Below are 144,179 nucleotides of genomic sequence, written 5' to 3' on the forward strand. Positions count from 1 at the left end.
GGGATAAAGCAGAGGGGGCGGAGTCACATGTGACACCAAGGCAGCTGGCCTGGAAGACCAAGTAAATTGTGAGGTTATTGACAGTGAGGGAGATTTGAGGGCAGGTGGTGACTCTGGCAGGAGGGAAGATAATAAGTTCTGTTTTGGACATGTTGAGCTTTAGGTAACATTGGGACATCCATGTGGAGATAGCAGAAAGACAGTTGGTTACACGAGATAATATAAAAGGAGAGAGGTCAGGGGAAGAGATATAGATTTGGGAGTCATCAGTGTAGAAATTACCATTTGATTTTGCATTAAGTAGATCATTGGTCACTTTTGTGAGAGCAGTTTCAGTTTAATGTTGGGGGCGGTAGCTTGATTGCAGAGTGAGTTGAGAATGGAATGAGAGGAGAGAAAGTAAGACAGGCGATTGTACACTAATTGCTCAAGTAGTTTAGAGGCAAAGGGGAGGAGAGAAATAGTGCGGTAGTTGGAGAGAGAGGCTGGAGCGAGAGAAGGTTTCTTTAGAATAGGTGAGATGAGTGCATGTTTAAAGGAGTAGAGAAATGTGCCAGTGGAGAGAGACAGGTTGAAGAGGTGAGTTATAGGTGGTCATGTAGTGGAGGAGAGTGAGCAAAGTATTTGGGAGGGAATAGGGTCGAGTGGACAGGTTGTAGTGTGAGATGATAAGATGAGTGCAGAGACTTCGTTTTCAGTTACTGGAGAGAATGAATTAAGGGTGGATTGGGGAGTGTAGGTAAAGGTGGGTAGAGTGAGTGGAGTGAGTGCAATTTGGCATGAGGAAATATCTTGCTGAATGGTTTCAATTTTGTCTTTGAAATAGGTGGCAAAATCATGGGCAGTGAGGGAGAAAGGAGGAGGAGGTGTGGGTGGGCAGAGAAGTGATTCAAAGGCGGCAAAGAGTCGACGTGTGTTAGAAGACTGGTTGGATATTAGAGATTTAAATAATGTTTGTTTATCAATTGAAAGGGCAGCGCTGTAAGATGAAAGAATGAATTTATAGTGGAGGAAATCGGGATAGGAGCGAGATTTCCTCCAGTGGCGCTCTGCAGTGCGGGAGCACTTTTGCAGGTAGTGGGTCTGTTTGTTGTGGCATGGCTGGGGATTTGTATTGTCGGAGACTATATGTAGTTGCTGGAGCTGCATTGTCTAGGACTGAAGTGAGTATTTTGTTATAGAAAGAGGCAGCCTTATTAGGACAGGAAAATGCAGTCATTGGAAAAAATAGTTGTTTTAGTGAAAATGAGATGTGGATTGGGTTAAGAGCACTTAGGTTTCGTGGTGTGCATGTGTATTTGGGTGCAGGGGAAACGGCATGAGGTAAGGTGAGGCTGAAGGAAAGGAGGTTGTGGTCGGAGAGTGGGAAGACTAAATTGGAGAAATTAGAGATGGAGCAGTAGCGAGAGAAGACAAGGTCAAGAGAGTGCCCATCACAGAGGGTGGGAGTTGAGGTCTATTGGAAGAGACCAAAGGAGGAAGTAAGTGAAAGAACTTTAGTGGCAGAGGAGACAGTGGGTTTATCAATGTGAATGTTGAAATCACCTAGTATGAGTGTATACAGGTCAAAGAAAAGGAAATAAGTGAGCCAGGCAGCAAAAATGTCAAGGAATTGGGAAACTGGACCTGGGGGTAAATGACAGCAACACAAAGGTGGAGAGGATAAAATAGATGGATAGTGTGGACTTCAAAGGAAGAGAAGGAGAGGGAGGGTTCAGAGGGAATGACTTGGAAGGTGCATCTTGGAGAGAGTAGAATTTTGATATTGATAGGTCCCTGGGCGCATGGACAATGTAGTTTTATATAAAACAATTTTAATGCATCATATGGTGTAATATTTATACAGTGCTGTACATAAACATATACACAAAAATAGCGACAGTATATGACCTATTTGGTGGTAGATAACTACCAGCCCCTTGCATATAGCAACAATAGGTAACAACTTATAGAAGGGCAATAATGAAACAAATACACATATGATAGATGTATAACAGCTGGTGGTATAATGGGCTAACCGTGTGTGCAACAACACTGAGTTATAGCCCAACAAAAAAAAATTGGTAATAGTCACAAACAATGTCCAAATGTGGATTCCATAAGTTCATTCCTCCTGAGTGAGGATATGTAACAAGTATAAAATGGTGCAGATACTGAATAATCCCCAAATAGGAATAGTTCGGTTCCAAAACAAAGTCCTGGTTTAAAAGTATTAATATGAGCCAGACAGGTCCATCGGGTGAGCCCAGTTATGGAGGCTGGTTGAGGGACTTACCCTTAGTGAGGCAGATTGCGAATCACATAGTTGTGGATAGTCCTAACCTGAACGCGCTCCCTTGTGCTTTGGGCCCGTTGCCGTGCTGTTCTTGCGCATGCGCATGCGACTGTGATGCCGCTGCTCGTAGCGGTGGGTTTGGATATAGGTGTTCTCAGCAATAGCTACAGAGAGCTGTGCAGTATTGTGTTTTGTGGCTTCCTTTCCAACGTGTTTCACCTTGGGGCTTCCTCAGGGATTGCGAGGAAGCCCCAAGGTGAAACGCGTTGGGTTGAAGCCACAAAACACAATACTGCACAGCTCTCTGTAGCTATTGCTGAGAACAATACGAGCTACGAGCGGCGGCATCACAGTCGCATGCGCATGCGCAAGAACATACATTCCGAGACGGACACTTCCGCCAGGCAACAGGACGGGAAAAACATCTCCACGGCAACGGGCCCAAAGCACAAGGGAGCGCGTTCAGGTTAGGACTATCCACAACTATGTGATTCGCAATCTGCCTCACTAAGGGTAAGTCCCTCAACCAGCCTCCATAACTGGGCTCACCCGATGGACCTGTCTGGCTCATATTAATACTTTTAAACCAGGATTTTGTTTTGGAACCGAACTATTCCTATTTGGGGATTATTCAGTATCTGCACCATTTTATACTTGTTACATATCCTCACTCAGGAGGAATGAACTTATGGAATCCACATTTGGACATTGTTTGTGACTATTACCAGTTTTTTTTGTTGGGCTATAACTCAGTGTTGTTGCACACACGGTTAGCCCATTATACCACCAGCTGTTATACATCTATCATATGTGTATTTGTTTCATTATTGCCCTTCTATAAGTTGTTACCTATTGTTGCTATATGCAAGGGGCTGGTAGTTATCTACCACCAAATAGGTCATATACTGTCGCTATTTTTGTGTATATGTTTATGTACAGCACTGTATAAATATTACACCATATGATGCATTAAAATTGTTTTATACAAAACTACATTGTTCATGCGCCCAGGGACCTATCAATATCAAAATACTGTGTCTAAGGGTTGAGCTACCCTTCATCCTCCCCCTTCCCCTTCCCATTTTCCCCTCCGGTCCCGTGTGGCTGCAGTTTATACAGATCTATTTGTATAGGGAGCGCTGAATCAACATCCTTTCTGGAGAGAGTAGAATGCCTACTCCACCACCTTGTCTTTTTCCAGGTCTGGGAGTGTAGCTGAGGGAGAGTCCCCCATAGGAGAGCGCTGCAGGGGATGTAGTGTCAGAGGAGGTGAGCCAGGTTTCTGTAATGACAAGGAGGTTGAGGGATTTAGAAATTAATAGGTCATGGCTTAATGTAAGTTTGTTAGAAACATATTTGGCATTCCATAGTGCACATGAGAAGGGAAGAGAGGGTAGTGGAGATATGTGGATAAGATTGGCAGAATTGGAAGTACGGTATGGATGATGATGATGACCTTGTTGTTAGATGTTGCTATGGTACACTGAAGTAAAATTACAAGCATTTCATATGTGTCAAAGGCTTTTACTGACAATTACATTAAGTTTTTACAAAGAGTCAATATTTCCCGTGTTGACCCTTCTTTTTGAAGACCTCTGCAATTTGCCCTGGTATGCTGTCAATCAACTTCTGGGCGACATACAGACTGATGGCCGCCCATTCTTGCCTAATCAATGCTTGGAGTTTGTCAGAATTTGTGGGTTTTGTTTGTCCACCTGCCTCTTGAGGATTGACCACAAGTTTTCAATGGGATTAAGGTCTGGGGAATTTCCTGGCCATGGACCCAAAGATTCCATGTTTTGATACCCGAGCCACTTGGTTATCACTTTTGTCTTATGGCAAGGTGCTCCATCATGCTGGAAAAGGCATTGTTCGTCACCAAACTGTTCTTGGATGGTTGGGAGAAGTTCTCTTGGAGGATGTTTTGGTACTATCCTTTATTCATGGCTGTGTTTTTAGGCAAATTGTGAGTGAGCCCACTCCCTTAGCTTTGAAGCAACCAAACACATGAATGTTTTCAGGATGCTTTACTGTTGGCATGACACAGGACAGATGGTAGCGCTCACCTTTCCTTCTCCGGGTAAGCGTTTTTCCAGATACCACAAACAGTCTGAAAGGGGATTCATCAGAGAAAATGACTTTACCCCAGTTCTCAGCAGTTCAAACCCTGTACCTTTTGGAGAATATCAGTCTGTCACTGATGTTTTTACTGGAGAGAAGTGGCTTCTTTGCTGGTCTTCATGACACCAGGCCATCCTCCAAAAGTCTTCACCTCACTGTGCGTGCAGATGCACTCACACATGCCTGCTGCTTTTCCTGAGCAAGCTCTACACTAGTGGTGCCCCAATCCCGCAACTGAATCAACTTTAGAAGACAGTTCTGGCAATTGCTGGAAGTTCTTAGGTGCCCTGAAGCTTTCTTCACAAATACTGAACCTCACTCGTTGAAGTCCTTGATGATCTGACAAATAGTTGATTTAGGTGCAATCTTACTAGCAGCAATATCCTTGCCTGTGAAGCCCTTTTTGTGCAAAGCAGTGATGAATGCACATTTCCTTGCAGTTAACAGAGGAAGAACAATGATTTCAAGCACCCCCCACCTTTGAAAGCTTCCAGTCTGTTATTCTAACTCACTCAGCATGATAGAGCAATCTCCAGCCTTGTCCTCGTCAACACTCTCACCTGTGTTAACCAGAGAATCACTGACCTGATATCAGCTGATCCTTCTGTGGCATGGCTGAAATGCAGTGGAAATGTTGTTTTTGGGATCAAGTTCATTGTCATGGCAAAAAGGGACTTTGAAATTAATTTCAATTCATCTGATCCCTTTTCAAGACATTCTGGAGTATATGCAAATTGCCATCATAAAAATTGAGGCAGCAGACTTTATATTTGTGTCATTCTTAAAACTTTTGGCTGTAACTGAACACTGTGGTTTGAGTAAATAAGCAATAACTAACATTTATATGTACAGTGTACATGGCCATGAAACTATAGATACGGCTGCATTAATGCCAGAGTGACTGCAAATATAGGTCTTGCAATTATAATTTTTAACTAAATATGACATTTTTTATGAACATTGTTAAAGGCGGGTGGGAAAATAAGTTATAAAAGTTACCTGTAAAACCAATATTTTATTTTCAGCCTCTGTAAATCTAGGACCACAATTCGATGTGCTAGGTCCTTCGAGAGGAACTTCTTCTTAGGTGGCATCCTGGTCACCCATGTCCTGTTCCTCTTCTTCCTTGGGAATGGTGGCTGTTGAAGAAGCTAGAATGACTTCTGGACCGATAGGCCTATGGACCACTTCTTCTTCACTGGAATCTTGAACTAGCTACTCTTCCTTGGTTGGTCCCTAGACATACTGGATGATAAACAGGCAATGCAAAAAAATAAAGTTTTGCTTTTAAAAAAGCAGTTGTTGGTGTACAGAATCCAGTTGTGAATCAAGGACAACCCAAAGAAAGACTCTGCAGCAGGGGGACCACAAATTCAGAAATGAGGAACCGGATACGCAAAGCTAGATCCACCACAATAACCAGCAAGCTCAGTAAAATCATAGAAATAGCAGCATGCAAATTGGCACATAACATTTTTATAGGAGCTATTCTGAGGCGTGAAATGTATCAATACGATGCTAATCGTTAACATCTGATAGGAAAGCATTAATATATTCATATTTCAGTGATGCTAGCAGTGTGTTCTGAATACAACTATCAAGTCATTCGTTTGAACAATTCTGACTTTATTAAATGACAATTCTATGGAGTGTTCTAGAGGACAGTTTTAATTAAAAGAAATTGATTAAATTTAAGTTATATGACAACTTATTAAATATAGTATTGCTATATGTTGAGAATTTTATGTGGGTTTTATATTAATTTCATGGAGGTTATTTGATATGGTTAAAAAAATTGACGGGGTTCTATAAATAAATGTCCACTATGCTTCTTTTGGCTGATGTGAGACATCTGAATAGTGTTAAAATATTGTAGTCACAACTGTGGGTACACAAGCTGAAAATATAAACCATTGATAGGATTTACATTCAATAATCAACTTTAGACTGGGAGATACACATTAGAAATTGGGATGCGATCAGTGAACGTATATTACTCACACTCACAAAGGTAACACATAATAAAAACTGTATAAATTCCACAACACCTTCAGGACTTATTTAAGCCATAAGGAAAGAGAGAGAGCAGTATTTCAGGAGCAATGGAAAAATTTAATGATTTGGGAAGGATGTTAATATATGGGTGAGAGATTGGAGTTTGACACAGAGCAAAAGCTCATAAGGAAGTGTGAACCACAGAGATCATTTTAGGACAAGATGTAGATGAAAAAACACTGGGTTTCAATAATCATAACACTGATGTGACAAGTCATTCCTTATCTCTGAGTCCATGTATGGGCATGCACCTGAATATGTGCCAGCACATATGTGCCAGTGCTCAAAGCTACCATCAACTTGTGTGACCATACTGAGCACATAAGAGCTCACTCTTTTCTCACAGAGCCAATACAAGGAGCAGCAGGAGGACAGAAGACAGGTCTGTACTATCTGCATTGTTTTACTAATGCATCACCCACTGTATATTTGAACCTTATACCAATGTGTTTCTCATTTTCAGTTTAATTTAATTTAATTTAATCAGACTAGTCTAAGAATGTTATCAGTTCTAATTTAATGTGCAGATTATAGATTAGTTGCATACACATAGTGTATTATTTAAATATTTTCTTTTTTAAATTAATAGAATACATAGACAAACATCTTTTTACATGCATTACATGATTATTATTACTAGAGAGGATTGGTTCAGATTCAGAGAAATCCAACGGATCCGAGTGAAAACGAGCCATGGCCCGGTTCCGAGCATCAATTTTGGATCTCAACACGACACAAAACGCCACTTCGGAGAAAATCTTGATGGAAAACTTGCAAGAGTTTTGGATCAATATTATATATATATATATATATATATATATATATATATGCAAAGTTTTAGAACTGACATGGTGTAGGGTGGATGTTAGCTGCAGTGCTTTGCTCTGAAAACAGCATTCAGGGTTCAAGAGGGGCGTAGAAAACATTAGAATTGTGTGATAATTGTAAAGCAGTTCTGCAGAGATCAGTCGACTAGCATAGTTTGCTGATGAATTTGTTTTAAATTCAGCCTGTCAGAGAGTTTAGACGGAGTTAAAATTTTAACTTTTTCTAGTGAAAGCAATCTTGTGTGGGACAATGACATCTGAACTAAGTTTGAAATAAATCTGGGTGGGTGACTGTCATAGAACCCCTCCAAAATATTCTATATTATAAACTTTTTTCTATTTTGCAGTACTTGTCAATTTGTAAAGAGTCATTCAGTTACATCTATATTAAAAAAGGTGTTTTCATGTGAGTGTCAACGCTGCTGCACATCCTATAAAAAAGGCTATATATTCTAGAGATGAGCGGTTCGGATGGGGATCCAAGTAAATTCAAGTCATGACCTATCTTCTCCTGCAAAACGCAATTTAATATATATATATATATATATATATATATATATATATATATATACACAAGTTAACCCGTGCATGATACTCATGCATTTTAGTCAAATCAAGCTACTTAAGGTGTTAAAAAGGTTCTTGTCATGCATTTGGGCCATAGCCCAGGCCTCAACCACCAACCACTCCCCACTGTCACCCCCGGCAGCCACCAACCACTCCCAACTGTCACTTCTCCTTCAAGAAATATATATATATATTTTTTAAATCTTTATAAACACTTTTAACAATTAACAAATTAAATTAACAAATTAAAAACATCTTAGTATACCAAATTTCAGCCCTTTCTGAATTTTTTTTTCCACACACACTAAGAATTTAGTAGGTCAGTGTATAACTCCGCCCAGCAGGTGGCGCTGCAGCTTGGTTTTATTTTTTCCACACACACACAGACAGACTAACACACGCCACTAGACATTTATATTATAGATATATATATATATATATATATATATATATATTACAAGGGAACAGTCGTGTTAACTCTGTGAGAGGGGGACATGGTGTTTCAGGGGCTACATTTTAAAAAGTATTGCAGCTATTAAGCTGTAATTTGACATGCAAATGGAGAACTGTCCATATATATATCTCTTCCTCGTTTTCTTCAGTACCAGTTTAGAACAGTCAGCGGGCGTGATTCATTAAGGAGAGCACAGCACAATAAAGGAGTAACTATGCAGCTGGGCAAACCCATGTTGTTTTGGAGGGAAAGTACATTTAAAATGTAGGGAGGGAGTTATAGATAGGGTAGAGCATGTCCTAGATCAACTTTAACTTTCAGTATAAATATAAAGCTATCAATTATTTATGTGCTACATGAAAAAACAGTCAGTATTTAACTTATGTGCAAAATAATAAGAGATGCTCACTGACCCACATGATTTGGGTTTGTTTTTAGTTTTGGATCTGGATTACCGTCGTGTTTTGGTTTTGCAAAACCGCCATTGCGGGTTTTGGTTATGGTTTTGGTTTTGTTTGGTTTGGTTTTGCTATTTTGTTGGAAAATCAATGTTTTTGGGCATAAAATAACCAAATTTAGTGCTCCACCTGTTTCTTGGATAAGTAATGTAATTATAAAGCTAATAAATTATCAAAAAAACAGTTTAATTCCTGGTAGGTAGGCCTTCATTAATTCTACATACAAACCAGATTGTCTTCCTCTCCATTTATGCATATTGACAATGCAGCCAATGTCTTTGGGTGTATATTACACCCTACACTTATAGTTAAATATCTAAAGAAATGGACCAAGGCAGTTTGGTTTCTGTCTCTATAGCCCCACCCCCCTCCCTCCACTTGTAGTTGAATAGAAAAAAAGCAGCCTGCACAGACTGTAGAATTAGAATATTAAAAGAAATGGACAAAGGCAGTTTGGTATCTGTCTGCATCAGCCCCCCCCCCATACACTTGTATTAAAATAGAAAAGAAGCAGCCTGCATAGACTGTAGAATTAGAATATTAAAAGAAATGGACAAAGGCAGTTTGGTATCTGTCTGCATCATAATCATCCACATCATCATTAGCGTCCTCCTCGCCTACACAAATTTCCCCCTCATCCTCTTCTAATTCCAAAGGGGCATCCTCAATTTGTGTATCACCGGCTACACTCGGGCTGTTCAGGCACACATCAGCAGAACTGCTGAAAGGGCCCTTCTTTACGGGTACACTAACAGAATGCTCACGATTAGACATACCACTGGTGGATGGACTCTCCACAGGGATTGGCCTTAGTTTTTTCTTGCAGCTCGGCTTTCACACGTAACAGTAGTTGTGCACCACTTTTGGAATTCTAATTACTTGGTCTTGCAAATTCGATAGACAAGCCTGCTTGTCTCCCTCTTCATCAATGACTCTTAGCAATTGAGACCTCGTCTTTGGGTGTATATTACACTCAAACCTTATGAGTGCAAATTAGTAAAAATACAGTTTAATCCCTTATAGGCCCTCCACCATCCTTTGCATGTTAATAGTAGGATTGGTTGGATTTATGATCAAGGTCACACATTTTTTAAAAAAATCTTTCAAACCAGCCCAGATGTTAAACTGTTGTGATCTGCCCCCTGCGTCATCCCTGCTTGTGTTCGGAAAGTGCATATTGGTGCCAGAAACTCTCCTGTCACTGGTGCCACACTGCTGCAGGACTTACACAATCAACCGCATCCTCATCTTCGGATACCCAAATCTCCCCCACATCCTCTTCTAAAGACAAAGTGTCATGCTCACTTGGTGTATCACCGGCTACATTCGGGCTGTTCAGGCACACATCAGCAGAACTGCTTAAAGGACCCTTCTTTATGGGTACACTAACAGAATGCTCATGATTAGACATCCCACTGTTGGATGGACTCTCCACAGGGATTGTTGTCATTTCTGATTCAGAGCATACATTATCCTCTAATGCCTTACTGTTTTTTTGCAGCTCATCTTTGACGCGTAACAGTAGTTGTGCATCACTTTCAGACTCCAAATTACTTGCTTTTGCTTGGTCACGAGTGACCGTACAAGAAGAAGGCTCGGTAACATTTTTGGATCTGCCACTAATAGAGAAAGGCGAAGGGCTCATTCTCTCTTTGCCACTGCGTGTGTAAAATGGCATGTTGGCAATTTTATTTTTATCGGCAGTTAACTTTTCCTCAGTTACACTTCTTTTTCGCTTCAACACGGTAAAAAAATTTTGGGTGTGTGTTTTTGTGCCTGATTTCAAAAGACGGTGTAGTTTGACTTTCCCAGATGACGTACTGGGAACACTACCATCAGGACTGGTGACAGAACCTGGTTGCTCATTTTGCTCATATGTGGACTGCTTTGAATCCATTCTGAGACCAAAGCACTTGTAGTGCTACAAATTGTTTTAGATACTGCTACCAAATAGGACTTTTGACAGCCAGAAAAATTTCTGCAAAAGAATGGGGGACACCCCAAAAGCAATTGGGAGAGCTAAATATATTTTTTGGACACTGCTGCCAAATAGGACTTTTAAGACAGCCAGAAAAATTTATTCAAAAGAATGGTGGACACCCCAAAAGCAATTGGGAGTGTTAAATATATGAGTGTTTGCATGTCAGGATCAACAGCAGTTGCACCCCCCAACAAAACGCTATGTATTTTAATCTTTTCTATTTTTCAATACTTGTCTATCTTGGAAAGGTCATTCAGTGAAATGTATATTTAAAGATGGCTGTTTGCAAGGGACAGTATGGAGTAGTACACCCAAAAAAACGCTATATATTCTATTCTTTTCTATTTTGCAATCTATTCAATTCTATCTAATTTGTTTTCGCTATATAAATAAATGAGGATGCTGAGAGACAAAGGTGTCCTGCACGCATACTACAAAAATTCAAATACTAGGCACACAGTATACTGCCAGAGTATTCATCGGTTGCCAAGAGCATGGCTTTTAATACCTCGTTTTACATATATGCTTTATGCTATAATGCTGCCCTTCTGACTCAAACCAGGGCACTTGTATATGTTTATGGGGAGGGAGGGAGAAAAAGTCAGGGTGAGCTTCATCAACCCCAAGGTAAAGGGGACTGCCCAAGACTTGCAGCGGAGGTGGTCCCCAAGACCCATGTATATAAATATTGAATGTATATAAATTATATTTATATGTTCTATTAGTCAATTGTAAGAAATATGTAAAACAGATTCAGATAGGCCAACTGTTCCCCTTTCCACATGAGTAAGTATGTATAATACATTGATGCACATTTGTCTTGACAATGCAATTGAACGTTCACATTCTGAGAAATTAAGAGGATACAACCTGCACTCAAATCTCCCTAACTGTCAAAAACACCACAATTTCCTCAGTCTCTGAAGCCCGTTGCCTTGGTGTCATACTTGACTCCACCCTCTGCTTTATTCCTCACAGTTAGACTCTCTCCCAGTCCTATTGACTACACCTTATAAACATTGCCAGAATATGCCCTTTTCTTACTCAACATACTACCAAAACTCTTATCTATTTTCTCATCATCTCCCGTCTTGACTATTGCAACCTTCTGCTATCTGGCATTTCTCACACATATATAGCTACACTTCAAACCATCCTAAATGCGGCTGCAAGACCGTTCTTCCTCTCTTACCACTTCATATCTGCTGCTTCACTTTGCAAATCCCTACATTGTTTTCCTGTGTCCTCCAGAATCAAATTCAAATTACTTACCCTTAGCTACAAAGCCCTCAACAACACTACCTCGCATACATCTCAAATCTCATATCAAAATACTCTCCCTACCACCCTCTTAGATCTACCTCTGACTTGCGCCTTGTCTCGTCTCTGGTAACCACCTCTCACTCCCGCTTACAAGACTTCCCCCGCATTGCTACCCACGTAAGGAATTCCTTTCCACATTCAATCAGACTTTCCCACAGCCTTCAAATCTTTAGATGTTCTTTGAAAACCCATCTCTTTTTTTAGAGGTGACCTTATTCCAATATCACTGTTCACACTAATGTACCCTCACAACTGTCCCAACCTCCACTCTGAACCAAATTTACTCCTCTTGTTTGAGCTCTGCCCTCTTTCACTTAGAATGTAAGCTCTCTAATGAGAAGGGTCCATCACACCCTTTGTTTTCATATCTGAATTTTTTTGTCTACCTTGTATGTCCCTGTTTTATGTACATCATCATCATCAACATTTATTTATATAGCGCCAGCAAATTCCTTAACGCTTTACAATTGGGAACAAACATTAATAAGACAATACTGGGTAATACATACAGACAGAGAGGTAAGAGAACCCTGCTCCCAAGCTTACAATCTATAGGACAATGGGAGTTTGAAACACAAGGGCATGTGCTACATCATATTGCACAATGGACCAGCTAGAATGCAAAGGTAAAAGTATTGAGTGGGCTGTGTGTGTTGCAATGTTGGTCAGAGGTTTGTTGTCTTGCATTAGCAGTGTAGAGGATGGTAATAAGGTAATCTAGGGAAATTAAGATGATGGTTGAGGAACATCATAACCTTGTCTGAAGAGGTGGGTTTTCAGTGAACGCTTAAAGGTTTTAAGACTAGAGGAAAGTCTTACTGTGCATGGGAGGGAATTCCACAAAGTGGGTGCAGCCCGGAAAAAATCCTGTAACCAAGAATGGGAGGATGTGATGAGAGTGGAAGAGAAGCAGATCTTGTGCAGAACAGAGGTCTTGAGTTGGGAGATAGTTTGAGACAAGTGAGGAAATGTATGTTGGTGCCAATTTGTTGATGGCCTTATATGTTAGTAGAAGAATTTTATATTGGATTCGTTGAAATACAGGCAGCCAATGTAGAGACTGACAGAATGGCTCAGCAGAGGAATAACGGTTTGCAAAGAAAGTCAATCTAGCCGCTGCATGCAAAATAGATTGTAGGGATTCAAGTCTGACTTTGGGAAGACCAGTAAGAAGGGAATTGCAATAGTCGATGCGGGAGATGATGAGTGCATGAAATAATGTTTTTGCGGTGTCTTGTGTCAGATATGTGCGTATTCTGGAAATGTTCTTTAGGTGTGTGTAACATGATTTAGATACAGAGTTGATGTGGGGAATAAACAACAGCTTTGAATCAAGGATTACACCTAAGCAACGAGCTTGCGGGGTGGGATTTATGGTCATGTTATCAACAGAAATAGAAATGTCAGGCAGGAAGCTTCTGTTTTTGGGTGGGAATATTATTAATTCAGTTTTTGAAAGATTGAGTTTGAGTTGGCAGAAAGACATGGCAGAAAGACAGTCAGTAACGCGAGACAACACAGATGGTGAAAGATCAGGAGAGGATAGATAGATTTGTGTATCATCCACATAGAGATGATGCTGAAATCCAAAGGAGCTTATTAGTTTTCCAAGAGAAGTGGTGTAGCTAGAGAGTAGCAGAGGACCTAGGACTGAGCCTTGTGGTACTCCAACTGAAGGAAGCAGAGCAGAGGTGGATCCAGAGAAATTAACACTAAATGAGCGATTAGATAGGTAGGATGAGAACCAGGATAGGACAGTGCCTTCAAGACCTAGGGATTGTAGTGTTTGTATGAGGAGAGAGTGGTCAACAGTGTCAAATGCAGCAGAGAGATCCAGGAGAATTAGAAGAGAGTAATGGTTTTTATTTTTTGCTGTGATCAAATCATTGACAACCTTGGTCAGCGCAGTCTCTGTGGACTGTTGAGCGCGAAAGCCTGACTGAAGAGGATCCAATAGGTTGTTTGCTGTAAGAAAGTGTGTGAGGCGAGTGTAGGCAATTCTCTCGAGAAGCTTGGAGGGGCATGGGAGCTGGGAGATGGGGTGGTAATTTACAAGAGAGTTAGGGTCAGAATTCAGTTTTTTTTAAAATGGGAGTAATCACATCCTGTTTTCCCTACTGTACGGCGCTGCAGAACACTGTGGCGCCTTACAACCTATGATAATAATAATAATAGATATGATAGCTGACGATTTACACTATGTGATGGAGTTAGAGAGCTGTACAAAATGATTAATTATTTTTGGAATTGAATGGGAGAAAGCAATGCAACGATGGCAAAATTACAATATCCTTTATTAAGACAGCGCGCGGCAGAGTTTGGACAAAATTGGTGAAAATTGGGACAGTTGTGAAGGGATCATTAGAAGATAGACTGGAAATGACAGGAAAATAATGTCAATTCAATAAATAGTAATATAGGAGCATAAGGAGCTAAAAATGACATTTTACATACTTTTCACAATCTTTAATCAAACCCAGATCCAGACCAAAATCAAAACCAAAAAAACTTGCAAGATTTTTTGGCAAAACCAGTTACAAAACCCCAACACATCTCTAAGTATTATACTGCTGTGTGGCAATGTTTCATAGATGTGCTATAAACTACCGTGTGCTTTTCAACACCTAAGCTGGCCACCCTCCATTGTGTACTCAGAAAGAGTTTTTAACACAGTCGAGAACCTTGTCAGCAATCTACGTTGGAGGCGACTTTTTAAAAATGTGGAAAAGATAATGTTCAAAATAAACTACAAATTCCACAAGGAAGGCCTTTACCGGCAATTACATCAAAATACAAAGACTTCTGTAATGGTGGATTCCAATGGGGATCAATTAATATTCATCATCATCATCATCATCATTTATTTATATAGTGCCACTAATTCCGCACCACTGTACAGAGAACTCACTCAAATCAGTCCCTGCCCCATTGGGGCTTACAGTCTAAATTCCCTAACACACTCACACAGACAGACTAGGGTCAATTTGTTAGCAGCCAATTAAACTACCAGTATGTTTTTGGAGTATGGGAGGAAACCAGAGCACCCGGAGGAAACCCAGGCAAACACGGGGAGAACATACAAACTCCTCACAGATAAGGCCATGGTTGGGAATTTCAACTCATGACCCCAGTGCTGTAAGGCAGAAGTGCTAACCAATACGCTACCGTGCAGCCCATGTTGTGTGAGAATGATGTACACACTGTTGAGGGTGTAGATGAGGGTGAGGATGATGACAGTGTAGATTACAGGTGCTGGGATCTAGCTGAGAGAAGGGAGCTAGCTGATGCTGGACTGCTTGTTGTTATTTGGTGTAGAATTGCTTGTTCTCAATTTTTTGTTTTTCTACAGTAAACTTTCCTTTTATTAGAGGTGTTTTTTTCTTTACCAATGTAAAAGCTTGTTTTTGGATTTCAGTTTCCCTGACTTAAACCCACTATGCCCTTGAGCATAGCCTTTAGTAGATGACATAGAAGGACTAGTATCATCATGACTGGTGCCAGCAGCTGGTTGGTGATCCTGCTCTTCTGTCGACTGATTATGATCCATGTAGATGAACACACACAATTTGTCCAAAAATGCAAAGAAATTTTGAACTTTTTCCGCAAATGACAAATGAGCACACAAATGAGTAGAGTACACTCTTTCAGGTGTTTCTGGTGAACAGCAATGCTGTCAGATGTAATACACACACACTGCAGTGTGCAAATTGAATTAAATAACAAATATTTGCTTTTTGGAAGCAAATGACTACTGAGTAATGACAACTGAGTAGAGAAATCCCTGTCAGACAGTGATTTAGTTCTGTTGCAATATAGATTGTGATTTGTGGCTGGAGTCTGGAGAGTGACAAATCAATGTTAGCCTTGCTATGTCTGTGTGAGCAATGGTGTCAGATTTCCTGGGGAGGGAGGGACTTATGGAATCAAAAACCTGCGAGTTTCCATGACTTGACAATGACGTTTTGCCTTATCGTTGGATCCGAGGAAGTGGGAGAGTACCGAGGCGGCTCGGCTTGGTACACGGATATACTAGGATCGGGGGGGGGGGGTCTCGGTTTTTGGAAAACCAAGAATGCGCATCTCTTGTTTGACTATGACTTACAATTATATTGCCGAATCGCAGTTGAATGCATAGGCATACAATTAAATTAAATTATAAATAAATTATTAATCCTTACACTTATTCATACTAATCCTGCACATTAACCATATGTATGATGCTGTTTGTATACTGTTTGTGTCATATTGCATGATATGAAAAAAAGCATATATGACGATAGTGGGAAAATGTCTGTGCTGCCATATACTGTGTGGGTATAATGGAATAATCACTGTGATGTCACATACTTTGTGATTATAATGGCTATACTGCCATATACCATGTGGGGAATAGAAAAGATCATCACCCAGACAAACTGTACCTCGTTTAGCACACTAAAGGCCCGACCCAATTTGGCCACGTTATTCTAGGAATAATAGTATTACCGTTAATAAGGTAATTTTAACCCAGATTTTTTTCTGGTTTCCCACGTCAATGTGGGAAAATCCCTTATACTATAAATAGATCATGTGCATGAACTAAGTTCAATGCGTATCGGAGCTTCTACAGTGTAGAAACTGTTTGCGGCACCTGTCATCTTTTTTTTTTTTTACCCAAGCATGTTCCGGTATGGATTACAAATATGGGGCCCTTTTGGCTGAAGACTGGCCAAGAAGAACTGAAGACTTCAAGCAACAAGGGGGCTTTTTGCCCAAGAAAAACAGAAGATATTTCAAGTAGGGACTGTGGAATTACAAATACTTTTGGACTTGGTTTTCAAGCATTTTTGGATTAAAAGCTGCTGACGAAAGAAGAAGAAATCTGATTGGTAAGTATTTTTGGGTTTTCATATTTTTAATAAATATATGTGGTATTAATTAGGGTGTGTATTGTTTTTATGAGGTTTTATTATTTTTATTAAAATTTGGTGGTTTTAAACAGGGAGTAGTGGCTTATTTAACATTTTTTGGGAGTGTTTGACATTGCAGCAAATCGCCAGAGATGACCAACGATTTTTAAGATCAGAGTAAAAATCGCAGTTTAATACACCTGGCAACTTTGGGATTAAAATCGCTGGTTATCACCCGCAACTTGCCGCGATTTTAAAATGCTGAAAAAAAATCGGACCTTGGCACATTTACCCCTTGATCTCCACCAGCTCTGAGTTCAAGTGTTTCTGCATAGTGCAAATGTCTTTACACTGTCTCCCAAAGAATGCCCCTAAAATGCACCTTTTTCATCCCTTTATCTAATTTTAATAATTTGGCTCCATAAAACAAATTCTAATTTTACACCAGTTGATATCACAATAAATTTCATTTATTTCTATACCGTAATAGGTAATTGTGCTAAAAAAGAGTCTATAACACAGAACAATTTGTAGAAGGGCAACATGACTGAGCTAGGAATAAGTGGGTGAAAGTATAATGAGGAAAGGTCGTGTGCATGGTAATGAGGGAGGTTGAGGTAGTTAGGGAGAGGCTTACAATGGCATGAGTTTATATATATATATATATATATATATATATATATATATATATATATATACATACATATATACACACATAAAACAAAAGAGAAGGGAGAGGCGCCCTTGGTGTAGTTTTTTAGGGAGTATAGTGCCAGAAACCGAGGTGTGTACTCCAGTCTTGTATGCTCAAATAAAAAGGAGAGAAGAACAAATAGTGCAATATCGCCAAACAAGTAAAACCAGTAGAACCGAGCCACCTGCAATTGTACATTCCCAAAACATAGTAAAAAGCGCTTATCTGTAAAGTTTCTTATGCAACTGGAGCTATCCCTTGCTCAATTCACTCCATCGACAGGTTCAGGACAGGCAGATGGAAATCAAAGGTTCCATATAGTGTAGTATGTTTAAATAAATTCCGAATTTATTAACAAAATAAAATACACACTCACAATAAAAATATAAAACAGAGATTATCTATGTTCAAAGTGAAATCTTTATCTCCACTTCAGTGGGTTCAGGTGTCATAGGATTCCAACGATGGTAAACTGGAAACAGATGCCAAGGAGAGGATACCAATGTGTACTGCCTTACCTCATCGCGTTTCGTGTTTAAAAAGACTTCATCAGGAGGGGGCATTTTAGGGGTACTCCTTGGGAGCACTGTCTCCCAAGGAATGCCCCTAAAATGCACCTTTTTCATCCCTTTATCTAATTTTAATAATTTGGCTCCACAAAACAAATTATAATTTTACACCAGTTGATATCACAATAAATTTCATTTATTTCTACACATTAATAGGTAATTGTGCTAAGGAAGACCCTATAACACACAACAATTTGTAGAAGGGCAGCATGACTGAGTTAGGAATAAGTGGGTATAAGTATAATGAGGAAAGGTCGTGTGCATGGTAATTAGGTAGGTTGAGGTAGTTAGGGAGAGGCTTATTATGGGAAAAAGGGATGTATGGGTGACGCCGCACTTCCTGATATGTAGGGGTGCTACACGTTGGTTTGACCTACATTTCATTTCCATTCTTATATTATTTTTTTTAATATTAATTATTTTTCTTTTTTTCTTTTTTTTTTTTTTTTTCTTTCCCAATATTCATTCACTCTCACAATACCATTCAATATTCTGCTCAATTACAACAACTGCGGGTCCCAGCCCGCTAGCATGCTAGCCATATCCTAAGTACTTTGTCAAAATACCGGAAGAGTCGCACTCAGCGTCTGGGTCATCGGAGCGCGTATGCTCCACCCTTCTATTACACCTCACAGCGGGACCGGCGAAAACATCTACCCGATCAGGGCGAGTAATTGGATTCCCGATTTGCATGAGAAGGACACCCATAGCTGACGGAACCATGACTCTACACAATTGGGGGTTTTCTAATGTACTTTAATGGTTCTCCAAACACATAAACTGGACACGTTTGGCATCCATATAGACTTGCCATTGCTTTTCTACCATCATTCACAGTATTGGAGCCATTCGAACCATAATTGCTCTTGGACATATCTGCAACTAATACAAGATATACTTTCACCAATTTTGTCCAAACTCTGCCGGGCGCTGTCTTAATAAAGGATATTGTAATTTTACCATCGTTGCATTGCTTTCTCCCATTCAATTCCAAAAATAATTGATCATTTTGTACAGCTCTCTAACTCCATCACATAGTGTAAATCGTCAGCTATCATATCTATTATTATTATTATCGTAGGTTTGTAAGGCGCCACAGTGTTCTGCAGCGCCGTACAGTAGGGAAAAAAGGATGTGATTACTCTCATTTTAAAAAAACAGAATTCTGACCCTAACTCTCTTGTAAATTACCACCCCATCTCCCAGCTCCCATGCCCCTCCAAGCTTCTCGAGAGAATTGCCTACACTCGCCTCACACACTTTCTTACAGCAAACAACCTATTGGATCCTCTTCAGTCAGGCTTTCACTCTCAACAGTCCACAAAGACTGCGCTGACCAAGGTTGTCAATGATTTGATCACAGCAAAAAATAATAACCAATACTCTCTTCTAATTCTCCTGGATCTCTCTGCTGCATTTGACACTGTTGACCACTCTCTCCTCATATAAACGCTGCAATCCCTAGGTCTTGCAGGCACTGTCCTATCCTGGTTCTCATCCTACCTATCTAATCGCTCTTTCAGTGTTAATTTCTCTGGATCCACCTCTGCTCCGCTTCCTTTATCAGTTAGAGTTCCACAAGGCTCAGTCCTAGGTCCTCTGCTGTTCTCTATCTACACCACTTCTCTTGGAAAACTAATAAGCTCCTTTGGATTTCAGTATCATCTCTATGCGGATGATACACAAATTTATCTATCCTCTCCTGATCTTTCACCATCTGTGTTGTCTTGCGTTACTGACTGTCTTTCTACCATTTCATCTTAGATGTCTTCTCGCCAACTCAAACTCAATCTTTCAAAAACTGAATTAATAATATTCCCACCCAAGAACAGAAGCTTCCTGCCTGACATTTCTATTTCTGTCGATAACATGACTATAAATCCCACCCCGCAAGCTCGTTGCCTAGCTGTAATCCTTGATTCATAACTGTCGTTTATTCCGCACATCGACTCTATATCTAAATCATGTTACATACACCTAAAGAACATTTCCAGAATACGCACATATCTGACACAAGACACCACAAAAACATTAATTCATGCACTCATCATCTCCCGCATCGACTATTGCAATTCCCTCCTTACTGGTCTTCCCAAAGTCAGACTTCAACCCCTACAATCTATTTTGCACGCAGCGGCTAGATTGATTTTCCTTACAAACCATTATTCCTCTGCTGAGCCACTCTGTCAGTCTCTACATTGGCTGCCTGTATTTCAACGAATCCAATATAAAATTCTTCTACTAACATACAAGGCCATCAACAAAATTGCACCGACATACATTTCCTCACTTGTCTCGAAATATCTCCCTACTCGACACCTCCGTTCTGCACAAGATGTACGTCTCTCCTCCACTCTCATCACATCCTCCCATTCTCGGTTACAGGATTTTTTCCGGGCTGCACCTACTTCGTGGAATTCCCTCCCTCGCACAGTAAGACTTTCCTCTAGTCTTCAAACCTTCAAGCGTTCACTGAAAACCCACCTCTTCAGACAAGGTTATGATATTCCTCAATCATCATCTTAATTTCCCTAGATTACCCTATTGCCATCCTCTACACTGCTAACGCAAGACAACAACCTTCTGACCAACATTGCAACACACACAGCCCACTCAGTACTTTTACCTTTGCAGTCTGGCTGGTCCATTGTGCAATATGATGTAGCACATGCCCTTGTGTTTCTAACTCCCATTGTCCTATAGATTGTAAGCTTTCGAGCAGGGTTCTCTTACCTCTCTGTCTGTATGTATTACCCAGTATTGTCTTATTAATGTTTGTTCCCAATTGTAAAGCGCTATGGAATTTGCTGGCGCTATATAAATAAATGTTGATGATGATGATGATGATGACTTACCTTGTTGAAGCTGAATATTATACACATTGCATGTTTCAATATTTTTCCTCATCATTGTTTTTATTGTTCTGGCCAGAACCTGTTAATGACATATTATATAATAAAACGTAAAATTGTAGTATTTAACCTTTCAAAGCTTTATGTACATATTGCTCTGCGCCCAGGTACCTAACCCAATTTTGCAGAGGCTTATTATGGGATGAAAATATATATATATATATATATATATATATATATATATATATATGTTGGCCATGTCTGATGCAGTAGGAGATCTGGATCAGGACCAGAGGAGGGGCTGATCAGGAGAAAGCCAGGTGAGGAAAGATTTGCGAAGGATTGGGAATGCGTAGTGGACCAATTTGTTTGCACAATTACTGACTGCAGGAGATTCCTTGGCTTCACAATGGAGTGCATCTCAGGTCTAAGGAACAGATAGCAGAACTAGAGCAGAGGGAGGCTCAGAGACAAAAGTCAACATCCGGGGAAGCCCAGCACCACTATGTTCTATGGCCCAGGGATCGGGCATTATCAGATCAGATGGCTGATGAGGCTGGCATATCTGGTGAGTGAGACCAATCCTTTGAGAGTTAATGAAATGGAGATAATGGTACACCAGTTGGTTACAACAGTTAGTAACTCTGACAAATGATCTGCCATGCCCAACAGGAGGCTATATGAATGTTTTGAGAGGAGGTTTGTGGCACACCTTAAACAAGTAGGTTAAGGAAAAGATTTGGAGGGATCATTATATGGAAATTATTCTGTATTGCTCTCTTTGGAATGCTTTAATCTAGACTGAGTTGAAACTATGAGAGTAGGAGAGAGGAGGTCGATGCCAGGAGGCATTATAAAATTAACAAAATCAAACCCAAAAAGAGAAGAATTCACTATAAGAGCAAAGCATGAAGGCAGGATAAATAAATTACTGGTTATTTGTTGCTATGTTTTATTTGTGTGGTATAGATCCTGGGGCACTTCTATGAATTCTGAGCATTATGAATGTAGTATTAAAATTTGATTGACATTCTGATGTGTCTTTATATTGCACATATGTATATGCGCATCCTCTGCTCTGTCTACATACGGCACGTGACGTTTAGCCAAAGTGTAATATTACCCAGATTCAAATGGAAATGTATATAGGGATCCAAAACAAAAAGACAGTTGTTGTGTCTCCTTAACACTGCATTTCTGTGTGTATCTTGCAAAATGAAAACATGAGGTATTGGTTCATAAATTGGTCAAAATGCATTTTAATGGTGTTTGAGGCGTATAGGTAAGTGTATGACCTTCATAAAATGAGGTAACCTTGACACTGGGATGCAAGCTTAAAAGTTTTGATCAAAATATGAACCAATATCTCATGCTTTCATTTTGCTAGAAAGAGAGAAAAGTGCATTTCTTTAAATTAATGAAATGTGTGCCAGTGAATAAAATCATTTGAAAAAGCAGCCAAGGACAATTAATGCCATTGTGTATGAGACCAAAAAAAGAGAACATTTTGTCCGACGCTCTAAAACAAACAATATATAAATCACTATGTATCATCATATACATAAATAGGAGAATGTTATGCACAATATAGCTATATTAGGATAAGCTCACCTGCCAACGTGAAGGCATCTCCGGTAGGTCAGTCCCTAACCAGCTAAGCAACACATGTACTCAGGGAGTCACAATTAAAACCTTCCTGAGCCTCCATTTTTAAAAGCATGCAGCATCTGTGGGGGTAGTGCAGCTCCGAAAAAACAAGTGATTTATATATTATTTGTTTTAGAGTGCCAGACAAAACACAGATATGCAGTGTTTAGGACAAGTGCTGCTAACAACTTTCTTTTTATTTTGTATACATATAGGGCATTTATATAGTCAAGCAGCTGGTACCATATATTATTTGGGTTAACCGAGCATGGGCTTATTTCCTTCTATGATTTTCTTTCAGTATATTATAGATTAGCTTGGATTTGAATACGGTCAGCACTATGCTCAGGTTCTGTATTCGTTTCTTAAATGCAAGTTACGTCCGAAGATGAATCAGGCCCACTATGGGCAATTAGTAGTGAAAGAGAAATATTTAAATTGGGTAAGATTAAGTGTAAGAGGGTTATGTAATTTAAAGTTGTGACTATTTATAAATAGTTTTATATATGTGCATTTAAACATTTGATGCTAACTGCTTTCTCCATTTATTCGATCAATAAATTATGTGACCAATTTGTATCCACGCAAATGTTGGTGTCAGTGACAAGTCTCACTGTGACTGCTCAGCATCCTGACATATTCTTAATCACTGCAAGGAACATACACACAACATTTTTTCCCCCAGCACACTGCTATAGCCAGCAACAGATCTGCCATTTCTACTGTAGATAAAAATGCAAAAGTGTTTGTTGCACACATTTGCAAATGTATGTTTAAGCCATCCTGCCACGCCAAGGCGCTTTTGCATATAGGATGGTCCTACTCTAAACAATGAGAGTCCCTATATTTGGGCCATACATATGTGTTTTTAAATTGAGAGCTAACTTACCAAAGAGGTACCCCAGAAGCCTCCAAATAGCAATCCAATGTCAGCACTCCCCCTCAGCTACTGACACCAACATGCCTCTCAGACAAATACAAAAGTGGAAGCTGCTCAAATCAATTTATAGGCCATAACAGGTGCTGAAAGGGTGGGGTTATCCTGCAAGGAACATACACACAACATTTTTTCCCCCAGCACACTGCTATAGCCAGCAACAGATCTGCCATTTCTACTGTAGATAAAAATGCAAAAGTCTTTGTTGCACACATTTGCAAATGTATGTTTAAGCCATCCTGCCACGCCAAGGCGCTTTTGCATATAGGATGGTCCTACTCTAAACAATGAGAGTCCCTATATTTGGGCCATACATATGTGTTTTTAAATTGAGAGCTAACTTACCAAAGAGGTACCCCAGAAGCCTCCAAATAGCAATCCAATGTCAGCACTCCCCCTCAGCTACTGACACCAACATGCCTCTCAGACAAATACAAAAGTGGAAGCTGCTCAAATCAATTTATAGGCCATAACAGGTGTCAGTAGCTGAGGGGGAGTGCTGACATTGGATTGCTATTTGGAGGTTTCTGGGGTACCTCTTTGGTAAGTTAGCTCTCAATTTAAAAACACATATGTATGGCCCAAATATAGGGACTCTCATTGTTTAGAGTAGGACCATCCTATATGCAAAAGCGCCTTGGCGTGGCAGGATGGCTTAAACATACATTTGCAAATGTGTGCAACAAAGACTTTTGCATTTTTATCTACAGTAGAAATGGCAGATCTGTTGCTGGCTATAGCAGTGTGCTGGGGGAAAAAATGTTGTGTGTATGTTCCTTGCAGGATAACCCCACCCTTTCAGCACCTGTTATGGCCTATAAATTGATTTGAGCAGCTTCCACTTTTGTATTTGTCTGAGAGGCATGTTGGTGTCAGTAGCTGAGGGGGAGTGCTGACATTGGATTGCTATTTGGAGGCTTCTGGGGTACCTCTTTGGTAAGTTAGCTCTCAATTTAAAAACACATATGTATGGCCCAAATATAGGGACTCTCATTGTTTAGAGTAGGACCATCCTATATGCAAAAGCGCCTTGGCGTGGCAGGATGGCTTAAACATACATTTGCAAATGTGTGCAACAAAGACTTTTGCATTTTTATCTACAGTAGAAATGGCAGATCTGTTGCTGGCTATAGCAGTGTGCTGGGGGAAAAAATGTTGTGTGTATGTTCCTTGCAGGATAACCCCACCCTTTCAGCACCTGTTATGGCCTATAAATTGATTTGAGCAGCTTCCACTTTTGTATTTGTCTGAGAGGCATGTTGGTGTCAGTAGCTGAGGGGGAGTGCTGACATTGGATTGCTATTTGGAGGCTTCTGGGGTACCTCTTTGGTAAGTTAGCTCTCAATTTAAAAACACATATGTATGGCCCAAATATAGGGACTCTCATTGTTTAGAGTAGGACCATCCTATATGCAAAAGCGCCTTGGCGTGGCAGGATGGCTTAAACATACATTTGCAAATGTGTGCAACAAAGACTTTTGCATTTTTATCTACAGTAGAAATGGCAGATCTGTTGCTGGCTATAGCAGTGTGCTGGGGGAAAAAATGTTGTGTGTATGTTCCTTGCAGGATAACCCCACCCTTTCAGCACCTGTTATGTCCTATAAATTGATTTGAGCAGCTTCCACTTTTGTATTTGTCTGAGAGGCATGTTGGTGTCAGTAGCTGAGGGGGAGTGCTGACATTGGATTGCTATTTGGAGGCTTCTGGGGTACCTCTTTGGTAAGTTAGCTCTCAATTTAAAAACACATATGTATGGCCCAAATATAGGGACTCTCATTGTTTAGAGTAGGACCATCCTATATGCAAAAGCGCCTTGGCGTGGCAGGATGGCTTAAACATACATTTGCAAATGTGTGCAACAAAGACTATTGCATTTTTATCTACAGTAGAAATGGCAGATCTGTTGCTGGCTATAGCAGTGTGCTGGGGGAAAAAATGTTGTGTGTGTATGTTCCTTGCAGGATAACCCCACCCTTTCAGCACCTGTTATGGCCTATAAATTGATTTGTGCAGCTTCCACTTTTGTATTTGTCTGAGAGGCATGTTGGTGTCAGTAGCTGAGGGGGAGTGCTGACATTGGATTGCTATTTGGAGGCTTCTGGGGTACCTCTTTGGTAAGTTAGCTCTCAATTTAAAAACACATATGTATGGCCCAAATATAGGGACTCTCATTGTTTAGAGTAGGACCATCCTATATGCAAAAGCGCCTTGGCGTGGCAGGATGGCTTAAACATACATTTGCAAATGTGTGCAACAAAGACTTTTGCATTTTTATCTACAGTAGAAATGGCAGATCTGTTGCTGGCTATAGCAGTGTGCTGGGGGAAAAAATGTTGTGTGTATGTTCCTTGCAGGATAACCCCACCCTTTCAGCACCTGTTATGTCCTATAAATTGATTTGAGCAGCTTCCACTTTTGTATTTGTCTGAGAGGCATGTTGGTGTCAGTAGCTGAGGGGGAGTGCTGACATTGGATTGCTATTTGGAGGCTTCTGGGGTACCTCTTTGGTAAGTTAGCTCTCAATTTAAAAACACATATGTATGGCCCAAATATAGGGACTCTCATTGTTTAGAGTAGGACCATCCTATATGCAAAAGCGCCTTGGCGTGGCAGGATGGCTTAAACATACATTTGCAAATGTGTGCAACAAAGACTATTGCATTTTTATCTACAGTAGAAATGGCAGATCTGTTGCTGGCTATAGCAGTGTGCTGGGGGAAAAAATGTTGTGTGTGTATGTTCCTTGCAGGATAACCCCACCCTTTCAGCACCTGTTATGGCCTATAAATTGATTTGTGCAGCTTCCACTTTTGTATTTGTCTGAGAGGCATGTTGGTGTCAGTAGCTGAGGGGGAGTGCTGACATTGGATTGCTATTTGGAGGCTTCTGGGGTACCTCTTTGGTAAGTTAGCTCTCAATTTAAAAACACATATGTATGGCCCAAATATAGGGACTCTCATTGTTTAGAGTAGGACCATCCTATATGCAAAAGCGCCTTGGCGTGGCAGGATGGCTTAAACATACATTTGCAAATGTGTGCAACAAAGACTTTTGCATTTTTATCTACAGTAGAAATGGCAGATCTGTTGCTGGCTATAGCAGTGTGCTGGGGGAAAAAATGTTGTGTGTATGTTCCTTGCAGGATAACCCCACCCTTTCAGCACCTGTTATGGCCTATAAATTGATTTGAGCAGCTTCCACTTTTGTATTTGTCTGAGAGGCATGTTGGTGTCAGTAGCTGAGGGGGAGTGCTGACATTGGATTGCTATTTGGAGGCTTCTGGGGTACCTCTTTGGTAAGTTAGCTCTCAATTTAAAAACACATATGTATGGCCCAAATATAGGGACTCTCATTGTTTAGAGTAGGACCATCCTATATGCAAAAGCGCCTTGGCGTGGCAGGATGGCTTAAACATACATTTGCAAATGTGTGCAACAAAGACTTTTGCATTTTTATCTACAGTAGAAATGGCAGATCTGTTGCTGGCTATAGCAGTGTGCTGGGGGAAAAAATGTTGTGTGTATGTTCCTTGCAGGATAACCCCACCCTTTCAGCACCTGTTATGGCCTATAAATTGATTTGAGCAGCTTCCACTTTTGTATATTCTTAATCACGACTGTTTAATAAACTGACTTTTAGTAAATGCGAGGCCGGCAGCAGAGAATGATGTTGATGTGCACGTCGACACTAATCTTTCTATACTTAAGGGGCCATTGAAAGAGGCGCCGTCTCTACAATGTTTTTTTTAGCAAGACATACATAATGTAGCCTTAAGCTATTCTATAACAGCCCCCTTGCCGGAGTTTCCAGCTTCGGGAATAAGAGTACCACCGCTCACAATATAGTAAGTAAAATACAGTTTATCTGAAACATTGCACAGTGCAGTGGATCCTGGATCTATAATGTCCCAGGTTGATTATGCCAGATCTCTCACCACATAGAAGTCAATAGAGTTTAATAACAGTTCTCAACGCATTTCATCTAATATATGCTAAACTTCATTACAAGAAAAATAAATATGAAACTTGACTTCTATATAGTGAGAGATCTTGCATAACCCATACCTAAGGTCTCCTGTGTTCCTCCACCTTACCTTAATGTCTCCTGTGTCTCTCCACTTCTCCCTAATCTCTCCTGTGTCCCTCCACCCATACCTATTGTCTCCTGTGTCTGTCCACCTCTCTCTAATGGCTCCTGTGTCCCTTTACCTCTCCCTTATGTTTCCTGTGTCCCTTCACCTCTCTATAATGTCCCTGTGTCTCTTCAGTCCTGCCTTATGTCTCCTGAGTCCCTACAACTCTCCCTAAAGTCTTCTGTGCCCCTCCACCATTCCCTAATGTTTCCTGTCTTCCTGCATCTCTCCCCAATGTCTCCTGTGTCCCTCCACCTCTCTATAATGTCTCCAGTGTCTCTCCAATTCTCCCTATTGGCTCCTGTGCCCCTTTACCTCTCCCTAATGTCTTCTGTGTCCCTCCACCTCTCTACAATGTCCCTGTGTCTCTTCAGTCCTCCCTAATGTCTCCTGTGTCCCTACATCTCTCCCTAATGTTTCCTTTTGCCAATTAAATTTCAACTTGTATATCTTGTATTAATTCAAATTTCTAAAATGTCACCCTGTGTTTCTTCACCTTTCCCCTAAATTTTTCATGTGTTGCTTCTCCTTTCTGTCATACATTTCCTTTTTCTATTCACTCTCCCCTTGTGTCCCTTGATTCATTGCAGATAACCACCTCCCTCTCTCTCTTTGTCCACCAGCTTTCCCCTGTGCCTCACCTCCTGTTTCTCTCCTTCCCTGTCCCCATATCCCTTTATACCTGTCCCTGCTACTATTTTTCCCTCTTATCTGCAGCACTCGAAAGGGAGATTGTCACTGTCTCTCTAAACCTTTTTAAAAGATGGAATGTCGACATGTACGAATACAGATCTGAACCGAAAAATGAATCCTTAGGGCACAAAAGATTGTGAAACAGCAAAATATAAACATATTAAAAAAAGCATAAATTGTTATGAAGCCTAGAGTATAATAACTAAATGTCAGTAAAAAATCTACAATGCATAAGTATATACTGTGAGTCTAGAATATTCACATTTGATTTAATATTTTAGTTAATGAACTCTGTGAATAAATACTCTACAAACATAGTATTTATACTAAACATGGCTCATAATACTCTACATTAAATTATATACATTGAATCAGACAGGGTATTGACTACCACTATGACAGTTATGTGGCACTAGATTAGTATGAATTGTAGCTGTACAAATGATTGGAATGAATTATATAATGTTTTGAGGGTCCTGTGGCCCTAAAATCACTATAAGAGGTTCAAATAATATACTGTTGCATTATCTGTCTGTTCCATTGAGAGAAGGAAAGAAAAAAGTATTCCATTTTGGGGGACTTTAGAGTACAATATATCACTTCATTACAATTAAAATGTTATTATTCATTTAAACGAATACTTATACCACCTAGTATCCCATGGTTATATTGAAATAATTAAAAACTGTGAAAATGGAGTATTTGTTGTTCTGCGCATTAACTCATTAAAACAATTAAAACAGTGTTATTTTTGTTTCTACTGTCTGATGCTATTAGCGTGGTTCCAAAACACAAAGAGATTTAGCAGTAAAAAAATAAGTAACAAAGTATAACCGATGCATACGTGCACTCTGAATCCAGCAACAGCTCATAAATCCCGAAGTCTGTAGTCAAAGAGACTTTTACTGTTTACTAGTGGCAAGTTTATACACAGTTTGGTTTCATAAAACATTGATGATGTCACAATGTACACAAAGGTAACACTAACCAAGTTCTTTACTGGTTCAGGGTTTATGATGTTCCAGAAGAATGCTGGTCATGGGTCAGATCATGAAACATTGCCACACAGCAGTATAATACTTAGAGATGTGTTGGGGTTTTGTAACTGGTTTTGCCAAAAAATCTTGCAAGTTTTTTTGGTTTTGATTTTGGTCTGGATCTGGGTTTGATTAAAGATTGTGAAAAGTATGTAAAATGTCATTTTTAGCTCCTTATGCTCCTATATTACTATTTATTGAATTGACATTATTTTCCTGTCATTTCCAGTCTATCTTCTAATGATCCCTTCACAACTGTCCCAATTTTCACCAATTTTGTCCAAACTCTGCCGCGCGCTGTCTTAATAAAGGATATTGTAATTTTGCCATCATTGCATTGCTTTCTCCCATTCAATTCCAAAAATAATTAATCATTTTGTACAGCTCTCTAACTCCATCACATAGTGTAAATCGTCAGCTATCATATCTATTATTATTATTATCGTAGGTTTGTAAGGCGCCCAGTGTTCTGCAGCGCCGTACAGTAGGGAAAAAAGGATGTGATTACTCCCATTTTAAAAAAACAGAATTCTGACCCTAACTCTCTTGTAAATTACCACCCCATCTCCCAGCTCCCATGCCCCTCCAAGCTTCTCGAGAGAATTGCCTACACTCGCCTCACACACTTTCTTACAGCAAACAACCTATTGGATCCTCTTCAGTCAGGCTTTCACTCTGCACAAGATGTACGTCTCTCCTCCACTCTCACCACATCCTCCCATTCTCGGTTACAGGATTTTTTCCGGGCTGCACCTACTTCGTGGAATTCCCTCCCTCGCACAGTAAGACTTTCCTCTAGTCTTCAAACCTTCAAGCGTTCACTGAAAACCCACCTCTTCAGACAAGGTTATGATATTCCTCAATCATCATCTTAATTTCCCTAGATTACCCTATTGCCATCCTCTACACTGCTAACGCAAGACAACAACCTTCTGACCAACATTGCAACACACACAGCCCACTCAGTACTTTTACCTTTGCAGTCTGGCTGGTCCATTGCGCAATATGATGTAGCACATGCCCTTGTGTTTCTAACTCCCATTGTCCTATAGATTGTAAGCTTTCGAGCAGGGTTCTCTTACCTCTCTGTCTGTATGTATTACCCAGTATTGTCTTATTAATGTTTGTTCCCAATTGTAAAGCGCTATGGAATTTGCTGGCGCTATATAAATAAATGTTGATGATGATGATGATGATGATGACTTACCTTGTTGAAGCTGAATATTATACACATTGCATGTTTCAATATTTTTCCTCATCATTGTTTTTATTGTTCTGGCCAGAACCTGTTAATGACATATTATATAATAAAACGTAAAATTGTAGTATTTAACCTTTCAAAGCTTTATGTACATATTGCTCTGCGCCCAGGTACCTAACCCAATTTTGCAGAGGCTTATTATGGGATGAAAATATATATATATATATATATATATATATATATATATATATATATATATATATATGTTGGCCATGTCTGATGCAGTAGGAGATCTGGATCAGGACCAGAGGAGGGGCTGATCAGGAGAAAGCCAGGTGAGGAAAGATTTGCGAAGGATTGGGAATGCGTAGTGGACCAATTTGTTTGCACAATTACTGACTGCAGGAGATTCCTTGGCTTCACAATGGAGTGCATCTCAGGTCTAAGGAACAGATAGCAGAACTAGAGCAGAGGGAGGCTCAGAGACAAAAGTCAACATCCGGGGAAGCCCAGCACCACTATGTTCTATGGCCCAGGGATCGGGCATTATCAGATCAGATGGCTGATGAGGCTGGCATATCTGGTGAGTGAGACCAATCCTTTGAGAGTTAATGAAATGGAGATAATGGTACACCAGTTGGTTACAACAGTTAGTAACTCTGACAAATGATCTGCCATGCCCAACAGGAGGCTATATGAATGTTTTGAGAGGAGGTTTGTGGCACACCTTAAACAAGTAGGTTAAGGAAAAGATTTGGAGGGATCATTATATGGAAATTATTCTGTATTGCTCTCTTTGGAATGCTTTAATCTAGACTGAGTTGAAACTATGAGAGTAGGAGAGAGGAGGTCGATGCCAGGAGGCATTATAAAATTAACAAAATCAAACCCAAAAAGAGAAGAATTCACTATAAGAGCAAAGCATGAAGGCAGGATAAATAAATTACTGGTTATTTGTTGCTATGTTTTATTTGTGTGGTATAGATCCTGGGGCACTTCTATGAATTCTGAGCATTATGAATGTAGTATTAAAATTTGATTGACATTCTGATGTGTCTTTATATTGCACATATGTATATGCGCATCCTCTGCTCTGTCTACATACGGCACGTGACGTTTAGCCAAAGTGTAATATTACCCAGATTCAAATGGAAATGTATATTGGGATCCAAAACAAAAAGACAGTTGTTGTGTCTCCTTAACACTGCATTTCTGTGTGTATCTTGCAAAATGAAAACATGAGGTATTGGTTCATAAATTGGTCAAAATGCATTTTAATGGTGTTTGAGGCGTATAGGTAAGTGTATGACCTTCATAAAATGAGGTAACCTTGACACTGGGATGCAAGCTTAAAAGTTTTGATCAAAATATGAACCAATATCTCATGCTTTCATTTTGCTAGAAAGAGAGAAAAGTGCATTTCTTTAAATTAATGAAATGTGTGCCAGTGAATAAAATCTTTTGAAAAAGCAGCCAAGGACAATTAATGCCATTGTGTATGAGACCAAAAAAAGAGAACATTTTGTCCGACGCTCTAAAACAAACAATATATAAATCACTATGTATCATCATATACATAAATAGGAGAATGTTATGCACAATATAGCTATATTAGGATAAGCTCACCTGCCAACGTGAAGGCATCTCCGGTAGGTCAGTCCCTAACCAGCTAAGCAACACATGTACTCAGGGAGTCACAATTAAAACCTTCCTGAGCCTCCATTTTTAAAAGCATGCAGCATCTGTGGGGGTAGTGCAGCTCCGAAAAAACAAGTGATTTATATATTATTTGTTTTAGAGTGCCAGACAAAACACAGATATGCAGTGTTTAGGACAAGTGCTGCTAACAACTTTCTTTTTATTTTGTATACATATAGGGCATTTATATTGTCAAGCAGCTGGTACCATATATTATTTGGGTTAACCGAGCATGGGCTTATTTCCTTCTATGATTTTCTTTCAGTATATTATAGATTAGCTTGGATTTGAATACGGTCAGCACTATGCTCAGGTTCTGTATTCGTTTCTTAAATGCAAGTTACGTCCGAAGATGAATCAGGCCCACTATGGGCAATTAGTAGTGAAAGAGAAATATTTAAATTGGGTAAGATTAAGTGTAAGAGGGTTATGTAATTTAAAGTTGTGACTATTTATAAATAGTTTTATATATGTGCATTTAAACATTTGATGCTAACTGCTTTCTCCATTTATTCGATCAATAAATTATGTGACCAATTTGTATCCACGCAAATGTTGGTGTCAGTGACAAGTCTCACTGTGACTGCTCAGCATCCTGACATATTCTTAATCACTGCAAGGAACATACACACAACATTTTTTCCCCCAGCACACTGCTATAGCCAGCAACAGATCTGCCATTTCTACTGTAGATAAAAATGCAAAAGTGTTTGTTGCACACATTTGCAAATGTATGTTTAAGCCATCCTGCCACGCCAAGGCGCTTTTGCATATAGGATGGTCCTACTCTAAACAATGAGAGTCCCTATATTTGGGCCATACATATGTGTTTTTAAATTGAGAGCTAACTTACCAAAGAGGTACCCCAGAAGCCTCCAAATAGCAATCCAATGTCAGCACTCCCCCTCAGCTACTGACACCAACATGCCTCTCAGACAAATACAAAAGTGGAAGCTGCTCAAATCAATTTATAGGCCATAACAGGTGCTGAAAGGGTGGGGTTATCCTGCAAGGAACATACACACAACATTTTTTCCCCCAGCACACTGCTATAGCCAGCAACAGATCTGCCATTTCTACTGTAGATAAAAATGCAAAAGTCTTTGTTGCACACATTTGCAAATGTATGTTTAAGCCATCCTGCCACGCCAAGGCGCTTTTGCATATAGGATCGTCCTACTCTAAACAATGAGAGTCCCTATATTTGGGCCATACATATGTGTTTTTAAATTGAGAGCTAACTTACCAAAGAGGTACCCCAGAAGCCTCCAAATAGCAATCCAATGTCAGCACTCCCCCTCAGCTACTGACACCAACATGCCTCTCAGACAAATACAAAAGTGGAAGCTGCTCAAATCAATTTATAGGCCATAACAGGTGCTGAAAGGGTGGGGTTATCCTGCAAGGAACATACACACAACATTTTTTCCCCAGCACACTGCTATAGCCAGCAACAGATCTGCCATTTCTACTGTAGATAAAAATGCAAAAGTCTTTGTTGCACACATTTGCAAATGTATGTTTAAGCCATCCTGCCACGCCAAGGCGCTTTTGCATATAGGATGGTCCTACTCTAAACAATGAGAGTCCCTATATTTGGGCCATACATATGTGTTTTTAAATTGAGAGCTAACTTACCAAAGAGGTACCCCAGAAGCCTCCAAATAGCAATCCAATGTCAGCACTCCCCCTCAGCTACTGACACCAACATGCCTCTCAGACAAATACAAAAGTGGAAGCTGCTCAAATCAATTTATAGGCCATAACAGGTGCTGAAAGGGTGGGGTTATCCTGCAAGGAACATACACACAACATTTTTTCCCCATCACACTGCTATAGCCAGCAACAGATCTGCCATTTCTACTGTAGATAAAAATGCAAAAGTCTTTGTTGCACACATTTGCAAATGTATGTTTAAGCCATCCTGCCACGCCAAGGCGCTTTTGCATATAGGATGGTCCTACTCTAAACAATGAGAGTCCCTATATTTGGGCCATACATATGTGTTTTTAAATTGAGAGCTAACTTACCAAAGAGGTACCCCAGAAGCCTCCAAATAGCAATCCAATGTCAGCACTCCCCCTCAGCTACTGACACCAACATGCCTCTCAGACAAATACAAAAGTGGAAGCTGCTCAAATCAATTTATAGGCCATAACAGGTGCTGAAAGGGTGGGGTTATCCTGCAAGGAACATACACACAACATTTTTTCCCCCAGCACACTGCTATAGCCAGCAACAGATCTGCCATTTCTACTGTAGATAACAATGCAAAAGTCTTTGTTGCACACATTTGCAAATGTATGTTTAAGCCATCCTGCCACGCCAAGGCGCTTTTGCATATAGGATGGTCCTACTCTAAACAATGAGAGTCCCTATATTTGGGCCATACATATGTGTTTTTAAATTGAGAGCTAACTTACCAAAGAGGTACCCCAGAAGCCTCCAAATAGCAATCCAATGTCAGCACTCCCCCTCAGCTACTGACACCAACATGCCTCTCAGACAAATACAAAAGCAGAAGCTGCTCAAATCAATTTATAGGCCATAACAGGTGCTGAAAGGGTGAGGTTATCCTGCAAGGAACATACACACAACATTTTTTCCCCCAGCACACTGCTATAACCAGCAACAGATCTGCCATTTCTACTGTAGATAAAAATGCAAAAGTCTTTGTTGCACACATTTGCAAATGTATGTTTAAGCCATCCTGCCACGCCAAGGCGCTTTTGCATATAGGATGGTCCTACTCTAAACAATGAGAGTCCCTATATTTGGCCCATACATATGTGTTTTTAAATCGAGAGCTAACTTACCAAAGAGGTACCCCAGAAGCCTCCAAATAGCAATCCAATGTCAGCACTCCCCCTCAGCTACTGACACCAACATGCCTCTCAGACAAATACAAAAGCAGAAGCTGCTCAAATCAATTTATAGGCCATAACAGGTGCTGAAAGGGTGAGGTTATCCTGCAAGGAACATACACACAACATTTTTTCCCCCAGCACACTGCTATAACCAGCAACAGATCTGCCATTTCTACTGTAGATAAAAATGCAAAAGTCTTTGTTGCACACATTTGCAAATGTATGTTTAAGCCATCCTGCCACGCCAAGGCGCTTTTGCATATAGGATGGTCCTACTCTAAACAATGAGAGTCCCTATATTTGGGCCATACATATGTGTTTTTAAATTGAGAGCTAACTTACCAAAGAGGTACCCCAGAAGCCTCCAAATAGCAATCCAATGTCAGCACTCCCCCTCAGCTACTGACACCAACATGCCTCTCAGACAAATACAAAAGTGGAAGCTGCTCAAATCAATTTATAGGCCATAACAGGTGCTGAAAGGGTGGGGTTATCCTGCAAGGAACATACACACAACATTTTTTCCCCCAGCACACTGCTATAGCCAGCAACAGATCTGCCATTTCTACTGTAGATAACAATGCAAAAGTCTTTGTTGCACACATTTGCAAATGTATGTTTAAGCCATCCTGCCACGCCAAGGCGCTTTTGCATATAGGATGGTCCTACTCTAAACAATGAGAGTCCCTATATTTGGGCCATACATATGTGTTTTTAAATTGAGAGCTAACTTACCAAAGAGGTACCCCAGAAGCCTCCAAATAGCAATCCAATGTCAGCACTCCCCCTCAGCTACTGACACCAACATGCCTCTCAGACAAATACAAAAGCAGAAGCTGCTCAAATCAATTTATAGGCCATAACAGGTGCTGAAAGGGTGAGGTTATCCTGCAAGGAACATACACACAACATTTTTTCCCCCAGCACACTGCTATAACCAGCAACAGATCTGCCATTTCTACTGTAGATAAAAATGCAAAAGTCTTTGTTGCACACATTTGCAAATGTATGTTTAAGCCATCCTGCCACGCCAAGGCGCTTTTGCATATAGGATGGTCCTACTCTAAACAATGAGAGTCCCTATATTTGGCCCATACATATGTGTTTTTAAATCGAGAGCTAACTTACCAAAGAGGTACCCCAGAAGCCTCCAAATAGCAATCCAATGTCAGCACTCCCCCTCAGCTACTGACACCAACATGCCTCTCAGACAAATACAAAAGTGGAAGCTGCTCAAATCAATTTATAGGCCATAACAGGTGTCAGTAGCTGAGGGGGAGTGCTGACATTGGATTGCTATTTGGAGGCTTCTGGGGTACCTCTTTGGTAAGTTAGCTCTCAATTTAAAAACACATATGTATGGCCCAAATATAGGGACTCTCATTGTTTAGAGTAGGACCATCCTATATGCAAAAGCGCCTTGGCGTTGCAGGATGGCTTAAACATACATTTGCAAATGTGTGCAACAAAGACTTTTGCATTTTTATCTACAGTAGAAATGGCAGATCTGTTGCTGGCTATAGCAGTGTGCTGGGGGAAAAAATGTTGTGTGTATGTTCCTTGCAGGATAACCCCACCCTTTCAGCACCTGTTATGGCCTATAAATTGATTTGAGCAGCTTCCACTTTTGTATTTGTCTGAGAGGCATGTTGGTGTCAGTAGCTGAGGGGGAGTGCTGACATTGGATTGCTATTTGGAGGCTTCTGGGGTACCTCTTTGGTAAGTTAGCTCTCAATTTAAAAACACATATGTATGGCCCAAATATAGGGACTCTCATTGTTTAGAGTAGGACCATCCTATATGCAAAAGCGCCTTGGCGTGGCAGGATGGCTTAAACATACATTTGCAAATGTGTGCAACAAAGACTTTTGCATTTTTATCTACAGTAGAAATGGCAGATCTGTTGCTGGCTATAGCAGTGTGCTGGGGGAAAAAATGTTGTGTGTATGTTCCTTGCAGGATAACCCCACCCTTTCAGCACCTGTTATGTCCTATAAATTGATTTGAGCAGCTTCCACTTTTGTATTTGTCTGAGAGGCATGTTGGTGTCAGTAGCTGAGGGGGAGTGCTGACATTGGATTGCTATTTGGAGGCTTCTGGGGTACCTCTTTGGTAAGTTAGCTCTCAATTTAAAAACACATATGTATGGCCCAAATATAGGGACTCTCATTGTTTAGAGTAGGACCATCCTATATGCAAAAGCGCCTTGGCGTGGCAGGATGGCTTAAACATACATTTGCAAATGTGTGCAACAAAGACTTTTGCATTTTTATCTACAGTAGAAATGGCAGATCTGTTGCTGGCTATAGCAGTGTGCTGGGGGAAAAAATGTTGTGTGTGTATGTTCCTTGCAGGATAACCCCACCCTTTCAGCACCTGTTATGGCCTATAAATTGATTTGAGCAGCTTCCACTTTTGTATTTGTCTGAGAGGCATGTTGGTGTCAGTAGCTGAGGGGGAGTGCTGACATTGGATTGCTATTTGGAGGCTTCTGGGGTACCTCTTTGGTAAGTTAGCTCTCAATTTAAAAACACATATGTATGGCCCAAATATAGGGACTCTCATTGTTTAGAGTAGGACCATCCTATATGCAAAAGCGCCTTGGCGTGGCAGGATGGCTTAAACATACATTTGCAAATGTGTGCAACAAAGACTTTTGCATTTTTATCTACAGTAGAAATGGCAGATCTGTTGCTGGCTATAGCAGTGTGCTGGGGGAAAAAATGTTGTGTGTATGTTCCTTGCAGGATAACCCCACCCTTTCAGCACCTGTTATGTCCTATAAATTGATTTGAGCAGCTTCCACTTTTGTATTTGTCTGAGAGGCATGTTGGTGTCAGTAGCTGAGGGGGAGTGCTGACATTGGATTGCTATTTGGAGGCTTCTGGGGTACCTCTTTGGTAAGTTAGCTCTCAATTTAAAAACACATATGTATGGCCCAAATATAGGGACTCTCATTGTTTAGAGTAGGACCATCCTATATGCAAAAGCGCCTTGGCGTGGCAGGATGGCTTAAACATACATTTGCAAATGTGTGCAACAAAGACTTTTGCATTTTTATCTACAGTAGAAATGGCAGATCTGTTGCTGGCTATAGCAGTGTGCTGGGGGAAAAAATGTTGTGTGTGTATGTTCCTTGCAGGATAACCCCACCCTTTCAGCACCTGTTATGGCCTATAAATTGATTTGAGCAGCTTCCACTTTTGTATTTGTCTGAGAGGCATGTTGGTGTCAGTAGCTGAGGGGGAGTGCTGACATTGGATTGCTATTTGGAGGCTTCTGGGGTACCTCTTTGGTAAGTTAGCTCTCAATTTAAAAACACATATGTATGGCCCAAATATAGGGACTCTCATTGTTTAGAGTAGGACCATCCTATATGCAAAAGCGCCTTGGCGTGGCAGGATGGCTTAAACATACATTTGCAAATGTGTGCAACAAAGACTTTTGCATTTTTATCTACAGTAGAAATGGCAGATCTGTTGCTGGCTATAGCAGTGTGCTGGGGGAAAAAATGTTGTGTGTATGTTCCTTGCAGGATAACCCCACCCTTTCAGCACCTGTTATGTCCTATAAATTGATTTGAGCAGCTTCCACTTTTGTATTTGTCTGAGAGGCATGTTGGTGTCAGTAGCTGAGGGGGAGTGCTGACATTGGATTGCTATTTGGAGGCTTCTGGGGTACCTCTTTGGTAAGTTAGCTCTCAATTTAAAAACACATATGTATGGCCCAAATATAGGGACTCTCATTGTTTAGAGTAGGACCATCCTATATGCAAAAGCGCCTTGGCGTGGCAGGATGGCTTAAACATACATTTGCAAATGTGTGCAACAAAGACTTTTGCATTTTTATCTACAGTAGAAATGGCAGATCTGTTGCTGGCTATAGCAGTGTGCTGGGGGAAAAAATGTTGTGTGTGTATGTTCCTTGCAGGATAACCCCACCCTTTCAGCACCTGTTATGGCCTATAAATTGATTTGAGCAGCTTCCACTTTTGTATTTGTCTGAGAGGCATGTTGGTGTCAGTAGCTGAGGGGGAGTGCTGACATTGGATTGCTATTTGGAGGCTTCTGGGGTACCTCTTTGGTAAGTTAGCTCTCAATTTAAAAACACATATGTATGGCCCAAATATAGGGACTCTCATTGTTTAGAGTAGGACCATCCTATATGCAAAAGCGCCTTGGCGTGGCAGGATGGCTTAAACATACATTTGCAAATGTGTGCAACAAAGACTTTTGCATTTTTATCTACAGTAGAAATGGCAGATCTGTTGCTGGCTATAGCAGTGTGCTGGGGGAAAAAATGTTGTGTGTATGTTCCTTGCAGGATAACCCCACCCTTTCAGCACCTGTTATGGCCTATAAATTGATTTGAGCAGCTTCCACTTTTGTATTTGTCTGAGAGGCATGTTGGTGTCAGTAGCTGAGGGGGAGTGCTGACATTGGATTGCTATTTGGAGGCTTCTGGGGTACCTCTTTGGTAAGTTAGCTCTCAATTTAAAAACACATATGTATGGCCCAAATATAGGGACTCTCATTGTTTAGAGTAGGACCATCCTATATGCAAAAGCGCCTTGGCGTGGCAGGATGGCTTAAACATACATTTGCAAATGTGTGCAACAAAGACTTTTGCATTTTTATCTACAGTAGAAATGGCAGATCTGTTGCTGGCTATAGCAGTGTGCTGGGGGAAAAAATGTTGTGTGTATGTTCCTTGCAGGATAACCCCACCCTTTCAGCACCTGTTATGGCCTATAAATTGATTTGAGCAGCTTCCACTTTTGTATTTGTCTGAGAGGCATGTTGGTGTCAGTAGCTGAGGGGGAGTGCTGACATTGGATTGCTATTTGGAGGCTTCTGGGGTACCTCTTTGGTAAGTTAGCTCTCAATTTAAAAACACATATGTATGGCCCAAATATAGGGACTCTCATTGTTTAGAGTAGGACCATCCTATATGCAAAAGCGCCTTGGCGTGGCAGGATGGCTTAAACATACATTTGCAAATGTGTGCAACAAAGACTTTTGCATTTTTATCTACAGTAGAAATGGCAGATCTGTTGCTGGCTATAGCAGTGTGCTGGGGGAAAAAATGTTGTGTGTGTATGTTCCTTGCAGGATAACCCCACCCTTTCAGCACCTGTTATGGCCTATAAATTGATTTGAGCAGCTTCCACTTTTGTATTTGTCTGAGAGGCATGTTGGTGTCAGTAGCTGAGGGGAAGTGCTGACATTGGATTGCTATTTGGAGGCTTCTGGGGTACCTCTTTGGTAAGTTAGCTCTCAATTTAAAAACACATATGTATGGCCCAAATATAGGGACTCTCATTGTTTAGAGTAGGACCATCCTATATGCAAAAGCGCCTTGGCGTGGCAGGATGGCTTAAACATACATTTGCAAATGTGTGCAACAAAGACTTTTGCATTTTTATCTACAGTAGAAATGGCAGATCTGTTGCTGGCTATAGCAGTGTGCTGGGGGAAAAAATGTTGTGTGTATGTTCCTTGCAGGATAACCCCACCCTTTCAGCACCTGTTATGGCCTATAAATTGATTTGAGCAGCTTCCACTTTTGTATTTGTCTGAGAGGCATGTTGGTGTCAGTAGCTGAGGGGGAGTGCTGACATTGGATTGCTATTTGGAGGCTTCTGGGGTACCTCTTTGGTAAGTTAGCTCTCAATTTAAAAACACATATGTATGGCCCAAATATAGGGACTCTCATTGTTTAGAGTAGGACCATCCTATATGCAAAAGCGCCTTGGCGTGGCAGGATGGCTTAAACATACATTTGCAAATGTGTGCAACAAAGACTTTTGCATTTTTATCTACAGTAGAAATGGCAGATCTGTTGCTGGCTATAGCAGTGTGCTGGGGGAAAAAATGTTGTGTGTGTATGTTCCTTGCAGGATAACCCCACCCTTTCAGCACCTGTTATGGCCTATAAATTGATTTGAGCAGCTTCCACTTTTGTATTTGTCTGAGAGGCATGTTGGTGTCAGTAGCTGAGGGGAAGTGCTGACATTGGATTGCTATTTGGAGGCTTCTGGGGTACCTCTTTGGTAAGTTAGCTCTCAATTTAAAAACACATATGTATGGCCCAAATATAGGGACTCTCATTGTTTAGAGTAGGACCATCCTATATGCAAAAGCGCCTTGGCGTGGCAGGATGGCTTAAACATACATTTGCAAATGTGTGCAACAAAGACTTTTGCATTTTTATCTACAGTAGAAATGGCAGATCTGTTGCTGGCTATAGCAGTGTGCTGGGGGAAAAAATGTTGTGTGTATGTTCCTTGCAGGATAACCCCACCCTTTCAGCACCTGTTATGGCCTATAAATTGATTAGAGCAGCTTCCACTTTTGTATATTCTTAATCACGACTGTTTAATAAACTGACTTTTAGTGAATGCGAGGCCGGCAGCAGAGAATGATGTTGATGTGCACGTCGACACTAATCTTTCTATACTTAAGGGGCCATTAAAAGAGGCGCCGTCTCTACAATGTTTTTTTTAGCAAGACGTACATAATGTAGCCTTAAGCTATTCTATAACAGCCCCCTTGCCGGAGTTTCCAGCTTTGGGAATAAGAGTACCACCGCTCACAATATAGTAAGTAAAATACAGTTTATCTGAAACATTGCACGGTGCAGTGGATCCTGGATCTATAATGTCCCAGGTTGATTATGCCAGATCTCTCACCACATAGAAGTCAATAGAGTTTAATAACAGTTCTCAACGCATTTCATCTAATATATGCTAAACTTCATTACAAGAAAAATAAATATGAAACTTGACTTCTATATAGTGAGAGATCTTGCATAACCCATACCTAAGGTCTCCTGTGTTCCTCCACCTTACCTTAATGTCTCCTGTGTCTCTCCACTTCTCCCTAATCTCTCCTGTGTCCCTCCACCCATACCTATTGTCTCCTGTGTCTGTCCACCTCTCGCTAATGGCTCCTGTGTCCCTTTACCTCTCCCTTATGTTTCCTGTGTCCCTTCACCTCTCTATAATGTCCCTGTGTCTCTTCAGTCCTGCCTTATGTCTCCTGAGTCCCTACAACTCTCCCTAAAGTCTTCTGTGCCCCTCCACCATTCCCTAATGTTTCCTGTCTTCCTGCATCTCTCCCCAATGTCTCCTGTGTCCCTCCACCTCTCTATAATGTCTCCTGTGTCTCTCCAATTCTCCCTAATGGCTCCTGTGCCCCTTTACCTCTCCCTAATGTCTTCTGTGTCCCTCCACCTCTCTACAATGTCCCTGTGTCTCTTCAGTCCTCCCTAATGTCTCCTGTGTCCCTACATCTCTCCCTAATGTTTCCTTTTGCCAATTAAATTTCAACTTGTATATCTTGTATTAATTCAAATTTCTAAAATGTCACCCTGTGTTTCTTCACCTTTCCCCTAAATTTTTCATGTGTTGCTTCTCCTTTCTGTCATACATTTCCTTTTTCTATTCACTCTCCCCTTGTGTCCCTTGATTCATTGCAGATAACCACCTCCCTCTCTCTCTTTGTCCACCAGCTTTCCCCTGTGCCTCACCTCCTGTTTCTCTCCTTCCCTGTCCCCATATCCCTTTATACCTGTCCCTGCTACTATTTTTCCCTCTTATCTGCAGCACTCGAAAGGGAGATTGTCACTGTCTCTCTAAACCTTTTTAAAAGATGGAATGTCGACATGTACGAATACAGATCTGAACCGAAAAATGAATCCTTAGGGCACAAAAGATTGTGAAACAGCAAAATATAAACATATTAAAAAAAGCATAAATTGTTATGAAGCCTAGAGTATAATAACTAAATGTCAGTAAAAAATCTACAATGCATAAGTATATACTGTGAGTCTAGAATATTCACATTTGATTTAATATTTTAGTTAATGAACTCTGTGAATAAATACTCTACAAACATAGTATTTATACTAAACATGGCTCATAATACTCTACATTAAATTATATACATTGAATCAGACAGGGTATTGACTACCACTATGACAGTTATGTGGCACTAGATTAGTATGAATTGTAGCTGTACAAATGATTGGAATGAATTATATAATGTTTTGAGGGTCCTGTGGCCCTAAAATCACTATAAGAGGTTCAAATAATATACTGTTGCATTATCTGTCTGTTCCATTGAGAGAAGGAAAGAAAAAAGTATTCCATTTTGGGGGACTTTAGAGTACAATATATCACTTCATTACAATTAAAATGTTATTATTCATTTAAACGAATACTTATACCACCTAGTATCCCATGGTTATATTGAAATAATTAAAAACTGTGAAAATGGAGTATTTGTTGTTCTGCGCATTAACTCATTAAAACAATTAAAACAGTGTTATTTTTGTTTCTACTGTCTGATGCTATTAGCGTGGTTCCAAAACACAAAGAGATTTAGCAGTAAAAAAATAAGTAACAAAGTATAACCGATGCATACGTGCACTCTGAATCCAGCAACAGCTCATAAATCCCGAAGTCTGTAGTCAAAGAGACTTTTACTGTTTACTAGTGGCAAGTTTATACACAGTTTGGTTTCATAAAACATTGATGATGTCACAATGTACACAAAGGTAACACTAACCAAGTTCTTTACTGGTTCAGGGTTTATGATGTTCCAGAAGAATGCTGGTCATGGGTCAGATCAAACGTTTATTCTCCAAAGGTGGGGGCAACTCACTCTAACAGCTGCGTAAGCGTCTTGCCTCAGGGAACCGCCAAAAATCTGGTTTAAACTAACCCAATAACTGTGTACTTATGAGAATTAAACTGATACTAATCATAGCTAATCATTTCTTACATTCACTGTAACCGTCACAACACAATATCATAATGATTTATTATTTTAAGTTACTGAACTCTTACACTATGTATTGGGCATTATATACACTTTAATAGCTGACTATTAGGTTACATAATCAGAGTATGATTAGGTTCAACTCAACCCAATCACAATTCAGTCACCATCATCAAAATTTATTTATATAACACTGTCAATTTCTGTAGCACTTTACAATAGGGAACAAACATAGCAATAAAATGCAGGGTAATACAGACAAAATATATATTATTGTATCACCATCTTATAAGTTTAATATTGACCATGAATAATGCAATATAGCAAGAACCATTTAGTACAGCTCTCTTTATACAATATCTATTTTTTTGCTTACTTGTAGTCTTTAATAAATCTCCTTATCATTGCATTGTATGCGCATCTTGTTACATTTAAATCACACTGTGATCACTAGAGACATCTTGGAGCATTGTAACAATGCATTCTCTCTCATACCCCATTCATACTGCACCAAAAACCCAAGTATTTGCCAGGGCAAGCCCAGACGATCCGGGTCGAGGTGCAGTATGAATGGTCCCAGATCTATTTCCCAGGTCATCAGACCCGGGAATTAGACCCGGGTCTTTTGGTGGTGTAATTCCCTGGTCTGCCCCGAGAAGCCTGCACTATGAATGGTGGGACCCGGGTCTCACCAGACACAATGTAAAAGTTTAAAAAAAGCAAACAAAAACCCATCACAAGAGGAGCCAATCAGAGCTCCTCTTGTGATATTGCAATGGAGACCCCAGACAGACCTATGTTCAGTATGAATGCAGTCTACCTGGGAATTTGACTCTGGGGAGCCTCTTATGTTAGCAGTAACAGTCCTTAGAATCTCTGGAGGATTTTATGGTCTTTTGATGCTCCAATACCTATGGCTTCACTCTTCATCCTGTCAGACTCAAAGAACAAAAAAAAAGGACAAATGAATATACTGTATGTGAAATTGAATATCTGACGTATGTGCTATACATTCAGAAAAAGTATGACTCACAGGAACATCCATCAGTCCATACACATAAAGGGGGTTTTCAGCTATTGGAAAAAGCTGGCATAAGGGTCCCTGGGGTTATGAATGGAGAGACATGGGCTAGCTCCATTCATAAGACTCATTATGGGTCTTACAACTTTCAGTGCTGGCCAGCTAGGAGTTGCACCTGATGAAGTGTTGCTAAAAGGCTGCTAGGCAGTTCATTCAATCTCTCAAAGCCTGGGGAGCAGGTAAATGCCTGTTGAGAGACTTTACAATTTATGACCAGTAAGTGCTATTGTTTTGTATGTGTGTGTGGGACACTAGGTCCCTCACTTCAGAGAAGGTGGTCCTGTGTATTAGTTGGAAGCCAGACAGGCTAGGTCTTTTTGTTTCAATTTGTTGTTGGTGAATAAAACTAGCTGCAGCTATTTAAACCAAAGCACTGGTCTGTTGTGATATCTTTGGCTGATGTATATGAAGTGAGTCATCAACCCCAGAAGACGGTGACCCTAGTCCAATCTCATAAAAATATACAATTAGGTCTAGCCTTTGAGAAGATTGTTTGGTACTCCCACCATTTGTGTTTAAACACAAGGCTTGGGTGAATAGGAGAGTGTGCTGCATTTCAAACCTGGAACACAAAAAGAAAGAACAGTGAGAGCCCCATTACATGCACACCGATGGATCAATGTTCAAGTCACTCATTTTCTGATGTAAGTGATTGCATATATATTGAATATTCAATTTTGCTTCTATTCGTTGGTCCTTTTTTAAGGGGTTGGTTGTTTAGAGTGAAGTCATTGAGACTGAAACATCAAAAATCAATACACTCACTTTGGGATCCTAAAGAGGCCTGTTTTGTTAGCAGTTCAAAGGACAGCAGTGAATTCATTTTCAGAGCAGGACTGAAAACGGAGTGATTTTAGGAATGATTTATTTATTGTATACTAGCCACCAAGCAATGGGATTGTTTTGTATTTTGTTATTTGGATCCAAAACTTCCAGTAGTAGCACTGCATGAGTGGAGGGTGTAGTTGTTTTTCTTTTTAGAATCTTAATACTGTTTGTAATATACTGTAGTAAATGTAAAACATGATTTCTGCATTGTATCTGTTAGTAGTTGGGGACATGTACACTATAGTTTTTTTTAATCTATTTGAAAACAAATCTTTCTGAAAACTTTCCTTGAAAAACGTCAATTTAAAACCATGTTTGTAATTCAATTTCTTGACAGCTATCAATGTTCAGAACTGTACAGATGGATAATGATGTGTTTAGCGATGAAGAATATTCTAAAATCTATCAGGATCATATGTGCCCTGTTTCCAAAAATGTTATGAACCTTGTTTTAAGCTACTTGGAAGAGAAGGTAAGTAAATAAGTACCGAAGATTTGCTGCGCATAAAGAAATTATAAGCAAATGCAATAGTGAATTAAGGTTTGGGGAATTATAGCACATTTAATTTCTCTGTAACTTACAAAGTTCACTTTAAATTTCATTCCATCTGATGTTCAAATTTGTGAAGAGCTGAAATATTTTTCTTACAAAGGGTTGATACATATTATTTTTTTGTTTGCAATAGATTACATGCTGGCTGATGTGAAAGATATGAAGAATTCTCTATTCTGTTGAGACTGTTTGGAGGGCATTAATGTACAGGAGGGAAGGTCGTTGATGTAATGTGTGTGGAGGAGAGTATAAGGGTTATGTAGTGGGGCTATTGGTTTAATGTCAGTGCTGTTCGAGGCTATTAATATAATGTGGGGTCTATAAATGTAATGTGTTTGTGGAGGATATTAAGGTTATAAAATAAGGCTATTAAAGTAATGTGGGGATTGGATGGGTCAACTAGTGTAATATTGTGGGCTATTAGTGTAATGTGAAGATATTAATGTAATGTAGTTGCTGGTGGGAGCTATTAATGTAATATGGAGTAGATATGGGCTGCTATTATATTGTAGTGGCTAATAATGTGATGTGAGTTCTCTGTATTAATGACAGGGCTAGTTGTGGGAAAGAGGCCTATTCATTAAATGTGGCTGCTGTTAATTTATTGTTCGGGCTAGTTGGTAGGAGGGAGAGCTCAAGTGTTCACCTGTTACCTGGCTTCCAGTAGATAAATAGTGCCATCTTCTTTTTCAAACAGGGCCCCAACAATCTAGGTTCTAGCTAAGCAGCAACAGAGCTTAAAAAACAAAGACAGGTAGTGAAAGCTTTGTGAAGAGGTAAGAAAGAGTAGCATAACCTGCCATATGTCCTTATTCTGGTAGCACAGTCCCAATTTTGAGGAACTATTCTGGACAAACAAGACTTTATCCTGACTGTAGGAGAAGTCTGGAGGTACGTCCTATGTTATGCATCTCTCTTTATCCTCGCCTACCAGCAGCTTTTACCATGCTGTTCTGTCTGGCTGAGGAGGGATCAGAGTGCTCCACTACAAAACACATGTGGCTGCTCAATGATATCAGCAGTTTGTGCAGAGCAGCTGCTGTGAAGTCTTGAGCCCTTCTGCAATGGACACACCAGCAGGTAGGAATTTGTGGAGCAGGGTGGGAGTATTGGGTCACAGGTGAATAATTGAGAATAATATGGAAGCATAAGTGAGTAGGTGAGAGCATATGTCACATATGTTCCTCCACCCCTCTCCCCTTGTCACATATAAAGAGGGGAGGGGAGCATTATTCTTGCAAACAGGCCCAACCCCTAAAATCAATCAAATGCATATTTATTTTCTGATAACAGCATGGGTTACAATTGATTCAATGTTCATTTAAACTCTATTTCTTTACAGCCACTCCTATTTTCTTCCAAAAGCCTCATTAACGTGTTCATGGACAATTTCAAAAAATACAGGGTTACTGCTAATTAGTTGAAAAGACGAAAGTATGAATTTTTGTCTTATCACATTATTCTGAATTCTAAAACATTTTTTTGCAAGATGTTTAGAGCATCTCTACTCCTAGTCAAGTTCTTGCATTGGCTAGCTTGCCTAATTATTAAGTTGGGTTGGTCTAAGGCATATTTTCTTCTGTAAGTGGTTGAAGTCTCTATAACTGTTGCTTTCTTAGATAAGCCCTTACTTGTATGTGATCTGTCCCTGAGCAAAAATTAATAAAACATACTGATTGCTGAAGGAAAGTTGAGAAAGCTCATTAATATGCAGTTCAATAAAATGTAGCTATTGGGGTGACATGTCTAGATTGGTTTTGTAAGCTTATCATATTAAGAGACTTTTAAAAAATATTAGAGTCAATCTAAAAATCCTTTTGGTATAATATGCGAAAAAAGGTAAAATATATATTTTGCAATAATAAGTTGTGCTTAATTTAAAGATCATCTAATATATAAAAGAGAAAATTTGTCCTTCTGTCCTTCTGTCCTTCTGTCTGTCTTTCTATACAAATCCACATTTTTCAAGCGAAGATCATGAAATTTTGCATACGAGTGTATTAAAACATGACGAAGGTAACTTTAAAAATTTAAAATTGAAATTCATTACGGGGTGGGGGTGGCAAGGGTGGTAACACCTAAAAATCATCGAAAACGACCATAACTCTGGAATGTCTGGAACAATTTACACCAAACCTGGTACACATATGACTTACAGTCTGACAACAAATATTGTGGGGGCAAGACACCCCTAGCACTCCTGAGGATGGGGGTGGCGAGGGGGGTAACACCTAAAAATCATCGAAAACGACCATAACTCTGGAATGTCTGGAACAAATTTACACCAAACTTGATACACATATGACTTTTAATCTGACAACAAATATTGTGGGGGCATATTACTTAAATCTCTACAGGTTCATTACTAAAATCCCAGGCAACGGTGGCCCCAAAAACAAGGTAAGGCCTATATACTGCTGTCCTTCTATCTTTCTATACAAATCCACAGTTTTCAACACTGCGGAGGATCTCGGGTAATTCGGGCCACGGCGGAAAAATAAGAGGAAGCGGCTGTGACAGCGTCACTATGACAACAGCAGCCCCAACAAAAGCTGAGGCATCTGCTGCTCATCACTGCACATTACACATATAACTATCTAACCTCATGGCATACAGGAAGTTGATGCCACATCACCATGGCAACAGTGGCTCTAGCTGAGGCCTGGAGACTGCTGTCCTTCTGTCTTCCTATGTATTTGTCTTTTCTTTTACAAATGTGTTAGCAGTTGTGCACATATTATCTTTCTTAATATTTTATTGTTCTTTCCTGGTACGCATAAACTTGAAATAATAAAATGCCACGAAAGAAAAGAGCTAGATATGGTGGAAATAAAAACAATTCCACAAGGAATAAAATGTTAGTGGCAAATAAACAATCTTCTCGGACAGTGGAATCTCAAGAACAAAGATTTAGAAGACTTGAACGTGATCGCACAGCTCATGCTGTTGCCAGAGCTAAGGAATCTCCGGAAGAACAATTTGCTAGGCTGAAAGCGGATCGCACAGCTCATGCTGTTGCCAATGCTGCAGAATCTGAGCAAGCGAGAAATACAAGGCGGGAACGTAATCGCACATCTCATGCTGTTGCCAGAGCTGAGGAATCTCCAGAAGAAAGATCTGCTAGGCTGGAAGCTGATCGCACAGCTCATGCTGTTGCCAGTGCTGCAGAATCTGAGCAAGAAAGAAATGCAAGGCTAGAAGCTGAAAGAACAAGACAAGTTGCTATGAGATCTACCAGTTTAGAATTACAAGGTGCAGCTTTTGTTTACAATCCAGTAAGTGCAGCGGCTATTTCAGAAAGCTTTGTCATTGGAAGGATGGAACATGCCTCCCCTCATTGTGGTGCTCTGAAGTGGAGTGGCGAAAGTAAAGGAATGTGTTGCTGTAATGGAAAAGTAAAGTTGCCTGTACTTCAAACACCTCCAGAACCACTAAAGTCACTTATGGCCAATGAAAGGGATGCATCAAAACATTTTCTTCAGAACATCAGACAGTACAACTCTGCTTTTCAAATGACTTCATTTGGCTCAACGAGCATTGTTGCTGAACGGGGATTTATGCCAACATTTAAAGTTCAAGGGCAAGTTTATCATAGAATTGGAGCCATGTTACCCCTTGAAAATGAAGAGCACCAGTTCCTTCAAATATATTTTATGGGAGATGAACGGGAACAGCCACAGCATCGTTGCACCACTATTCTGGGAACACGTGCGGATATTATCTTACAGTTACAGTCATTTTTTGATACATATAACAATTATGTACAAAGCTTCAAAATTGCACTGGATCATATGCCGACAGAAGATTACAGGTTAGTTATTCGAGCTGACAGGACACCCGCTGGAGAGCACGAGCGACGTTTCAATGCCCCAGTTATAAATGAGGTGGCAGTTGTTATTGCAGGGAATGAATTTAATCAGAGGGACATTCTTTTGCAGAAAAAAGACAATCGCCTTCAACGTGTATGTGAAACACATAGATCATATGATGCTTTGCAATATCCGCTTATTTTTTGGCAGGGAGAAGATGGATACCATTTTGAAATCAAGCAAGTTGATCCAACAACAGGAGCACCTTCAGCTAAAAAAGTATCTGGTATGAATTTTTATTCTTATAGGTTGATGGTGCGAGAAAATGATTTCAACCTTATTGTACGATGCCGCCGACTTTTCCTTCAATTTGTTGTAGACATGTTCGCCAAAATAGAAAGTGAACGACTTTTGTATGTCAAACATAACCAGAAGAAGCTCCGTGCAGATAAGTGCATCCATCTCCGAGATGCTATGAACAACGATGCTTACTCTACAGAAGTAGGTCAATTGGTTATTTTGCCCTCAACTTTCACTGGAAGTCCACGTCACATGCACGAATATACACAAGATGCTATGACGTATGTAAGGAATTATGGGAGACCTGACCTCTTTATAACTTTTACTTGCAATCCCAGTTGGCATGACATTCAAGCAGAATTGATGGAAGGCCAGAAACAATTTGATCGGCATGATTTGACCGCAAGAGTGTTTCGCCAGAAGCTCATACAGTTCCTGAACTTCATTACAAAATTAAACATCTTCGGTCAAGTCCGATGTTGGATGTACACTATTGAGTGGCAGAGGAGAGGTTTGCCTCATGCACATGTTTTGGTGTGGCTCAAAAACAAGATTGTATCGAGTGACGTTGATACGATTATATCAGCTGAAATTCCAGATCCTCAAGAAGATCCCGTCCTATTTGAAGTCATCGTGAAAAATATGATACATGGACCTTGCGGAACTATAAATCCTACTTCTCCATGCATGAAAGAAGGCAAGTGTACAAATAATTACCCAAGGAATCTTATTAAGGAAACTCTGACTGGAATAGATGGCTATCCCCTATACAGAAGGAGAAGTCCTGAAGATGGTGGAAGAGTTACGAAGATCAAGGTAAAAATTGGAAATTCCTACAGAGAAGTTGACATTGATAACAAGTGGGTTGTCCCTTACTGTCCTTTACTGTCAAGGTTATTTCAGGCCCACATTAATGTTGAATACTGCAGCTCCGTGAAGTCCATCAAATACATCTGCAAATATGTCAATAAGGGCAGCGATTAAGCAGTTTTTTCTTTTCAACAAGACGGATCTGTTATCAACGAGATAGAAAACTACCAAATGGGCAGGTACATTAGTAGCAATGAAGCAGTTTGGAGAATTTTTAGTTTTCCAATTCATGATAGGTTCCCTTCAGTTCTTCACCTCAATGTACACCTGGAAAATGGCCAGCGTGTTTATTTCACTGAAGAAAATGTACAACAGAGGATTCTGCATCCACCAAAAACAACATTGACTTCTTTCTTCGAACTGTGTCAAAATGATGACTTTGCAAGAACCCTGCTGTACTGTGAGCTGCCCAAATATTACACGTGGAATGCATCTCAAAAGGTTTTTATACGCAGAAAACAGGGGGTCAATGTAGATGGTCATCCTGGTATCAGAGCAACAGAAGCCCTTGGCCGTGTTTACACGGTACATCTCACAAATTTTGAATGCTTCTATCTCCGACATTTGCTTTTCACCGTTACAGGTTCTACTTCCTTCGAAGACCTTAGGACTGTTGATGGGGAAGTTTGTCACACTTTTCGTGAGGCCTGCCTAAGGAGAGGTTTGTTGGAAGATGATGCACATTGGGATATAACTATGTTGGAGGCTGCTGAGACTAAATCACCAAAAAAACTGAGGATTCTATTTGCAATCATCATCGTTAATTGTGGAGTTGCAGATCCCATGAAACTATGGAATACACACAAAGAGAGTCTTTCTTAAGACATACGTCTCCAAGCTCAAATGATGAATTCTGGTGCCAATGTTGAATTTACCCCTGCAATATTCAATCAAACTCTCATCCTTATTGAAGACAAGGTTTTAGAAATGATAGGCAAAACAATCCAGGACATCGGCCTTTCTCCTCCCAACAGAATATCTAATATAATCACTACAGAGATGATTAGAGAGACATCATACAACACTGAAGAACTGAGAAGTTACATATCACAGAATGAACCGCTTCTGACGGATGATCAAGGAGCTGCTTACACTACCATCTTGGAAGAAGTTCCAAAAAAAAGGGGAAATATATTTTTTCTGGATCACCCGGAGGAACAGGTAAGACGTTTCTCATCAAGTTGTTACTTGCTAAAATTCGAGTACATTCCAAGATAGCTATTGCTGTGGCCTCTTCTGGAATTGCTGCAACTTTGCTCCCTGGTGGAAGAACAGCACATTCAGCTTTCAAGTTACCGCTTAATTTGGCCCGAAGTGAAACTCCCGTCTGCAATATCACTAAACGAACAGAAAAAGCTCAGATTCTGCAGGAATGTCAGGTCATTGTATGGGATGAATGCACCATGTCACACAAAAATGCTTTACAGGCCCTCAATCAAACACTTCAATTTTTAAGAGGCAATTATTTACTAATGGGTGGAGTCACTGTTGTATTGGCTAGAGATTTTCGACAAACATTGCCGGTCATTCCAAAAGGAACAATGGCGGATGAAATTAATGCATGCCTTAAATCATCACATTTTTGGAGGCATGTTCGCACTTTGCGACTAACCACAAATATGAGAGTTTCTCTGCATGGCAACACAATGGACGATCAGTTTGCTGATCATTTGTTAAATATTGGGAATGGTTTAATGCCGCTTCATCCAGTAACTGGTCTCTTCAAACTCAGAGAAACACTTTGTAACACAGTTGTGTCTGTTGAAGAACTCAAGGCAAAAGTATTTCCAAATATTCAACAACATTTTACAGAGCATAAGTGGCTTTGCGAACGTGCGATTCTTGCACCAAAAAATAATTGTGTAAACAACATCAACTTAAAGATTCAAGAAGAGTTGCCTGGAGAAGCCATATTATACAAATCAATAGATACCGTTGTTAAAGAAAATGAGGCTGTGCACTATCCTACTGATTTTTTAAACTCTTTAGAACCTCCCGGAATGCCACGGCATAACCTGGTACTGAAGATTGGATCACCCATTATGCTTCTCAGAAATTTAAATCCTCCAAGACTTTGTAACGGTACAAGATTAGTAGTCCAAAAGCTCCATTTTCATGTCATTGAAGCAACTATTTTGACAGGCTGTGCAAAAGGTGACAATGCTTTCATTCCACGCATACCTCTCATTCCATCTGATATGCCATTTCAATTTAAGCGTCTACAATTTCCAGTTCATTTAGCTTTTGCCATGTCTATCAATAAGGCCCAAGGACAATCTTTACATGTAGCTGGACTCCACTTGGAATCACCTTGCTTTTCTCATGGACAGTTTTACGTTGTGTGCTCAAGAGTTGGATCACCAAGAAATTTGTATGTATTTGCCCCAAATGAAGAAACGAGAAATATAGTTTATCAAGCTGTTTTGAAGTAATTGTTTATCGGTTCGTTCCATCATATACAGTTCAAATACAGTTTGACATTTTCACTTTTCACCTTCTACTGGTCCAATTTTAACATGATATTTACATGTATGTTTAATATTTAGATTGATTTTTGTAAATAAACATTCTTTAAATCCCGGGCAACGCCGGGTATTCTGCTAGTATTTATATACAATTCTGTGAGGTCTAGCTTTTGATAAAACATATTGGTACTCACATAGTCTTGAGACACTAGGAGACTTCAGTAGACAGGAGGGGGTCTTACATTTCCACATGGAAAAAAGCTCGAAAGAACAGTGACAGCTGCATATGTTTAAATGTGTTATTAAATAGTAGGTTAATATTGATGAGTCGTCTTAATTTATTTAGAGATCTACAATTTTATTCATTGATTTTTGTTATTTGAATAAATGAAGCTGAAGTAACTCACAATAAGGATAGATGGACATATATTTTTCTTTTTCCTTCAGAAGGGGAAACCCTTTGGACTGGTAGTAGACGCTGGCTGTGGAACAGGGAGATCAAGCCGACAACTGACAGAATATTTCAGCAAAGTGATTGGAATAGACATTAGTGAGAGTCAGATAATCGAAGCAAAAAGATCTACACCACAGGAGAATATTACTTACCAGTGAGTAATCTTGTATGTCTTAAATCTGAAGAATTTGTTGACAGAATTATGCAAGTGTTTCCATAACTTCATAAATATCATTCTAAAGCATCTCTTTGCCACGAGACCAAAGCCTAAAAATATCTGTAGTCATAAGAGCCAACATTTAAAATGATTGAAAGTTCTCTTGATACCCCTGCCCTGCCAAAATGACAGAAAAATGCAGTGCATAGACATGGTTAGCAGCACATATATTAAGGGTGTTCAAGCACCCACAGAGCTGTCTGTGTAGTAATGTGTGTACACAGAGTGACCACCTTTACCTTCTCGTTACAGGGTTGCGTCAGTTGAGAAGATGCCTTTGGAAGATGCTTCTGTGGATTTATTAAATGCAGATGTTGCTGCGCACTGGTTCCCCGTAGACAAATTTGTGCTAGAAGTAGCTCGAGTTCTTAAGAATAGAGGCTGCGTTGCATTGCATTCTTTCATTCCAAAGTTTAGCATAGGCTATAAGAATTATTCAGAGAAACTAACAAACATTCTTACTGAGGTGAGTATAGATTCTAAATGTATCAATATGTTTACGTGACATCACAAACTGTATGCAGGGTCTGAGAGCATATACAGCGAACAAAAATGTACAACAGCAGCAACTTCATATGTTAGACTCCAACTGGACAGAGCTAATTGGGGGTATGGTAGGTTAATAGTGGAAAACATTAATGGGATCATTTACAGTTGGACGCATTTGCGAACCAAAAGTACGTTGGAAAAAAAGCATGCAAAAAAGCGTACTTGCATGTATAGGGTGAGTTGACCTGATCTCAAGATGTGTTAAGTTCAAAATCAGTAATATTTACTCTAGACATAGATAAGGCATACAAATAGGTATACTTATGCCTAAGAATAGTGCAGAGATGTGGCTTGGTTAGTAGTAAAGTGACAATATAATAATGCAATTAAGTGTCATATGCACAGGAAAAAAATTGTGTCAACAATTATGAACAAACACGTTTACATCTAGGGCCTGATTCATTAGTGATCTTATCTTGTGCAAAAGTTAAGATGCTTATTTTAAGAAGAAACAGGGAGATAAGAGTGAAGTTAAGATGGAATTTCACTTACACAGTGGATTTTGCTTATTATCTCCCTTTTATGGGCATGCACAGAGTGGATTTGCTTAAGATAATCAAAAAACGGCAAATAAGAACACTAATGAATCAGGCCACTGGTTATTTCAAAATTATGTGAAAAATACCGTTAATGTACTCAGTCCATGCTTCCTTACCCCATTACTCCTCTCCGCGCATCCACACTAAGGTGTTAGGGGTCACAGGTAAATCATACACAAAAGTCTAGATACGGACAAATGCGTACATATACAAATACATTTATCTACATCCAACTCTAACGAGCACCTTGGTGCTTATGAGAGTTAAAGGTATGGCAAGTGCAGTCGTGATTGCATATGAATTTGTAATAACAGTTGTGTATTGTGACATCACTTAATCCCATTATATTGGTGTATTTATGTATTAAATCCAAGGGGACACATGAGAAGCATAGCCGTTCAGCACAGTGTGTTTTTAACAAGTAAGCCTTTAAAGTCAATAAATATCAAACCCTATGATTTATACAATGAAGGCATACAAAAGATAACATACATGATACTAGATAAAGATACTCTTCACATCTATATCGGATTTATATTTTCATTTAATATAAACCTGCTACTCAATCCTTTAACTTTTTTGTTTAAAAAACAAACTAACAGGCTTCTGGTAAACTTTTCACAATGGAAAATGACATCTGTAACATCATGCGATCTCAGTATCAAGAAATATTTGATGCCTTGCCATTAGCTGACAAGCAAAGGTAAGAGTGTAATATAAATATCATCAATATTTGCAATACATATACAGAAATCATATGATTTGCGTAATCTTAATCATGAAGAATTTACTATTATATCTAATGGGCAACAAGTATCAAAAATATACTGTATTCAGGGGCGGATCTAGGCAACTGTTCTACCCTGGGCGATTTTAGGGGGGGCGATTTAGGCCCCACCCCCTTTCTAATTTCTAAGGCTGCTGGCGGCTGCACAGTATGTGCAGGTCCGCTCGGCAATGACAGTCTGCTCTCCCGCTGCTCTGTTTGTGTTTAAAACACAATCAGAGCAGCTGGGCAGCACACTGTCAATGCTGAACGGACCTGCACAGTGTGCAGCCGTCAGCAGCAAGCCATCGCCCCCCCCTGGATCCGCCACTGACTGTATTTCTCTTATGGTCTCAGAAGATTAGACCACCACAGCTGCCCTTTTAAATAGATAAATCAACCGCATCATTGAAACTGATATTACGTTATGGATTTACACAACTTTTTTCCATGAAATTAATAAATGAGATTTTGTTGGCTGAAACCAACTGATTCGAGTGGACGGAGGTCATACAGCTCAGTTGGATTGGTCATCCCTGCAGTTAACAGATCCAAAGCTCTAAGCTGCTGGACTATTACATCATCATCATCATCATTTATATAGCGCCACTAATTCCACAGCGCTGTACAGAGAACGCATTCACATCAGTCCCTGCCCCATTGGAGTTTACAGTCTATATTCCCTAATATAGACTCACACACAGACAGACAGAGACAGACTAGGGTAAATTTTTGATAGCAGCCAATTAACCTACCAGTATGTTTTTGGAGTGTGGGAGGAAACTGGAGCACCCGGAGGCAACCCACGCAAACACAGGGAGAACATACAAACTCCACACAGATAAGGCCATGGTCAGAAATCGAACTCATGACCTCAGTGCTGTGAGGCAGAAGTGCTAACCACTAGGCCACTGCGTTTACACATCTCAGGCAGTGTGCAGGGACCACTGGCCACCAATACCACAGAAAATACAGTTATAAATAGGAAAAAAACTTTATCTAAAAGAAGTAAGGAAACACTGGGTATCATGTACAAAGTGTATTGCATGCTCATCACAAACACCTTGGTTTTGCACCAGTGTGTCCGGATAGTCTGCCTAGTGCACGTCAAAGTGCTGTCCTAGGGCCTGAGTGAATTCTGAAAGCAACTTGCATGTATAGTGCATGTTTAAAAACAGTCTCTGAGGTGCAGTAGAGTTGGTAACCTGGGTTACTTGGTGGGATGTCATGTGTTGGAGGCTTCAATATATAAGTAGGTTTACAGTGGTCTAACAACAACAATGTGAAATGTGACTATAGAACTGGTGGTAAGGCCTTATCTGTAATTTGCAGGATAATTTGTACTCACAATGCTGTACCCACTATATACCCTGAAGCACTCTATCACATTGTTGTGTTGCTCCCAACAGTGTTTACTTTGAAAATAGTGTCTCAGGGCAAATTAATTTCTCTTAGAAGCATTTCTTTTAAAATGGTACCTCACTGTACATACAATTCTTTCATCAAGGTTTGCTATCAAAATTGGGCCTCAGCACACATTTGTTTCTCATAGTAGAGTTTACTTTTAAAATGGTGCCTCAGTGCTCATATATTTCTTTCAGTAAAGTATATTTTTAATGGTGCCTCAGCACACATTCAACTGTCAGCAGTATTTTCTCATGGGGTAGCACGGTGGCTAAGTGGTTAGCACTTCTGTCTCACAGCACTGGGGTCATGAGTTCAATTCCCGATCACTGTGTGGAGTTTGTAAGTTCTGCCCGTGTTTATGTGGGTTTCCTCCGGGTGCTCTGATTTCCTCCCACACTCCAAAAACATACTGGTAGGTTAATTGGCTGCTAACAAATTGACCCTATTGTGTGTGTCTGTGTGTGTGTTAGGGAATTTAGACTGTAAGCTCCAATGGGGCAGGGACTGATGTGAGTGAGTTCTCTGTACAGCGCTGAGGAATTAGTGGCGCTATATAAATACATGGTAATAATAATAATAATAATAATTCTTAGCTCTGAGTTCACCTATCTAGGACCCTTGGCATCAGTCCTGTAAAATATTCCTCAGTTCTTTCATTGCTCTGGTGCTGCCTCAATCACTCTCTTGTTTGTTGGCTCTCAATTTACTCTTCCCCCAAAAGTTACTCTACATTCCTCTACTCAACTGCCTCTCTCAACTGCTTCTGCTGTGATAAGCTAATCTACACCTTCTGTTGCTTTCCTCTCTGACAGCCCAGCCCAAGGCTGCAGGGTGAAGCTGATGTCTGGCAATTGTTTGCAAACATGGATGTACTACAAGGGCTATCAATACCAGACACTGAGCCTGAGGTTAAAACTGGAACCATGACAATGGTGTTTGACACATTTTTATGTAATGGGAAACATTTGTTGACAGTTCTTTATGCTATTAGCTGCCTAGCCAAAATTTTACATACATAGATCAGTATCCCGATGATCACTGACCCCATAAAAAATTCATTAAGCTAATACAACAAGCCAGAGAAAGTAAAAAATTACCCTTTCACTAACACATCATTTGTTATCATGGTTTGTATAATATGTATGAGAAGAACCTGGGAAATGTATAATTCTGCTCGCAGTACCGATTTTCATACTCAGTATGGTGGATACGATTTAGTGTATGTATGGACAATACTCAATACTACTTACCCTGTTCTGTATTGTGCAATAATTCAGAGTATCTGATCTTTTCTGCGTGGATTAAGAACTGCACAGTACCACTTCTCTTGTTCACTGTATGTATGAAAAAAGTAATGAATTACAAACTGACACATATAGATTAAAGCCTGTTGACCCTACAATTTGTTTCTTTATTTCTGGATCTATGTGTTCTTTCAAAATATTTGAGCCTATTCTCTCTGGGCCACACAAAATCTTTCTGTCACACATATAGAGATGATATTAGTATTCATGTAATGGTCATTAGTTATTCATTAATGTAATAATATAATAACGTTTCATTGTAGCTTCTGCTATCTCGCAATCTTTTATGTTAATGCTTTCTGTATTTTCTTATTTTCAGAATCAGTGGCATCACTGAAATGTATCACTTGACATTGGCAGAACTCTTGGGCTTTCTTGCGGCCTCACCTATGTACCACGCGTTTCTAACCAAGGATAAAGATGGAGCCATTGCTTTCTTGCAAACTTTGGAGAAAAAGTAAGTAAATCAGACACATGAGCAAACATAAAAACCTGTTAAAAAATAACATAGATGAAAAGTAATATTTGTTTATGTACTTAAGTCCATCATGCTCATTATTTCACCCATTTTCAGTAGTTTGATAGGAAAGTGGAGGGTCACTTAGGAACCAATGGTGCAACACAAGAAGTGACGATGCGCCTATTTTATTTTAACTAGTGATGAACATATTTTAGCAGCTTTGATGATCCTGAGTAGATGATGAGCGTTCCACACTGCTGCATCATAGGGACAGTGATTACCTTTCCAACATTTGAAAATGCAAGATCAGGAAAAAAATAAGTCCCACCCCCAATTTATTCATCACCTATTTAATTCACACCAATATTTACTGAAGGCCACGCCCACTTATTGTGTAGCTGCCTCTTTAAAGATTCTGTATATTTGGACAGTCCCGTGAAAATCAGGACTTTTGGGAGCCAAGAGCAATTATGTGCCAGATCTGCAATCACAAAAAGACCTTTTGATGGACAATATAATTAAATGATCTGGCCAAATTGGGCCAGTATATGGTGGACTGCCATAAGCTCACTTCTCCTACTGCTTTGATTGTAGAACTAACATATTCCATTCACTTACATTTTCCATACCACTACTTCTGAATTTCACGCACATGCATACTGACGGGGGTGAAGATTTCAAATATTGCACATATTTGGGGATTGGTTTTTCCTATGGATCTTCACAGTTTGAAAAAAAAGCATAGATCCATCAAATTTCAATATTTTTATATATTATACCTTTCTATATAAATAAATATGTTTTAAAATGAAGAAGTTAAAATTCCTATTGGCAGGAGAAGAATAGTTCTACTAAAATCACAGTGTGGATAATAGTGTTATATCAAGTTGGCAGAAGAGATAGTTGTAGATACAATAAACAAACACTATTATTGCAAAGTTTCATCTTTTAATTGGCAAGTCGTGCTTTACTTATACAAAGTATATACTTTTAAGGAAATAAATAACTTTATAGTAAAAATGTAACCCCTGTTTGCATGTATGTGTTGTGGTATGTATCCTTCATTACACATACCTCATGAAGCGCTCAGGTCAGTGATTGGCAACCTGATTCACTTCAAGGGCTACGTGGGCATCTCTCTAATCTTCAAATGATCCACACATTTCCCTAATCTCAATAGTACTTTAAACAATACATTTGTATTGTTGATTGTTGATACATAATCAAAGAAAGAGACACCTATCTGTAGTAATACGTCAGCAGACACTTTAATCAAGTGTTACAAGTTACAACAAACAAATCTGATCATAAAGCAAGAAGGAGCTGGGGCCGCAGGTGCATACTTGCCAACTCTCCCGGAATGTCCGGGAGACTCCCGCATTTTTCCCACCTCCTGGGTGAGTGTGGCAATATCCCGGATCTGCCCACTTCACTAGGAAGTGCCCACTTCCTAGTGAAGTGGGCAGAATTAGCTCCCAAACGCTGCGATTCTCTGTGACTCGCGGCGTTTGGTCCCGGCCCCCGCTGTCAAATGACGCGTTTGCGTCATTGCGTCACAGGGGGGGGCTGGGTCCAAAATGACTCGCATTTTGGGGGCCCGTCCCCATCACGCCCACCTCTCCCGGAAACCAACTTTGTCAAGTTGGTAAGTATGCACAGGTGATGGCTCGGACAGCCACATGCTGCCCATCACTGCCTTAGGTCAACCGTCAGCTGTAGCTCAGTCACCCCCATCACAGGTTCATGCAGGTGAAAGGGGTCAAACAAGAATCCCAGATGTGTGATGCAGAAGAACAAGTGTAAATAACTGTGGCAAGGGAAGTGGCAAAGAAAGACAGTTGGCGAAAATCACGGCAGTCAGGCCAACTGATGTCAATAAGTTAGTTTGCATTTATGTACATGGTAGCTATGTACAGACTCTGAAGACAGAGTTTTCAGTCACAGTACAATCTCTTATTATCATCCCAACCACTATGTGATAGTGGGGAAAACATCAAGTTGTCAGATGATGGCCTCTACCATACACAGGGCGCCACCTACTGGTTTGTGACAGACACTGATGGTTAACAATTGTGCTTGCAATTTACAATGCTCCATCTTTATATTGCCAGCCTGAAAACTGGCCGAAATTGGCATTATAAAGAGATGACTGATTAAATATGTAGATATATTGGAGATTGGATTAGGCAACAGAACATCTTTACAAATTTAAGAGTGAAGCATCAATTTAATCCACAATTTGATCTTAGATATTTTTTGCATATTTCTCGATCAGATATCTCCTTAGAAATATTGGATAATCCTTTTGTGTATAATACTTGGCGTGTGTGGGACAAAACACGAACCCAATGGGGACTTCAACATAAATATTCATTATTTTTGCCTTTCTTGGAAAACGGATACTTCCAAGAATGCAAAGCATATAGCCCATTCCAAGTTTGGGCATTAATATGATAAGAGATGATGTCAACGTAATACATAAAAGAACGCAAACTTTTTCTGAGATTTGTTCTAAATTTGATTTTATAGGTACTCCTCCTACTCTATAAATTCACAAATAAGGCTTTATCAAAATATTATAAAATACTGCGTATAACGCTAATAGAGAACCGGGTATGTTTAAATGGATGGTTCACTTTCCACATATATATTTATCTACTATTCAAGAGACTTTTATAGATTTCATTTGCACCTTAAGGGCAAGCACCTATTGTTAAATGTTTTTGAAACTTTTTTATAGGGGGTTATTTATCACCTAAAAGATCCTATAATATAGGGATCCATAGGGATCCAAACTGATTAAAATATAAACAATCGGAGGATTTTCTGTTTCACGGTTTATGGGATTGTATATATATAAAACGATTTTGGATTCAAATTAAAGAATATGCGATGGAAGAATTAGTAAATTATGTACCTCTATCTCCTGAACGGGGATTTTAGTTAAATCTATCAAATGCAAAAAAGGGGTTAAGAAATTGCTTCTCATTATTTCAGCAGTTGCAAGAAAATGTATTTTACAATTCTGGTTGCAATCTCAGCCTCCTCCTTTAAAGTTATTCAAAGATAAGTTGGCATATGTATTTAAGATGGATTGGATTGAGGCATCTATATATAAAGAGAAACAGGTGAAAAAAATCTACTATATAAATGCCTAGTGGCGTGTGTGAAAAAAAAAAGCCAAGCTGCAGCGCCACCTGCTGGGCAGAGTTATACACTGACCTATATATTTCTTGAAGGAGAAGTGACAGTTGGGAGTGGTTGGTGGTTGCCGGGGTGACAGTTGGGAGTGGTTGGTGGTTGCCGGGGGTGAGAGTGGGGAGTGGTTGGTGGTTGCCGGGGGTGACAGAGCGAGGGGAGTGTGATACTCAGGACCGCTGAGAGAGATCCCTGTGTCTGGATAGACATCTGGATAGATGTGGAGATAAAGATGAAGGATGAGGTGATGGAGAAAAATGATGAGGTGGTGACATGTGGACAAAACCACGTTAAAAAAGGGCGCTTGCGTCGGGAAGTAATGCTCTTCCCCTGAGGAGGCCTGGGCTATGGCCCAAATGCATGACAAGAACCTTTTTAACACCTTAAGTAGCTTGATTTGACTAGAATGCATGAGTATCATGCACGGGTTAACTTGTATTTAATATATGGTAAAGCTATATAAATTCGATTCGGAAGGAAATTAAAATCCACATTTATAAGTGTTTTAGTTCTACAAATTGGTACAAATATAGAGTCCTAAATGCTGATTTGCCTTTTGATTGGTGAGACCGTAGTCTGATTTAGGGTCATGTTGAAGCACGGATATTTGACATCTATAAAAAAATTATAATAATATAAGGATAAGTTGCATGTGAAAATGTTGATACAAGTTTGATATATCTAGATTTGTATTGTTTTATTGTTTTTCTTTTTCCTTCCTTTTTTCCTTTCTCCTTTTCTTCTGCTTTATGATAATACCAGTGAATGTGTATGTTTTTAATCAATATGTATGTTATATATATTTTGAATTTAATAAAAAATTGAGAAGGATAAAAAAGAGAATGCAAAAAAAATATATAGCGGTATAAAGAGGAAACGCTGTACATTGAAACCTCAGACTTGTTTCTACATGAAAACCCTGTAATATTGATTTTCTACAATATCTACATATTTTCTAAATATTTGTCTGACAATTGAAAGATCATTGTTAAGGTAATAGTCATTTCTCTTCCACAGGATGGCTGACGTCATAGGAGAACAGTGTGTTCAAGAACACCTGGAGGTCCACTTCACGTATTTCTGCGTCCTGGCATGTAAATCTTAAACAGCGCTGATTTCTATCATTCTCAGCGTATCACTTGGTGGAACCATGAATAATGATGTTTTGCTGAGGTTACTTATTGTATGCTCATGTATAAGATTATTGCTTTTGTGGGATGCTTGAGGAGGTGTCAGGGTTTTCAGTGGTTATTTCGCTACAATATACACAAATGAGTGGTGTGTTCATTTTGGGAAGTATATTCATAATCATTTAATGAACTATATATTCTATGTATAAGAGTAAAATATATTCATAGATTGTTAAGAGTATTTATATAGGGACTCTTGCCATGGTTAACTATGAGCATTAAATGTTGAGTAGGAAGACTATCTGGGAAGAATATAATTGTGAAAGTATGTAACACTTTCATTTTCATCCTATTTCAGGATGGATCACGTTCTTACATGTTTATTTGCAGGCAGCACTTTTACAGCTAGAAAATCTTATCGCTTGTACCAGCTATAGGTCGGTGTAAGTGCCGAGAGATAGTGAAGATGGCTGCGTATTTTTGCTAGAACATGTATTTGCAATCAAGAGCAAATTAAAAATACATTTTATGTACCAGTAGGCATTAATAACATCCTGATAAATATATTTCATTTATTAAAATATATATATATACCGTATATACTCGAGTATAAGCCGAGTTTTTCAGCACATTTTTTGTGCTGAAAAAGCCCCCCCTCGGCTTATACTCGAGTGATGCTCCAGGACCACACTTTTTTACTCTCTATCCCCGAGTTTCACATACCGCGCATGCGCGGCCAGCAGCGCTCATCGGAAACAGGCAGCAGGGAGGTCACACAACGCCCGGCGTCCAACCACGCAGCCTGACTGGAACACCAGCGCCCACCTGACCACATCATCAGCAGTCGTCCACGGGCAGACCGGTTCACACGCCCCTATATCTCTGACGTCATCCGGAAGTAGCGTGCGTTCCACTGTGGAACGCACGCCATCTCCTTCCTGCTGTCGGCAACACACTATCATCAAGGAGTCAATGCGTGAGCGCGGTTAGCGCTGTGCAACATAACGGGGATCCCTGTATCGTAAGTTAGTTAGGAGACACCGCTGGACTCCATTTATATTGCTGGATTGTTGAGGTTTGATTTAAACTGTTGATTGGACTCTGTTCCCTTTTGTGACTTGTTTGGACGATAAGGACCCACCATCTCCATACAGTACAATTTGCAGTAGCCTCTACTGCCTATATATAATTGTACTTCCTTAACCTGTTTGCGTGATCTTTTATCACCTTTGCTATGCCATTTTTTCATTACGTGCTCAACAATTTTTATTTGTTGTTTTAATAAATGTATTGTATTTTTACTCCGTGATATCCTCAATATGTCAGTACCGATTGGTACACTATTTCTAACCCATTGTAAGACAATTGAGCGCAATTATTTTACCATTATACTAGACCGGTTCATCCAATTACTATTTCAGTAGCAGTATTACTTGTTTGTTTTCACACACTGTTTTACTGTATAGCACTGCATTTATCCAGTGTACTATCCATTTCCTTGCCCATCACCTTAACCCCCAATCCCGCTGCTTCTAATGAATGTGCTTCCACTGTAGTGGAAGCATGGGGTCTCAGCTGAACGTATAAAAGTAAAGTAAAAAAATTTACCAGTAGCTGCTGCATTTCCCACCCTAGGCTTATACTCGAGTCAATAAGTTTTCCCAGTTTTTTGTGGTAAAATTAGGTGCCTCGGCTTATATTCGGGTCGACTTATACTCGAGTATATACGGTATATATATATTGGCAAAATACAAGATACAAACAATGGCGCTTGCAGCAAATCACCAATAGTCCAGTACAAAGTCTAAGTTCTTCTCAGTAAACACTCCCCATGTGCAGGTGGCTGCCAATCCTCTTTTCCTAAGCGGTGTAGCATGGAATAAACCTATAAAAGAAAAATGGAGGAGGAGGCGCACAATAGTGTAGTATGTTGATATAATGTTGGGATCACGCAAGAATTCACAATAAGACCAAAAACACCAGTGGAGAAGAAAACCAGAAAACAAATACTGTAGTACAACACCCAATAGGAATAATAAGGGTGTAAGCGTACCACATACAATACAGCTTATTCTCAAACACAATCACAGTGACTGAACTCGCAAGATTGCCATAGAGTATATGTGAAACACCCAGGACACACTTATGCGGATATCTGTGTACCAGAAAGCAGGACTTTTCAGCTTGTCTAAGTAGATGTCCCGCAGCTGCTCAAAGCTAGGTCACATAACTGGATGCACGACTGTCAGCCTCAGAAAATAGGGCACACAAGGGACCATAGGTGTGTTATGACTCCGTGCATCTACCGATTACTGCTCCAGACCTTCAAACCCTGGAATTCACGGTTAGTGCCTGTACTTGCACCGCTTTGTCATATTGCCTGTCTGACTATCCATCACTTAGAACCTTCTCCCTCACGTCAGTAGGCTAACCTGGGGGCCGCGACCTGCGGTTCTTCGGCAGCAAAGACCACACTACCTTGCGGTGGTTCTTGGTGAAGATCGGAAGGCCGTTAGACTCCGCGCCCTAGGTAAGCCTGTGCAAATACTGACTAAGGCATTTAAATTGTAACAGTTTGCTCTGACCCAGCTATCTAACTGATGGATGCGTTAGGGAATCCCACAGCTAGGGTATTACTGGATCACCTAGCAGCCCAGGTTGAAGACCAGGGAAAGAATCAAGAACAGTTATTACAGATTCTGCAGACTCTCTCTAACAGGTTGGATACGCTTCAAGCAGCTCAAGTGGCAGCTCCAACTCATCCGCCTGTTCAGCTCCCCAACCTGCCCCCGCCCGGAGCAGTCCTGCTGTATCTGCTCCAGCACCCTCTCATCTCCGCATACCTAACCCACCTAAGTTCAATGGGGATCCCAAGGAATGCCGAGGGTTCTTGAACCAATGTGCTATTCAATTTGAACTTCAGCCCGGAAACTTTCCTACAGAGAAAACTAAAGTTGCTTATATAATCTCCTTATTGTCTGGTCAAGCGCTTGCCTGGGCTTCTCCCCTTTGGGAACATGATGACCCTAGTCTTCATAATTGTGCCATCTTTTTGGAAACCTTCAGACGCATCTTTGATGAACCTGGACGTGTCTCCAGTTCTGCTTCTGGACTTCTCCGTCTACGTCAAAGTACTCTTACTCTAGGCCAGTACGCTCTCCAATTTCGCACTATAGCGGCTGAGCTACGATGGAACAATGAAGCTTTGGTGGCCACGTTTTGGCAAGGCTTGTCAGATCGTATTAAGGACGAGTTAGCAGAAAAAAAGACGGTGGACTGCGTCCTTGTATAGACTATCGTGGTCTCAGCGCCATGACTAAGAAGAACAGGTATCCCTTGCCATTTATCTCTGAACTCTTTGATAGGGTCAAGGGAGCTTCTATATTTTCTAAACTCGACTTGAAAGGGGCTTACAACCTAATCCATATCAAACAAGGTGATGAATGGAAAACAGCGTTTAATACGCATGATGGGCATTTTGAATACTTAGTTATGCCATTTGGACTTTGCAACGCCCCTGCCGTTTTTCAAAGCTTCATCAATGAGATTTTTCAAGACTTCCTGTATCGATTTGTGGTGATTTATCTGGATGATATCCTGATTTTTTCTCCTGATATGGTTACTCATCACCATCATGTCTCCTTAGTTCTTCAATGCCTTCGCTCACATCATCTATATTGTAAATTGGACAAATGTGTCTTTGAAAAAACGTGTCTTCCTTTACTTGGTCATGTAGTTTCTGGCTCCGGATTACGGATGGACCCCGAGAAGTTAAAGGCAATTTCTGATTGGCCCCAACCAGTAGGTCTCAAAGCCATCCAGCGTTTTGTGGGGTTCTCTAACTACTACCGCCACTTTATCAAGGGGTTTTCTTCCGTGATTGCACCTATCACCTCCTTGACCAAGAAGTCCGCCAACGCTAAAACTTGGCCACAGGAGGCCGTGGAAGCCTTCAAGTACCTTAAAGAAGCTTTCATCTCGGCTCCCATTCTTCAGCAACCAGATCCTTCCTTCCCTTTTTTCCTTGAGGTGGACGCATCCTCTACTGGAGTGGGAGCTATCTTGTCTCAGAAAAATTCTACTGGAAAATTTTCTCCCTGTGGTTTCTTTTCTCGCAAATTTTCGCCTACCGAAAAAAACTATGGCATTGGAGATAGAGAGCTTCTCGCTATCAAACTGGCCCTGGAAGCTTGGAGACACCATTTGGAAGGAGCCAGGTTTCCTGTTACCATTTTTACAGATCACAAGAACTTACTGTATTTACAAACTGCATCTTGCCTCAATCCTCGTCAGGCCAGATGATCCCTGTTTTTCTCCCGCTTCGATATGATCATTACCTTCAGACCAGGGTCCAAGAACAAGAAGGCTGACGCTCTCTCTCATTCCTTTGACTCCATGGATACAGAAGAAGAGGGTTCTAGACCCATCCTAGATCCAGAATGTATCTTGGCTACTACTCCCACTCACTTTATTATTCCTCACGGGAAAACTTTGGTTCCTCCACATCTTCAATCAAAACTCCTTAAATGGGCTCATGCCTCCCATTTTTCTGGTCATGCCGGTATAAAAAAAACCTTGGAATTTATCTCCCGTGGTTATTGGTGGCCATCTATCCACTCAGATGTTCGACAGTTTGTGACGGCGTGTTCCACTTGTGCTCAGAACAAAGTCCCTCGTCAAGCTCCATACGGTCTGCTGCAACCAATTCCGGATCGACCTTGGAGTCATCTTTCCATGGATTTTATCACAGATTTACCCTCCTCCAGAGGGTTCTCAGTAGTGTGGGTGGTCACTGATCGCCTTTCCCGGGCCCCTCATTTTGTGGCATTAAAGGGTCTCCCTTCTGCTCCTGTTCTGGCTCAACTCTTCATTAAAGAGATTTTCCGCCTACATGGCTGTCCAGATGTTATTGTTTCTGATCGGGGAACTCAGTCCGTGGCAAGATTTTGGAGGGCTTTTTCTCGTCTTTGTGGAATCAAGTTAAATTTCTCTTCTGCATATCATCCTCAAAGTAATGGTCTCACTGAAAGGACGAATCAAGAATTGGAGAAATTCCTCAGATGTTTCATTTCAGCTAAACATGATGATTGGGTCGATTTATTACCTTGGGCAGAATTCGCTCACAATAATAATTCACATGATTCTACCTCCACTTCTCCTTTTTTTGCTCTTCAGGGGTTTCATCCTAAAGTTCCACCCTTCAAAGATTAAACCGCTTCTGGAGTTCCTGCAGTTGATTCCCTGCTATCGGACTTCTTGGCTAGGTGGGATCTTATTAAACGCAAATTGCTTCACACCTCTGCCATCAGTTAAAGAGCATTTGACAAAAGAAGAAGACCATCTCCACTACTTGCTCCTGGTGACAAAGTATGGTTGTCTATGAAGAATCTTCGCTTGTTGGTCCCCTCTAGGAAATTCGCTCCCCGATTTATTGGTCCCTTCAAGATCATAGAGGTCATTAATCCGGTGGCCTTTAGATTAAAGTTACCTCCTACCTTGAGGATTCCCAATGTGTTCCACATTTCTCTTCTCAAACCACTTGTTATTAACAAATTTTTCTCTTCAAAAAAACCTCCTGCTGCTATTTCTGCGCTAGATCAGGAATTTGAGGTGAAGGAGATTCTAGATTCTCGGATTTCCAGAGGTTCCTTGCCGTTCCTGGTTGACTGGAAAGGCTATGGTCCTGAAGAGCGTTCTTGGATTCCTGCACGAGACCTTCATGCTCCGAGTTTGTTGAGGAAATTCCATACCAAGTTCCCTCAAAAGCCTTATAGGTTGTCCGGAGGCCACCCCTGAAGGGGGGGTACTGTTATGAACTTACCTGATCCCCGTTTCGCTGCGCTGTCAGCGTGGTCTAGCAGCTGTATCCGTTCTGTGCAGTGCTTCTCCTAATGGCGTCCCCGCACTTCCGGGTTCTTCCTGCAGCTAGTCATGTGACTCCTGGGCGGGGAATTCAAATAGCTATATCTTCTCTGCTCTGACACGCTGCCTGTGTCAGAGCAATGTGTTTCATGTTCCTGGCTAACAGTTCCTGTGTTCCTGACTCCTGTGAACCTGCTCCCTGTGTACTCCTGTATTCCTCCTACTCCTGTGTACCAACCTGGTTGTGACCTGACCATTCTTTGGCTTATTCCTGGCACCACGTATTGGACTGTCTTCCCTGTGTACCGACCCGGCTGTGTTATCAACTACTCTCTGGATTTCCCTCTGGCACCGTATACCTGATATCTCCTGTGTACCGACCCGGCTGTGTTATCAACTACTCTCTGGATTTCCCTCTGGCACCGTATACCTGATATCTCCAGTGTACCGACCCGGCTATGTTCCTGGACCCATCTCCTGCTACGCACTCATTAACTCCGTGCATCTACCGCTTACTGCTCCAGACCTCCAAACCCTGGAATTCACGGTTAGTGCCTGTACTTGCACCGCTTTGTCATATTGCCTGTCTGACTATCCATCACTTAGAACCTTCTCCCTTACGTCAGTAGGCTAACCTGTGGGCCGCGCCCTGCGGTTCTTCGGCAGCAAAGACCACACTACCTTGCGGTGGTTCTTGGTGAAGACCGGAAGGCCGTTAGACTCCGTGCCCTAGGTAAGCCTGTGCAAATACTGACTAAGGCATTTAAATCGTAACAAGGTGTAATATCAATAATACACTTTGATAATATAAAAATGTAGTAACTTACAGGTCAAAATTGCAGACAAAGGATTCAACTCCCAATGTAATGGGGATATCAATCGCAAAATCTCAACACGTTTTGTCTGCTTCCACAGACTTCATCAGGAGTAAAAAGGACAATACTGGCCCTAATACCGGCAGTTCTATAAATAGTGTGCAGCGCCATTTTGCGCATGCGCACATGGGCTCTGAACACAAGACCTACTGCCCATGCGCCAATCAGCGAAATAAAACATGTATATGAACATACAAAATCTAGTGCCTTCTATCAGGCTGGTTGGATGTAACATTAACAGCATTGGCAGCATGACAATACATTGCATCCCCCATATATACATAGCGATAAAAGAAATACATATATAAACCGTTTGTGCATGGACAGCACGGCAGTGCCACCGTCGTATTGCGCATGCCAGAGAAGATTAGACAGCGGACCTTACTAGTCCCATATCTGGATGGCGCCATTCTGAATTGCGGCACAGAATTAAGAGACTCATAATAAAATATATAGTAAGTAAAATATATATAAAAACTCGTATGCCTCTATCTTATTAGACCAAAAGGATTACACCTACTTAAAGTCAATAAATTGCCGCCCACTCATCACATAATGACAGTAAAAACAAAAAATATATAGATTGACAAGAGTAATACTAAAATGCACGCAAAATCCTCTAAAATCTTTAAAAACTTAAAAATCAACTACGTTTTTAAAGATTTTAGAGGATTTTGCGTCCATTTTAGTATTACTCTTGTCAATCTATATATTTTTTGTTTTTACTGTCATTATGTGATGAGTGGGCGACATTCAGGAGCATGTGAGGAACATTAAAAACAAACTGACTAACCATTCTGTATCTAAACATTTCTTGGATGTACATCAATCAGACCCTAATTGTCTTAAATTTCTAGCCATAGAACATGTGACCCTAGGTTCTAGGGGAGGTGATCTGGCTAAGAAGCTTGCACAGCGAGAAATGTATTGGATTTATACATTGAATACATTCTCACCATATGGATTAAATGAGGGATTTGAGGTTGCTCCTTTTTTATGATTTTTAAGTTTTTAAAGATTTTAGAGGATTTTGCGTGCATTTTAGTATTACTCTTGTCAATCTATATATTTTTTGCTTTTACTGTCATTATGTGATGAGTGGGCGGCAATTTATTGACTTTAAGTAAGTGTAATCCTTTTGGTCTAATAAGATAGAGGCATACGAGTTTTTATATATATTTTATATACTATATATTTTATTATGAGTCTCTTAATTCTGTGCCGCAATTCAGAATGGCGCCATCTAGATATGGGACTAGTAAGGTCCGCTGTCTAATCTTCTCGGGCATGCGCAGTACGACGGTGGCACTGCCGTGCTGGTGCATGCGCAAGCGGTTTATATATGTATTTCTTTTATCGCTATGTATATATGGGAGATGCAATGTATTGTCATGCTGCCAATGCTGTTAATGTTACATCCAACCAGCCTGATAGAAGGCACTAGATTTTGTATGTTCATATACATGTTTTATTTCGCTGATTGGCGCATGGGCAGTAGGTCTTGTGTTCAGAGCCCATGTGCGCATGCGCAAAATGGCACTGCACACTATTTATAGAACTGCCGATATTAGGGCCAGTATTGTCCTTTTTTCTCCTGATGAAGTCTGTGGAAGCAGACGAAACGTGTTGAGATTTTGCGATTGATATCCCCATTACATTGGGAGTTGATTCCTTTGTCTGCAATTTTGACCTGTAAGTTACTACATTTTTATATTATTAAAGTGTATTATTGATTTTACACCTATGGTCCCTTGTGTGCCCTATTTTCTGAGGCTGACAGTCGTGCATCCAGTTATGTGACCTAGCTTTGAGCAGCTGCGGGACATCTACTTAGACAAGCTGAAAAGTCCTGCTTTCTGGTACGCATATATCCGCATAAGTGTGTCCTGGGTGTTTCACATATACTCTATGGCAATCTTGCGAGTTCAGTCACTGTGATTGTGTTTGAGAATAAGCTGTATTGTATGTGGTACGCTTACACCCTTATTATTCCTATTGGGTGTTGTACTACAGTATTTGTTTTCTGGTTTTCTTCTCCACTGGTGTTTTTGGTCTTATTGTGGATTCTTGCGTGATCCCAACATTATATCAACATACTACACTATTGTGCGCCTCCTCCTCCATTTTTTCTTATATATATATATATATATATATATATATATATATATATATATATTTATTTGTAATGTTTTTGAATTAATGTTTATATTATAGTTGAGATGGAACTTTATACATACATATGCATTGTGCATATCCTGAAGTGTGTTGTGTCTGTCTGCATATGGCTTGTGCCGTATAGACTGAGCACACTTACACTCATGTTCAGCTAGAAACGTTCCTTTAGATCCTCTTCTAGTTGAATACAGACGTACATCCTTGCATGTTCTGTCCATTTTTATAAAAAAATAAAGTGCGTTCAGTATTTCAGTTTCCATTTATATCAATGTTTTATTACATATACTGATGATGAAGAAACTTTCTAGAAGGATACATGTGAATTAGCTATGTTGAAAGCAGTGTCCATAGTGATGGATAACTTTTACAGTATATGACGTACAACTAATATAATAGATACACACTGAAATATATAAATCACAGTTACCCAACTAAATGTATTATCCTAAAAAGGACATTTTTATTGCCCATAAGAAATTCCAAGCCCCTGAATACAACTGTGCTGAAAGGACATCTGGAAATTGCCATAAGTTAGTAAATACACAACGTCCTTCTCATCACCCAACATATGTCTCATGGTTAGAAACTAATGCTGGCTTCATCGAGGACAATCTTGCTGTATATACACAGGCTTCAAATAGGCCTATCAAGTGTGTGAATGCGCATCCCCATCCCTGATTGGTTCATTGTGTGTCACATGACCAGTGAGGCACTATGTACACATACTAGAATACATGGACAATTTTTTAAATATATGAACTAAGAATTATCAAAACAACACTGGCCTAAACCAATAAAACACATGGGGGTAAATGTATTAATCTCCGGATTCTTCAACTTCCGCGAGTTCGGCGTCTTCGGCGCTTAAATTTAAAGCGGCGCTGCCTTGTAAAGGGATATTTTGTAATAAGGGAAAAATGGGATTTTTGTACTTACATTAAATCTGTTTCTCTGAATCCAGTGGTGGACACTGGACACAATGGGTATAGAGTGTGGAAACTGGAACATTGGGCACTTTTAAATTTACAGCCAATATTGAAGCTCCTCCCCCTTTATACTCCATTGACTGTTTCCTGAACTCCAGTAATTGTCTATCAAAGCCCTAAAGGACAGGAGCACAGAACAAGAACAAAAACAGGAACAAAGAGCGTGAAGGAAGGGTGTCCAGTTTCTCCCTTGGATTCAGAGAATCTAAAAGGATTTATCATTAGTATAAAAATCTAATTTTCTGTTTCATCCATGGGGGACACTGGAGATGATGAGGACGTCGCAAGGGAGGGTATACTCAGAAGTCGCGGTACACAGAGTCTTAGGTCTGAAAGAAATGGTAGGGAATCTCTTCAACTTCCTGGCTGCCACAGGCTTGCAAGCCTTAATCATGGTCTGAATCACCCAAAACTCCCTTAGCCTTAAGGATCCTGGCTACAACAGACATGCGGTTAAAGCCATTAAGAATGTGTGTCTGCACTAAAAAATTACCGATCTAGCCGATCAATATATAATTGAAAATAAAAAAACAAGAAGTCGCATTCCCTAATATTAAAACATATAGCTACATTTATTGTTCAAAAAATATATGAATAAAAAACATATGTATATTAATTGAAGAACATAATGGCATTAAATACAAAACATAAACCAGACAATTGGCATAAACAAATCTGAATCCAATAGTGCCAGATGAGCTATTAGCATCTAGGATCCAGAGATTCAACATGTGCACATAAGTAAACAAGGTCTTATTGTAGCGTTTTGCAAACAGACAATAAAAAACCCAGACAATTTACTTCTGCAGAGGTTATTCATCTATTTATAGATATAGAAATAGTCACTGTACTGGCGTGTACCTATTTACGGCTCATTTGGGTGTAGCTCACAAGCCAGCTCTTGCTAGATATAAGCCCCTATAAAAGGGAGGTGGGTGTATCTGATTTTAACTGCATTTTAATGATGTTTAAGCATATAGGTCAGTGTAGGACCTGCATATAATGAGGTGCCCTTGACGATGGGATGCAGGCTGGGTCACAGTGCTTATGTGCATGTCGTCCAGAGTTGGTACCTTCTGCTTCTTTTTTTAACAAAAACTTTTTTTTATTGGGTTTTAATGGAACAAAAAAGAAATAAGAAAAAATATACATATACAATCATTGCAGAAATATAAATAACGAAAATGAGGAATATACACATCAACAACATGCATGAGGCAAAATATGGGAGGGGAAAAGGTAGGGGGAAGTGGAAGGGAAATCACAATTATTACCAGAAATCAAAGCAATAAAATATAAAAATAACCAATAACAATAAATAAAAACAATAGATAAATAAAATCTGAAGGTAGACTTCCTTTCTAATAAGAATGAGAATGGATACTATTTGGGAAAAAGTAGGTTGCGGAGGGAGGGAGGGGTGGGAAAGTACCTGTGGATTAATAGAAATAAACTTATAAGAAATCCAAGTGGATTAAATGGTATTCAAGGGTGGTTCAGCCCCATAAAAACTGGTCCATGGGTCCATGCACCTTGAAAATTCGAGGGTGAAATATGAAAGGTGGCAGTGATGTGCTCCATATGTTAACTAAATGCTACGGATAGTGGCAGTTAAGGAAGGAGGAGTAAGGTGCTTACAGTTAAAGGCGATTAGACATTTAGCCGCATTTAAGAAATATCTAATCAGTTTTTGAATAGGATGCGGGACATCCAGGATGGGTATAGGTAGGAGGAAATACAGCAGATAATATGGCATTTGGACAGCTGCTATAGATATAATGAGGTCATGAAATTTCTTCCAGTAGCACTTTATTTTGGGACAGGACCACCAAATGTGCAGTAGGGGACTTCGCTGGCTGCATGCTCGCCAACAGCGATCAGAGGAGTTTAACAATATCGCACTTAGACATGTTGGGACCTAAGACCATCTGTAGAAAAGTTAAAAGCAGTATTCTTTTATCCTAATGGAAATTGAGGATTTGGCTAGATTAGTCTTAATTTTGGTCCACTCTTTGTAATCCAAGACCTCCCCTGCATCCCTTTCACATGCCAATTCACGTGGATCTCTTTGAGGTTGGTTATGGAGCAATATTAGTTGACACAGCATTGATATGAGACCCCTTGACGAAGGATTGTTGCGACAGGGAGACTCTATAGGGGAACAATGATCGGCTGGTGGTGAGATTTTAAGAGACCGAAAAAAAATTGAAGGTACTGATAGAATACACTATGAGGGAGCACAAATCTAGTGCTCAGTTCTGAGAATTTTGGAAAGAAGTGCATGGGGGTAAGATCCTAGACAATAAGAATATTAGGCAGAGTCCAGCGGTGGAACGCTTTGTGAGATCGCCCTGGCAAAAACTCTTTGTTATTCTACAGATGATATAAATGGGTGGTACTATTATTATTATTATTATTATTATTATTATTATTATTACTATTATTATCGTAGATTTGTAAGGCGCCCCAGTGCTCCGCTACCGTACAATGGGGAAAACAGTACATACATAAAACAGGGACATACAAGGTAGACTAAATAAATGCAGACATGAAAACAAAGGGTATGGAGGACCCTGCTCATTAAAGAGCTTACATTCTAAGTGTAAGAGGGCACAGCTGAAACAAGAGGAGCAAATGTGACTCAGAGTTGAGATTGGGACATCTGTCAGGGTGTATTAGTGGGAATAGTATTATTGGGGATAAGGTCAAATCTAAAAAGAGATGGGTTATCAAAGAGCGTCTAATGATTTTAAGGCTGTAGGGAAGTCTGATTGAGCGTGGTAGGGAATTCCATAAGTGGGGAGCAGCACGGGAGAAGTCAGTCTTGTAGGCGGGAGTGAGAGGCGGTTACCAGAGATGAGACAAGGTGCAGGTCAGAGGTAGATCTAGGAAGACGAGAGGGAGATTATTTTGATAAGAAATTTGAGATGTATAAGGGTGAGTAATTTGAATTTAATTCTGGAGGACACAGGGAGCCAGTGTAGGGATTTGCAAAGTGGTGCAGCAGATGTGGAGCGGAAGATCAGTTTTGATATCTTGGTATGATCCCATATAGACAGCAAGAATTTTACTTTAGGGATATCATCATCACCATCATCATCATCATCATCATCATCAACAGCTATTTATATAATGCCAGCAAATTCCATAGCATTTTACAATTAGGAACAAACACAATAATAATACTGGTAATAGAGACAGAGAGGTTACAAGAGAGGGATAAGATTCACTTATTTCGTCCGCTGATGAGGTTCAATCCATAATAAGGAATATGGAGGATACAGTTGCAACAAGTCTGATTCTATGTGGGTCCACACTCTCTGATGTGGTGGGATGTGCCAGAGCATGCACTGGGCTAGATGTGTTGCCTGAAAATATTTGAGGAGGTCAGACACTTCCAATCAGCCGCTAGCTTGATATATAAATATCATGCGCATTCGTTTTCTGACTTTCCAGATGAATTTGGAAAGGTATTTCTGCAAATTCTTAAGTATTTGTATGATTTGGGATATGGATAGGAAGTGTTTGCCAGAGGTATAGGTGTCTAGGGATGGCATTCATTTTAGTAGCTACTATGCACCAAAACCAGGGGAAGATGGGTTTGTTCCACTACGCCATATCATATTTTAGAGATTCAATGGGTCTGGGAAAGTTGGCCGCATAGAATTGAGAATACCTAGCGCTTCTAAAGCGCTAAGCTGACCCAACACCCTCTGACATAAAAATACCCTTGCATCGGCAAGCGCAGTAGTGACAGGTGTGCACGGCCCCTCTTCAACATGGTGAGTGGAACACACCTGCCGACGGTACCAGCAGTCCTAGCTATTGGACGGTGGAACAGCCCCTAGAATCTGGATTGAACTGTTTAAATTGAGACAGTTGGGAGATACTTTTTATTGCCACAATCATTGCACATGGTGCTGCGATATCACTGCATCATCATCATCATTTATTTATATAGCGCCAACATATTCCGTAGCACTTTACAATTGGGGACAAACATAGTAAGCTAATAAACAAACTGGGTAAAAATGACAGAGAGGTGAGAAGGCTGCTGCCCTTTACCAACTAGAACTACATTTTGTAAAAATACACAATTTATTTTAATAAAACAGAAGCACATTTCTTGGGCAAATATTTACTTTTTTGCAGATATTATTTAAAAGATGGAATTATCCTTTAAATGTTTAAATGCTATATTGAAAGCAAGCTCTAGATGGCAATGTTTGCTTATGCCATTTTATCTTAGTACAATTTATTGTCCTGTGAGCATGAAACTAAAAAGAATAGCAGACAACGTACTTATCAATATATACTCACTGCATGTTGTGGAAATGCCGGAAACTTTAACTTTTATTATTGTAGAAGCATCATATAACGGTTATTTATGTGCGTTTCTCTTATTCTCCAGCTGCCTCATGAAAGCATCAATTTAAATTTACCAGTGAAAGAATTATTACAATTATTTTGTTCACTAATTGATGAACATGGCCAATTGAAAGCTACAAAGGACATGCATAAGGCAGCCTTTATCAGTGTCAGATTAAGATTTGTGCAGGTCACAGAACAAGTACCTTTGGGGGCCACCTTATCATTGTATTTCATGGGGTTTTGAAATGCTATATTGCAGAAAATGCTTTTTATATGCTTTTTTTTGTGCTGAATGCAAGGCCTAGAATATTGTGACTGCATATATGTTGTGAAACTATAAGTGCCAGCATGCCCTGCCAGCTTTCAGCTGGCTATCTACTGGCAAAGCATGCTGGAGCTTGTAGTTTCATAACACCTGGAGAACTACAGGTTGGCCAGGCCTGTAGTAGCAGACCACAAGCTCTCTGCTATCACCCCCTACTTTTGCAGCCAACTATGTTGTCAATATTTGCTAAGGGGTCAATTAGTTTATGGGGGCCCATGTTGTCTGGGGGCTCTGAGCATGGTATCATGTTTCCTGGGTCTATAATCTGGCTCATAATTGCCTAACTTTGGCAAGTTGTATCCGGGAGAGGGGTGTGTCTAGTGCCCCGGAGCAGGCGGGGCACAGTGAATCATGTCATTTTGGCCCCATCCTTCTCGTTAAATATGCTGTTTTGTAGCAGGGGGCGGGGCCAAAATGACGCGATTCACCACAAATCGCGTCATTTTAGCCACGCAATTGCGGGATGAGGGAGATTTGCCAGCTCTCCCGGGAGTCCATGAGACCGACCCAAATTTCGGGAGTCTCCGGGACATTACAGGAGAGTTGGCAAGTATGATCTGGCTTGATGCTCAAAAATAGGGTGGAAAGGAGGTGTACACAGAATGCCCCCCCCTCTGACACTTTTGTTTGCATAAACTCTGGTAATATAGGAAGCAGAGGCAGGCTGGGTTGGGGGGCAGGGGCACCTGGGGTTCATCCAGTGCTGAAAATATTACACAGTGAATTTAATATTTGGCATCGTTTTGGTTAGTTGTGATGCCAGAGACCCACGGGTCCGGTGCACAATCTGTCTTAGGGCCCTATTGGCATCTCCCTACCATTAATAAGACCTGCCACACACACTAGTGACAGGACACACATTGCATGGTCTTCCTCCACAGGCTCCGTATTTTTCTGGGGGCTCTCCAAGAATGATTTTTCTCCTATTGATTCCTTCCTATTAATCCTTTCTTTTTTGGCAGTGGGGTTTTTTGTCTTTTCATAAATAAAGCCCTTTTGAACACTGCAAACGTATTCAGAAAATTTAAAAATCTGGCGGTTTAACATAACAACAATTTAACTCAGCACATAAAAGATTTTATTTTAAAGACGTTGAGAGCCTGTGGCTGCCGCCCTGGTACTGGATAGATGATGGGTCTGCTTAGCTACGGTCCAGAATAAATATACACGGCATTGTGTGCAGGCTAAAGGGTTAAGGGTGTGAGCGAGGAGACAATTGAGAAAATGAGAATAAAAGACATCAGGCAAGTACAAAACAAACCAAAGAAGGGTAAGTGTCAATGTGTTGGCATACTGCTGCTTTCCGCCCACGTTCATCATCATCATCATCATCATCATTTATTTATATAGCGCTAACTGGAGTTTACAATCTAAATCTCCTAACATACACACACAGACCGAGAGAGACTAAGGGCAATTTAATAGCAGCCGATTAACCTACCAGTAGGTTTTTGGAGTGTGGGAAGAAACCAGAGCACCCGGAGGAAACCCACGCAAACACGGGTTGAACATACAAACTCCACACAGATAAGGCTATGGTTGGAAATCAAACTCATGACTCCAGTGCTGTGAGGCAAAAGTGCTAACCACTAAGCCACCGTGCTGCCCTACATTCTGTGTCTTCCACCACTGGAGAACCTTATATATGGTAATCTTCTGATCGCGTTTGCTGTCTTTTAAACAAACAAAACCTGTTATGTGTTAAGTTAAAATGTTATACTAAAACTTAAAACATTTTAATTTTCAGAATAATTACGATTAGCTTTAAAAAACTGGAAATATAAACCTAATAATTGTAACCAAAACTAAGAAACAAAAAAAAACAAAAAAAAACAAAGCAACTGGGAATCTGTGAATCTATCACAAATTCAAGTGCAAAAGCAAACAGGTTTTAGCACTTAAATTGGACTTTTTGCAGCCGCCTATACTTTTGTATAGGAAACGACTTGGTTATACGTTTGACACTTTTTGTAAGTGAATCCACACAGAAGCTTGAAAAATATGTGAATTGAATTGCGTGAGTTAAAATAAAAATCACATTTTAACGGGTCATTCGCATCCATGAAAACGGTTAATTGAATTAACGCCTGTGAATCCTATTTTTTCAATTTCCTCTGGACTGTTGAGATTTATTATAGGGAAAATCACTAAGGACCTGATTCATTAAGGATCTTAACTTGAGAAACTATTTATTTCAGTCTCCTGGACAAAACCATGTTACAATGCAAGGGGTGCAAATTAGTATTCTGTTTTGCACATAAGTTAAATACTGACTGTTTTTTCATGCAGCACACAAATACTTGATAGCTTATTTGTACACTGAAATTTAAAGTTGATATTTATGTGCTACATGAAAAAACAGTCAGTATTTAACTTATGTGCAAAACAGAATACTAATTTGCACCCCTTGCATTGCAACATGGTTTTGTCCAGGAGACTGAAATAAGAAGTTTCTCAAGTTAAGCTCTTTAATGAATCGGGCCCTAAGACTGCACTGTAACAATAAAATATTTGGAAGAGAATGGGTGCTTCTGTGGGGGTTTTTGAGGTAATCCCTACACCTATAAACAATACAATACAAGGAAAACTCCCTAGCACACCACACTATAACATACTTGCTAACTCTCCCGGAATGTCCGGGAGACTCCCGAATTCCAGGCAGGTCTCCTGGACTCCCGGAAGAGTAGGGCATCCTCCCGCATCTGCCCACTTCCTAGTGAAGTGGGCAGGATTACAGCTGCCATGATGCGATCTTCAGGGAATCTCATCATTTTGGCATTGCCCCCACTGTAAAATGATGCATAAGCATCATTACATCACGGGGCGGGACCAAAATGATGCAATTCATTAAGCCCCGCCCTCTCTGCCCATAAACCCTCCAGGAACTCTCGGTGGGACACTTCAAAAAGTTGCCAAGTATGCACTATAAGCGATATGTTTTATGTTTTAGCAGTTGTTATTGAACGGAGGGAAGTTGTCAGAGGTACAAATAAAATAAAAATAAAAGTTTAATAGGAATTTGCAAAAAATGAATTAAGCATACATATCATCATCATCATCATCATCCCCATTTATTTATATAGCGCCACTAATTCCGCAGCGCTGTACAGAGAACTCATTCACATCAGTCCCTGCCCCATTGGAGCTTACAATCTAAATTCCCTAATATAGACACACACTCACACAGACAGACAGACAGCGAGGGAGAGACTAGGGTCAATTTTGATAGCAGCCAATTAACCTAACAGTATGTTTTTAGAGTGTGGGAGGAAACCGGAGCACCCGGAGGAAACCCACGCAAACACAGGGAGAACATACAAACTCCTCACAGATAAGGCCATGGTTGGGAATCGAACTTATGACCCCAGTGCTGTAAGGCAGAAGTGCTAACCACTAGGCCACTGTGTGATCACATTTGCAGATAGGACAAAGGATATAGGTTAATACAGATTGCTTTGTATGTAACAAATTGCTAATAAAAGCATGTCTTTTGACACCAGTGGGTAAACAAAAAAAGTTCCATTTACAGTGCTGCACAGGACCTCTCAAAATCTGGTCACTATAATGGCTAGAAAATTAATAAACATATGCTGGTATATGCTGAACACTGCAGCCACATGCTGGGTACCAGAAGTGGGCATCATTAATGGGCACCAGAGGTGGGCATAAATGTTGGGTACCAGTGGTAGGTGGTTTTGTTGGGTACGAGAAGTGTGCAGTGTTTCTGAGCACCAGAGGTGGGCAGAGTTGCTGAGCCGCAGACCTGGGCATCATTGATGGGCACCAGAAGTGGGCTTAGTTGCTGGACACCAGAGCTGGGTTCAGTTACTGGGCATCAGAGGTGGGCAGAAGTTAGGGGGTAATCTTAACACTCATTTCGTGTTTTCATTTTGCCATTGGTGCCCCCATTTTAGGAGACAGCCACTGGCTTGGAGAAGCAGCAACCAGCAGCTTCTTACCTGTGCAACTGGTGACTGCCCACTTCTCCATGTCAGTGATTCTAGCACAAAGGAGAAGAACTATGCTATAACCAAACACACCCTACTTTTTTTCTCACAAGTCATCTCGCATTGCATTTGTAAATTCTAATTCTGCAGAATATATAGTTTACAAATAGAGCTAGGACCACAATGGCAGTTTTGAAAATGTTCCTCCTCTATACTGGTTTCATAAAATTGAATTTATTCTTAATGTAGGTTCCATATCTTGAGGTCTATCATAGTCTAGTGTGTTCTTAAGATCACCCATCCCCGTTGCTCTGTTCTGCCGGTCTACATGTCACAAGAGTTGCGCATTCCGCATAGCGGCCCGATATATTTTTGTGCATGTCTAGCAAATACTTGACTTACTGTCACGTTGCCATTTGGAGCCTAATGCTTTGTAATTGACCAATCTAATGCAAGTTGTATTGCAGCATACAGCACATCATGTGTTAGGCTGTTATTCTGTTTATGTAGTCAAAAGGCTGACAGTTTATATTGTTCACAATAATCTACTTTAGATATTTTGTGTATCTAGGAGTGTGTAGCTAAAAATGAAGATGCTATTACAAAGAGACGCGTTTCTACAATACAAAGATTCACTACTGAATGAAAGATGCATAATTGCAGAGAATCAACAGCTAATGTGTTACCTACACCAATAAGGGGTCTGCCAGGTCCTTATTGATCTACAATAACACAATCCAATACCCTTGAAAAGTCAACGGCACGGCTGCAAAATGTTTGGCTTGTGGTTTGTTTGTTGATTTTCCTTAAGTAACACATGAAATAGGTTATGACTCTGTACTATTTCGGTTCCTTCCGCACTGCACACACAATCATTTCGTTGAGATGATAATGAGTCACATGTGTCTGATTTAAAAAAACTTTGAATGCCTGGAGATTAATTTATTAGGTAAATTTAATGCATCTCTGGTTAAGTACAGGAAAAAGGTACAATTATTAAATATTTTAGAGTTCCTCTTATTGGTCTGAAGATACGTGGGTCTTTGCTAATGTCAACGAAATCCCAATAAATCGATGGAAAAGTACACAATAGTTTGAAAGAGACATATGATGGAGAAATAAATGACAATAATTTGTTTGTTTGTTGTTTTGATTGCAGTCATTAAGAGAATAAAAAGTCACATCAATTCCCACATTAACCTCTATTTATTTATACACTCTTAAAAATCTTTAACCTGCATAGAATCTTTTATCAACCATCTTAATTAGAGATCTTCACTGACCCCCGTGTTCTGGTTTTGGTTTTGGATCTGTATTAACTTCGTGTTTTGGTTTTGGTTTTGGCAAAACCGCCCTTTCGTGTTTTGGTTTTGGTTTTGGTTAAGCATCCCGATTTTTTCTAAAATCACGATTTTTCACATCTTTTTTACATCAAATCACATATTTTTGCTTTTTTTCCCCCCTACATTATTATTAACCTCAATAACACTAATTTCAAGTCATTTGCAGTCAATTTTGACCACCTCACAGGTCACAATATTATTAATAATATTATTTTCATACACTTTCAAACAAAGACTGCAGATTTAGAAGCCCAAACCTGCCAGACCAATTATTTGTATTTCAGCAATGACAATTAGCAATGGAGCAATGGAGCTCTCCTCTTTGTATGTTACCTATATAACACAGTGCAATGTGACTGCAGATTTAGAAGTGTCAGGCCGTAGGCCTTCTGAGGGCTACAATGAAGCAGAACACTAACCGGTATTAGCACTACTGAACTAGCAGGTGCGGAGTCTAATGTACCCCTGGTATTCGCCATGGACCCCCGCAAGGAGGTTTGGACTTTGCTGCACAGGGCACGCAGGTCGCGGTCCTTCTAGCCAGTTGCCAGTGTAATATAGAAGGGTCAGACGGTCCGGGTCAAGCCAGTCGGGAATGCAATGTACTAGGGAGAATCCAGAGGAATAGTCAACAAGCCGAGGTCGAAGGAACAATATGGGTCACACAGATGAAGGAATGGTCGCCAAGCCGGGTCACAATGAGATAGCAGGAACACTGGGAGCACAATCAGGGAAAAGGAGCAGGAGAACCAGGAACACTAGGTATGGAACCTGTTACTCTGGCACCCTAATGGCACCAGAGGCAGGTTTAAATAGGGACAAATTGCCTCTGATTGAGGGAGGCCAGGAGGCGGCACGCAGGGAAGGAAGGAGCCCGTTAAGCAACGGGACGGAGGCAGGGCGCATGCGCCCAACAGGAGAGAACTGCCAGAAGTAGCAGCGCTTCTCTTGCAGGGCAACAGAGTGCTCCGGCCAGAAAACAGGCGTTCGTCCCTGTCTGACAGGAGATCAGCAGGGATGGCGCCTGACAAGAAGACAAAGCCTGCCCAACCTATTATTTCTATTTCAGCAATGACAATTAGCAATGGAGCAATGGAGCTCTCCTGAATGTCACTGGAGACTTTGAAGAACACTGCTACCCCTCCTCTTTCTTTTCTACCTATGACGCTGCCTAACTGCACTAGAGACTGCCAAGAACTGTGCTACCCCTTCTGTGTCCCTCTGTGAAATGGCGCTTAATTGCAGTGGAGGGTGGTACTTATAGACTCCAAAACTCGTGAGATCCGAGATCCGACGGCGTAACGGTGACGTTTTATCTCTTTTTCAATTCCGAGGGCGCGCGAAAGAGCCACAGATCTGCTAAGTTCTGGTGTGTTCGTTTTTCGGGGAATCGAGCCTGAGCATCACTAATCTTAATAGATAGTCTGATATCTCAATGCAAAACCGCAACATAAATTACACTAAATGTACAGATCAAATGAACATTTAAGTTACAGTTCTTTTGTTAGTGATATGCACAAAATGTTTAGTCTCTCCTTCTTCCAACACAGTTATTTTATGTATAAATTCAGTTTGTTCAATGAAATTGGAACCAGTTAATAAGGCTGCTGGCTTGGTCTCTGAACATCTCCCATTATTTGACAGCTTGTGTCTTCCGGCTAAATTTAGCTGGACAATACCGACCTTTTCCAAAAGGCAACTTACACCAACAGTCTTTCAATGATTTGCAACAAAACAAGCCTATATATAAACTGTGTGGTGTTTCAGCAATGACTTGAGAGTAAATTAACAGTGACTGTTTCTTTCAAAGTTTGTAACTTACAGTTTGCAGAGATCATTGGACTTACATACTGACAGGTTTCAACCATTATTAGAAGCTCTTTAAACACTTTTTTCCTGTGGAGCAGCTTTTTCAGATCCGTTCGTATAGATCAAAAGTTTTCCATATCTGCAGCAGACATGCTATGTATGATATTATAAGAAGTGCAATTCTTCTACCAAGCAGTTATTGATATAACTCTGAGTTTTCAGTTACTAGTTCATGCACAGAAAGAACAGTATCCAAAAAATTAAAGATGTTAAATAAGTTCGAATAACCTACGCGTTTCTCCACTTGGTACTCTGTGGGGATAATGTGTATTTAGCTCAGCCGTTATTTATATTATCAATCACCAATGAGTATTAATTAAAACACACCTGTTGGCTCTACACCGTTTACTAGAAACAACACTTTGGATTCTAAATAAAAAGAGATCCAAAAACTTTTGAACTAATGTGGATGGTGGTAAACTCAAATAAAAATATAATCCCATAAAAACTCTGTGTTGTCATTATCTATTTATTAACGAGTTATCAAAAATTAATCTTTTCACTAGGTAGAAACAAATTATTAAAAACATCAATCCATTTATGCTCTGTACTCTGTGGTAACTGCTATGTTTGTTACATATTCTTTTACTAAAAACTTAATAAAAACCTTTTGAGATAAAAAAAAAAACATCAATTCATTTAACCCTGTACACAAATATTTCCAGATTTGAACTCACATCCTATTCATAAATAACCCACAGCTTTCCTGTGTTGCTGAAACCTTATTTTTATACTTGACTTTGTGGCTGATTTCCTTGATTAAATAAAAAACAATAATCCATTCAATACCTCATCATGTATCATCCTGGATACTAACTCATGACCTATTGGGAAGGCGCTCACATCTCTACCCCTACACTACAGCCATTCAAAGCAATTAGAGCATCTTTCTTATGCTTTATCTTTATGACTAAGTCTTCCACTTATATCCAATTCAATTGCTTCATTGAGGCCTCTAAGATATAGAGGCCACAATGAATGAACCCCAAAGGTCTCTCTTTTACACAATTTGCCAAACCTATCACCACCTCTCTGGGTGGCTTTAATATGCGCAATACCCGTGATTTTAATGTTATCAACATCGCCCCCATGCTTTAATGTGATGTGTCTAGATAAACTATGTGCCCTATTATTTTGAAAAATGTTCCAGAAATTTAATATTTAAAGATCTGGGGCGTGACTCATTAAGGATCTTAAATGAAGAGGATCCTTATTTCAGTCTCCTGGACAAAACCATGTTAAATGCAAGGGGTGCAAATGAGTGTTCTGTTTTGCACATAAGTTAAATACTGACTGTTTTTTCATGTAACACACAAATATCAACTTTAAATTTCAGTGTACAAATAAGCTATCAAGTATTTGTGTGCTAGATGAAAAAACAGTCAGTATTTAACTTATGTGCAAAACAGAATACTAATTTGCACCCCTTGCATTTAACATGGTTTTGTCCAGGAGACTGAAATAAGGATCCTTTTCATTTAAGATCCTTAATGATTCAGGCCCCTGGTCGTGTGACCCACATATTGTAGGCCACATATACATTCAATCACATATATCACATATATGGATTTGCAGTTATTTAACCTTTAATTTAAATTTTTCTTTCGACACAAATGATTCAAATTATTTTCTTTTGTTATTTGCAAATTTACATGTGATACAATTATTTTTGTTACAACAAAAAAAAACATTTGGTTTCTCGGGTAACAATATAATTCTTTTATAATTTTGAAAATACTTTGTACCAGGTTATTTCTCAAGGTAGCGCCTCTTCTAAATAATATTTTGTGTGTTTCTGTACCAGTGGTTTAACAACCGCAACATATCCTAAAATGTATGAAACTGAATATTTGTTAAATTGGATAATGAATCCTAACATGTTTTCCCTATCGTTTTCCCATCCTTTGTATTTGATGATAATGCCATGCTTCTTTCTTCTTCCAGTCCTGCAAAAGTATGCCTTTATATATTTTGGCAACTTCAGCAAAGGCTTTCCTTATAATATGGTCTGGGTTGCCTTGTTCCTTAAATGCTCCCAAAAGATCTTTTGTTTGTTTTCTAAACACTGCCTCTTCTGTGCAGTTTCTCCAAAGTCTCAGCAATTGTCCTCTGGATATGTTTTCTTTCCATGACTTAAGATGACATTATAATTTAGGAACTTATTACTATCAATTTTTTTAAAAAAAATCATTGTAAATATTTGGTTATGTTTGAGGAAGCTATGGAAGCAAAACTTTTTGTGCTTGTGAATTTTAAACCATAAAAATTCTTATTAAATTGTATTATTAATATTAAATAATAATAATAATAATAATAATAATAATAATAATAATAGTAATAATAATAATTTAATCTTATTAAATCGTATTATTCAAATAGTCTGCAAAGCTATCCAAAGAAGAAAAATCCCGATCACAAACGAAAAACGAATCTATGTATGTATCTGTCATAAAAGAATGGCCCCAAAGGGGTAATCAGTTTCAAACCGCCACATATATAAATTGTCAAAACTCAGAGCGAACCTAGTGCCCATGACAGTCCCGTGTACCTACAAATAATAACTACCGTCAAAATAAAAATTATTATGTGAAAGAATAAATGCAATTGAATCTAGTATAAACTCAATTTCTGACCTCCTTAATACCCCCATCAGGGGGAATGTTTGTATACAATGATTCAACATCACAACCTCAAATAGTAGTATACTGAACTTAATATGTACTTATATAGAAGCCAGCATGTAAAAACAAAAAAACATTTGTTTGCAATAGCATACTTAAAAACATTACATTAAAATACTTTCACTCAATCTAATTACACACACTGACTCACACTCCTCTCTCAAACACACACATTTCATATACACACTGACCACACTCCCCTCTCAAAAGCAGACATTTCATTTAAACACTGGCCACACTCCCCTTCTCAAACACATACATTTCATATACACACTGACCATACTCCCCTCTCAAACGCACACATTTTATATACACACTGAGCACACTCCCTCTCTCCTACACACATATTTGATATTCACACTGGCCACGTCCCTCATCCATACACACATTTCATATACACACTGACCACACTCTCTCATACACACAGATTTCATATACACACTGACCACACTCTCTCATACACTCATACTGACTTACACGCCCTCTCTTACACACACACACTGACTCATACTCTCTTATACACAAAAACATTGAAACACAGACTTCATTACACTTACCTGTTCCTGTTGTGCTGCCTCTCTGTTCCTCTGTGGCTTAAGACAGTGTTGGTAGGGGGCATGCCTATACTCTTATTGGCTAAGTGACTGTGTCACTCAGCCAACCGGAGCACAGTACAGACTGCTGAGGAGCCCTTGTCTGAGCAAGGAACTGCTCTATACTACAGAGCAGCTGCTCCTCCATTTCCCCCACTTGGGCTCATCTGCATGTCATAGGCCTGCCCCTACAGAAAGGGGGGAGACCATCAGGTAGTGGGGCCCACTGGGGATTTCCCCGGTATCCCAATGGCCACTATGACAATCTATAGCCATAGCATACTTTCACCCAGATTCAAATGGAAACTTTCTTGAGATCCATGAGTTTTTTTAAAAATTCAAGTTGTGTTCACTTTGCGTTCGAAGATGAATAAGCTCCATGTGTCTAAGATTCTTTTCAGTGGGTCCATGTAGTAAATAGAGCCTCATGTTGCCGATGAAAAATCTCTATATCTCTACATTCTTTGTCTCTGGCTTCTAGTGTGTGACATTATTTTGCACACAGGGGTTGTGTCTATACCAAGGCAGACTGAAGAATATTTATTAAACAGCAGGTTTAGGTTTAGGTGGAGGTAAAATTAAAGTGCAAATCCTATTAAAAAATGAATTTACTATTTTCTTCTAATTTTATCCCTTTTCATAGTCTTTACAGTATATTATAATTATTATAGTTTTAACTGTGAATTAATCCTTACCTATCTACCATATTCAGCAATAACCAAAAACACTTGCGGCCACAAGGTGCCGCTCAGATTTTCCTGTCTCAATATAACATGTTACGGTACAGTACTTTACTATAGTGTGCGATCAGATATAGGGACATCTGGGCAGCAAGTTGGCGTGGCAAGGGTTCAGATCTTTTTTAATATTTGTTTAGCAAAGGTGAGCCGGTCATCCTGCACTCTTACCTGGCAATGATTGGGGCACAATTCATTCTATAACTATAAAGGCTATGGGGGAGGGAGATAATGAGGCGTTAATGGGAGTTACCCTTTAATCATTCATGCAAAATGTTAATCCTCTTCTGAAAAGTAAATTATTGGGTTTTGCCTTGTTGGTAGAATGTTAATGATTAAAGTCACAATATGTCTCTTTTATAGTATACACTATTTCTGCAGGTGTGCACTTTGGGTGGTTTCTAGGTACCCAGAAACTTATTTACTTATTAGCAGGCTGGTCCCTCCCTTGGGAACTTCAACTTTACTACTGCAGGTCTACAGGTCAGTTCCGCCCTTGACCTTCTCCACTTCAACCCGTCACCCTATCTCCTGCACTGTCACCCTAACACATATGGTAAGCACACCGCATGACATAGTGAAGTCCCATGTGTGCAGGAAACAGGAGAGGCAGACAGAAGAGTCTGCCTCTGAAATCTAGAGATCCGACTAGTAGAAGGTAAGTGTAGGGGGAGGGCTTTTACTGTAATGGGGGGGGGAGAGTGGGTATTCATTTAATGTTGAGGGTAGGCGCTAATCATTTTATAGTGGGTGGGTAATATTAATTTATTGGTGGGGCAATTTATTTGCAGTTACAAGTGGGGTCAAAATAGTGACAATTAATTTAATGTGGGATGATGGCATTATTTAATTAATTCTGGGATGATTTGGGTGTCATTAATTGAATGTGGGGCTGAGTTTGCAGAGAAGGATGACTATTTATCAATTGTAACTATTAATCATTTAATGTTGGAGCAGTTTGGGGGAGAAATTGTTTTAATTATTAAATGTGAATACTTATTATTAAATATTGGGGCTGTTTGGGGGGGAAAAAGTAATTTATTAAATGTGAGTATCATTCATTTAATGTCAGGGCATGTTGAGGAGGGGATGTATTAAATGTGGATGCTGTTAATTTAATATCAGTGCTATTGTTTCAGGTAGCGAGGCCTAAATGATTAAACATAGGAGCTATTAAGTTGACGTTGGAGCTGGATGGGGGGAGGGAGGACCAAATTGTTCATTCATTGCTAGACTTTCCATATTTCATGTACCTATCCTTTCCAAACAGGACCCCAAAATTCCAGGAACCAGACAAGCTGCAGCTGAGCAATTTTGTGTGACTGTCCCACTCAGCAAAGAATTTTTCCCAGTTGCAGGAATACCTGGGAGGTATGTCCCGCTTCACACTGTTCTGCTCATTTAAGACAAGCAACATGCAATAGGGAAAGCAGCTCATCCTTAATAATCAGCACAGTGTGAAGCAGGACATACCTCCCAACTATCCTTGCATTTGGGAAAAAGTCTTTGCTGAGTGGGACAGTCACACAAAATTGGGACTGGCCCATCGGAATAAGCACAGTTGGCTTTGACTTGACAATACCCGTGTATTTGAAGGGAATGGTATTAGCTGGAGAGCAGCCTAGTACTGTCTCAAATGATAGCTACACCCCTTGCATACACCCAAGTGGTGTGGAAACCCCCCTTTAAGAAATCCTGCATTTGCCCCTGTATTTCAAGAAAAATGTTTATGGAAGTTTCTGTAAAGCATGTGATGAACGCCAATTTGTTTGGCACCATAGGCTGCAGAACAATCTACATGCCCCTGAATGCAGTATAGTATATTCGGTAATGCCATAATGACTAAAGGCAACCTCTCACTGCCCCAGAAAAACACGTAGGGGGCAATTTAATTATCCATGAAGTGTCTCCGGAATGTCCGGAGATTTCCGTAAAATCTACGCTCATTTTTCCTCGCAAGATTTTTGGCGTAATTGCCGCTAACCTGCGTGGTTGCGATGTCAGTATGCCACGAGGCCAGCAATAGAATTCTCCCCTCAATGCAAAATTTGGCAAGCCTATATCAATCCTAACTTTAAACTAAACTATTGTGCTGCCCTTCATCTCCCTGCACACCATTACAAAAAACATTTAATATGGGCAGCAATGCTAATACTGCATATCATGGTCAAATTTTATTGCTTTAAAAAAAAGAATCTTACTAGTTTAAGGTGCTTCCCAATGCAATACAAAGTCATTCACTTCACACAAAAGGAGTAGCATAAATATAATAATAATTTAAGTAAAGTGAAGGTAAGTTGCATCGCTTAAGAAGATATAATTCTGTAGAGTACTTAAATAATTATGACTTGAAGCACAGAATGCTGAACTAATTAAAACCTAAAAGCAGCCGTCAGCATTTGGACAATAATTCACACAATGCAGATACTTAAATTAAAACTTCTCTTTCTCTTCCTGTAGCATAGCTGGGACATTCGGGAGTTTACATTTAGTTCTATAATGATAAAAGCTTGGAGAGAGGTGGATGAAAGGAGGTAGACGTGGGAGGGGATTGAGGTGCCAAGTCTTTTGTTTTAACTGTATCTGGCAACGTACGTTGTGATATTATAGGGGATACCAGACAATCTGCCTAATATTGCGGCATGGGAGTGAACGGACCAACATTGGGCCTGAGCGACCATATTCTGACCACACTAACAGGTCTTTCTAAGTTAAAAGTATTCTATGGAAATAAAAGAAAAAAAGATAAAAAGTACAAAATATAGTGTACCATAAGCAGAGAATTAATAAACCTACTGCCCATTACATACAATGATCCTGAGGTTAAGAAACTGACTTTGTATAAAATGTAATCAGACTATCCAGATACAGTGCATAACTGTTAATATATATGCATTTATATATATATATATATATATATATATATATATATATATATATATATATATATATATATATATACACGCAGGAATTAATAAAATTATATATAATCCAGATAATGATAGGATAAGCCCCAAGGACAAAAAAATCATCAATACAAATTAATATATACAGCACCTATAAAAGTACGGCCATATATTTTTGCCTGTTTGTCAATGTATAGATTTATGTTTACTGACAGTATTTTTTATTATTTTGTTAGCGCGCCTGATTGGGTTTTTTTTCTTTCACAAAGTAGCATCACTTCTACACTTATTAGCTAAGATGCACCATTCGCTGCAATAAACCCTGCTCCATAGGTAAATGCACGAATAATATGCTTTATTAATGTGACTTATTGCTTTTTCCCCCAATAGAACAAAAGTACATGAAGAGAGTGTTAAGAATAGCTACATTAAAATGTCTAAGGCACAGTTAGTTTTAATGTGTTATTACTCATTTTCCCAGCACATATGTGTGAAGGAAGCCCAATAGTCAAGGACCAAATATTCCAACACTCAGCAGCATGCAGGGAGCAACTTCAGATTAATTTTCTGAATAACCAGAGCAGTTCTGGCATTTAAGAAAGGTCAACACCTCAATATTTTTTTATTGATTTTCAATAAAAAAAATTATTACCTTGATGACCTAAAACACTAGGGGCCCATATTTGCTAAAGACATGAAACTATGTTTGGGCATTGATCTCTTCACTGTACGAAGGACATAAGGTTCCATGGCAGGCAACCTTATTCATATAGGGAAAGTGAGGGTTAAATCATAAAGAGAGTGCAGAAATACTAAATGTGTTTACTTTGGAATAAAGGCGCCATAGAGGTGACCTAATTAATATGCAGAAATACATTCCAAGTCAATACAAAGATTTGTTTAGTGAACTTTTCATCTCAAAGACCCCACAGACAGTAAGGAGTCATAGAAGAGAGAAGGTTTCACCATCAGCATGGGCGCGTGGCTGCTTCAGATTGGGGTGTGCCACATCTCCCGGGAGCACTAAAGCCAACCATATCCCTCAACCCTAAAAAAAACCCTTTATTATCCCAGCATCAAGAATCCAGGCAATGTCCTTACAGTCCCAGCTGTCAGGACAGGAGTCCTGGCTGTTGGGATAGCGCATACTTGGCCACTCTCCCAGAATATACAGGAGACTCCCGAATTCCAGGTAGGTCTCCCAGACTCCAGGTAGAGCAGGGCACTCTCCCGCATCCTACCTACTGCCTAGAGAAGTGGGCAGGATGGGTCTTCCATGACGCAATTCCCAGTGAATTGCATGATTTTGCTCCCACTTTCACGCCATTTCGCCTCCCTCTTCTGCCCCCACTCTTCCTCTGGGGGGGGGGGTGAGTTCGATTCCCGACCATGGCCTTATCTGTGTGGGGTTTGTATGTTCTCTCTGTGTTTGCGTGGGTTTCCTCCGGGTGCTCCGGTTTCCTCCCACACTCCAAAAACATACTGGTAGGTTAATTGGCTGCTATTTAAATTGACCCTAGTCTCTCTGTCTGTCTGTCTGCCAGTCTGTGTGAGTGTGTGTCTAAATTAGGGAATTTAGATTGTAAGCGCTAATGGGGCAGGGACTGCTGTGAATGAGTTCTCTGTACAGCGCTGAAGAATTAGTGGTGCTATATAAATAGATGATGATGATGGAAGATCTGCTATGTAATATTGTACAGTATATCTGATACAATATATAGGTTTTTATTTTCAGTGTAGTTCCACATTCTACGTTTTTATAAACCACTGGTTACAGCAGTTGTACTGCACGGTCATTACTGCTGTAATATTAATATTTTACTGAAATTCATTATGGATTTGTGTTTATTATACAGTACTCGTGCTGTACCTCTAAGCATAGCCTTCAGCTTCATCTTTCATGCTAGCGCATGACTGTAACCATGTGTAGTATGTTTGCTGGCCACAGTGTATTATGTTTCTGAGTATGTTCAGATTTCCTGTTATCTGATCTGATTACACTGCTCTTATGATGCAGGAGGAGTATTCAAGATAAGGATCTTTTCCCTGCTTACACCAACAGGCATCACAGTGAGATATCGAGACATCAGCCAGAAATACTGGACGCTTTATTTAGAGGAATCCTTCCATCCACTATAGCATCTATTTTATAGTGTAAAATGCAGATGTAGCTATAGTTATCCCAAAGTGACATTTCAGGCTAACCAAAATATTTAATTTTGTTAATCTGTAATATTAGAGTATGATGGCTCAAAAACTAAAATAAATACATATTGGGATAATTCTTGCTGCATCTATCAGTTATGTGAACCAGTACAAAACAATTTCCGTTTGGGACAACGTTGGCTCCACCTGTTCACTAAAATGATCTATTTTACAAATAAAGGGCCTGATTCATTGAGGAAAGTAAAGCAAAATAGGAGTAAGTTTGCACCTTGGCAAAACCATTATACAATGCAAGGGGTGCAAATTAGTTTATTATATAAGTTAAATACTGGCTGTTTTTTTCATCTAACACACAAATACTTGATAGCTTTATTTTTATACTGAAATATAAAATTGATCTAGGACATGTCCCACCCCAACTATAATTCTGCCATCACATTTTAAATTTACCTCCCCCTCCAATACAACATGGTTTTGCCAAAGTGCAAAGTTACTCCTTTTTTTTTTTCTCTACTTTCCCTAATTAATCAGGTCCTCTCTGATCACTTGTTGCCAGGGTCGGTGAACCATAGCAAACAGAAGGCACAATTCAAACATAAGGGTGGTATTATTTCAAGCTTGGTAAATAAGAATTTTTTTTTTAAAGAAAGTCAATTATCAAACCTTTCTAAATCCTAAAAACACTTCTAAAGCTAATTTAAACTTTGATGGGCTCACCTTTAAAAAAAAATATGCAATTAACAACAATGCAACTATCATTTGATCCTGTTTGTCGGTCTGCTTGCCAAGTATGTTTCTGCATATCGAGTGTGCTTTTAAATTAAGTTAGGGTTACCCACCGAGTGTATGGTTTTGTGGCTCCTTAATGTCACACTTATACATCTCCTTTCATGCCGTGTGACCTGCTGTTTTTAATTTAGATTAAGATAATCAAAACTAATTTATTGAGGAGCGTTTAGCGTTGAGACAGAAAGTTAAATTGATTTTTAAGCTTATTGCCCTGTTCTATAAGTGTTTCATTTTTTTATTAGGAGCTTAATTTAACACAATTATTGCTTTTCAAAGTTGATAATGTGAGAGATCTACAGAGCCCAGCGTCTCTTTCATCTTTGTCCGTCCTAAATAGCACATTAAATTCATTTTGCCTTGAAGGTCTTAACCGAGGGGCATTTTTATTCCCAAATACCTTAAGAAAGACATTTGTTCTGAATAGCTAAATCATCCCAATTATATCAACGTAAATATTTAATGCAAGGAATTTTACATATGCAACCATTTTTACTTGATGATACAACACATTAATTATGTAGAAAATGTAAGATAAATATAAAGTACATACACAATTTATGTCAGATTATTCTTTTCTTTCTTGTTTTAGAATATACAGAAAAGGAACACAGGGGACTTCTCATAGAAACTCCAAATCCGTCGATATCTACTGAAATATTTATATAAGAGGATGGCAAAATGTAATGCTCTAGATATTTTTAATGATCCTTGTAACTGAAAACTACATTTTATGCATGTGTCTGTATCTTAGATATATACAGTATATTTTTATTTCACCGTTGATTAATACAAATTGCATGCTTAATATGCTATTGCAGGCGTCTGTGATTTGTAACGACTCAAAGAAAGTGAAGTCTTTTAAAGGAAAATATACTTTAATAATAAAACAAATATTAACTTTATTTTACTTTTGAAAAAACTTCTGCATTTATATTGCTATTAGTATAATATTACCCTATGCAAGTAAAACAATGACTCACAAGGAGGCCTTATGGTACCAAAAACCTCACAAAGTATGATAGAGACTGTAGCATCGCCAGACATTCGGGGGTTATATTTATCAAACTTTCTAAAAAGGAAAAATAGCAACCAATCAGAATCTTGAATGTACTAGATACAAGATAACTAGTATGTGATTGGCTGCTATGGGCAACACCTTCCCTTTCCTTATTTAGAAGGTTTGATAAATCTACCCATAGGACTTAATGGATGGGGACGTTAAGGTGGTTAAAATGTAAAATAAAATAGAATGGAGGACGATTGAACAGACCAGAGGTTTAGTTATTTTGGCATTTTGCTTAGAGCCAATAGTAGATTTGCAGGTATTGCGTAACATTCCACATTACAGCCACAGAAAACATGGTCTCAGTTATTTTGTTCTGGCTGTAGGCCTATGTGTCCTCACAGGAGCCAAATATCAGGATCTGTGTTCTGATTGGCCCCACACATTGGTGGCTAAACGAGGCTGATCAAGCCGTATGGAGCGTATGTCAAACAAACGGCTAACATAAGAGTCTTTTTATCAATGCAGTTGGTTGATGACCAGTCTTCCAGTATGACCAATCAAAATTATGCCAATTTAGCCAGATTTTGGGAGTGATTGCTGTTTTGTACTGAAGCACCCAAGACAAAGATGCCAAATGTTGCTTTACCGCAATGATTGTTTTCTTTTCCCATATAGTCCATTGATTTAAGTGTGTGTTGACAAAGGTTAGAACGCCTTCAGTATTCATTCTTCAAAACTTGGTACTCATGGACGAGCAGGAGATGAAGTGGGCCGGGCTAGTATAACCTGTATCCAATCAGAACATTAGAATGTTAACAACATCACAGAGTATTTCAGATCATACAACTTCAGCATTTTTATGTTTTGGAAAGTTTGAAGTGGGAAGGACTAGGGACCGGATTCATTAAGGATCTTAACTTAAGAAACTTCTTATTTAAGTCTCCTGGACAAAACCATGTTACAATGCAAGGGGTGCAAATTAGTATTCTGTTTTGCACATAAGTTAAATACTGACTGTTTTTTCATGCAGCACACAAATACTTGACAGCTTATTTGTACACTGAAATTTAAAGTTGATATTTGTGTGCTACATGAAAAAACAGTCAGTATTTAACTTATGTGCAAAACAGAATACTAATTTGCACCCCTTGCATTGTAAGATGGTTTTGTCCAGGAGACTGAAATAAGAAGTTTCTTAAGTTAAGATCCTTAATGAATCAGGCCCTAGATCAACATGTATCCAATCCGAGCATCTAAAACCTGTTGTGTCAAATGCACCTTTATACAAAGCAAAGTTCATAGCCCAAATTCTGTACTGGTGTCCCTCATAATCAGTTGATTTAGTATCATTAAAATAAATTGCAGACTCACAATTAAAATTTGCCATGTTTTTCTGGTCATCCTATTTTACTTTATTTAATTTTTAATCCTTTGTACTTACTTTATCTCCTATTTAATTAGTTTTATTCATATACTTGCAATGTAAAGCACTTTGGTGATGCTAACTAAACATAACTATTTTAGTATCTGGTAATTATACTGTTAAAACCACTAGGGGGAGCCAACAATCTAAAACAGGTACTGCTGCAGCCTTTGATGAAATAATTAATCCAGTTGAATAGGTTGCTATGTTAATAATTGATACAGACTAAATGACATATTAAGTATAATTTTTATTTGTCACACCATTGGAAATACAAAACAAAGTATAGTAAAATGCTTTATTCATGTGTAGGACATTTATACATATGAATACATTAATTGATGATTAGATATTTTGAAAACCAAGTTATGAGTTTAATAAAATAAAAACAGCTTTTTGTTTATATATATTTTCATAGTCTCATAGACTCTAATTCAGATATATGCAAAAGCTATAAAATGGTTTTATGCTGACGTGAGAATATTTGTACAAGTGTTTTAAAACGTAGTAAAATTTCCTTCAGGAAAGATCAGGCAATACTAGCCAAAAAATGCATTGTGCAATATATAATTTTTGGCTGTTAATATGAATACTTGAGAAACTCCACAACACCTTAGCTGTGCATTTAAATCCATTTTTACTAGAGCCGGACAGGGTCCCTGGAAATCCAGCTACAGTGGCAATCTGCATGGTCCCAAATATTAAATTTCATTTCTTGCATTTTACAAACTATGCAAATATGACACTTGAAAAATATGACTAACCTTAATGAGGGCACTTTAAGCAGTTCCATGCACTGCCTCTTTCAATAAAAATTAACGCTCAATAATAACAATATTGAATATAATAATTCACCAAAGTCAGATAATACTGGGGCTCATGTAGCATTGGATGTACATCTGGTGCAGCAAGACGCAATGATAATGATAACTTTCAGCAGCACTATTTAGCTGCTTATGATTGGCTCATTACGGATTGACTCCTCCCACTGATAATACCGAATGTATTAGTGTGGCTGCTACATTATAGTCCCAGACTTCTGCTTGTATTACTTAATTGATATTTACGTTTGGACTGTGGCAGAAAAGAAGATTGACATTAGATTTTTAAAAAGGAGGAGTACAGATGTTAATAATTATATTTTATATAATTATATTTTATATTATAAGGTGCTCTATATATATTTATATATTTTATATATATTTTATATAATAGGTACAACTTTTTTTCACTACTAACACTGTCAAGCTGCATATCTTCACTATCTTCATGTTTTCTCTACGCTATCATTGTGTGTAAGTGTACACACTTGTTACTCTTGCCGCAAACCACGTGTATGTGCTACTGATGTGATGGTGACTGCCTTTTGATAGGATACTGAACATATCCACGTGAATGTGATTTTTCATGAGTTTGATTATGTTCGAGGCGCAAAAGTATCTCTCTTTGCATAAGCCCCACTGTTTATCAGTCAATATATAATTGGAAAAAAATTATGACTGCACACATTCATATTTCTTGGCTCATCCCCCTGACACACGATCCAATCAGATTGAAGGGGTGTTCAGGAGGTGTGTCATGATGATGAATCATTGCAAACACAAACAAATAATTATTTAATAAATATTAATATAATATAAATAATATAATATAAATATTAATATATTAATTCATAAACACTAGGGGATAGGGTGAAAAGCACAAATATCACAATGAATGACAAAACATCACAGATTCAATAAATATTTATTGACCAAACAGTGATCTAACAACAAGTTTTAGTTACACTATAAATATTCATATTTCACACTAATACAAATTTTAAGTATATTTAATACGATCATTCAATATCAATCGTATTATATATGATAAATAAAAAATATAGTGTTATCTTGGTAGATAAATAACGTTCAAGAATCATGTACATATATTATTCTATTTTTCAAATGACCTCTAAACAGCAATTTGCAAAGTGTGTAATGAATTGTTACAAAAGTAAATTAGGCTAATTTTATGATCCAGTGGCGAAAACACAGATTTATAGATCGGCGATCGAACTTCTTGTTTCACCACTATTTAATAAGAAAATGACGCCGGGAGCATTCATTAGACTGGATGCTCATGGCTGAATCAAAAGTATAGTGTTTTTTGTGTGGAGTTATGAGCACTGCAGCACAGCGAATATTCCCCCTAATAATGCCTCCTCTCCACCCCAGTCTCATTTTCCTAATCCCGCTCTGCAAAATGAAAACTAGTTTTTATACTGCTCCATAACACCTGTGCTCCTACTCCGCATTCAGTAAAGAATGCCCTCTTTATTATTATTATTATTATTATTATTATTATTATTATTACCATTTATTTATATAGCGCCACTAATTCCGCAGCGCTGTACAGAGAACTCACTCACATCAGTCTCTGCCCCATTGGGGCTTACAGTCTAAATCCCCTAACATACACAGACACACAGACTAGCATCGATTTAATAGCAGCCAATTAACCTACCAGTATGTTTTTGGAGTGTGGGAAGAAACCGGAGCACCCTGGAGGAAACCAAAACATAGGGAGAACATACAAACTCCTTACAGATAAGGCCATGGTCAGGAATTGAACTCATGACCCCAGCACTGTGAGGCAGAAGTGCTAACCACTGTGCTGCCCACCCATTCTGGCCAACTCCTCCCAATGGACTATGCAAACATCTCCACAAGCACAGTGGGCCTGATTCATTAAGAAAAGTAAAGCAAATTAATTAGTAACTTTACACCTGGGCAGAACCATGTTGCGTTGGAGGGAGATGTAATTTTAAAATGTGGGGACAGATTTATATTTGGGGTAGAGCATGTCCTAGATCAACTTTACATTTCAGTGAAAAAATAAAGCTATCAAGTATTTGTGTGCTACATGAAAAATCATCCAGTATTTAACTTATGTGCAACATAATAAACTAATATAAACCCCTTGCACTGTAACATGTTTTTGTCCAGGAGAAAATTTACTAATTTGTTTACTCATTTACTTTCTTTAATGAATCAGGCCCCATATATCCTTATATCTGGTGAGTATGTACGCACTATATAAGTAAAGGTTAATCAAATATGTATAGTCTTTTATCCTGCATTATGCCATTTCAGAAAAGGACTGTAAACTTTTACTTGTTTATTTGTGACAAAGAAATTTGTATATGTTATACATAGTTTTATGTTATCTGTACTGTACTGTGCAGACTGTGAGGAAGGTCAGGGAGATGTGTCTCCCACCTCTATGCCTGCTCCCTGTCATATTTGTGGACTTTTCCAGACCAGACCATTACCTCAATGGTGTCATAGCCCAGTGATGTCACAATATTCCTTGTCACTTGGTCACACCCCCAAGCCTTTGCATCTATCGTAGTTTATCACCTCATTATTTTCTGCCCCTCTAACCCATCCATCTCCCTCTCCATGAACTATGCTCTCCTCTATTCCTTGTGTTCTCTGCCTTGGTATCATCCTTGACTCTTCCTTCTCCTTCACAACCCACATCAAGGCTCTGTTAATGCTCTGTTAGCCATGACTTTTACTACAGATTTATTCTATTTAACACAGCAGCCCTGACCTCAGCTTGTCATTTGACTTTTGGCCTGTATCATGGACTTGTCCTGCTACCCTTTGCGGTTGTCTTCTACCTCCTTCCATGTTCTGTCCACCCCCCTGCACTATTGTGTTGTATAAACTACTACTTCCACAAGCACTGTGGAACATATAACGTTCCTTCTGAAAGGAGACTGCTATAGACAAAGACCTAGCGAAGCGGTTCTAGTGGTTTATGATCCCTTCCAATATTGTCCTTAACAGTCCCTCTTCCAAGCCTGTTGCTTCTACCTTCGAAACATAGTTAGAATTCGACCCTTCATCATCCATGAGGCTGCAAAAACTCTCGTTCACTCTCTCATTATATTCCACCTCGACTACTTCAACCTCCTCCTGCCCAGCCTCCTTCTAACCTGCATCCACCCCACTTCAATCTATTGTCAACTCCATGCAAGACAGAATTTCCTCTCTTAATTCCCTGCTTCTGCCTCCCTTCTCTGCCTAATACTACACTTACTCCTCATTCCCTATAGAATCCAATTAAAAAACCTCGTCCTCACCTACAAAACCCTCAGCCTCCTCCCATGCACTATGTCTTCGAACTCATCTCTCTTCCCACTTTCTCCAGCCCTCTCTGCTCTGCCAATGACCAGTGATTCAGCTGCCCTTTGATTACCACATCACACTCCCAGCCTCCAAAACTTTATGTGTGCCACTCCGTACCTATGGAAGACAATCCCATGTTCAATCAGACTCCATCAGCCTCAAATGCTTCAAACACTTGGAGATGAAAGGATAATATGGAAGAGAAGAGATCAGGACTAGCACTGTCATAGAAACCTGATAGAGTCTTGTAACATTAATGTTTTATACATTCATTCCTTAGTATGCACATTCAACAAATACAAAGGGAAAAATACAAATACAATTAAAAAGACTATTTAATCTAACCCTATGCAGCCAGAGTGGGACACTTATAGACTTAGGTTTTCTTCATTGGCTGTAATTGGTAGGGTTAAACCCTTGTAGCCATTGTGTTATTATCAATAAAGATTGAACTCAACATTATAAATAGGAAAAGGAGTTGACTACATTTCCCTGCATGTCACTCTGATCCATCCTCCAGTAATTGTAAGTTATGTATCCAAATATTTTATATGAGCGGATCTAATGATCACTGATTTTGTTTGTGCATGTCAATTATGTAAACAGCTCTAATGGTATTAGGAAATGGTGCAATGTTTAATACGTTTCATGTAAATGGGAGTAGAAAGTACATTCATGCAATTGTCTCCATAGACCAAATTACGTCCGTAAGTTGCCTCCATTCTTAATGGCTTTTTCCCTTGAGAAAGTGTCATTAGAAGTTTAGAAAACACAAGTGACATGAATATATGTACAATATCCTGTTGAATACAGTACATCTTTATATTTGAAGAGTAGTGATGGTATCACTTATTTGGAGTGTAGCAATTTCATTCCCGTTATACATTATATTTGGTGTAACATTACTCACTGTGAGTCCCGTGACGAAACGTATAATTGTGAGTGAAGGTGAAAAACATCTGGATATAAGATCACCTCTTACAAGCAAATTGCTGGGTTTCATATTGAAACTTGTGCATCATGAGGAATAATGTGTTCCTTACTGTTGAATAAAAAGGAAATTCTAAATCACCTTGGAATTCTGTTAAGTATATATCAGTTATGTTAGTCTCCTGTTTTTATGTGATGCTTTTATATGTTCACATAGCTCCTCCTTCACTTTATACAATCCTTGTATTTTACAGTAGGTGTGCATTATTTTCATTATATTGCTGTAGCCCTGGGTTTGGGTCTGATAGAATTAAAGCATTGAATTCCCTCATGGAGTCCCAGCTTACAGGTGATATGTGGCTTTTCTGTGTTCTACATGAGAGGGGCCTATATACTGGTATATGTAAGGGGGATTATATAATAATCTAGAATAGTATGGAATACCCCAACAACAAGCCTTTTGTGTCAAAGATGCTAATAAAGAGGGTTGTGTACGTTTTTCCATCAACTATGTGACCGATAACGACTACATAGACAAAGAAATTTCGATTAGTACAAGAGCGACAATGATTAAATGCAGACTTACATGAAAACACACAAAGGACATTGCCGACGAGTCTCTATCCAGACTGCTATAAGTTGCGAAGATACAGCATGCCGGCACTTGAGTTGTATGTCATCAAACAGTGCGACATGGACATTTCTAAATTTAAAGTGGCAGTGGCAGGACCCGACAACTCTGCATTTTAATCTAAGGGTTAGTGTGAAGATACGTGGTTCCCACAGCACTCAGACATGGTATTAGAGGAAAAATAGAAGGATGATTTATTTTACAGAACAAGATTAAATACAGCATGGGCCCTTAACGATAGCAGGTTCAACAAGTGAGGAAATCAGTTTAAATAAATCCAGTGAAATAGGTTCCACAACACATCGCTGGTAGAGCATCACCTCTTGGCCCGAGTCTTTCACACACATGTCCAGCTCCCAGGGTAGCCACTTTCATCACCTCATAATCCCACCGTGGGAACTGCCTACCCAAGGGACTTGCAAAAGGTCTCGATTGGTGGGCTTCTCACACTATTCAGCCCCCTCTCCCCTACCTCTGCAGGTGTCCATCCTCAGGTGACCCCTGCTGGGTCTGGCTCCGGCTATCTGTAGATTTCAATAGTGGACAATAGGGAGCAAACAGAAATAACAAGGGTAGCTTAATTCACTCAACTCCTGAGTGTTTCCTGTGGAGGTGGAATTTGACCCCTGAAGTACTTTCCAAGGAGATGTTACATTTCTATACAATAACCTTTATATTAATACATATTAATATATTTCCCAATGCTATAACAATGAGTATAATACTGTGGAAACAGCGCACATCATCTGATCTAATTATTAGGTCTCAGATTACCTGTTGACCTAGCTAACACAAACTGTCAGCTAGATAACCCAGACATTGTTCTGATTTTAAACCAAATCTAAGCCACACCTCAATTGACATTTGAGACAATGGTAATTACCTTAGCTAACACAAGCAAAATCACTTCTGTCCTGTTTTTTTCACACAATATGGAAATATTTTTTATATTTCTAATACCTACAATATTGCAGGTAATACCAAGGCCAAAATGTACCTAAAAACATCAAATAATAAACAGTATAAAGGTGTATATACTTAGACTGGGCCAAGGATTAGAAAGTATATTAAACTGTAAGAAACGAGTGATTAATAAATGTCCTCGGTCCAGTAGCACCCTGTTTCGTCACAGTTAGATTCACTCATTTTTTATTTGCCTTTCTATGAGGTGCAGGCAAAAATGAGCAGGGATTTCAGGACAGACAACATTGCAGAGTGTATTTGCTTGGCTAACCGATGGCACTTTGTGCAGAATTGAATTCTCCCCTTACAGTCTGAACTATATTAGGTCAGGATTCATATATAGCATGCATCTATGTGTAACCAGGCTCTTATGCTGATTAGCCAGGAACTCCTGTTGCTATAGACACAAGGTGAAGCAGAGGTCAGCCCTGCTAGTGAGTCTGTGAAGAGAGACAGGAAGCAGGTAATAAACACCCAGTAGATTTTTTTATAACCAAAGTGTGTGGTCTATTATTATTCAGAGGATTAATGTGGTCGGACACAAGGGGCTTCCCGAGTCAACCCCTGGTGGATTTAGTCACAGTCCCAGCATGTGTAGAGGAATAGGATGGAGGCACTGAAGACAGACAGACAACATTTTACCACCCCTCCCAGAGTACTAGGAAAAGGGGTGTTAGATATGTATTTATATCAATAATGTGGGATGTGGCGTTTGATATAAAGTAGGGGTAGTATTCACTCATTAATGCCTTGTGTTTGCTCTTTCAATAATTCCCATTTTTCTATATATTTTTTACGTTGGAAATCCCCCCCTACATAATCTCCCATTGGCGGGATGGAGCCTAATTCATGTACTCTCCCCTAATAAGTAAAACTTTTAAAACTGTAATTCTGTGTGTATAATAGTGTCTGTAAGAGTGAACATTTTTACTGATAATATGACTTAATATTTCAATAATTTACTAAATGCTGCATTTGACACTGTTGACCACTCTCTCCTCATACAAACCCTACAATCCCTAGGTCTTGAAGGCACTGTCCTATCTTGGTTCTCATCCTACCTATCTAATCGCTCTTTCAGTGTTAATTTCTCTGGATCCACCTCTGCTCCGCTTCCTTTATCAGTTGGAGTACCACAATGCTCAGTCCTAGGTCCTCTGCTATTCTCTATCTACACCACTTCTCTTGGAAAACTAATAAGCTCCTTTGGATTTCAGTATCATCTCTATGCGGATGATACACAAATTTATCTATCCTCTCCTGATCTTTCACCATCTGTGTTGTCTCGCGTTACTGACTGTCTTTCTGCCATTTTATCTTGGATGTCTTCTCGCCAACTCAAACTCAATCTTTCAAAAACTGAATTAATAATATTCCCACCCAAAAACAGAAGCTTCATGCCTGACATTTCTATTTCTGTTGAAAACATGACCATAAATACCACCCCACAAGCTCGTTGCCTAGGTGTAATCCTTGATTCACAACTGTCGTTTATTCCCCACATCAACTCTATATCTAAATCATGTTACATACACCTAAAGAACATTTTCAGAATACGCACATATCTTACACAAGACACCGCAAAAACCTTAATTCATGCACTCATCATCTCCCGCATCGACTATTGCAATTCCCTCCTTACTGGTCTTCCCAAAGTCAGACTTGAACCCCTACAATCTATTATGCACGCAGCGGCTAGATTGATTTTCCTTGCAAACCGTTTTCCTCTGCTGAGCCACTCTGTCAGTCTCTACATTGGCTGACTGTATTTCAACGAATCCAATATAAAATTATTTTACTAATATACAAGGCTGTCAACAAAATTGCACCGACATACATTTCTTCACTTGTCTCAAAATACCTCCCAAATTGACACCTTTGTTCCGCACAAGATCTACGTCTCTCTTCCACTCTCATCACATCCTCCCATTCTCGGTTACAGGACTTTTTTCGGGCTGCACCCACTTTGTGGAATTCTCTTCATCGCACAGTAAGATTTTCTTCTAGTTCTCTGAAAACCCACCTCTTCAGGCAAGCTTATGATATTCCTCAACCACCATCTTAATCTCCCTAGGTTACCATATTACCACCCTCTACACAGCTAACACAAGACAACAACCCTCTGACCAACATTGGTACACACACAGTCCACTCAATACTTTTACCTTTGCATTCTAGCTGGTCAGTGTGGGATATGATGTAGCACATGCCCTTGTGTATCAAACTCCTATTGTCCCATAGATTGTAAGCTTGGGAGCAGGGTTCTCTTACCTCTCTGTCTGTATGTATTACCCAGTATTGTTTTATTAATGTTTGTTCCCAATTGTAAAGCGCTACGGAATTTGCTGGCGCTATATAAATAAATGATGATGATGATGAAATGGAAGCCCTGGTTACAGCTGGTAAACCTGTTGCTGATGATTTGAGAAAAAAAAACATATTGCATCATCTCCAAACTGATTAAATGGCTATTTGTAAATTATTGTTGCCATTTTTTTTTATTTTCAACATATTTTTCAAGAGAATCCAGTTAACCGGTATCAAGTGAATTTAAAAACCAGTAACAGTCTGGATTCTCATCCTAATTCCTAATTCATTACTAAACTTGGCAGGCAGTAAGGTGAGCTCTGTGACCTTTGATGGAAAAACAAGTTAGAAAGAGTTACCCCTTAGTGTAATGAAAAGTGGAGAACCCGTGAAAACAGTAAAATTATCACTTCCAAGTGCAGCCAACAAACATTTTCAGACTACCAGCTACAATGGATTAAAGTTTTTATTGTCCTCCTAAAATTCTGCTTGTTCCAACCTCTCTTAGGTTTCACATTAATCTTGAAAGTAAGTGGACATTGGGACTGTTTTTATTACATGTGTCACTTTTTTGTTTTTCAATATATATATATATATATATATATATATTGCGTATGTAAACACCTGTAACAATAAACAGCCTTCAGAGGTCCGAACCTGTGCCCAAACTTGAGATTTCGTGCCTGTGCCCAGCCTCCAGATTCTGAACCTGTGCCCTACCTCAAGATTTCGTGCCTGTGCCCAGCCTCCAGATTCCATGCTGTGCCCAACCTCCAGATTCCGTGCCTGTGCCCAACCTCCAGATTCCATGACTGTACCCAGCCTCCAGATTCCGTGTCTATGCCCAACCTCTAGATTCTGTGCCTGTACCCAACTTCTAGATTCTGTGCCTGTGCCCTGCCTCAAGATTCCGTGCCTGTGCCCAACCTCCAGATTCCGTGTCTGTGCCCAACCTCCAGTCCAAAACCTAGCTACAAAAAGATTTCTTTGTCCTAAACAACAAGTTATCCTTGGACCCTGTTGAACTTGTAGTCTTACACTAGTTTCACACTACAGAGGGGCAAATTTTAAACATGCAAACTAATTTAAAGTTGGGAAAGGGGAGACATCCTAACTCGATGGGAAAGAAAATCGATCAGGCAATGTTGTATACTGTACTGTATATCCAGCTATGTATGAAAAACAAGTGTAATCTCCTATTATAAGTCTATCAACACATGACATTTGTTCATATTGCTGACTGTCTTATTTACATTCCATGCACTGTGATTAGCCTTATTCTTTAGTGGACATTATTTATACAAATCATAATTGGCTAATCGAGTAGTATTTGCTCATTTCTAGTCATTCATCTCTAGTCTAGTACAGGAGCTGTTCCAAATCACTCGATTCCAGAGATTAGAATGGACCATCCTCTGCTGGAGACACAGGAGAAAGCTGATACAACCAGAATAGAAAGAGAATTCCTTGCAATTCACTCACATTAACTAAGGTAACAGCAATGTGACAAACAACAAAAGTTTACAGTGTATAAAACTTCACTGTGAAAGTATGTTGAAAGTGTGAAGTATTGTTTTGACCGTTGATTAATGATCATTATCAGTGTGCATTATATAACAGCACTGGTGGACTCATTAGGATTGTAAAGAGTGTGGATTACTGGTACCCTCATTATGGGAAGCATATTTGGAATACAGCTGCCAATAACCTCTCCACAGACAGCTGTGAGTCGTTTTCAGCTCCAGCCTCTCTGAGGACTGTCGAGGGGTTTTCAATGAATCCTCAAGTCAACATATTTCAAATGATTAACTCTGGACACAGTATCTTATCCACACAGCTAATCATTGATTACAATCTATAAAAAAATAAGATCTGTTGAGCATTGCCACTAGTCTGACATATACTGCAGCTTATAAGATAATCATTAAAAATATAGTCATATTAGCTACAATAGAACAGTAATTGATGCCAAATATTTAACATATTTTACATATTCGGCAGTACATCAGAAACCGTACAAAGACTTTTCAGGTAGCTAATACAAAAGGATCCAGCTGCACACTATACAACCCCAGTTCAACAATTCTAACCCTACCTAAAAGATCCCAATAATAACTGTTGCAAACAAGTTCCTTTTAATCCTCCCATAGAACATTCTGTTATTGGTAAGTGAAAAGAGCAAAAGTCAGTTCGCATAGTGATCATTGAGATTTATGGAGAAACAGGGTGACAATGCACATGGGCCTCTTAGTAAAGAAGATGATGGGACATGGACGAGACAAGTAGGACATCATTCATTATTTTCTCTGGTCTATTTTTCAGCATTCATTTTATTAAGATGCCCTTGCACTCGGTACATGCATTTACTACAGAGATCTATAATCTTCCCTGCCTCCCACCTTTCGCCTTCATTCTCCTATCATAGGAGGACCGGAGGATGGCAGCTTCTCTTCTTGGGAGTGTAACACTTGGCTGTGACATCATAGTCCTGCTCCGCACACCCAGCTCAATACCAACATGAATAAGCTGAAATTTCCTCCTTGCTATTCATTCAGTGTTTAAGGGCCCCTTAAAACCAGGCTCCCTAGGCAACGGCTTAGGTCTACCTATTCATTGTGCCAGCCCTGAATACCATGAAACTAGCCTGTTTTATAGGAGCTCAAATACCACCTCATCATGTGAATGCATGCAAATGTACTAGAATGTACAATGTAGACACATGTACACATATTTGTGTGTATTTTGCCAAGCACAAGAAACAACTTTGCCATCACCCGATTTTCTTTCATTCAAATTCATACAGTCATGGCCAAAAGTTTTGAGAATGACACAAATATTATTTTCCACAAAGTCTGCTGCCTCAGTTTTTATGATGACAATTTGCATATACTCAAGAATGTCATGAAGAGTGATCAGATGAATTGCAATTAATTTCAAAGTCCCTCTTTGCCATGACAATAACCTTTATCCTAAAAACAACATTTAGACTGCATTTCTGCCCTGCCACAAAAGGACCAGCTGATATCAGGTCAGTGATTCTCTCTTTAACACAGGTGAGAGTGTTGACGAGGACAAGGCTGGAGATCACTTTGTCATGCTGATTAAGTTAGAATAATAGACTGGGAGCTTTAAAAGGAGGGTGGTGCTTGAAATCATTGTTCTTCCTCTGTTAACCATGGTTATCTGCAAGGAAACATGTGCTTTGCACAAAAAGGGCTTCACAGTCAAGGATAGTGCTGCTGATAAGATAGCACCTAAATCAACCATATATCAGATCATCAAGAACTTCAAGGAGAGAGGTTCAATAGTTGTGAAGAAGACTTCAGGGCGCCCAAGAATGTCCAGCAAGCGCTAGGACCGTCTCCTAAGGTTGATTCAGCTGCAGGATTGGGGCACCACCAGAGCTTGCTCAGGAATGACAGCAGGCAGGTGTGAGAGCATCTGCATGCATAGGGAGATGAAGAATTTTGGAGGGTGGCCTGGTGTCAATAAGATCAGCAAAGAAGCCACTTCTCTCCAGGAAAAACATCAGGGACATACTGATATTCTGTAAAAGGTCCAGGGATTGGACTGCTGAGGACTGTGATAAAGTCATTTTCTCAGATGAATCCTCTTTCAGATTGTTTGGGGCATTTAATAAATAAATGCTTGTGCGGAGAAGGAAAGGTGAGCGCTACCATCAGTCCTGTGTCATGCCAACAGTAAAGCATTCTGAGACCATTCATGTGTGGGGTTGCTTCTTAGCCAAGGGAGTGGGCTCACTCAAAATTTTGTCTATGAACACAGCTATGAATAAAGAATGGTACCAAAACATTCTCCAAGAGTAACTTCTCCCAACCATAGAAGAACAGTTTGGTGATGAACAATGCTTTTTCCAGCATGATGGAGCACCTTGCCATAAGGCAAAGGTGAGAACTAAGTGGCTCGGGGATCAAAACATCAAAATTTTGGGTCCATGGGCAGGAAACTCCCCAGACCTTAATTTCATTGATAACTTGTGGTCAATCATTAAGAGGCGGGTGGCCAAACAAAAACCCACAAATTCTAACAAACTCCAAGCATTAATTAGGCAAGAATGGGCAGCCATCAGTCAATATGTGGCCCAGAAGGTGATTGACAGCATGCCAGAGCGAATTGCAGAGGTCTTCAAAAAGAAGGGTCAACACTGAAAATATTGACTCTTTGCATAAACTTAATGTAATTGTCAATAAAAGCCTTTGACACTTATGAAATGCTTGTAATCTTACTTCAGTATACCATAGAAACATCTGACAAAAAGTTCTAAAAACACTGAATCAGCAAACTTCGTGAAAACCAATACTTGTGTCATTCAGAAAACTTTTGACCATGACTGTACTAAAAAAAATTGGTCCCATCCACTTGTACCACCTGATTTGTTTTGCTAGTGTTCTATGACAACAGTCATTAGACAGGTTTCAAGAAAAAAAATCTTTATTAACATACTGTTAAAATGACTGTTCACAAGTTAAAAACATGATGAAGACACATTTGAGCACTAGGGAATCATTACCAGTGAAAATAAAGTTAGTTAAAAAGAACACATTCTAGATAAATTGTGTTATTAATAGAGATGGTCACTGACCACCGTTTTTTGGTCTTGTATTCGGGTTTGGATCTGGATTAGCTTCGTGTTTTGGTTTTGGTTTTGCAAAACCGCCCTTGCGTGTTTTGGTTTTGGTTTTGTTTGGTTTGGTTTTGCTATTTTCGAAAAAAATGCTATCTTTTTGGTCTAAAATAGCATAATTTAGTGCTCCACCAGTTTCTTAGATAAGTGAGGTAATTCTAAAGCTAATAAATTATGAAAAAAACAGTTTAATCCCTGGTAGGCCGTCCTTAATTTGAACACTTGTCTGCAAATTATACAGACAAACCTGGTTGTCTACCTCCTCCATCTTTGATTATTGGCAATGTAGCCATCGTCTTTGGGTGTATATTACACCCTACACTTGTAGTTGAATATTAAAAAAAGCAGCCTGCACAGACTGTGGAACTAGAAAGTAAAATTAAATGGACCACGGTAGTTTGGTGGCTATCTATGCCCCCCCCCCCCCCCCCTCCCGCCCTCCACTTGTAGTTGAATATAAAAAAAGCAGCCTGCACAGACTGTAGAACTAGAAATTTTAATATACAAAGAAATGGACAAAGGCAGTTTGGTATCTGTCTGCATCAGACCCCCCCCCCCATCCACTTGTAGTAAAATAGAAAAAAAAGTAGCCTGCATAGACTGTAGAATTAGAAATTCGAATATACAAAGAAATGGACAAAGGCAGTTTGGTATCTGTCTGCATCAGATCCCCTCTCCACTAGGAATAAAATAGAAAACTATTCAGCCGTTATATAATCTAGAATATAAGTAGAAATTGAGAAAGGCAATTTGGTATCTGTCTGCATCATAATCATCAACATCCTCATTAGCGCCCTCGTCACCTCCACAAATCTCCCCCTCATCCTCTTCTATTTCCAAAGTTGCATCCTCAATTTGTGTATCAGCGGCTACACTCGGGCTGTTCAGGTACACATCAGCAGAACTGCTGAAAGGGCCCTTCTTTATGGGTACACTAACAGAATGCTCACAATTATACATCCCACTGTTGGATGAACTCTCCACAGGGATTGGTGTCATTTGTGAATCAGAGCAAACATTATCCTCTAATGCCTTACTGTTATCTTGCAGCTCGGCTTTGACGCATAACAGTAGTTGTGCACCAAATGTAGGCTCGGTAACTTTTTGGGATCTGCCACTAATAGCCAAAGGTGAAGGCCTCAATCTCTCTTTGCCACTGCGTGTGTAGAATGGCATGTTGGCAATTTTTTTTTTATCAGCACTTAACTTTTGCTCAGTAACACTTCTTTTTCGCTTCTACACAGTAATTTTTGTTTTTGTTTTTGTTTTTTGGACTGATTTCGAAACACTCTAGTTTGACATCGCCTTGCCCAGATGACGTACTGGGAACACTAACATCAGGACTGGTGACAGAACCTGGTTGCTCATTCTGCTCATATGAGGACTGCTTTGAATCCATTCTCAGCCCAAAGCACTTGTAGTGCTAAAAATTATTTGGTAGATACTGCTGACAGATAGTAATTTTGACAGCCAGAAATATTTATGCACAATTATGGGGGACACCCCAAAAGCACTGGGGAGTGCTACAAATTAGTTGGTAGATACTGCTGACATATAGTAATTTTAACAGCCAGAAATATTTATGCACAATTAGGGGGGACACCCCAAAAGCACTGGGGAGTGCTAAAAATTAGTTGGTAGATACTGCTGACAGATAGTAATTTTGACAGCCAGAAATATTTATGCACAATTATGGGGGACACCCAAAAGCACTGGGGAGTGCTAAAAATTAGTTGGTAGATACTGCTGACAGATAGTAATTTTGACAGCCAGAAATATTTATGCACAATTATGGGGGACACCCCAAAAGCACTAAGGAGTGCCAAATATTGAAAAGAAAAAAAACCTCTATCCTCCTCTCTTCTCTAGCGATTTTTGTTACAACAATTGGAAAAAGAATATTGGATTTTCTGTCCCTGCTCTATTCAGCCTGTGACTAAACCCTGCTCTCTCCTTCTGTCAAATGGCGATGGATTGCTGTGGAGGCGGGTATTTATAATCTTGAAGTATCGCAAGAACCGAGCCCTGAGATCTGACGACGTCACAATGGCGTTCGGCCTCGATTTGGATTCGGAGCGGGCGGGTTCGGTTCTCGGGGAACCGGACCCGCCCATCTCTAGTTATTAACAACAATTGCTATTATTATCATTATTTTATTAATTTATTTGAACATCATTTTTTTCATTAGCCTATTCAGTAAAACCCTAGACTATTTTGATGCTAACCGCATGTTAACCGCTAAGTATTTCAGTTATTGCTATTTTCATTTTGCTGTTTATGACTTGAGTAAACATTGACTGTATTTCTTCATAAATTAAATTATAAATGTCAATAGTGAAAATAAATGGATGTAGAAAAATTATATGTTCCACCATAGCATTTGTGTAAAGTCAGCTAATTGACAGCAAACCACATAGATATCATTAACGTGTTTTAAAATGGACATTTTTCTAAATCCCAGTTACGTGAAAAATATCAGTATAGTTTAGAACTCTGGAGGTTTCAAATTACTGTATGTACTGAAACACAAGCACTTCACTCATAAGGAGTTATTTTTTAACCAGTATTGTCCAAAATGATAGTTTAAAATTTTTGAACAAAATCTTCAAAAAATAAACAATATTTTTTTTCTTCCATAAAAAATTGTTTTTAAATGACTTTTTCTGGTTGAACCAGGAAGAAAAAATTTGTGAGTTGATTTAAACAAATTGTAACTACTGGCCCAATATTTAAAATAATCTTGTTAATTGAGCTACAGGTGATTCACTTGGGTTTTCCACTTAGTGTTCTAATTTATTACTATTTATTTATATAGTGGAAATTATATTACACAGAGCTGTATGGAGAATGTGTAATCATAGTTCAATCTCTGCCAGTGGTTGAAGTGAATTTTAGAAGTGGTGGTATGGTATGGAAAGGGGGCATGTAAGTGAATGGAATTTGATCGTTTTACAATCAAAGCAGAAAGAAAAGTGTCTGTAGGGCATATCTCCGTATAACAGGAGCTTACAATCTAAATTCCCTACCACACGGACACACGCATTTGTGTTTATTTTGTCAGAAATCAATTAACCGACCAGTAATTTTTTGGAGTGTGGGAGGAGCTGGACGATATCCACACAAACACAGGTAGAACATACAAACTCCACAAAGAAAGGGCTTTAGTCATAGTTGCCTACTCTCCCGGAATGTCCGGGAGACTCACGAATTTTTGGAAGTTCTCCCTGACTCCTGAGAGAGCAGGCAAAAATCCCGGATCCATCATCTCCCCATTGTTGAAGATGGTGGGGGCGGGGCTAAATGTGGCAGCGTGGCCCTGCCCCCTGCTACGATTGGCTAGAATTTCCTCAGATTGACAGGGACGGAGCCTAACGGTGCATCACGCGTGGCCACGCCCCCCTCGACGGACCCCCTCCTTTAGTTGGAATTAAACTCATGACCTCAGTGCTGTGAGACAACAATGTTAACCACTGTGCAATCATGCTTCCCATTGTCTTAGATTGATTATAATGTATTTCCCTGGCTATGTACATAGACTGTATTACACATTGACATAAGCCACAGATTGCAAGCTTACGAGCAGGGTCCTCTTACCTCTCTGTCTATCTGTATTACCCAGTATTCTTCCATTACTATGTTTGTTCCCAGTTGCGCTATGGAATATGCTGGCACTATACGAATAAATGTTGATGGTGATAGAAACTGCACTTTTTCAGTTGAGGACTTGCACATGGAAAAATAAAAGCTACATGAAATTTCTATATTTGTGAATAGGATTAAATCTATTTACTTATTTATACAGTATGTAACCTGCATTACTAAAAATAATTTATTTGTGTAAAATGACATGATGCTTTGATAAACTAGAATAAAGGAACAGGTGCATAGGAATGAAGGTGTTTGATCAGGAATAGCGTGTATTTCCATATCACACTTGAAGCTTTAGATCAAATAGGAAAAATGTTTTCAGTTACTGCTCATCTCAAATTCCTTTTTAATTAATTTGAATGTTTCAAATAAATAAATAACTGAAATAAAAAGTCTACAATGTATATACACTGCACATAAATCAACATATATTTGGTTCTACTTCAAAGTGGGGAGACAACTAAGCATAGCAGCATACACAGTACATAGAAATGTGTCTTATTGAGACCGGAGTTCTATTTATGTTAAATCGTTCAATTGCATTAGTTAAAGTAATAAACTAATGAGACTTGACCTGAAATTTTGATCTTTGAATGGCACTTTATTTTGGATATCAATTTGCAATTATATTATATTTTTAGCAATAATCATAATAATAATAATAAAAATAATAATAATAATTTTCCTTCACTTCAAATTCATCCTCTCCTCTTTCTGCTCTGCCCTCTCCCTTGCTAAACAAACCTTCTTTAAATCCCTTATCTCTTCTCAGTCCTCTAATCCCCGCCACCTCTTCGCAACCTTCAACTCCCTCCTTTCTCCCCCCCCCCTCCTCCAGTCCCACTTTCCCTCTCTGCTGCTGATTTTGCCACTTTTTTCTCTTCCAAAATTGAGGCTATCAGACTTAACATCTCTTCTTCCTCCCCCTCTCCCCCTGCCCTTATTGCTCCACCCCCATCCAACACGCAACTCTGGTGCTCCTTCCACCCCACATATGGCGATGAAGTTTGCTCCCTTATTCTTTCCTTTCCACCCTCCACCTGTCCTTGATCCCATCCCCTCTAACCTCCTTCGCTCTCTCTCTCCTACTGCCTGCTCCTACCTTGCACACCTATTCAACATATCACTCGCCTCAGGTGTTGTACCCTCCTCATTCAAACATGCTCTCATCTCTCCTATCCTCAAAAAACCCAATCTTGACCCCATCTCCCTCGCCAACTATTGCCCCATCTCACTTCTCCCCTACGCCTCCAAATTACTTAAGCGGATAGTCTGCTGTCGTCTCACCAATTACCTCTCAGACAATTCCCTCCTCGACCCTCTCCAATCTGGCTACCGCCCCCTCCACTCTACCGAAACCGCCCTGGCCAAAGTTACCAACGACCTTCTCTCAGCCAAATCCAGGGGTCACTTCTTCATACTCATCCTCCTCGACCTCTCTGCGGCCTTTGACACTGTGGATCACCCCCTCCTTCTGCAAACTCTTCTCTCTCTTGGCCTCTCTGGTTCTGTCCACGCCTGGTTCTGCTCTTATCTCGCCAACCGCACCTTCTCTGTCTCCACATCTGGCTCTGCCTCCACCCCCTCCCCTCTCCCAGTTGGAGTCCCCCAGGGCTCTGTTCTCGGCCCCCTACTATTCTCGCTCTACACTTCCTCACTCGGGACTCTCATCTCCTCCTACAGTCTTCAGTATCACCTCTATGCTGATGACATTCAGCTCTACGTATCTTCTCCTGATCTCTCTCCCACTCTCCTCTCTCGTGTATCTCTGCCATCTCCTCCTGGATGTCCTCGCGCTTTCTCAAAATTAATATCTCAAAAACAATATCTCAAAAACTGAACTAATTGTCTTCCCTCCCCCCAGGCTCCCCTCTCACCACAACCTCTCTATCGTGGTTAATAATTCAACCATCTCCTCTGTCACCCAGCTCCGTTGCCTGGGTGTCACCCTTGGCTCCTCTCTCTCCTTTGTCCCCCACATCCAATCTCTAGCCCAAACCTGCCGCTTCCAGCTGCGTAACATTGCCCGCAACCGGCCCTTCCTCTCACAAGATGCCACCAAAACCATCATCCACGCTCTCATCATCTCCCGCCTCGACTACTGCAACCTTCTTGTTACTGGCCTCCCACTCTCCCACCTCGCCCCCCTTCACTCTGTTCTCAATGCGGCTGCCCGACTCATCTTTCTCTCACGCCGCTCCTCCTCTGCCTCCCCTCTCTGCCTTGCCTTACACTGGCTCCCCTTCCCCTACAGGATCCTTTTCAAGCTCCTCACCACCACTTACAAAGCCCTCTCCCAGTCTACTGCCCCCTATATCTCCAACCTCCTCACCATTCACACCCCTGCCCGCTCCCTGCGCTCGGCCAATGACCGTCGCCTCTCCTCCACTCTGATCACCTCTTCCCACTCCAGAATCCAAGACTTCTCCCGAGCTGCTCCCCTCCACTGGAACGACCTCCCTCGCTCCATCCATCTCTCACCCAGTCTGTGCTCCTTCAAACGGGCACTCAAAACTCACCTGTTCCTCAAAGCCTACCAACAATCCACTTAACCCTTACCTTGTTGCACCTTCGCAAACATCCTTCTCTCGTTCTCCCCTCTTTCCACCAGCCCCGCCTTTCTCTCCCTTACTTTAATGGCTCCCTCCTGTGCCTGTTTGTCCACCCTCCCTTAGGATGTGAGCTCGTATGAGCAGGGCCCCTCTCCCCTCCAGTCTCCATACCTGTTCTTCTACTCCATCTTCGCTCATATGTCTGCCGGGAGTTCTGAAGTATTGGTACTTTGTGTTTATTGCTCTGTACTATGTCACCCTGTATGGTCTCCTGTTTGTATTATGTACGGCGCTGCGGAAACCTTGTGGCGCCTAACAAATAAATGATAATAATAATGATAAGAAGATGAAGAAGCATACTTTAAAGTATGTACTGGCATTGCCCTATGAATTAAAATGTTGTGTTAATCAAATAATTTCTCCTGAATCTTATCTATGCTTCTTCCTGTAGCTCAATATTGTGTTTGCATGCAGGAAATGGAAGCAGCTCCCTGACCTTCTCCAAATTTCCTCTCTTCCATAGAGCTACTGATTGTAAAAAAAACTCTAGTGTGGTCTCCATAGCAATTAATTAGCTAACGGCTGATTGGTGGAGATCAAATGTATCTGGGCTGACTATAGAGGTTATTATCCCCAAACATAGTGATCAATTAAAATAAATCCAACAGACATTTGGGAATGATGGTGCAAACCATGCACCCATCGCTGTGCCACATTATTGCACACCAATAAACTACAAATAAGTGTTGGTTAATAATGAACAAAAGCATTAGAAAATATTCCAAAGACAATGGTCCATAACTGTCTAATAAGTCGGAGAGATTTACTTTGACAGTATTTACTGTATAACAGTTTCAGTCTCTAGCATTTAAGTAATAATGTCAGCAAAGTCAGCTAAAATCCTGAGTACAATAGAAGGACACTGTAAAATGCAGCCCATAGATGAGCAATTTGAGATATATTTTGTTCTGAAATGACCTTCTGGTCACCCTACAAATTTTCTGATTTGAATTATTTTAGTGGTTATGGTCTATGAAACTGTTTGAATAAGTTTTCAAGCAATTCAAATTAAGCAAATGGCAAGCATTTTGAGGTGTCTTCATTTGAGTGAATTTATACACTCGTTATACATGCATTACATTATGTACATACAGTAAATCCACTGTGGTCCAATGTACAGACAGAATATGCTTCTTTAAAAAAAAGTGAGGACTATGTGCTGGAACCCGTCACATTAAACCTACTCCACTCCATCTACTTCAATGATAGGGGGCAGTTAGAATGGTACAATCACTGCACTTAGCTAGTGGCTCTTGATTGTGTCATGTGTCAAAATTAAACATGCTCCATCTATAGGTGATCAATTATCATATTTATAGTTAAGTTGATGGACATATATTAAATGTGGTAGCTCTGCAAAACGGTACTGGAAGCCATAGAAACTAAGCAGGCATATGCTTTGACTCTCTAAACTGTATTAGAAAATTACAGGTTCTGATTGATTGCTGTGTGCACAAGATTCCATAAGTAACCCCATCCAGTATTAACTTTACGTTACATTGATGCCATTATTTTAGTTTGAGCAGTAGTTATTTATTTATTTTCTTCCGTAATTCAATTAGCTGAACAAAAATTATTTCAGTTTAAGTGGCAAAAAAACCTCTACCAGTTATCTAGATATCACAATAATTTTATCCCCTATTGTGGTGATTTGCATTGATTTATTTTGTAATCCCAATGCGAGTAAAAACATGTTCAAACCTATTTTCCAAACTTTTTTGGGCCCATATCCACAAACTATTTTGTATGTAGCACTGATATCTGTAAAAATATCATCATCGTTGTTTGTTTGTTGCCACAGACTCCGTAATGTCTGACATCATTGACATAAATGACATGAAAACAGTAAGATACTAACAGGTAAACAGGTGCAATTGAGCAGAATTATACACATGTGGATGCAATTTACAGAATGAATCAGAAGTCATACAGACAAATTCAGTGTCAGGCAAGACAAATGGCACCATCAGACAAAAGACATATGAGGTACATGGATGGTAGACAGACTTGAGGCAGAAGGTAGAGAGGAACCTGCCCTTGATACCTTACATTCTAGGGGACGTGAATAGAGACAGTAGGATCAAGTGGGACCGGTTAGTTTGGGGTATGTTTCAGCTGATGAGTCGAGGAGGAGGAGCCTGGCAAAAGTGCCGTGAGCCTAAAACTTCCTAGTAACATTACTTATGGTGAAAACTACAAAATAAGTGTCTCTGGAAATTGAGTAATTGCTTTGAGATTGTCCATACTTGGTTACACTCTTCTGTCTGACCTCCTTAGCCAATTATCTTTCTTTCTTTTCTCCATGCGCACTGCAGTGACATAAAACAGGAGAATCAGTCCCTTTCTCTATTCAAACTAGTTTAATGAGCGATTGTTATGTTGCAGACACCTGCTAGTCACCGCAGGTGAGTTCAGTTCCAAAGCATATAATTTGCCATTTCGTTCCTCTCATTCCTACTGAATATGGTTCTCCCAACAGTTGTTTGTGGAAGAAAAATGGGCAGTACGGTGGCTTAGTGGTTAGCACTTCTGCCTCACAGCACTGAGGTCATGAGTTTTATTCCCGACCATGGCCTTATCTGTGTGGAGTTTGTATGTTCTCTCCTCTCTCTGTGATTGGTTGCGTTCCTCCCGCCGATTGTGGCAGCACCAATCAGAGATCTCTTTCCTCTATTTAAAACACACCCTGACACCATTTGCTTGCCAGAATATTTGGTCTTCAGCTTACTCCAGCATTTGTTCCTTTGCCTAATACCGTTTTTGATTCTGACCCCGGCTTGTTTCCAACTTCTCCTTTGGTTCCTGATTTTGGCTTTGAGTGACTCCTGGTTCTGACTTGGCTTCCTGACCACTCTCCTGTTCCTGATTTGGCTGTGTTTGACTCTATGGTTTTGACCCGGCTTGCTGACTAACCTGTGTACCGCTGCCTCACTGATACCTCGCCAGCTAACTTCGGGTTTCCTCCGGGTGCTTCAATTTCCTCCCACACTCCATAAACAAACTGGTAGGTTAATTGACTGCTATCAAATTGACCTTATTCTGTGTGTGTGTGTGTGTTAAGGAATTTAGACTATAAGCTCCAATGGGGCAGGGACTGATGTGAGTGAGTTCTCTGGACAGCTCTGCGGAATTAGTGGCGCTATATATATAATGATGATGATGATGATGATGATGAAATGCTGCCAGATCTGGACTGGTAGTAATAATAACACTCAGTAGCTATATTTATTTTGCAGGCTGTGCAAGAAATCTTTCTGCCCTGTACCCCTACACCTTGGTGCAAGAAATTACCAGACTATGTCTCAAAAGGAGTGGAACCTAGTCTTGGGACTCACATTATTGATCAGCAGTAAGTAACACAGTCAAAAGAAAAAGTGTGCAATTAAACAGCTTATCCTACATTAGGTAGGACCTACTATAGAACAAAGGCAACGTGCTACTCTACTGCCACTGCAGCCTATAGTGTATACAATTTCCTTGGTGCCCGTTTTTTACACAGCTCAATTGTTCTTTGTTTGAAAAATGACAATACAAAATGAGATCACAAGCGACACAATTTCAATATAAAGGAGGGGAGGAGTGTCCAGAGGCACCGCAAGATTTTTCACGCCAAAAGCTATTTAATTATAGATTCTTCATAATATAATGTGTGTTTTGCAAATAGGTCAATAACACCTGTACATATCACTGACAAATATCATGGTCTCCCATGGAGCTTTGACCTAACCTTCACAGTGATGCTAGAAATTGCATTACCATATGTTCATTTTCTATCCCTCAGTAATGCAGCCTTTCAGGGAGTATAGTCTAAGAAGGGCAGTCAGCCATGATTTAAACCACTCTCCCTTCGTCTACAAGTGAAGTACATTAAAATGTTTGATCGCTAAATGTTTGTTTCATGACTACTTTGGAATGAGCATGTTAAAAATTAACTGAATCAGCATTAGCAAAAAATAAAAAAATCTGGGAGATCAAAGTAGACAGTGTTTAAAATTCGTACAGACTTGCTTCTGGCTTATCATTAGGCTATTCATAGTCATTAACACTACATCAAATATATTGACAAAGTGGTAATAAAATCAACAGCTTCTAATTTTTATATTGAATCTCAGCCAAAGCACATTTGGTCCTGTCACTACATATCACTGTGAATGATACTTAACATATCAACATAAACACTGAATAAAAACATAAATAATTTATGCTAACTCGTGTTAAAATGTTATTGTAGGGCAGGCGAAAGTGCTCATCCATAAAGATCATGTAATCCATAAATATCTGGCTTTTATGATGATTAGTGCTAAACTGGATCTAGTTTGTTTAAACCAAGAGATAAAATCAGATATATAAGTCACTGTGTCACTACAGATTAACAATACAAAGAGGGGAACGCAAGATATTGTTCCATTGGATGGGAACAAGATACTTAAAGAGCAAATAAATACATTACTTGACATTGATATATTGCAAAGGCTGTGTATTACTGAGCTGACTTATATGCACACAATAATCAGAGTGTTTATGCTTAACTAAATATGCCCATCATGCCTCTGCAGCAGGTTGCATGTTAGGAGGGAGGTGCTTCTCTAACACAGCAGACAGAGTGTGACTGACAGACCAGCTATACAGAAATGACCAGTATGTATTAGTTGATTCATAGACAGGGATATGGCTGGTGAAAGACAATAGCTCAAATGGCTGCAGTCTCAGCTTTTGAAGCTTAAATCAGATCCTATAAGAGTGATGGACAACAGTCGGCCCAGAAGTTCCATGTGGCCCTCCGAGCCTTCACCTGTGGCCCCCAGCTCCTTCCTGCTTTATTTTTATTTATTAAAGGGGATTTCCACTTTTGAGCAATGCTCCCTCCTCTTTCTCACATGCCTCCTATGTTTAGCATATAGAAGACTCCCAAACTGGTCATGTTAATTGAATTCCAAATATGACTGTAACACTTTTATTTATTATGGATATTATGGAGTTTACATTTCAACTAGAGAAAAAGGTTTTGGGGTGTCTTGGAAATGGGGGCCAAGGTTGAATGACTTTTCTGCAATCTATAAAATTGTCAGACTCTAGGGGGGAGGTTTAAAAGGCAGCTTTTTCAAACTGTATGCTTGTGGGATGAGCAAACCGCAGATAAAAGTGCATCTAAACCGTCAAGACTAAAACCGCAATCTCTCAGTAAATACTCAATTTACTAAGCAGCAGTTTGCCAAACCGCATGGTACAAAAACAGATGGTTCGGACAGACAGCATGCTGTTTGACCTGATTGTTCGATTGACACTGCAACACCTTCCTGACCGACCAAGGGCATTTTCCTCAGTATCTCTATAACAGGTTTCCTTGTTGTGTGTCAGGATGAGAGCATACATCTGATATGATGCAATAGAATATTGAATGTCAGGGCCCTAATCAGGGCCCTCTTAACAACATTATGGGCCACCGGGCAAAGCAGTGCACCGGGTCCCCTATATATATATATATATATATATATATATATATATATATATATATATATATAGGGGACCCGGTATATATATATATATATATCACTATATATATATCTATATATATATATATATATATATATATATATATATATATACTATATATATATATATATATATATATATATATATAAATATACTATATATATATAAATATACTATATATATATATATATATAGATATATATATAGTGATATATATATATACTATATATATATATATATATATATATATATATATATACTATATATATATATATATATATATATATATATATCACTTTCTTTCAGCCATCAGCGTCCCTTTAAATAAAAAAAAACAAAAAAACCCTTAACTTACCTTTCAATCGGCTTATTCTCCTCTTCACTTTTCTTCAGTCACTACTGCTGCCTGCTGAATGCTGTTTTCGCGTGGGGGACTCCTCTGTGCTGCGCTCCGCAATGGATGTCGGGCGTGATGACGTCACGCCCAACATGCACTGTGAGCGCCGCACGGAGGAGGAGACCAGGGAGGGAGCCGATTCGCCAGCTGACCGCAAGGTAAGTATTTCCTTTCTTTTTTTTGGGGTGCAAGATTTTTTTTCCAGCACTGCCTCGATGGGCCCCCTGGGTTGCAGGGCCCCCGGGCAACTGCCCATTGTGCCCAATGGGAGAGACGGCCCTGGCCCTAATAAAACATGGCATTGATACATAAATTAACCTGATTTTCAACGCAGATAAATTTGTGAATAAATGTTTTTAAAATTAAAACCTTAGCCCAGTAGGGGGTAATTAAGTTAAGCAAACCCTGTTGTGAGGAGACCTGCTTAAGATATGCAGATCACAGACATCCATTGTTCTTGATCCAGTAGTCCACTTAATGGACTTCCTTAAAATAGGTAGACTAAATACCAGGAACCACTAAATGTAAATGACAGAGCCATATGCCTAGGTCAGATCCTTGTAGACAAAGACAGCATTTGAAGACTGCCTATAAAGATATATGGAAATATGGGTTTCAAAGGAAAATGTCTACATAGCTAATATTTTGGGAAATCTGGGTGCCTCTCCATACTGAGGAGCAGAAATCACACCAGGGTTGTGAATGACAGGTACGGGTGGTATACGTGAACAGATAAAATCACATATCTTTGTCACATTGTCATAATTCCATCATGTTTGGTATTTAAATGTGTGGGGAATTATCACCAGTTTATTGAAGGGGGGTTATTTCTCTGGGATATATCTGTGAAGAATTACCCACAGGACAAGACTTTGGCAATATTTGTGAACAAGTAAAGTGGCAAGTTAACTGATATCGTCATGGACCAGTTTGTAACAATGAATAATGTCCATAGGTGGTTATCTATTGCTGCGATTTGTCTTATCGCCATATTTGAATATATAGACCCCTAAATCTATTATTTTGATACTTTCCATTTCCTATACAAGAATTACTAGAACAAGTAAAGGGTAACTATATTTGATAGTGACACCCAGGAGACATCCCTGCCCCCTATTAACATTAAACACTGCCCCTGTGAAGACCATCCCATTTAATTTTGCTTAAAAACCTGTGTTTTGAAAGGACAAACTGTCAGACTTTTGGGGAAAATCAAGTTACACTGGTAAGCTGTCCATCGTCCTAGCCAATTCCCCATGGCGCAGATTATGCAACCCAAGTAAGTGCTATTCTGAATGTAACCCTTTTTATTTAAACTGCTTTGCTTGTTATGTCAATCTATTAATTGTTATTCATTATTTTTTTTATCTGTATGCCCTGTATTTTTGTATATTAAATCTATAATTTAATAAGTTGCGTCCTTGATACTCTTACGAATCCATTAGCCTATTAGAAGAGATTGCTCGACCAAGTTAACCTTTGGAATGCCAGTGTGTGATTTGTTGATACATTTGATTAACAAGCTGTGTGTGTTTGTATTTACATTTGTGTAACAGTCTGGAGGTGTGAAGAGGTAACCCTTTGTGTGCTGGTATGGGTCTTACTAGTCTGTGGAACTAGAAGCATGTGTGCCAGTGTGGGACAGTGCATTGGGGTCCTATTGCTTGTATCCAATAGGTGGTGGCAAACCTGAAGTGTCTGGGGGTGTGAGAGGGCTGTGTGTGGGGGTGATTCCGTAGGTCTATAACCTGTGTGATAGGTAAAGAGAGACTGTGGGCTAAAATCGTGTGTGACCTCATACAGCGAACACCCCAAATTTACGGCAGCTGGGAGCGTGTTCGTGACATTGTGTCATTAAGCTATAAACACTGCTTGATCTGGAGCTAAAAACAGCCTACAATGTGTGGCAGTTTGCAAACCACACAAAATAAAACCCAGTCTGACATGTCAAACTAAAAGAACACTGTGTACCAAATTTAGAGAGTAACAATGGTTCTGATGAAGGCCGTCTCTACAACATTGAAAATGCTAAATTGGGGGGGGAATTGGACAAACCAGTTATTACAGCTTTCTTGATTTCACTCTAACGTTTACGCTGAATTATTTGAATAAAGTAATTTTTGATTCCGCAATAGTTTTAAAAAAAATATATTTTTTCCATATTTTTTTCGATTTTTTTACTATTTCAATATTATTTTATTTTTTTAATTAGTGGAATTGGAAGCCCAAGTCTGGGCTTCAGTTCCTCTGTTCATGCGTGAACCGGCTAGTCTGGTTAAGCATGGAAATTTCCCATGTGACTGGCCCGGTAAAGGGGCAAGTTAACTGATATCGTTACAGACCAGTATTGTGATACTCAGATGCCTCTGCGAGTTTGTATTAATGAATAATGTCCATAGGTGGTTATCTCTTGCTGCGATTTGTCTTATCGCCATATTTGAATATATAGACCCCTAAATCTATTATTTTGATAATTGCTATTTCTTAAACAAGAAAGAATTACTAGAACAAGTAAAGGGTAACTATATTTGAAAGTGATTTTTGGATTTTCAAAACGTGGATTAAACTGTGGACTCTCAGATCAAACCAAATGTCTAGCTAAGCCTCAGAATGTATGGGTTACCTTCTTTTTTGTTTTTATTAATGTTTTCCAGGACCTGATTGATCACTTGCACCTGTAACTGTCTCCTGACCGTTCAGGGCCTATGCCTCAGTTCCTGAATTCCCGCTTGCCTCCAGAGTTTGTCAGACGCCGTCCTGCTTCTGCCTCTTGACGGGTGTCTGCCTCCAAGCAATGCCTTCGTCCTGTTGCATAGCAACGCACATTCTCCATTCTGGACGCATGCGTACGGGGAGCAGTCCGTCGCATAGCGACTAGACTCTTCCTGTTTACGATCCATGCGCATGTGCAGAACATGACGGTCCGTTGCATAGCGACTACTCGGCGATTGGTTGCGTTCCTCCCGTCGATTGTGACAGCAACAATCAGGGATCTCTTTCCTCTATTTAAAGCACACCCCGACACAATTTGCTTGCCAGAGTATTTGGTCTTCAGCCTTGCTCCAGAGTTTGTTCCTGTGCCTATTACCGTTTTGGATTCTGAACCCGGCTTGTTCCCGACTTCTCCTTTGGTTCCTGATTTTGGCTTTGAGTGATTCCTGGTTCTGACTCAGCTCCCTGACCATTCTCCTGTTCCTGATTTGGCTGTGTTTGTCTCTTTGGTTTTGACCCGGCTTGCTGACTATTCTGTGTACCGCTGCCTCATTGATACCTCTCCATCTGACTGATATTGAGTGCCGCGACCTGCATGTCCCTTGCAGCAAAGTCCATACCTCCTTGCGGCGGTCCCTGGTGAAAACCAGGGGCGTGTTAGACTCTGCGCCTCAGTACTCAGTAGCGCCAACTGCTGGTAGGCGTCACATACTTCATCGTCGTGATCGTGACAGAATTCCTCTAGTCTATCTGAAATCATAAGCCTCATGCGCATAGTCTTTTGGGTCAGTGACCTGTTGTCTAATGGCAGTGGAGTCAAAATCAACTAAGATCTCTGGTGAAAACCAAAGAGGCTATTTCACTGTCACCCACAAAGAAGTCAGTGCCAACCATTAAAGGCACGAAGGGTCCACATATTAGTCCTACCTTAACATTCTGTGGCCAAATTAAACTAATTGTGCTTGGTACTACAACTTAATGAAACAATGCCTGGTAACTTCTGGATGACTTCTAAATTAAATCAACTTTGAAACCTCAGAAACACACAGTTGTTGCCATTTGACTGAGAGGATGAGAATATTTGCAACATCTTTAGTCATGGAAACAATCAGTAGTTCAGAGTTTATTTTCATAGTTAGATATGTTGTTTTGTAAGGTAAAATGGCAGCAATTGTGAATTTCCAACACGTAGAAATAATTTTTCAAGTAACAGGAGTTAATCAAATAATTTGTATTACTCAACAAGACAAAATTATTTTGAGTGGAGTTACTCTTTAACATAACTGTCAAATAATAAGAAAAGTAAAAAGTACTACTAGAATCAATAAAGCTGCATTTAATTTAGTCACAGTAGAAATCAGGGGGCATATGTTTCCCTCAAAACATCCCTTTAACATACCTCTTCCAAGCATTAACTAACACTAGGGGGTAAATGTACTAAGCTCCGGGTTCTTCAACACCCGCGAGTTCGGCGTCTTCGGCGTTTAAATTTAAAGCGGCGCTGCCTTGTAAAGGGAAACTTCCCTTTACAAGGCAGCGAAGACGCCGAACTCGCGGGTGTTGAAGAACCCGGAGCTTAATACATTTACCCCTAGGTTTCTGCAAGTGTTGAACTAAAACCTTGATTAGTAATTAATGTTAATTTTCACATTGTTATAGAATTTATTGTTCCAATTTTTTTTTAAAAAAATGCCAAATTTGTATCAGATGTCAACCCCTAAGAAGCATAGGGATCATTTTGTGGCCAAGCGAAGCAAATATTTCATGGAACAGTTTTTGAAAAAATTGGTCATCTCCAATCTAAGAGGGAGATTCAATTAGCCACAAAATACTGTAGATGTTTCCATGGGCTGTTTCAGGCAAGAATCTTCACTCATTTATGTTTGCATTGTGGAGGTGTGGCTAACCGATTCTGCACTTAAAGGCTGCAGAACTATTATACTGTTTGATTCATTTATTAATTAATTAGGTGAATATTTAGAGGACTGATAAGCTATCCAGGAACACAAATGTAGAAATAAATGCTCAGAAATACTGATTCAGCCCCTGAAATAGCTGCCTCCATTATGTTTTGTACTTTAATGGCGCATGGCCTACATAACAAAACTTATCTGGAAAGACTAAAAGATCATCATCATCATCATTACCATTTATTTATATAGCGTCACCAATTCCGCAGTGCTGAACAGAGAACTCACTCACATCAGTCCCTGCCTCAATTTGTTAGCAGCCAATTAACCTACCAGTATATTTTTGGAGTGTGGGAGGAAACCGAAGCACCTGGAAGAAACCCACGCAAACATGAAGAGAACATACAAACTCCTCACAGATAAAGCCATGGTCAGGAATTGAACTCATGACCCCAGAGCTGTAAGGCAGAAGTGCTAACCACTGAGCCACCATGCTGCCCTGTATAGTTTGAAGGGAAACATTCTTGAAAGGAAGAAAAGTACTAGAACACGAGGACATGCACTGAAACTGGAGGTAAGTAGGTTCAGAGGAAATTTTAAGAGAAACTACTTCACAGAAAGGGTAGTGGGTACGTGGAATAGCCTCCCATCAGAGGTAGGAGAGGCTAATACAGTAGAGCAATTTAAACATGCTTGGGATAGACGTAAGGCTATCCTTAAAGAGAATAAATGATCAAATAGAGGCTTCCACAGGTTAAAAAATGGGCAGACTAGATGGACCAAGCGATTCTTATCTGCCGTCAAATTCTATGTTTCTATGGGAAAAGGTTTTAAAGACGGCCCTGATTGAACTCATGAGTCAGTCAACACTGAAGGATCCTTAAAAAGCAGCAGCATTCTGAAGTCTAATAAGCCACTGACATGATTTTCCTCTGACCTCATTTTGCGGCAGCCTCCAGTCTGAAGACAACGGCAATGGAGGATACAGAAGTGAGTCATACTTTGTATGTAATCGAAAGGGTTTCAAAAAAACATGTTTTTATACATTAAACCAAATAGCTTTTGAATTGTACTTAAACTTTCCATTTATCATGTGTATAGGGATGTCAGTATTCTGTACTCTGTGCTCTCTTCCATTAATACACTTTTACTGCTGCAGAATATTGTGTATTTAGCTCTCTTTCTCAGCAAACATAAGAGCTATTTCTATTTTCAATTGATAATAATGGCTTTTTGTTCCTACATGCATTTTGAATACATTAGCCAATTAGTTTAATTACCAGACACTTGGCGACAGTATGTCTTTATTATCTTTAGGATATTCCAGTATTTTTTTCCAATCTCACTATTTTCAGTAGTAGAAACAAAGGGGATTAATATACTGACATATTTATATTTCTTTTGTGATACTCTTTCAGGGGCTTTGTGATAGACAATATCTCATTCGGTGGCGGAGAGAGAGGTTAGTCAGTGCAGAGAGAGGTGAGATTCCCCAAAGCGAATAAGACCCAAATAACTGGACAGGTTTAAAGGAAAGCTTATATTATAAGGTTAAGGGAGAGAACTGAAAGGCGATGGGAAGTTGTTTTATCAGACATGATAAAGGTTAACACAAGTGAAATGCCTTTGGATATAGAAAATCATAATTTGTATTATTATTATTATTATTATTATTATTATTATTATTATTATTATTATTATATAAAATCTGTTTTGCTTTAAAAACTTAGCTGATCTCAAATATTAATAATCCCAACTACCAGAACTTTAATAACCTCTAAGAATTTCGTTATTCTTATAGTATGGTATATTTCAAGTGCTGATTATTGTTACAAATATGGAAACATACTGTATATTTTCTAATTATTATACTATTGCTATTTTAAATTATGATGTTATTATTGTAACTTGATTTAATAGTGTTGAGTACAAACTATTATTTGGTACTGACCTAGGTATTTTTACAGATGTCATATGCACTAACAATTACTCGTTTTAGATTGTTCTATAATTATGTATGTTTATTGGGCTTAATAAATTTGAATGTATCCTGAAGAAAACCGTTTTTAATCATTTAATTCTGCCATAGTGAGTAATTTTTTTTATTTATTTATATATTTTATAACAGTTTTTTGTCAGCCTAATCGCAAACACTATAGAAGTGTACAGGGCCTTTGAGCAGGTATGGATGGCAGCTACATGGGGAGCGGCACCTGTCACTCCTGGAACCACTCTGGTTCTTGCCTTTTCTATGATGCATAGTTTAAATAAACTAAAAATGGTAAAATGATAAGTCTATGGCAGTTGGAAAATCTGTAGGAGGGTTTAGATTGAGAGAGGAATTAGAAAAGAGCAAATGTGACAGTGGGATGGTGATACTAGTTAGAACAAAAGGTTATGGGGAAGTAACAGTTGTTAGAACAATAAGGTTATGGTGATAGACAATTTTAAAGGAAGTAAGGGATTGTTTAAGATTCAAGACAATATTATAATTAATGTTTCTGTTTTTCAGTGGGTTTTTTTTTGGGGGGGGGGGGATTCTGTGTTTATTATCCCTGTGCTTTTCACATACAAAAACAAATCTGTTCTTCAGTGTTAGTGAAATACAACTACAATAAAATAATTCCAAAAACTCCATATATTTTATTTATTTTGTTTTTAGTTTAAACAAGGGAGAGGGGAAGTTTCGGAACAGTAACCCAGTGGAGGAAATACCTGATAAGAGGTGAGGGTCACGGGGGACAGGACAAAGTATTCCAGGAAAAAGGGTGGCAGGGAGAAGAAGAGGAGGTGCCAGAATAGAGGAAGAGATGGTGCCAAAGAAGAGGGAAAGGGGTGTCAGGGGAAAAGATATCAGGGTACAGATGAAATGTTCCCATGAGACAGGGTGCTAGGGAAGAAAAAAAAGGGGTAGGCCTACTCACCATTTAATGACACATATATGAGTACAGGGAGAGGCTTTGTAGGAGCTGAAAATAAGGGCAGCTGGCTTTAAGGTATTTCCGGCCCAGGTGGATGAACATCCAACAGTTCCTAACATTACAGCATTAGAATCTACTCAGGTGTTTGTTTAGGTCTTTGGCTGCATACCTGCAACTTCAGCCGGAGGATGGTTCATGCATAAATACCAGTGAAAATAATGGTGCATATCCGGATTCTTCTCACCTTTGAACAACACTTTGCTACATATATAACAACCCAAGAATGTCAGTGCATACATGGCATTATGTGTTATTGGTCCATTTAGGGTAAGTAAAACTACTGTTGCTTCCTAACCATCTCTGGCCCTGTGTTCTCCATGGTCGCAATGATGTTGTCTGGGGGGGGCGGAACTTTGGAATCTCTAGATGGAGGACCAGGTTCACCAAATAGAGACTAGTGCCTAGACCAACCGCGACACCAGACAGATAAGGATCTCACCCTTTTCTGAGGAACAGAAAAATATGTACTGGCTCTGCTATTTATACCCAGAATATGTTCTAACAAAACAGAGATGTCAAGGAAGGAACCTCTATCGCAGCTCAATAACAGATCTGTGTGTACTCTACGTAAATTTGCCAGGAGGACACTAGGCTTCAGGTGGCTTCCTTATTTGCCCTGACCCACTTTGGCATTGCAGATGAAGCAAGTGATGATCTCAGAGTCATGCATCATCCTGCCATGTGGTAGTTCAAAGGAATATCACATACAGAAGGAGATGCCCAGAGACTGAATCATTAAAGGTAGTCTGAGAAGTACATGCACCCATCAGTCCTGAGGAGCTTAGTTCACCTTTACAACACCATACAGACTGCTATGTTCAATGAGAAATAAGTCAGCAAGTCTAACTCTTCTTCACTGCCTTATGTGTCACTAAGCAAAAAACAAAAAGCACTGGAAACATGGCATGACTGCATCAAGCACAATTGTCAGTGACTCAGTAAAATTCAGCTATCAGGTACCCTGTGATGCTGTTGTTTACTCTAAAACATTACTACACACAGATACAGCAATTCCCATGATTCAAGATGAAAGCGGCTAAACCTCACCCCTAGCTACACTGTGAAACAAAATGTTGACCTAAATTAGACTCAGTCATACTTGGTGCAGTAAATGACATCTCCCAGGCTGCAGTGCTGCTCCAACCACCAATTAAAACAACTGTTTTTACTTTCTCAGCAGCTCTTCCCTCTGCACGTCCAATGACATCTCTGTAGATGTCAAAGTTGATTCTCAATTTAAGCTCCTTGCCAGGATTGGTGATTTTAACATTTTGGAAAAAGCTTTGTACTGTTTAACATTTTTTTTTGTGTTTGGAGATTTCTCTCCCTACTGCTCTCTTTCTGTCTTTCTCTCACTTTCCTTTCCTTTTTCTCTCTCTCTCTCCTTTTCACACTTATCTCTATCCTTTTCATACTTTTACGCTCTCTTTTTGACATTTATCTTTGTCCTTTTTACCTTTTAACTCTCCTTTTCTCTCTCATTGTTATTATCCTTTTTACGTTCTCTGTGTCTCTCTGTCTAAATCAGCTGGTTTCTCACAACAGCAGTTAGTGAGTGAGACTTTTATACTGCGTTCCACATTTGGAACAACAGAAACGTGATACGTCATGACTCTGAACAGTACCAATGATGGTGAAGTCCAGGCAGAAAAAAAATAAAAGGGAGAATGCCTTGTGGACAATCCTTATGGGATGAATTCTGCCAGACTCACACAATAAACCCTGCTGCGAAATTCGTAATGAGGCAAAAATTCAAGAGGCCAGTTTTGGACATTTTGCTTATCTGTACTAGCTATCTCAGCTGAAAAACATAAAAATAAGTTTAAGGAACTGCAAATCAAAGATTTATACAAATTTTTCCTCTTGAAATCTGTTAACATATTATTAATTCTGTTCATTCTGTTCATTAAATATCTGTGATTATTATAATTTTTGTCAGCAGGAGAAGGAACTATTTTTCACTAGGGTGCTAAGCTATTATGCTATAATTGGATTGAATACTCGTTGAAAGGTATATTTTTAGATGAGGGACAAATTATAATGTTGGAATATAATGTATAAACTCCAGAATAGCATTTTAGTAGGGTTCATATTTAGATTCAAGAAAATAGACCTGATTTGATCTCATACAGAGATTATTTTTGCAGGAATATATATTTAAAAATAGTTTCAAATAATTTTTCCTGTTTATTATTATTCTGTTTGTATCAGTTTATATTGTAACACTGTGTATATAACCTCCATCATTTAGACTGCAAGCTCTTCAGGGAAGGTCTCAAATCTAATGTTTTAAAGTATATCTTATCTCTGGTTCATTAATCTTTAATCAAAGGTTCAAGCAAAACATTGTTTACATAACACATTTTAAGGTATATTTCTTCAACTTATTTTGTATTTTTTTGTGCAAGTAGTTGTCAAAAAAAATGACAATTTTGTTCTAAAATTTAAGTGTGAAGGAAATGTTGAGTCATGCTTTTTTTAGCCTAGCACAGTGCTGAAAAATAATATATTTTTCTCTTGGCAAAATATCTAATAATCACATTTGCATGTAGCATTTTGTTTTCCTGTAATTATATTTTCCTGTAGTTTAAATATAATATAAACAATATTTTAATATGTTTTCTCCACTCTAAAATCACTAGTAAAAAAAATGTACTAACCATGCTGGAAAAACCATGGTTGAGTTCAGTGGACGCATATGGACAATACAGACATAAAGAGCCTGAGTCATTAAGGAACGTATCTGTTTATGTTCGTATCATTCGCAAAATCAGTCTGCACATGCGTCAGAACCGGACGATACGCAACAGAACTCAGCCATATCCAAGTCACCTTTGAGTGCAAATGACACTTACTAAAGCCTACAATTTCGTGGAGGGTGTACAGTAAGGACGTTCACATGTAGTCACGTCTAAGTCAAACTCAGGCGAACACAGAAGTACACCGTTTTTCTGCTGTATCTCTTGCATCAGCTAGAGGTGTGGTCTAAGTCCTGAGTCTTAGTGCGTCAGTCCCGTATTCATGCTAAAACATTTGTCTGTTATGTACAGTAGACATAAAATACACCCTACTAAATGTTTTTCCAGAAATGTAACAAACAAAAAATCCATGTATAATCATAAATGACTATAATATTGATATGTAACATTAATTTATTATTTAGTGTATGTTTCTTTCTGTGTGTTCTTATGAGATTTTATATTCCACATAGGTACTGTACGTGTCCTGCAGTGTCTGGTCTGGTAGAGCAGAGTAAACCTACAACTGTAGTCACCACCACAGGTATCTCGAGATTCATTCCATGTTGACTTCAGAGTATGCAGAGTCGAGATACATGCAGGTTGCAACAAATGCATGTTGCACTCAGTATGCATGCCTCAATGACTCAGGCCCAAAGAGAGAAGGACTTTATTGACCTTTGTACTAATGTTCTCTGTTCCCATGGTTAATATTCTTGATTCCTCGACTCTACTGCCTGGTAAGTCAGCATTTCAACCTAATTGTCACTTTCCTTTCAGCGAGTCCACACTGGTGCAAAATCTTGTGAATTAGCACTAATTGAGCATGCACTTGGATTGACTGACACTCAATATTATTCCTCAACTTCTCAGTCTTGTGGAAACCATAATTCCCAGCCAATCCTTGCTCTAACAACCTCCTACTTTTCTTGGGCTGGAATGCTAGGCATCCCTGGTTTCACACACTAATGCCCTATGGGTTTGGGTATTAGGTTGCCCAGTGAGAAGATGCAATTGGCCTGAATTACCTAGGGGAAACAGAGAACAGGACCACCTGGCTCCCCCTTTGGCACATATCTCTGTCTTTGTTGAGTAGCATGTTTGGGCCATACATACAATACCAGGTAACCATGGAGAACATTGACCATATAGTGCCCGAGAGAAAGGAGGGCTCTGTTACCCCCCCAACTTAGCCTATTGAAGGAAAATATTCTTTCTTTCCTATGAACAACTGTCTCCCTTTTCTCCTTTAGTGTCAGACCAGACAGGCACTGAAACTGGGTACGATAGCTTATCATTACACATTCAAGGAACGAACTATACATTACATTCAGTTACTGCCCACATGGTCATTAGGAATAGTGGTATATATAACACATAAAAGTAGGTGGCTGGTACCCACCTATCAGCATCATCATCATAATTATGATAGCAATAATAATACAAATTATAATAGTAATAAAATATTATACTTGAGACAAAGACCAGAAGTCCCTGGTGCCAGGATGTAGCCACATACCTGTATTCAACCAATGTGTGCTTTTAGCTATGCGGCATCTGTACAATGACATGGAATGACACTAACTACCAGCTTTCTTGCTGCCCTGTTTCCACTTTTTCTCTTTCCTGTTTCTTCATCCACAGTGCTGTATGGTTGCACCTCTACATATTCATAAATCCTGTAGTCAGCCCCAAGTGGTACAAATAAAAGGGAATAACAGGAACATAATTCAAGTAAAATATTAATTAAAGGATATTTCCACAGAAAATCAGAAAAAAAAATCAAAACAACCTGTCCCTGCATTAATAGAATGCTGGGAAATGTTGCAGGTAAGTTTTCAGTCTAGACGCTAATTCCATTTGTGGGGATTTTGCTATTTTCTTAAACTACCACGGAAAAAATTCTTTCTTAAAAAAAAAAGAGGAATTGAGAAGTTTTGGATAAGTTTTTAGATAAAAAAAATCTTACTTGCACTTAATTCCACCTGGCATATTGACATATTTGTGTTGTGTCTTTAATAGGTGCAAAAAGGAGAAAACCCTTACAGATTTTGTAACGACTCAACTTCCAAACGTCTAAACCAAGGGATTTATATGAAGGTTGATTGAAATTCTTGCTGGTTCTGGCTCAAATTGATGATGATCATAAAATGTCAGACATTATTCCCTATTTTATTCTATTTACAGGCATACTTAGAAGTGTTTGCTACACGTTACATGATTTATCCATGTTGATTCTCTGGGTTTCAAACTATTTTTATCATAAGGTATTTAGGAAGCACCCTGTAAAAGATTGATTGGCAAATCAATTGCTAAAGAGATACGAGTGCTGAAGACCGATCAGAATGTAATTAAGCATTTAGATGTGCAGAGATAATGATAACCACAATTTATTGTTAGTAGTATTTATTTCAAACTATTTTAACAGAAGTTTAAAAAAAATTATACCATTTAATAAATACTGACAAACCGTATTTATATTGCTATACCATTGCTTCTAACTTGACCTTATTTCTATTGAAAAAGGGCTTATTCATTATGAATTTGGACAAATCGGCAACAAAATATCATATTAATTTATGATTCCCAAATTACCCAAAATGTAGTTTTAAACATACTAACAAATACCTTTATTTAGCTCTTAATAATCATAAAACTGTTCAAAATAAAATAAAATATTAAAAAAAAAAATATTAAAATATAAAATGTACAGTATTGTTATTCCTATTGCTCTTTCCCTGGAACCAATTAGGAAATGATTCAATCATTTGTTATATTATTGGTTCTAGACAGATAGATCTTTTTTACATTTAACCAGCCATTAACATTGCAATTCTCCTTTATTCCCTGTGAATTAACTGTAGTGACCTGATATTTAAGGACAAATCTACCAGTTTAAATATTTCTCCCCAAAGATTTCATCTTGATGCTTATGAAGTAATAAATGAATCACTTAGTAGATAAACCTAATTACTTTGAATTCTTCCTTCAGCTGTTGAACAGGTTCAAATTAAGGCTATGCAAACTTCATTTCATGGTTCATTCTAAAGGTTCAGTATCTTTAATCCTTCTACAAACCACAAATTGACAGCATTATTAAATACCATGGTGCGCACAAGGAAACGATGAAGGTCTATATCACAGAATTTTTCAAATAATAGGTTGAATAAACTTACACACAGTCACAGGTAGGGGATCAACTATTCGGCATGCTTGGGATTTTCTGGATAAAGGGTCTTTATGTAAATTTGCCTTAAATTCATTAAATTATCCCTGCCCTTAATATTCACCTCCTTGTTACGTTGTTTACTGTAACTCCTTATATTAACTGTAGGAGGATCAAAATGTATACTTTGAAATAAGTCTATTTACGCATGTGTTTAGAGCTACTTGTATGTTGCATTTGCGGCCCCTTGTGCCCTGAAAGGTGAATCTGAAGCATCAACGTGCAAGTGGCATAAAATAAGCACAGTCAAACGCAAGTTAAACACGTCCCTTAGAGATGTGTCCTCGTTAGAGTTAATAGTATCTTTAGATGTGCTTTTTAGGAGGCGCATATTTTGTGTGTCCATAAGCCTGGTACTTATGGTTTACATTTGAGGAGAATGACTGCCCTATGTTGTATTGTTAAAATAAATAAATAATTAAGACAACAATATGTGTCGTCCTCCCCTAGGATCTTTAGCAAGCACCAGTACCTTTACAGCCTGAACTGGTTCCCACTAAAGTAGGGGGACAACGAGCGTGGGGTCCACCTGCTGATGTGTTAGATAGCAACCGGCTGCACAGCGCAGGCTGATCATACTATAACAGGGAAATCCACATTGGTACTAGGGTGAACCAGTATTAGTCAGTTTAGCACAAGGCTGTAGCCTCTAGCGGGGAGGTGAGGGGACTGCAAAAAAGGAGCGAGAGAGCCCACTTCCTAGACAAACCATCCCTGTGCTAAAGAGTGCTGGTGATCTACCTGGCAACCTGAGACTTTGGGTACTGGACTAATGATAAAAAAGAAAAAATTGAACCCTGTGTGATGATACCAGGATGTGAGGGCTTAAGCCCACTAGGTGACTCTAGTATGTAGGGGTTCTTAGATCACCCAGTCAAGGAGAGATGAAAGATACAACTGTATCTTTATTGCAGAAATGAAAACACAGCTGTAAAACAATAGCTATAATACTAATTATCACACTTGTTTGAAACAAAATCACTCAGAATATCATCAGACAGGATTTCCCAAAGTCAATAACATGGCAGCCGCTATATGAATAAATAGAAATCACTTAATTGAAGTAGGTTATATATTTCCCAGACCATGATGTAGCTTTGCAAGTGGTCCTGATGCTGTTTCTAAGGTAATCCAATGGTGGTATACCAGCACACTAAGGAAACCCTGGGTCCGGCCAGGCTGTAGTTATTATCACTTGAATAGAGGATGAAGAGTCCTAGTAAAGCTACAGCAAATTGCCTCCTGGCAAACTGTAGTAACGCTCCTCCTGGCCCAGACATTAATATGTCTCTCCTTAAGAAGAGGCTGTAAATTCAATTCTCGTGGCCCAACTGTAGAGTTAGATCTTCCGACCAAGCTAAATGCACACTTTCCCTGGCCAAACATTAAATTACGCTTTTCCCATCTAGGCTGCGAATAAGCTTCTCCCAGCGCAGCTGTAAATACACTGCTGTTGTCTCAGCTGTAAGTGCACTGCTCCTGGCCACACTGTGAGATATGATTTTTCCTGTAGATTCCTGACAGAGCTGGAGATCCTGTCTCTCTCCCCTAAAGCCTCTCTGCCAATGCTCTCTATCAACTTGATAGGGATTTGAACCCCAATCTCTTTGCTCCAGCAAGTGCAAATGTACCAGGCAAAAAGACCTGCAGACAACTCCAGATAGTGCAGAGATTCTTGGCAGATGTGAAGAGTAGTTACCAGGATCTGGACACAGGATCACATACAGGAATCACGCTGGAGCTGGTGAGAGACAAAACTCTACAGTTCTGGAAATCCTTGAACATCCTTGGCTGAGAGCTGGCCAGAGGTTGGAAATGAGTGGAGTGCATATTCATCCCTACATTGAGAAGAAGCCCAGAAGTCTGACAAAGTCCAGAAGGAAACAATAGCAGCTTAAACTAATTAACACAGGACTGAATCCTGGCTGTTGAAGTGCAACTCCTTCTTTTAATCCCTTCCGTGCTATTAGGAGAGAGGAAGGGGTTTTATTTGCTTTGAACTTCTTGTTGTGATGGTCGAAGAAGGGGTGCCAGGAAACAGTGTTGCAGTTATTTTATATTCCAACTGGGCCATTTGCATCCGACATGGATACATTTAAGAACTTGAGATTGTAAGATCCCTCCCGCATGATACTAATATAAAATAAATTTGTAAATACAGCACACACACAAGGCTTAAACATGTTTTGTTTAAATTACAACTCCCAGAAAAATTGTGTTTCACAATGTAATCTAATGGGAATCCAGAGAATAAAAGAAATTCTCACACCAAAAATCCTTCGACTGTCAGTCCCTACATTGGTTGCCAATGTGTCAGGAGCCGCTACTCGCATCCTTCCAGTATTGGTGTCCCGGTCGTCTCTATGCTTAACACAATGATCCAATTTAAATTAATTCTGATAACATACAAAGCTGTTGTATATGACTTCTGTGCTTGCATTTTGTTCCTTTGTCTTCACTTACTTTAGATGGTGTTTCTTAAGTTTCATTTCTCTGTAATAGCAACTACATAAGTTTCTTTTCTTATTCAAAGACACTTAGCTCCAGGAATTGAAGCTGACTGCTGCTGTGAGGAGGGCCCTTCGGGATGTAGGTAGCTTCTATCCTAGATGTGTATTTGCTGGACAGAGTTTTCTGATGCATATTATTCAGGATCATTGTAAAGATACCAGGGCTCCATGATTCTGCTTGCAATTTATTTACGCATAAAACTACATTTTGTTGTTGTTGTACTATTATTTCACCGATATGAAGCAAACAAAATAATTGTGTGCTCTTCATGGATCAAAAGCCATTAACATAACTGCTCCAATAAACATCTCTTAACTTGTCTCAAAAGTTCTACCAATTTGATCCCTCTACTTAGCTGAAGATCGGCATCTCTCTTCCACACACATCACTTGTTTCTACTCCTAGTCATATATATTTTTCCTTGAAAACTTTTCAGACAAGCTCATCAAATTCCCAAGCCACTTCCATAACGTCTTTAAAACACATGGACCGATTACAAACCCTCTAAAGAGTTCACAGAACTTATGTAGCCTCTGTCAAGCCAGATAACTCAATGCATCTGATTGGGAAAGAAGTTAATCTCACCTCTTTCTCAAGTTATAAAGCAGTGTCTTCACCTGTGCTGTTTTCTCTCTTTGTGGTGTAGATCTTGGCAAGGTCCACTAGGGGTTGACTCTAGAAACCCCTGCACAACACTCTACAAGTGACTTGTGGCAACTCACTCACACACACACACACAACAGGAAAAGGGTATAAGCTATTTGACATGTTTATTAAACATTTATGTAACTTAAAGGCCTGTAACCTGATAAGCGGTGTGTGATGCATAACGCGTTTCATCTCATAAGAGTGGTAAGGTATCAATGTAACCATCAGATGAAAAGGTATACAATAACATTGAAAAAAAAAAGTTGTAGAATCAAATGGAAGTACAGTAGTAACAGTTGGGAACTAGTAAGTTCCCAATAGAAATACCTCTGAAGAACTATCAATTGGGTATAGCAATATACTGTATTCTAGGCAGAAAGAATGTAGCTAAATACATATGGCACAATACATGTGACATAGATCCACCTCCCCAAAACAAGTGTAACCCCTGGTCCCAAAACAGACTGGGACCCTGAGACCAGGGGTTACACTAACACTTATTCTGTTTCTATACTCAAGTAGCCTACTGACCTCCAAACCAACATTGCCCCACTAAGCCCTCTTTACCATTGTAGTTTTGCTGGAAAAATATGCAATTTTGCATTTAACCTCATGGATCGAACTCCAATTTTCCTATAAATGTTGCAAGTATGTAAGCGGGGCCCTCTTACTGCTTTGTTAAGAGGTACTACTGTTTTTTTCCAATTGTAAAGTGTTGCAGAGTATACTGGTTGCTGTCTAAATAAATGTTAATAATAATGTTAATAATGGCTCTATACTGATTTGCGACTGACGTCTGAGTCAGGTCTTATCTACTTCTGCTTAGGCTTCCTTACACAAAAAAGCTGTCCTGGCCAAGTGAAAAACTGCCTGGGAGCTTTTCCATCCTACTTGCTGCAATAGCATTCCTGGCCCTTGACTTCCATGGAGATCAAATGCATTTTGAAATTCCATACCATTCAGGCTGCACCATGTATTGTGCTGGACAGACTTTGCTGATTTATTTCATTCAGGATCATTGTTATTTATTTATGCAAAACAAAAGCAAAAGCTATATATATATGTATAAATATATATATATATATATATATATATATATATATATATATGTAACGATACTGGTGGTATTATCTGAAGCCCAATAGCCGAGTAGATATCCACAGGGTAGTCAGACATTTGCCGGGTCAATACAAAAGAGGGTAGTCAGACGTTTGCCGGGTTGGTACACAAGTAGGTAGTCACAGATGCAAGGTAGAGTAACAAGCAGCAGGAGATGAGCAAGCAGAATACTCAAGCACATGTCTGAACCAGAAAGTGCCATTTATAGGCCCAAACAGGAAACAGGATCCCAGATGGTTTCTCTTTGGCCATCTTGGATAAGGGCAAATCTAAGGGCAAGTTTGCAAATACATAGACCTCTAGGGGTCGGAGGTGCAAATGTCAAAGTAATTCCTTACAATATATAGTTATTCAGTTATCAATGAATTGGATGTAACTGTCAACATTTTCAAAATAATTAGCAGCTCTTCCAACACACCCATGAGGTGGCTGCCCAGTGTCGTTTTTGTTTTTATATTAAATGTCATCCAAATCCATCCAGTAGAAGGCCCAGAAAAGTCTCTCCAGGTCAAAGTTCTGTCCACCCTACATCAACGGAAGGTTCGACCGGGACCCTAACCCCCCTAAAACCTGGCCATCAGCCAACTGGTTTCATCGGTGCAGACGTGTCCAAATGCAGGCTCAGAACAGGCTCCCCAGGTCAAAGTTCTGCCCAGCGTATTATTTTATACTATTTGTTCTATATGTTTTGAATATTATGATTTGGTGCCACACATATATGTGTGTATCGATATAGAGTGTAATGAAATACCATGCCTTGGTATTGGACAGTCTTTGTGGTGCAAGATTTGGTGCATTTTACTTACATATTCTTTTACCTGTAGCATTTATCTAGTACTATTTGTTGTTTAACAAAATGCTAAAACAAACAATCTGGTCAGTGCCTATTTTGTAGAATTTTCAAAAATACTTCAATTTTCCTAAGTAATTATTTCAGCACTATAGAGAAAATAGAGCTATTGTCAGTTAAATGTCCCGATTGCTCCCTACCTGCTGATAAGGATAATTTGTTCAGTGTGAATAAAGACTTTAGAAATTGGTTTATTGGAGAGTGCATGAAATGTAACCACTGTGATGGATCCCCATCATTCAGCAGCAAACTAATTGTGCTAATTAATAGAAAAGCAGGATCTAACACATGGAAATGGCTCTGTACCAGTACTGTATCTTTCTATCTATTTTGACGAAGGCAGTAGGGGTCATCACAAATTGAATGTGGTGTATAAAACGTTTGCAAAATCTATTCTGAAGTCGTGCATCGTGCCCCCTGAGCCTGTTTTAATGTTGGTGGGATGGATTTGTACAAGAAGATATCTTCACAAAGAAGATGAAAAGATAGTTATAAAATAGGACACTCACCAGCATTATTAACATGGCAGCTCTCGGCTTCTTGTAAGGCAACTCCACTCACTGGGCTTGTATTGATTTAAAATGAATTAATTAGTGGTAAATTTCTCTTTGTGAATATTCAATTTGGAATGAATACACAGTACCTGTCAAAAATTGAGCACCTACTTTTACACCTACTGGATTTAGCTCTTTATAAAAAGAGGTCATTATGCATCTGATAAAGATCCCCCTGTGGGTTGAAACGCGTTGGTTGATTTTTACTGACTGCTGGATGGCACCTTTTAAGGGGAAAAAAACACATGACAAATCCCGGTATTTATTTCATGTGTTGTTGAGAGGCAATATCTGCTTATAGAAATATCCCAGACATTTTTTATATGTTTAAGCTATTTTAAAGAAAAGGTAAGTGTGTTTGCTTTTTATGCTAAATAAATGGTAGATCCTTTGTTTTTGCTTTTCTTCTGTTTTTCCTGAGCACTAAATACAATGATTCAAGTGTGAACCAAGGTCAGAGAGGGGAACAAAGTTTCTTATCCAAAGCAACACAGACCAAAGAAAAACGATCCCTGACATTTTGGTGGATTTACTACAGGTCTTGAAATGGTTTATGTCAAGAGATTCCAACAGTAGGGGGTAAATGTATCAAGCTGAGAGTTTGCCGGCGGGTTTGAAAAGTGGAGATGTTGCCTATAGCAACCAATCAGATTCTAGCTGTCATTTTGTAGAATGCACTAAATAAATGACAGCTAGAATCTGATTGGTTTTTCAAACCCGCCGGAAAACTCTCAGCTTGATAGATTTACCCCTAGGTGTTTATCTATTGTCTCTTCCATAAACTCTTCTATAATACTACTGTTAGTGAGAAAATATTTTTGCACTTTCCTCTTCAGAGACTTTATTTACCCCTTTGATGTTTATATCATTTATTTCTTTACCAATATTGGCGTACACATTTATTAAGTGCCATAAGTATGTCATAGACTTGACCAAGCAGCTGGATGAACTGAATGCGATCTAAGTGCTTAAGAGGTTTATATATTTGTTTTAAGTCTGTAGAACAATGTTGGAGACTGTAATCACAATGGTAGTTTTATTTTTGTCCCATCAGTATGCCAATGATTGCAGTAACCATT

The 144,179-nt window shown here is 39.4% G+C and overlaps 1 protein-coding gene across 2 annotated transcripts; it reads left to right on the plus strand.

Moving 5' to 3' along the window:
- Positions 1 to 6,748: 6,748 nt before the first annotated feature.
- On the plus strand, positions 6,749 to 96,351 carry LOC142157900 (putative methyltransferase DDB_G0268948). Of its 2 annotated transcripts, XM_075211416.1 has the most exons (8): positions 6,749 to 6,833; positions 46,310 to 46,444; positions 54,417 to 54,577; positions 54,893 to 55,106; positions 56,331 to 56,431; positions 59,525 to 59,662; positions 63,881 to 63,957; positions 96,208 to 96,351. In XM_075211416.1, coding segments are annotated over exons 2-8 (822 nt in total). In that variant the 5' UTR covers positions 6,749 to 6,833; positions 46,310 to 46,315; the 3' UTR covers positions 96,210 to 96,351. The 2 variants fall into 2 exon arrangements, with proteins under 2 accessions (XP_075067517.1, XP_075067516.1); XM_075211415.1 differs by lacking the exon at positions 96,208 to 96,351 and having other exon boundaries at positions 63,881 to 64,546.
- Positions 96,352 to 144,179: the final 47,828 nt, after the last annotated feature.

The sequence above is a fragment of the Mixophyes fleayi genome, chromosome 5 (genome assembly GCF_038048845.1).
Source record: "Mixophyes fleayi isolate aMixFle1 chromosome 5, aMixFle1.hap1, whole genome shotgun sequence".
NCBI lineage: Eukaryota > Metazoa > Chordata > Amphibia > Anura > Limnodynastidae > Mixophyes > Mixophyes fleayi.

Coding starts and splice junctions, on each gene's coding strand:
- LOC142157900 (XM_075211415.1), top strand. CDS start 46,316: ATGTTCAGAACTGTACAGATGGATAATGATGTGTTTAGCGATGAAGAA. Junction 46,445..54,416: donor TAAGCTACTTGGAAGAGAAG/GTAAGTAAATAA, acceptor TTTTTCCTTCAG/AAGGGGAAACCCTTTGGACT. Junction 59,663..63,880: donor TTGCAAACTTTGGAGAAAAA/GTAAGTAAATCA, acceptor TCTCTTCCACAG/GATGGCTGACGTCATAGGAG.